Genomic DNA, 121,397 nt, shown 5'->3' on the forward strand with positions numbered 1-121,397 from the left:
AATCTTTTGTTGCTGTTGATGGACATATGCAAATGACAAGGGATAGAATGTGTGTCACTCTGTGTGTGCATTGCAGAAGGCCTTGTCTTACCACACAGTAAACCCCACTGAAGCTGGCTTCTTGTTCCATTCAAGAATAACCCGTAAGAGAACAAGATCTTGGTTTTAAGAGCTAAAATAGAGCACTCCTGTGTGCCCAGAAAGTAAAACCAAAGGAGAATGCTTTTTATCTTCCCTGGAGCTCAGAAAGCTGACAAGGGGCCATGCTGATCATGCAGAATGTCCTTGACTTGACGCCACTAAACAATCTCCTTGCTAAGAAGGAACACAGCGATGACAACCTGTGGGACCCTGCCGCATCATTTTCATGTATACGCTGTAGGTATACAAACTCCTCCTGAGAATTCACATACCTGAAATAAAGCACTGAAAGCAGGTATTGGTTCAGAATAGGTTTTTATTTTGAAAATGTCATTTGTATCACATACAGTTCTGTCACACCACCAAATAACTATCAAATCCACTAGAAAAGATAAAATTATATTTACCAATCAAATCAGGTGAGTTACTTAGAAAACGTAACACTAAAAATACATAGCAGGCATACTATAAATCACAGAGTATAATACTGCATTTGGATCATCCAAGCCCAGTTTAGAAGTTATTTAGTATCGATGCATCCCACAAAGCACAAATAGGCAGAAATTTGGCAGAAAGAGCTGGTTACGAGTATGTTAAGAATCAAAGCTTATTAGCAGATAAAAGCTAATACTGATTATAGTCTATTATTAAAAACATCAGTAAATACATAATTTAAACTTAGCTATGGAAAGGAACCCTGATTCTCTGGCAATTCCTGAGGAAGCCAAAGGAGTAAGCAGCACCCCATCAGAACGGACAATCCAGTTCCTGAAGATTTTAGTACAGGGAAATAGATTGGGATTAAACATATATAACACAGCCTTTATTCTTGGAAGAAGAAAGAGAACCAAAACAAATGCAAGCTTTATAACATGTTTTATCTGTAGCAGTCCGTGAATGCTCCTTGGTGAGTTTTGACCATGAAGTCGCCCAAGGGACTGCTAGGATTTTGGTCTTTCCCATCAGTGTAGCTTAGTTTTCTGTACACCCTATGGAAAAGATTCATTTAGATAATATAAATAACACAAAAACACTATGCCTTCTGAAACTCCACTGAGCAGAATGAAACTGAAACAAGTCACTGCAGCAAGAGGTCAGAAAATCTTGTCTGCATTCCTATGTGCTTTCAGGTGGACAGGAAAAATGTCATCCTATGTCATTTTAATGTCTTTGTAATGCTACTACATTAACCTAAGTGAAACAAATAGCTACTGAACTTTGAGATCTAATCTTTGAATGTAATCACAAATAGCCAAAAGTGAAAGACGAGTCAGAATAATATTGTTTTCTTGCATAGAATTTAATAAATATAAATTAACATCTATTTTAAACTATTTCGGTTTACATCTGGCAATTAAGTATAGCAGCATGGCTGCAGGACAGCATTCACACAGAGCTGAAGGAAACTTCATTACTTATTTCCTTTTCTGAAATCTCTTTCATAATCATCATAAAGGCAATCAAGTTCCAGACAGGAAGATGATACTCCATTTCTTTCCACAGCCACTCATTACAACATAGAGCATTTTGCCACATGGCTTAGGCATAGAACTTCCGAGGGCTCTGAAGCCGCTAAAGAAAAGCTTCACTCCTGGGAATCATTGAAGGCTAAGAATATCACACTATAGATCTAAGGAAGCTTGCCAGCTGAAGTCCATTTTGGCTACAAATCAGCGAACATGCATTTATGTAAGCAAGGAACAAAGAAATAGATTTTATTCCAGATGGCTTGACGAGAAAGCATTCTGAAATCCTGATTTTCTACTCTTTCTTAAACTTCTCTACTTATGTGCATTAAGGAAAGGAAAATCTTTTCCTTCAGAGCAATTACTAATCTCGTGGAGATTGCTATTTTCTATGGAGTCAGGAAAAAGAAGAAGAAAAAAAAGTAGTAATCCAAGAACTAAGCAGAAATTTACTCATCTAAGTGGGCATACTCAACATCACAGAAACAGCCATGTATCATCAACAGCTTGACTTCAACCTTGTGATATCACAAATAACTGAATACAATATTTATCAATACTGTTATGTATTTATATAGAAGATTAAGTTTGAATTCCAGCTCTGCTTAAATTGAAACTTTTCTTTAAATCATGCAGCTTCTTTTCCAGTTCGCTTCTCCACAGAAGGAGTTTAAAAATGCATTCAGGCTGCATTTGAAGTTTTAATTCCAGCATCTCAAGCATAACATAGAATCATAGAACAGTTAGGGCTGGAAAGGACCTTAAGGTCATCCATTTCCATCCCCCCTGCCATAGGCAGGGACACCTCACACTAAACCATGGCACCCAAGGCTCTTTCCAACCTGGCCTTGAACACTGCCAGGGATGGAGCATTCACAACCTCCCTGGGCAACCCATTCCAGTGCCTCACCACCCTCACAGGAAAGAACTTCTTTCTTGCATCCAATCTACATTTCCCCTGTTTAAGTTTTAACCCATTACCCCTTGTCCTGTCACTACAGTCCCTAATGAAGAGTCCCTCCTCAGCGTCTTTATAGGCCCCCTTCAGATACTGGAAGGCCGCTATGAGGTCTCCACGCAGCCTTCTCTTCTCCAGGCTGAACAGCCCCAACTTCCTCAGCCTGTCTCCATACAGGAGGTGCTCCAGTGCCCTGATCATCCTCGTGGCCCTTCTCTGGATGTGCTCCAACAGTTCCATGTCCTTTTCATGTTGAGGACACCAGAACTGCACACAATGCTCCAGGTGAGGTCTCACCAGAGCAGAGCAGAGCGGCAGGATCACCTCCTTCAACCTGCTGGTCACGCTCCTTTGGATGCAGCCCGGGATACGGTTGCTTTCTGGGCTGCAAGCGCACACTGAAGCTGCCTCATGTTCAGTTTCTCATTGACCAACACCCCCAAGTCCTTCTCCGCAGGGCTGCTCTGAATCTCTTCTCTGCCCAACCCGTAGCTGTGCCTGGGATTGCTCCCACCCAGGTGTAGGACCTTGCACTTGGCATGGTTAAACTTCATGAGGTTGGCATCAGCCCACCTCACAAGCGTGTCGAGGTCCCTCTGGATGGCATTCCTTCCCTCCAGCTATCAACCGAACCACACAGCTCGGTGTCATCGGCAAACTTGCTGAGGGCACACTCAATCCCACTGTCCATGTCACTGACAAAGATGTTGAACAAGACCGGTCCCAGCACTGACCCCTGAGGGACCCCACTCGTTACTGGTCTCCAGCCGGACATTGAGCCATTGACCACAACTCTTTGTGTGCAGCCATCCAGCCAGTTCTTTATCCACCGAGTGGTCCATCTGTCAAAGTGATGTCTCTCCGATTTAGAGACAAGGATCTCATGTGGGAAACATGACTGAGTTTGGGAAGGCAGCATATCTTGTGGTGCCAGATTAGACATTTTGGCAGAGAGCATGCAAAGTGTTTTGGAAAATAAAATGAGAACATGTTTAGAGAGCTTTCACTGTTTTTTTTTAATCCTGGTGTGTATTAAATTGGCTTGTAATTAAAAATAAAAGAGATCTGGAACTTGAGAATGCTTTAAAAGTCACTTATTTTCTAAGAAAAAGCAGATGTAGTAGGCCAGTGTCCAGGAAGCTGGAAGGAGTGTTATCCTTGCAGGAATCTAAATACACTGCCAGAAATGGTAACAGCAGGAGGAGAGGATCTTGATTATCTTCCAAACAGAGCCACTGTTTGTCTACACAGAACCATAATGCAGGTAAACTATGCTCAATGCACAGAAGCTAACTTTTGAAAGCTGGGTGCTTTTTTTTGCTATATACTGTACTTCCCACATCCCAAGCATCTGAGAAGACTTGTTAGCTCAAACACAGAGCTACAATCAAAACAATTCTATAGTTATAGCTAAAATGATAAATACCTTTCTAGTGAACACAAAATAAGGACTAGAGTAGGCATTCAGTTAGGCCATCTTACTACATGTGTTCGCTGGCCATCCATGCTGAAGGCTGGCTAGGTTTTTCCCACGGACCATTACCTTTCAGGGTTCAAATTCAATCCAGGTTTGATTAGCTTGGGCTCTCCCAAGCATCCAGGCTGATTTTCATTCTAGAAGTATGCGTGTAAGCTACAACCTCCATACCTTTAGCACAGACACAGAGCAGCAAGAATAGCTTCTGAATTCCACCCCCCCCCCCCAAAAGGGGCTTACCTTTCATGATGCTTTGATGCATTTCTGGGAGAGCTGCAATTCTTCATTGCTCCAGGCCAGCCAGAGCAGACATCTGCAATCCCAGATTCTGGTGATGGAAAAGCAGTAGCATGAAGAGGGCAAGAACAACACTGACTAACACAGGCACTACACTATGTTGTTAAAAGATTAGCCTCCTAAGGCATGGTAATACTTCACTAGCATACTTCAATGATCAACTTTTCTCATGAAAATATTCTAATGTAAAAATTAATTTCAAATACATTTTATACATTGACTACATTGAAGTGTAAACTAGGTTTCTAAATACTTATAATTTATCACCATTAGAAAAAGGTAGAAAGAGAAGAAACAATGCTGAGTCCAGAAAAAGATGTAATACATAAAGTACGAGTTCAAAGTTGAGGAAGGCAAATTAAGACAGTCCACCTCAATCAAATTCTTTACAGTTAATCAGTAATGAAAATGTACAATGCAAGAACCATGCAAAACAGTGCATTCCTTCTGCCATTTTCTTCTTGTATACCAGCTGACAATATTTCAAGTCACCTTCCTCAGTATTTTCAATTCCATATTAGTTGTTTTCTTGATGATAAGGTTCATAAAATACGGAAACATTAGTGATTTTACTTAGAAGAAAAAAAAAAGTTCAGGTTGTGTTATAGACATGCTTTAACCAAAATCAGATTTTTCAAAGGAAATTAAAAGAGTGAGATCTAAAATTTCAAATTAATGTAGGATGGGTTTTTTTAAATTTCTTTTAATAATACAATGCTACTATCCTGAATTGGCAAAGGTCTATTTATCCAGATTAATTCACCTAAGCAAGTGACAGACATCATGCAACAACACAACAGCAAGCTGCTGTAAAGCTGAAGAACCCAAACAAAAGCCTTTGGTTATTAAAGTGTAGGACTAGCAAGCTATGCATTTTGTGCCAACCATTTACATGCAGAAAGTAAAAGCAATAGCAAACTTGAATTTAAAAAAGGAAGAGAAAACCAGCTGATAATAGCAACACCTATTTCTTTAGTAGAAAAAGTCCTGGCTAACCCAGAGAAAAGCTTTTTAAACAGCTGTTACCATGCTATGCAGGAAACCCTTTTTGGTATAGATTCTATACTTTTTGCAACACTTAAACATACTCAACTATTACTAAGGAAAAAAAGCTGTCTCTTAAACAGTGGTCTATCCAGATCTGTAGATTTAGCCTTTGAAGAAGTGCTCATGATTGCTAAAGTAGCAATTCATAAAGTTTCTGAAACGAACCTTGCAGGGAAGTTCCAGGAACGCTGAGAGAGATTTTATCTGAAGAGTCATGAAAGCCAGAGTCCTGAAAATAAAGCATCAACAGATTACATTGATGGAAAAACTCATGTGTTATTTCACAGCTTGCCCCCAAGAAAATAACTGGGAACCTGGTAAGAAGGGCCTGAGTTAACATTTAAATCAACAAGTCTCACGATCCCAACGGAACCCAGTAAAGCTTTGTTTGCCTCATCTTGTCCATCTATAAAATGAACAAAACATCACCATTTCAGAAGGACACCACCTGAATTATAAAGGTCACTGATTGAGATGATTTTAACCAGTGACACAGTCTATTAAAATGCAACAAAATCTCTTAGCCAGCATTTTATGACCATTTTTAAGGTTATTAAATATAGTGAGCTTCCTTACATGATTCAGAACTGATAAGTTGCCTCCCCCAAACACTAAACCTGCAAAAGAACTCTACTGACCGAACAGCACCAGACACGTAGTCACTAAGTTTAAACAGATTCCAGACCTAATCTGTTTTTTTAATAGCTTCTCCAAATATCAGCCAAGAGCGCACAATCATTTATTTATTCAAGTTTTAAAAGGTCCTGAAGTACCTGACTCTGATAGCTGTGACTGTCAAAAAAGCTGGGGCTACCACCATTGTACGTGCTCAAAAAATCCATGCCAACCGTGGGAAGACCGACGTTTTTTCTGTGAGAAACTTGATCTTTTGGGGAAGGAGAATAACGTTCTGGTATATTTTTCAGTCGCTTTCCTGGTGAACAAATAAGATCATTTTGAAAGCTTCCTAGCCTTTTAACTCTGGGAATTGCAAGTAAAGTTCGGACGGGGGAGTTCACAAGAGCGTTTACAGTTTCAGACATCTGTATTCCTTCGTATTTCCTTAAATTTGAAGCTCTCTGAAACCCAGGGAGTTTTGGAACAGCCTCCTTACACGACTGCTCATAGATCTCGTCGAATTCTCTGTCGTAGCGCGTATCAAAGCTCACAGAATTCCTTAAATGACTCTTCACTAATCTGCCTTTCTCTTCAAGGTTTTGTGAATTTGAGCGAAGTCTTGTCGACGTCAAAGGCTTTTGGATTGCTGGGGAACACAGTTTGCAGTACAGTTTCTCAAACGCATCTTCGTATTTCTGAGGCATGTTTGAAGTGCTCTGCACCGCAGAGAGGGGGGAAAACGAGTGCTTGCGTTGGAAAGAAGTTAGTCTGTCAGAAGTTAGGTTTTCAGGATTTATTAGCAAAGTATTTGATGCTCTTGCGAGGGAACAGTTTGTGACTGGTGTTAAAGTGTTACTGTTGCTATAGGAACTGCAAGTAGACCAACGCAGCCCTAAGGTATTACCATCAGGGAAGTCGGGTTTTTGAGTTTTACTTGCTTTTACCAGCTGAAGTGCCGTTGACCCTGAACTGGCTGTAGATGTTATAAAATGATGTTCCAAGGAACATTTGCATGCTGATTTTTCACCTTCTTTGCATTTTGAATTCTTCACTATGACAGTAGTCTCTTCAACTAGAAAGGTCTCTCCCATTCTAGCCATAACATTAGGCAAATGGGCCTGTTCAGAAACTGTCTGCCCTTTTACAGGCACCAAATGGTGTTCTAAACATGTTTCAGAGTTGCCTGCTTTGACTGCATTTGTATCAATGTGAGAATAAGGTACCAGACCTGAGAAATTCTTATTGGAACACTCGTCATCAGGGAGTTCTCCATTCTCATTTTCGTAAGTTTGATTCTGGATGTCTTCAATGCTATCGCTGCATATGTTGGATTGTGCTTGCTTCAGATTAAGAGGCTTGAACCCTCTTATTTTGCCTACAGTGGCAGTGAGCTTTGGTCTTCTAGAATGCCATCTTTTGCGCCTGAAGCATCTAAACACATATTTTAACTCTTTTCTCCGAGACTCCTTTGTCATAAGCCTTGTAAGTATCTTTACCATTGCTGGATACAAGTCAGCGAGAGTTACATTGCTCCAGGAGCATGTCTCATCTGCAGACTGATACTCCTCTAAGGCACTATCCCAGCAACTTCTATTCAGCTCTGGAGAAGGTGGATCCCTGGGTATGGTTACTGTATTTGTTGAAATGGGAACACTAGAAAAGTGTAACCGTAGAGATCTGGAAGGACATTCATTCCAAAACTCTCCTTTATTTCTGTGAACAGCAGCTTGGTTGCCTACTCAAAAAACAAAACAAAAACACAAATGAATCACAAAAGAAAGCAGAAGAAGGAAAAAACCCACAAACCCATTAGGGCACTTCCAGTAACGCATTACATGATTTAGGAATGACTGCATACGGTATGGGTAGTCTTATTGTAATAGCATATTTCACTGAGCATTTTTGCCAGGCTAAGTGAATGATTAACATACAGTCTATTCTCAAAAAATTAAAAGGTTTTCTCTAGCTATATTGAATTAACAGATTACACAAGGCAGAAGTGAAATGTGTTGGAAAACACTATTAAATAAATTAGCCTAATATATAGATATAAAACATTTTCATTATAGAGGCAGACTGCTTTGCTCTTTGTGGATCTCTGAGCAGGAGGAATGGCCTTATCCTGCAGGTTTTGTTGCTCTATTTCCATATTACTTCAAATCTATGTACTTGGCTAGTACCAGTGCAGCTTTACATGCCACAAAGCATGATGAAGACAACGCTTTTTGTAGTTGTTGGGCTTAAAAACATCTACACCAAAATTCTATCATAGGATTGCATCATGTCTGGAGAACCTCTGACGAAAGTTTACTAGCAAAGTCCCACTTTGAGGACCAGTTACCAGCAGACCCAAAGCCATTAAATTTATGTTCCTTGCATTTAAAATGAGCAGGAGCAAAAAGTTAATTTTATCTCATTGAGCTTAATGCTGCTGAATTTTGTAGCTATGCATTTTTTTCCTAAGTTCTTTTTATGTATAAAAGCTATTTAGTTGCTAATTTTCAAATAGATTTTGCATAAACAAAATCATGTCTAACTTCTCTTCAAGAATTCAGCCTGTTGAACTTTTCTGTTGGCTAAGCAGTGCCTCTGGGTTTCCATATTTCTTTCTAATAAATTTTAAGGAAAACACATTTCATAACTAACATATTTGACTAACATCCAAAAGATTTGGTTGTACCGATCAGTTTTCGCACTGGTGAAGCTGAAGGAAGCCCTTTCAATGAGCCTTCAGGTGCTACCTGAAAACCAAAGAAACAAGAGACACATAATCTAATATCCTGATTTTTTGCATATTAAAAGTAACATCAAAGTCTTATTTTTGACTCCTCCTACTCTCTCCTTACTATATTAGATCCTGTACAGAGTTATGGTTCTAAGGGATTTTGTTAATTTTAGACAAGGGGGAAAAAGTCTAGTCTAAGATTTCAGTAAGAATTGTTGTCACTTGTTTAATCTTAGAAAGCTAGTTATCACCTTGATAACTTCCATGTTATGTATTATACTTTAATCATAGAACAGTTAGGGCTGGAAAGGACCTTAAGATCATCCAGTTCCAACACCCCTGCCATGAGCAGGGGCACCTCCCACTAGACCATATCACTCAAGGCCCTGTCCAACCTGGCCTTGAACACTACCAATCCCTTTCCCAAATAACATAATTTACACATGGATATATACACCTGGATAATCTATACATCTCTGGCAACTCCAGTAGGAAACAAAAGCCATTCCATGTAACACAACCCTTTGCCTCCAATTCCCTTGACCCCTCAAAACCAAAATAAAGCTAAACCACCAATTTTCTCTTCAAACCTCAAATTTAGACTTCAGAAAACTTACTGAAGGTCAACTCAAACATCAGGGTTCAAAGAACAAAGCATAAATTAAAGAAAAAAACCTTGGTATAATCTGTTTCTTACAAACCATTGCAGTCAGAGACCTGAGATACTGCGATATTTATGTAGACAGCAAGCAGGAGAGGAACAATGAAACACCAGCGAGGTTGTATTAGAATTCATTATGCTGCAGTTAGAGTTCTTATTTTATTCTAGTTAGCTAATAACAGGAGAAATATGTTACCGCAATCCATCTGGGAATATTTCTAGCATTATCTTGTACTATCACATCCACTTGAACTTTTACTTTCTCTTGCTTTTTCCCATCATCTACATGTGAATTCTGAAAGGGAAAGAAAAAAAAAGAAAAAGGGAATTAATTAAAACACATAAAAGTTACTAACACTGACAAAAATATTACTTAGGTCTGTTTCAAGCCAGTGTTATTCAGATGAGGATATCCAACCAGCATAAACTTGTTTTCAATGTACACATTTTATGCGTACATTAGGTGGGGAAAAATGTGTACATTATATGTACATTTTATGTGGGGGAAAAATCCTCCAAACAACTGTGAAGGAACTGTATGTGAAGACATATAAAAGAGATAACTGACTAGTTTACTGGTGCAGGCAAAAGCGCACAGTGCCTCAGAAGACGTGATAAAAGCAAAACCAAGAAAAGGAAAAGAACTCTAGTGTTAGGTTACAAAGCACTGGTGATAAGGGCTGAAAATCTTTACACGTATTATTGACACCCATGACTTCATGTACAAATCAAAAGCTACTCTGTGACGCACCTTTATGTAAAATCTAAAAGCATTGGGTGATAAACGGCAAACGTTTCTCATTAGCAAAACTCCCACTCTCTGAAGAGGTCTGTATTAGCTGTTGTCAAAGATAGCACAATACCTAGTACTATGCTAAGCAAATAAGGAAAGTAAATTACCTTTTTGGTGGTCTGTATTTGAGAAAGAACAACACAGTTTTGGAATGGCCATGCACACAAAGCATGCGTTGGATTTTTCTTCATCAATGCAACTATTTCAGGTAGCCCTGCTACCCACTGACTAGTAAGGGAAACTGCAGCAGAAGATGCCAGTCTGCTTTTGTTATGGTAGCCATTATTTCAGATTTACAGGTTTTTTAAACCATGTTACCTCTTTAAACTGGACTCTCAGGTGAATGATCATATTTTCTGTAAGTGTTTTCACTTGGTGGTTCATCTGATTATTCCTTTTCTATACCTGCAATAGCCTTCCTCAGGATTACCTGTTCTATGCAATATGTTGCACTGCTTTCTCCGATATACTGATAATACCAAGACATAATATTACTTCATATTGGTCTTCATGATGTTATTTATTGACTCTCTCATTTGCTATACTTACTAAAAACATGCATTGAGATGCAGACTACACAGAGCATTCTGCTGACTGGCACATGTAAGGTACTCAAATAGCTCAATCATTTCTATTGAACATAAAATTACTGTGTCCCATTACACACCAGATATTTTTACCTGGAAGTGAATGTCTTCAAATTTTCTTCTTACTGAAACTATCTCAGCATCACTTTCTTCACCTATAATTTGAAGATAAATAATAAATCCAGTTGAACTCAAAATCAAAACAGAAACGTTTTTAAACACACCCTGTATAACTTACTGACTAAATTGGTTTAATGTTAGAAAACTTTTATCTGGACTACATTTCAAGTCCAATTGAAAACCACGGTTAATTAAGGGTTCAAGAAGAGGGAAGATAACTTGTTTGTAACCAGCTCTTCAAGATTCATGCTAACCATTTTGGAGAGTAAAATATTTACAAAGCATTGCTCTGCAGGATTCATTAATGCATGCATTTCCTCTCATTTCCCACTACTGCTTTAGAACTGCCAAGGTGAGAAATAAGACAGGGTTGAAAAAGGTTAGAAAGCAAATTCAAATCTTCCAACTCAATTTTTAGGTGTTCTATGGGTATTTTCATGAATGAAATGCAGCAAACCATCCAACGCATCACTAGCTAAAGCCTTAGCCTTTCAGGATCATAAAACACATGACTGCATTGTAAGACTGCAATTCTGAATTTTCCTGGCTGTTTTATCTTTATTCCACAACTGTGTTCACTGCAGGGAAGGAAAGAGCAACGCTGAAAAGGAAACACTGAGTAAAAATAATCTTGGTTATGATATCTACCACATCATTGCCTCTTCAACACTATCCTTAAATTACTAAAATCAGAATAAAAATTTTTCCAGCTAATCCCATCTTCCTTTTTCTTTTCCTATCAGTGTGATCATCATCTAGAGCTCTGCAGACAGCTGCTGCCATAGCACTAGGACAAAGATACATACGAAAGCAATGCTATTATCTCTTTGTGGGAGACAAGTTCACATCTTCCAGTGAAAATGTTGAGCAACCAGAGGGTTGCCTCTGACAGTCTACATGACCCCAGTAGAATTATTATAACTGAATCCAACACTTGTCAGATTACCACAGTTTCTTCCCACAAGACTAATGGAAATCATGGTCACTTTACCCACAGGAAATCAGCTACTAAACATCAATAGTTGATGAAGCAGTAAGGTTAATCATAGAATCAGCCATGCCTTTAAGATCATCAGGTCCAACCCTTACCCCAGGACTGCCAAGTCCATCGCTAAACCATGTCATTAACGGCCTCAATTACATGTTTTTTGAACACTTTCAGGGATGTGATTCCACCACATCCATGGGCAGCCTGTTCCAATGTCTGAGCATCCTTTCAGAGAAGAAATTTTTCCTAATATACAGTCTAAACCTCCCCTGACACAGCTTGAGGTTGTTACCTTTTGTCCTATCGCTTGTTACTTGGTAAAAGAGAGCAGCCACCTCCTCTCTCCCTCCTCCTTTCAGGTAGTTGTAGAGTGATATGGCTCCCCTGAGTCTTCTCTTCTTCAGAACCCCATTTACCTCAGCCATTCCTCATCGGACTCATTGCCCTTCTCTGAACCTGCTCCAGCAACTCAATCTCTCTCTTACAGCGAAGGGCCCAGAACTGAACACAGCATTTGAGGTGTGGCCTCACTAGTGCCAAGTACAGGGGGATGATCACTGTCCTAGCCCTGCTAGCCACGCTATTTCTGATACAGGCCAGGATGTCACTGGCCTTCTCGGCTGCCTGGGCACAAGCTGGCTCATGTTCAGTGGCTGCCAGTCAGCACCCCCAGGGCAGACCAATACTTTATTTGTACCTGCTGTTAACAGGCTTTGCATACTTTTGGAACAAAAACAATGTATAATAGCTGGAAGAAACACTGCCTTCACCAAGACGTGCAAAGCACTCTACATGAATACTAAAGATGGAAAATCTGCCAGAGCTAAAGTTTCAGCACTCACTGAGGCTGCTATAAATCCTCTCCAGTCTCTTCCTAGAACATTCAGAAGAGAAGGAGGAATGGATAATCATATTCTTGTATTCTGCTATGCAGCCACCACAGCCTGAACTGCATCACTCATTTATCCCATGAGTGCAGAAGACACAAAGGGCACTTTGAGAAGCCGAGCTACAGATGCCACTGAAATTTGTTTCCCATCCTCTCAAAGGAAAGGAGGATAAGTTTCAGATTGCTGTTTTCCCCTCAACAGAGGGGAAATCATCTGCCTTAGAGACAGCTATGCAAACGAAGCACCTGACATATACCAAAGTATTTAAACACCAGTTAACCATATTTTGCTGTAACTGCCCTTTAAATCATTAAATGCTGGTTACCACCTAGCCATAGTTCAATTGATGCAAAACAGTAAGTTTTTATATGCACAAGAATAAAAAGGTTTTGAGTAATACAGGTTTTAAATATTTAAACAACAGTCCTTCAAAGATTGTTACTACTGATTAACACAATAAAATAATTATTTTGGAGTACAAGAACAAAACCACCCAAAACTTTGCAGACAGGGCACAAAACTGAGGTTGAAACTGTTACAAACACTACTGAAGACTTACTGTTACAGGACAAGATGAATGCAATGTTTGTGTCTAACAAACCACTAGAAATTATCGTATATATGTAATTGTAAATCACATTGTAACATTACAACATTGTATTGTAATTGCATATATTGTAATCATTAATAAAATTTCTATGGCAACTTACACCAAAGTTTTACTGTTCCTTTCTTTATTAAGAAAATGCAATTGAACATATTCCATGCTGACTTCCCAACATAACAGGGATTCAGGACTGAGGTTTTGAAGAGTAACAGGGATATTGATTTCATACTACAGTATTACCAGTAACTGAGTCTCTGGCTGTTCCTATTCTCTACTTTCTGAAAGGGTACAGATCACTTAAAATTATTTTTACTATATTAGAGAATTATGGAAAAGTTATCAAAAGGAACATGACCAGCAGGTCGAAGGAGGTGATCCTGCCCCTCTGCTCTTGTGAGACCTCACATGGAGCATTGTGAGCCGCTCTGGTGTCCTCAACATAAAGAGGACATGGAGCTGTTGGAACAAGTCCAGAGAAGGGCCACGAGGATGATCAGGGGACTGGAGCACCTCCCGTATGAAGACAGGCTGAGGAAGTTGGGGCTGTTCAGCCTGGAGAAGAGAAGGCTGCATGGAGACCTCATAGCAGCTTCCAGTATCTGAAGGGGGCCTATAGGGATGCTGGGGAGGGACTCTTCATTAGGGACTGTAGTGACAGGACAAGGGGTAACGGGTTCAAACTTAAACAGGGGAAGTTTAGATTGGATATAAGGAAGAAGTTCTTTCCTGTGAGGGTGGTGAGGCACTGGAATGGGTTGCCCAGGGAGGTTGTGAATGCTCCATCCCTGGTGGTGTTCAAGGCCAGGTTCGAAAGAGCCTTGGGTGACATGATTGAGTGGGAGGTGTCGCTGCCTATGGCACGGGGTTGGAACTGGATGATCTTAAGGTCCTTTCCAACCCTAACTATTCTGTGATTCTATGATTTGCAATCTTTTTCAAAAACTTAAAAAAAAAAGGTAGACAGAAAGTAAATTAAAAACCCACCTATGTCAGATGCATCCACATGGGAGTTCTCAGGAAATTCCTTAAAAGCACATGAAAGTAATTTTAAGACCTGGTAGCATGAACTGTTTCAACTAGTCCGTCTAATTTTCTGCTCTCACTACTTGTTCAACTTTTTGGGGATGGAGGTGGTAACGAAACAAACCAAGCCATATTCCACAAATTATGTACAAATGACACCATCTTTATTAAGAAATCTGTACACAAATCTGTCTTGATTCATATCTCATTATTCAGTGGGGAAAACTGTTTTCTTCCCAGTCCTTCTATATTCATACAATGCAAGGAGAAGTTACACAAGAGCAAAACTCAGTTGACAGATGAATTCTAACCACCAAACCCTGTACCTACAGATTTTCTCTTATTCATGTTTCCTGAACTGCCCACTTTAACCAATTCTTAATTGCTTACTTCAAACAATCTTAATATAGTATTTCAAATAGGGGTTTTTTGCTCTATTTTGCAGAAGTTGCATAAAGAAGCTCATTTATGTGGATAAGGACATATCTAAATGTTTTCATTCTTTTCTAAATGTTTACAATCTACATCTGACACCATATTCTTCAGAATTCCTTTAAAAGTCTAAATCCCTTCTGGCCCTCACCAACATAAAATTAGTATATTGTGGGTTAAGATGTCATCAATGAAATGAGACAATCCTAACTACCATCTACGTAGAACAAAAAATTAGGAGGGGCCAATGAGAAGGCCTGTATCACTCCTCAAAAGTGATTATTTTCTCCTTGAAAAGATAGGGAGTCAAAACAAACTTGCTCTAGATGATGACAGATTTTTAAAATGAGTAATTTAACAAGTTAGACACACATGCTGCCGGAGGGAAAGGACACTGGACCGTTTAAAGCCTATGCCCAACTCCTTTTGGATAGCTCTCCCTTTATACAGACTTAAAAGATGCCAAAATCCATGGCTGATATGGCTGCTATTCATAATCTAAATAGTACAATGGGGGGGGAGGATATGTAACGATATGAAACATATGCAAACACTAACACATAAACAACATAAATAGAGACATCGTAAAAAAAAGGAAATAAAAATAATTAAAAAATCCATTAATTCACTGTCACAAAATGTATGAGACCACCACATATACAAGGCAAAACTTGAGTTTATCACCATCCCAAAGCACAGAACGTATCAGGGGAGGAAACAATCGGGGGAAGTATAGCAGATGATCAACATTAACCAGAACCTGAAGGTTTTAATTTTAAATGGACACACACTGGGTAAGTAAAGACACATCTTTCCTAAAAGAACGCAACTAGCCTTGGGGAACTACATGAGGGGAAACATAAAGCAGTTGTGAGATATCTAATGTTTGAAGAACTACAGTGAAAGAACTGCATTAAAATACCTTAAGCCCTCTTTTCCCCGAGAAGTACTTACTTAAGGAGAATAAACTGATTCAATTTAGCAATTAGTAGGTCTTTAAAATCTAATTTTATAGCTGTGGTACAGGAACACCTGCTCATGCTCTCTTTTTCTTAGCTTTTGACTACAGAAACACATTTTCCCAAAGAGGCTTTATAAAAGTGGATGCAATGTGGTGCCCATACCTGACGTACTGTTGGATGCTCATCTTCAAAATCACCGGTCTGTTGCTTTGGCATTTCTTAGCACACATGGGAGGAAAAAGATAAGTCTATTTCAATCTGATAGGTCACAGATCAATGCTGTACCTGAACTCATTACTTCATCATTTGTATATACCCTTACCTTGAAAAATATTTAACAAGCATTTAACAAATGTAGTACATAGGACTGAAACAAAGAACAGACAAGCAACAGAACAACATACTAGTCAAATACATCATACTAATTCTGACCAGAGGTGTACATCTACCGTATTACATGTTTGCTTCTTAACCCAGAAAGCACCCCAGAAAATAAAATTTGTCCCTTTATCAAGTGGTATCAATTATAGAAAAAGACTACTGCAAACATTTGGTGTATTTTTCTTGGCATAGGTTGAAACGGACAAGAAAAAGACCAACTACTCCTGAAACCTGAGGGTAGAGCCTAATACCTCTTTTGCATCTTCCTAATGAACTTTGGCATTTGAGGCCTTTTCCAAAAGCGCTATGCCTGTCTTCCAGCACAGCTAGACCCACCTACAATCTTTGTGGGCTGTTTCCCCATTCCCCACCCCTCCTTTATTTCATAAGAAGCAATATAAAGAGAATAAGAGCTGTTAATTTAGCAGACATCTCCCATTTTTACATTGCAATCTATATTTTGTTCATCAGCTGTCACAACTCAAATGGATTTAAATAAAACTCAAAAGCTATTAGACTCACAAAGTAGCTATCTTCAAATAAATGAGACTTCCACAAAGGCTTATTTCACAGTTAGCCTCTAAGCCAGGTATTTTTGCTATTAAATTTACTCAGACCGAAAACTGCTTCCATACTGCTGAAAAAAGTTAACTTTGACAAGGCAACAGTTAGAAATGTATCTGTAACAAGCTACAACCTTTCAAGTTTGGATGAAACCTTGGTTGGATGAAGCCTTGGGTGAGATGGTTTAGTGTGAGGTGTCCCTGCCCATGGCAGGCGGGTTGGAACTGGATGATCTTAAGGTCCTTTCCAACCCTAACTGTTCTATGATTCTAAGTTGGTATACAGTGCATACGATTATGATGTGCACATACAAATTATTTCATAAACCTACTGTTAATACTGCCTAAATTGCAAATATTCAATCTTTCCCAGAAGATCTTTATTTCAAAACACATGACTCTGCTGGTACTAAAGCCGTAGTGGGACTTCTCAAGATCAAATGCACATGATAAACTTCAACTTCAAAAATAAATGTAATACATGTGCTTTAGCAGATATGTTTACCCTAAATTAAGCGAGTTTGTTTAATGACAAATTTGTTGTCCTTGGTTTCTTTCCTGTCTTTCTGTTTCCAGATAAGCTGATGCCAAATGTCACAAATTATTTTGCCTTTTTTTTTGTTGTTAAATTGTGAGAAAACTTCTCTCTTACCTAACTCTATCACATAGGCACTATTTACCTCTATAAACACTTCATATTACTTAATAGCGCCAATCACACATCTAAACATCTCCATTTTTCTAAAGGCTTAAAGTATAAAGAAATCTAAATATCTCATCTACTGCTTCTTCCATTTTAAAGCCGCACCTAACTTACTTCTAGACATCTAACCTATTCTTCAGGGCAACTCCATATTCTCCAAGAAACATATTTCAGGGCTTCCTTACTGTTTGCATTTGGAAGGCTTTTCCAATACTTAACTTAGAAGCTTACTTTTGTTTTTCTCTCCCTCCCCCCTTAAATCCTCTCTCCAGTGGCTCTAGCAATTTTTAATCCACCCTTCTGTGACTCACTCCAGCCAGTGAAGCTGCTATCAAATACAAACCAAAGTACTTCACTTAATTTAACAGTTTTATCACTGTTAAACCTTTTTGGTGCTATGCATACTAAGCACCTGTGCATGTCTTTTAGGGCAGTGAGCACTATTCTTGGTTGGCTCAACCAACCTTCTAAATTGCCTTTTCCTGCATTTAATTATTCCTACTTGTCTATTACATTGAACTTCTCTGCATGGAATTACACAAAGTTTACTTTAAGTTTTAGACCCAATTTAGAAAGATAACCAGATTATCTTTCACAGTGGTCATCCCTACTTGGTATCATCTGCAAGTTAATTAAGAGCATTCCTTACTCTATTTACTTAAGTGAAGTATAAGCTAGTGATTTGCTTGGGAGAAGTCCTGGAAAAACGTCTGTCATGTTTTCCCCTCAACTTGGACACAGACCATTGATAACTATACTGAGCACAGACTTCCAACCAGTAGGAAATTGGGCTATAAAACCACTCTCTCATACAAAGTTAATGAAGGGTATTATACCACTGCAAAGCTCTGGCTTCAGGTTGTAACCTCAGGAAATTTATGTCCAGTGTTTTGCAGAAAACTACAGTAATGCTTCCTTTAGAATATATTAGACCCATCAGCATATATTTTCTAGAAATTAGAGGCAAAGGTATAGATCATATGAATCTTCTTGTATCAGACCCTTATTTCTTGTCTTAACATTTTAATCTAATAGGCTGATACAAAACATATACTTGAACCCTGTATGGAGAAGTTTTTTGGTACTACTCTAAAGGGAGAGAGACAGCATAGGTTGTATTTTGTCCTCAGATGTTCGGCATGAAAGTTTCTCAGACCAATGTCATATGTTAAAACCTTAAGAGAAGAGGGCCCAAAACTTCTTTGCTGTGCTACAAATCATAATTTCCCCCCGTTATTTATCTCAATAAAAACACGTTTTCTATTGAAATATACAGCTTCTTTCCAAAAACAAGGAGAAAAGATTTAGATGTCACATCCTCTAAGTAGGATCAGAATTTCATTTTGTTGTGCAGTCTTGGTTTGACTTCCATCACGATACTTGGTCTTTAATGAAATAACCATACACAACTTCTTCCTCCAGGCAGCCCGATTTATTCAGGATACAGAATAATCTACTAAATTTCTGATAGCTCATCATGTGACTTCATGAGATTCCTTTAACACTTATCTTTTAATATGCCTCCTTAGCTAGTTATTATCAAAAAGATAGCAACTTCCACTATCTCCACTAGTACACCCATGTAAGTCAGGGTTGGAATTCTTAGATTTGACAAACATGGGACAGAACTGACAAATACAACAAAAGCTGTCTAACTGATATAAGGAGATTATTTTAACCATTTTGTGATGATAGCAATATCAATTATAATGTATTTATCTTAAATATTTGAAACTGTTTTTCAAAATCCTTACAAATGTAAGAACTGCTGGGGTTTTGTTGGTTCCCCCACAAAAAAAACACAACAAAACAGCAAGTACCCTAAAGTTTGGCATAAAATCAGGACTGCTTTTATTAAGTGAAGACTCTGGATATGGTAATTTACAACACTTATTCATTAAAAACACTTTACCTGCATTCCTTTGACTTCTTCTACTCCACTGCAATTAGAATTAAGGAGAAAAAAAAGTAAAAAGAATCTTAGACTAGTAAAGTTATTTTAACTGATACCTTTATTTAGTTTAGTACATCTTACAACTAAGCACTTCAAAAATAACCATTCAATTTACTTCAGGTTTCACAACGCCTGGCCAGAAAAGCCACAAATACATGGTAAAACTTACCCTGTCATTCACTTCTTCTCATACCATTGCTGTTAAAATCACTTCAAGAACATAAGCTATAGCTACCTTATCCCACATAAGAGGCTAAGACAGAGAACTCCTCTTACAGTCCTTAAAGATGTAAAGTTATGCAGCAGTGCCTGGTAGATGACACACAAAGTATGAACAGAAGTGGAAAGGGAAACAGACTCCTTTCCGACTCCATTAAATCCACTCTTGCTCCCAAAGACTGACTTTCACTCCTCATCTCCTCACTCTGTGGGGTTCAGAACAGCTTCTGTGTTAAGTGCCAAGACACACTACATGACTTGGCTTTTTAGACAGATACTAGGAATGTAGCAGCAAGGAGAATTTTGATAGTTACATGAGAAACACAGAGATTTTGACACAGTTCACTGCCGAGTGTTTATGGTGAAATTTAGGAAATAGAAAAAGAAAATACTGCTTGTTTAATATAAATACTCAGAAGAAAAAAATACAGCTAATATGCCCACAGCAGCAATGGCTTTAGACTGGCACAAACAGCGAGTACTTTGGCTGCAAAGATACTTTAATTACTCTAGCATTATTTTATGGAAAAGAAGTCTAAAGATTAAACTAGTAAGCCTTCAGAATTGAAAAGCTGATTACCTGAACCTACATAAATGGATTCAGTGCATGTTAACTTCAATGCCAATACTGTGAGGAAATCCAGAACCATGTGCCCCCAACAGAGATCACTTTAAAGTATTTTTCCAGGTTTACCAGTGGTGCTAACTGCTAGTAAAATAGTCATCTGTTTAAGTCTACCTCATCTGACAGACTTAACCAGTCCATCCTGAAACCTTATTTTAAAGCAGATGTTCACTTCATTAATACCTCTTGCAAATATTATATGGCAGAGCAAGATTTAAACGTGTTCCTATATATATTATATATATACAAAAGAACACAATTGCTACATTTTGACTGCATAGGAGGACTAAATTATTAGATACCTTAAATAATTCCTGCTTCCAGGTTTTTATCTTCTTGGTTGATACTTGCTCCCAGTGTTTTTGTCCTAGAAATAACAAGCAATATCAATATAAATATAGCTTTTCACAACACTGCCAATACTGAGTATCATTCTAACAAACAAAACACTTAAGAAGAACACATTACATAGTAACAAAATATTATCAAATCTTGAATTCCCTCTAGTACAATTGCTGAAATAAAAACTTAGAGATAATTCTCTTACAAATAAGAGACTATCGTAATTTCAAGTTTATTGAGAAGTCAGACCAAAAAAAAAAAAAAAAGAAAATTACATGTTGAGTCTAACACCATTGAACTAAAAAACCCAATGAGCATTACAGATCCAGATGCTACAGAGGTAAAAAAAAAGTAGAGATTATTTTATTTCTTTGATTTTATTTAATCTATGTACACTACATGGTAACTGGGGTTATTTAAAGCCATAATTTACGCTCTACAGGACTGAGATCCATATTCATCCCAAACCAAACAGAGGTTACTAAACACAACCCTTCACAAATCCAAGACTGTGTATTACAGTGCTGCCTGATTGTTTCTTCCCTCTCCAGATGAACAATGTATATAAAATGCGATAAAATGCAAGCTTCCCAGTCTGCAAAATCCTTGTGAAAGTAAATCGTCTTCCGTACAACAATTATATTGGGCTTGACACTGTGGTAGCACTTCAAGTGTATGTTCAGTAAGTTCTACTTCACAAGAATTGATATGGCAATCTGAGTATCATAATCCTTACTTCATTCGCAATAATAAATGGCAGAACATTTCATTTCCCATTAAAGCCAGCAAGACACTAAGTCACAAGTCCCACAAAACCCCTGAGAATGTAGTTTAGAACAGCAGGGCTTTGGTTGGGATTGCTGGTTTTTTTTTACAGTAAACTTTCCATGAGCATTATCACCTCCATAACAGATTGACAGTTATAATGAAACACTGGAAAAATATGCTATGGCACAATTTGGTATAGATTTACACTAACCACATAGGAACATTCAATGGAAAGTTAAAGAGACCACCTGCCCAGTCCACCCTGACATTTAACAGAACTGAAGCTTATCAGAGCAACCTTCAGAATTCTGAGCAGAAACTACACAATCCATTCATGCCTACCAACTTCCTTTGATTCTTCCCCTTACTTATCATCCAAATACTAACCACTGTTATCCTGATCTCTGCTAATAACTCTTTTCTGTTGTCTAAAACAGCATGCAGGAGTAACGTGAGGCATATAAACAAATTCCCCAGGTATTACATGCACTTGTAAAAGTTCACATATGATATGCCACACCTAAGTAGACAAAAAACACTATCTGTTGTAATTATATATTATATGACTGCCAACAGTTGCATGCTTTAGTAAATCTAAATACACAAGCATGTAAATATCAGAGCTTTGAGAAGTTCTTACCATCAGGCGTATCGTAAGTGAGAGTTTCCATGGAAATAAGTAAATCATCTTCAAAAGGATGATTATACTAAATAAAAAAGGACCATTAAAGATTACAATAAACGATAAAAATAATGCTTTAAACATGCATGTTAAGTATCATTTTTAGACAGTGTTGTTTTGACCAAACTGTTTCATTATAAGCGTGCTGTTTTATTGGCTGAAATAGAAGTCAGCAATCTGGAAATATTAATTCTTGAGGAAACACACGTATTTTAAGCATAGATGTAAATCATTCAATCTCAATAAATCAGCCACAGACAAAAGCTTTCAGAGAGTTTTCTAAACCGGTTAAGTTACTCTATTGCAGTTTCTTCTAAACTTCCTCTGTCGGGGCCGGTAGTAGTCACTTAGCCTAGCCCTACAGCTCATGATGCGCAAAAACTCCAGACCCGGCCTTACGCCAGCACCAAGACATTAACACAAAACATTTCCCTTCAATGGTAATGTTGACAACCCTGAACGAACACATGCGTCTCTGGACAGAGATTTATGGTTCCCACATCTTTTAACACAAACCGGCTCTAAAGTAAGGATTCCTGGAGGGAGCCACCCACTTGTTTCTGTAGTTTCATTGCACGTACTGGCTCATTTGGGTTAAGGGCACCATAAAGACAACTTGGACTTAAAACTAAGTCACTAAATCAATATTGGCAGTCCCAGATCTAGGTCTTACGGACGTATGTGAGGAGCTAGCTCTTTTCTAGCCGAGTCACAGGGGTGCACGGCTCAGCACAAACCGCAAAGCTGCAAAACCCCGGGTGACGGCTGCTTTTGGCAGCCAGGAGAAAGAGGCTGTGACACCACAAGCAGTTAACTGTCAAGAGAATTCAGTTCCTGCACCTTAGCACACAGGCAGAGAACTGAACTTAATCACTCATGACACCCGGGGACTTGGAGGGGGGCAGGCAGAAGGGGAGCGGAGAGCGCTGCCCCTGCCCGATGCGAGCCGCTCAGAGCGCCTTCCAGAGGGACGCAGACAGGCAGCCAGGCCCGGCCGCACCACAAGCCGTTCGCGACAAGGAGGCCGTAAGCACAACTCGCCCCCGAGAAAGGCGATCGAGGCAGGGCAGCGGCCGCGCAGCTGACAGGGCTTCCCCGCAGCCATCGCCTCAGGACGGCCACCACAGCCCAACGGGCGGGCCGGTGCGTGAGAGCGGCTCTCACCCGTTCCAAGATGTGCTTGAAGGAGGCCACGAAGCGGGCGTTGCTCAGCCGCAGCCGCTCGTCCAGGTCCAAGGCCATGGCGAGAGCCGGCCCTCCGCCGCGGCACCGGGGGACGGCGGGGCCGCCGCCACACGCTTCCGCTCCGCCCCACGCCAATTCAAATTGCCCCCCGGCCCGCGCCAGGGCTTTCCGACCCATTTCCCGCCTCTGATTGGGCTTGGCTCACGTCAGTTTAGACTCCGCAGCCTATCCTAGTGTGGCTGGGCGGCCTTCTCATTCTGATTGGATGCTCCGGCGTCCGAGAGCACACCTCCTGCTTACGTCACCCGCTTCGACGCCCTCCCATTGGGTGCAGGGCTCGCAGAGGGTTGGAAGCGGCGCAAAGTCACTATTCTACCTAGCAACAGCGGTCGCCGGGAGCTCCCATTGGAGCACCGGAGAGCGGTGCAGGCCGGGAAGCTCTAGGGAGTGTAACGGTTGCGTTGGCTCCAGTGTGAGCGGCCGAAGGAAGGAGAAGGGACGCTGGGGCTTGATGCTAAATGGCTGCCATGAGGGAGCCTCTCTCCCTCCCGTCGTTCTCCCCTGCTTGATGGGGTTGCAGGCTGAGGCTGCTGAGGAGGTTTGGAACTGGCGCTGCTAAGTTGCCTGCCCACCAGCGCAGAGGTTTTGGGTGTCGGCCCGTTCCTCTCTGATACTCTTCAAGCAACTGTTCCTTATTAATAAAAACAGATTAAAAAATCACTGAAAAAATTAAAATCAATGAACGTTTTCAGCACATCACGTTCCCTGGAAGCTCCCATTGCGGGAGCATTTGCGGATTTGCCAACATAAAGACATAGGTGCAGTTTCCATAACGGCCTCTTGTCTGAAGCTGATTTGTGTTTATCTGCTTACAGTTTATTGCTTCCGTTGAAATGGCAGAGGAAAATACAGTTTCATCCATGTTTTAAGCACTCTCTAAGAAGTTGCCACAGCTGACAAGTTCTGTGTTAAGGCTTTGTCCTGTTTCTGGCAGGTTTCACCCTTTTTATGGCTCTGCATTAAGGCCTTAACATTTTTCAAGGTACAGTTTTTCTTCCACCGTTACACGAACCCCTGAGCAAGCCTTTCACAAGAGTAGTGAAGTGTCGATTGCTACCAGGAAGAGACGAGTGTGGCACTGATAACGCAGATTGACTCCACAAGTCGTTGAAGTTGTAAAGTAGGTATGCTTTATTCAGCGCTGAGGCGCATGGGGGTTTCTCCCCCAAAAACATGCGTGCCACTCAGTTCATTTAGATTACATATAATGATTACCTAAACATGGGATTGCTCCACGCCTCATGCATATGCAAAAGCTATTCCCGTCTAGTATTAGAATTGGTTTCTGGCATTCGTCCCATTGGTGTGCCTGTGCAGTGCCTCCTGGTGATGGTCGTTAGGGGGTCATGAGGATGAAGGCCTGTAGTTCCTCTTCATCACCGCGAGTAACCTCTTGCTTTCATGCAGACTCAGTGGGGTTTCAGCTCCTATCCAGACCTCAGGTTCAGTACAAGCTGGTTTTATGTATCTTAAAGCAGAAAATTGTCAAGTTTGTAAATTTTGTTACTCTGGCTATCTTTTGTTCCTTTTCTTTCTAAAGATACTATTTGAACAAGAATGTCTTAAATATTAAGCTATGAATCTTATCTATTACAATTCTGCCTAGCAGCTGTAACTCCTACAGTTCTGCTTCACCCAGCACAGTGACTGCTTAAGCAAGCAGGCACAATGTTAACCCTTTATTTCCCGGTATCAGCACTTCAAAGGTGATGCACTTGATCTCGCTCCTGCAGTTGTTGCTCTCCTCCCACTGGGATGAATGCAGGGCAGATCAAGAACCAGAATGAGCACCTAACTGCGTATCCTTTATTTTCTTGATAGCTTTGCAGAAGCTCTCAGCACTTTCTGTTGCTATTCATTTTGATGGAAGATATGCTTTGAATATATAAAAGCTTATATAAACTTCCCAAGATGAAAACAGAATCCTAAATACCCTGAATGATTTAGATTCCATCTCACATTGAGCTGACAAAATTGGTGGGCTTTTGGTGGTTTGAACCAAGTCCCTATGATCTTTCTTTTCCCATGGGTAAAGAGAAATAATACTACTACTTTACTACTACTTTACTACTACTTACTTCTCTGAAACTGGAAAAAGAAATCGTGTGATACTTTCAACATGGTCAAATATTGGGATAAGTCAGTAGTGTAAAGTTTATTAGTAGGCAAGTCCATATAGGTTCAGACCAAGCTTTACATAATGTGTAGTAAGGCATGAAGCCCCACACATAAAGAAGGGTAAAAGGAGGTATTGGATAACTAACTGTTCAGTTCTTCCAATAAAGTACTATTCCCATAGTAAAAGATATAAGAGAAGCATCATAAAGTCACTTGTGGGGAAAAAAAGCATCCTAAAGTCTCGTTTTTCACTCTGCGATTTAGGGTCATCATGGCCTTCATTGTGGGGTTTTGTGATCTCTTTGCTTTCATAATTAAAGAGTGAAATACGGTGCACGAATAAGATGAGGTTAGTTACTCTCACATTTCCTAGCTTAGGAGTCACTCACTTTACAACTGTAATGTCTTCTAATTTCTTAAAATGCAATTTTATACCAGAAATAATAGAGGCAGCCCAGACTTGTCTTACATTGGAGGTAATCACTAACATAGGAAAACAAGGGTATATTCCTGTTATTTGAGTTTTATTGTTGCAAGGTCAGTCGTTCAGACAATCTATCCATTAGTTACCTGTGGCTGTTTTGAATTCATGCTTCACTTCGCTGGAGCGACAGGAGGGCTCAATTGAAAAGAATTTCTTCTACCACCTGTGTGAGAAAATGAGAGTGGCATTCAGCAGTTGTGCATGACAACTATCCTATACCTGTGGGAACTGGTGTATTTGATAAGGCGTAACCAAACCTCCGTGACCTTAGGAATCACAGTCCACAAAGATTAGCTAACGCTTTCACTCAGAGCGTGCATTTAGTCAGAGTGCACAGCAAGGTAGTGCATCAAACTGTAGACAAGCAAAAGAAAGGAAACGAGGAAGAGCTATAGTGTTAAAACCTTGATGTTAAGGTCCCTATGGGAAACAGCAGCCATTATTTTTATTATGTGACCAGAATGGCCTATCTTTTCTTAGCGCTCCTCTGTCCTTCTTTTTTGTGTCTGCTGTTTGCTTAGCTATTGAGGTTGTAAATTAACAGGGACTACTCATTTGTCTTGTGTTTATGCAGCACCTAGCGTAACAAAGGCCTTGCCTCAGGTTCTACTCTAGCAGAGGTACTTAATAAATCATTAAAACTATTTCTGAAGTAATGAATAAGCTGAGTGCTGGAAGAAGTGGTTTGCACTCCTCGTTTTGAGTGGGGGTGAATGGGTTTAAAGGTGTAATTGTCCTATGTGCCATGAGGAGGCATGGGTCTTGAACACTACCAGTGGAGAGATGAAAATGGCCTGGGCCTGCAGTCAGTACAAAGCTAGGCTTCTGAGACTTCACTCTTGGATAGGTTCTCACTCTTGCTCTGTCACTAGGAAAGGGCAGACTAATGTCAGCAGGAAATTCCCTATGGTGTGAAGACAGCCAGCATCTTTTTGATCTTACGATTAAGTAACCAGTGAACACTGTGCCGTTTCGTACTATAAAAGAGAGTATTGTTGATTGAGACTGCCCAGGGGGGTTGTGGAGTCTCCCTCTCTGGAGACATTCAAAACCGATCTGGATGTGTTCCTGTGTAGCCCTGCCTTGGTAGGGGCATTGTACTAGGTGATCTCCAGATGTCCCTTCCAACCCTAACAATTCTGTGATTCTGTGATTCTGTGATATGATGCAGAAACACAGACTTTCAAGAAGAAAACTTCTTTGGTGCCTGTGTAGTGCTAGAAGCTTGCCCTCTGTTTTGCCAAGCACCACATCTTCTGCAATTCTTTGAGTAGGTCTGTGCAGAAATGTTTGACAGAAGATTTAGCCTCAACTTCTCTTTGATTCATTTGGCTCATGGAAGAGTAATCTGTGGGACTGAGATGTGTGTGCATTGCTTACCCTGTGGTATACTGCCATGTGTAATTGTTTTATTCATGGTGTTTATTCGTATTTGGAAAGGGCTGTGTCCTCTCTAGCTCAACACTTAGCCCAGCCTAAAGCTGTATTTTATCCCTTTAATCTTTTTATCACTTTTTTATAAATCAAAACATCTGCACTAAGTGATCATTTTTACTGTTCTGCTCTGAAGTGTCTCCAGTCAGTCAGTCTTCGAGTATGCAGGCATCTGGAATAGTAAATGGTTCTCTGAAAACAACCTCTGAAGAACCATATAAAAAGTGATTTACACATCTATTCTCTGTAAATGTTGATCTTCAGATATAGCCAAAACATCACATTGACTATTGAAATGACAAACTCATCCCTCTTCAGTGTATGTCTTCCGGATTGCATGCTGCTCTCACTCTTTGTATAGGGGAGTATGAAAGCATGGGATAACTGCTCTTTTCCAGAAATCCTTGCACAGCTCAGCTTGTGTCAAGTCAGTGAATATAATTAGAGATTCAGAGGCTGTAAAAAAAAACACTGAGAAGTGGAGAGGGGGGAGTAGCTGTAGGCATGCAGAAGAGCTGGCTGCCTGTGGAAAAGGGAGCTTGAGCAGCCCAGGATAAATGCATCAGCATAGACAAGGTGCTGCAGCAGGCGCTGTGTACCACTGCCTCTGCGAGGAGCCCTTCATTTCCTGCTCTCCTAGAGGCAGGACAGAAAGCAGTATTTTACTACATACAACTCTATCCAAAGTCATAGTTTCTTCACATAAGGCAGTCCCTGTATTCTGTTAAACAGGCAACTGTTTCCAAACCTTATAATTAAACACACCCAGCCACTCCTTAGCTCTGCTTGTATAAAACATAAAAGAAAACAACGCAAAAAAACCCCAACCACAGCTGGCCATCAGGAAGCCATCAAAAGTCTTGCTCATAAAGCCAAACACTTTGGTGAGCTCCCAAACACAGTTATCAGGCTGACTAGCATTATGTAGCTCCCTAATTCTGAACATCATGTGCAGGCCTGATGGAAGGGAACTGGAGAGGGCTCTAAGAATGCTCTTGCTGGGTCACTCGTTCTTTGAAGGCTGTTAAAGCCCGCAGTCATTCAAGAGTATATCTGATTTTTGTAGGGGAGTAATTTAATCAGTTACAGTCTAATCAGTCCTCTGCCAGAATGATCTTTGCTATTTTCATGTATTTCCTGGTCTGCTGGGTCTGGCTGGGACAAGAACTAACTTTCTTCATAGCAGCCCTGTGGTGTTGTGGTTTGGGTTTGTGGCTAAAGCAGGGTTGGTGAGACATTAATTATGTGGCTAATGCTGAACACTGCTTGCAAGCACAAGGCTTTCTGTTTTTTTCCCCGCTCTGCTGCTACTGTCCCCTGTCTCTCCATCCCCCCCACCCCCCCCCCCCCCACCCCGGTGAGTGTGAGTATGCTGGAGCTGTGCAAGAGATTGGGAGGAGACAGAGCAGGACAGCTGACCCAAACTGACCAAAGGGATATTTCATGCCATATAATGTCATTCGTAGCAATAAAAACTGGGGCTGAGCAAGAATCATAGAATGGTTTGGGTTGGAAGGCACCTTAAAGCTCATCCAGTTCCAACCCCTACCATGGGCAAGGACACCTTCCACTAGACCAGGTTGCTCAAAGCCTCATCCAACCTTGACTTGAACACTTCCAGGGAGGAAGCAGACACAACGTCCCTGGGCAACCTGTTCCAGTGCCTCACAACACTTACAGTGAAGATATGTTTTCCTTATATCTAATCTAAATCTACCCTTGTTGTTTAAAGCCATTGCCCCTTGTTCTAGCCCTACATGCCCTTGTAAAAAGTCCCTCTCCGTGTCTCTTGTAGGCCCCCCTTTAGGTATTGGAAGACTGTTTTAAGGTCTACCCAGACATGTCTCCATGCTGAAGAAGCCCAACTCTCTCAGTCCACCCTCATAGGAGGGATGTTCCACATTTGCTCTTCCTGTTCTCTTTCTTGTCCCACTGGAGTGCATGTGGTTGCTTGGCTGCTGGTGGGGCTCAATCCACAGCACCAGGTTATTTCTGAAGCCTTCTGATCACTGAAATATGTCAGGCTGTAAGCTCATTTATAAAGGCAGGTCCCAAGTTCAACCGCCATGTCTGTGAATAAAGGAACAATCAATTACTAGGACAGCCATTATTTTGAAATGATCAATCCTCTTTTCTGTCACATGTGAAAATGGAGAAGTGAGAACAAATGTCACTTTTTATCATTGAAGACATAGGGTACAAAGCTCAGGAATTAGACCTAGCAGGATTGTATAAAATGGAAGCAAAGATGAGAATTTCCTTGAATAAGCGATTTTTGCACCTTTCACTACTTGCCACTTTCCCTAGTTCTCAGCATCAGCTGAAACTGTCTGGATTGAATTTGCTCCAAACTCCTCACTCTTTACGGCATTTTGTAGAAGCAGTTCCTTCCTGGATTGGCAAAGAACTGAGTGTCACCGATGTGCTGAACGAATGACACGACTCAACATCATGCCTCTCTTGCACAGGTGTCAAAACTGTTTCACAAAGCAAAGTAAGAATTAGGAGCATTGCTTGATAGATAGAAAACCCAAGGCACAGAGATAAGTGATTTGTCCCAGATTACACCCATGTCACTAGCAGAGCAGTAATAGGCTCTAGGCACAGCCTAAATTCTACTCTACCATCCCTCTGCTTGACAGTATTAACATCTAAATAACCATAGCCAATTCCCCTTGGTGCTCTCATATGTGTCAGTATGGAAGGGTCGGGGTCTGTCCCCAGTATGCTAGTCCTCCTGAAGGGCACAGGTCTGCCTGTCGTGTCCCTTTCGGTCTTCCTTCGAAGGAAAGGAAGCAACCATTCCGCGTGAGCCCAATCCGTTCCTGCCAGCTCGCACAAATAAACGATGGCAGTCAGATACATTGGAGGTGATACTAAAGAAATATTTGCCTGTAACAGAGGCCACTAAAAGATGTGCTGTAATCAGCACCTCTACCTAACCTATGTCCTGCATGAGCAGATTAAATTGGTTTAAAATGTTGGAACACAGCGCTCATTATGATCAATATCATTCTGTTGATCAGATCAGCAGGAGTGAAAAATAAAACCACATTTAGTCAACAACAAACATTGGCAGCACTTCTGAAACAGGCCAGGGGCTTATTGAAAAGGATATTGATTGAGCCAAGAAAACATCAAGCAGTTTTAAAAGTTTAATCATATTCTCATTCAAGCCTGCCTTCAGTGCCAGGAATTAAAATTCTCCCATCTCCCGAGGACGGAAGATGCATTTCCATAATGTTCTGTAACTTCCAACGCTTTGCATCTGTACCGAATGGCGGAATTATTCATTGCAAATGATTTAGCTGAGATACATAGTTCTTTCTGCTGTGAGCGTACAAATTATGCGGGAACAAGCTGTGATTTTTTTGCATGTTTCTCATTTGCAATTACTTAACAAAGAGCTGGGCAAACCAGAGTTAGCCCACAAGGTATCCTTGAAGTGGTCGCCCTAAATATTGAGGCTGCGTGATTCAACAACATATGCCTGGTCACTCAAACCTGATGAAATGATCACGATTCCTGGGCTAGAAAAGGTTAGTTTCATTAAAAAGATGTGCCCATGTCCTCGTTAGAGAACTGCTCATGAACATTCGCAGTTACCCAAGGGAGCTACTGTACGCAGAGAGTGAAGTGGCATTTTGACACAAGCGCTGTGGCAGCGTCTAGTTATCGGAGCTGTATGTGGTTAAAGAGCACAGACAGAAGTTCGTGCTTGCCAAGAGAAAACAGGAAATGTTTTCTTCTGCGCTGCAGTTCTGAAGATGCACGCTTTTCTAAGCAAAACTCACTCTGTGGAGACCAAAAAGAAAATAGTTATGCCTGAGCTACTGTTCCCCAACCCTCCTGCCCTCCCTTCAACCCTCTGCTTCTCTGTGGCAAGCTTTATGGAAGTCAGGTGTTTCTGAGTCTGTCCAGCGCAGGGAGATGTGAACATAGCAGCGGCAGCAGTATCTCTGTTGGCTTCCAAAAAGCTGGGACTGCAGCATTAACAAGGGCAGTAGGGTTTCATAGGATGTGGACACCCACTGTACACACCTGGGAGCCCTCAAACACACTGCTGTATTCTCAAGGAGTTTTGTATAGTAGGTACCTGGCTAAATCAGATTTATGTGGCATGTACTCTGACATGTCTTATATCCTAGCTAAGCTAAGGTGTGCTGGGGATCGTTCTCCCACTGCAAAGCTCGTCAGAATGCATGGCTACAAACAGGATCAGTGGGTGGCATGGATTTACAGGCATGTCTAGCTTGTCTGAGACCTCTGCCTTCTGACCACTGTGATCTGCAAAGCGAGGAATTAAACGCATCTGGACTCAGGCTTCAGTTTCTTTTGGCTGGCTTATCCCTTCTGAGGTACAAAGGCCAGTTGCATTGGTGCATGCAGTTCTGAATTTCTGACCCTCTTCCTCTTTCTTGCCTCCCACCCTTTCATGGCCACGTCCTGTGTGATCTCTTCAAGGAAGTGGGAAGAAATTTCATACACGAAGAAGGCTTTAAAATTCAGATGGGGTTTGTGTGAAGTTATCTGGAGGACTGGGTTGCAGGAGAAAAGGTGAAAATCAAAGTGGATGAATAAAGACCTGGTTGCAAGTGCTATGGTAGAAAATAAAATGCTGTGATGCACTGGTGGGGGTAACTTGAGTGGAGGTGGATACAAGTAGGACCAGGGCCAAAAGGAACAGGGAAAAGCCTTGAAGACTTGCTTGAAGCATCGACAGATGCACGCAGTGTGCGTGCTTGGAGTCCCTTTTCTCAAAGCAATAAGAAAGAACTACATCCAAAACAAAAACTACAGCAACAAGAAGATTAAGACCAATTCCTCTCCCAATCTATCTGTGAGGAAAACAGTCAGACAAGTCCAGAGCACAGGGCTCTGCAGAGTGGTTGTGTCCTGAAGCACCTTGCCTGCATCCACTTGTCCAATCTGGCATCTAACGCTTAACAGATTCAGAGTAGAGCACCCCTAGCTCCATCTGCTCCACAAGCCAGGACAGTGCTTCCTAGTGGCACCTATGCTTAAAAATACCCCATTTGAGGACACATTCCCAGTGTCTGCTGTTTTACTGTGGTTCTTCACACACTGTCCAGCACCCCTAGCTGCGTATGCTTATTGTGTGACTTCGAGCTGTATGTGTGTTCACCATGCTGCTCTGACAAGCTGAATGCTGTGCTCCCCATCCCTTAACCCAGTATGTGGAGCATCGCACATCAGCATGCTCAGTCAAACTGAAAGATTCGGTTTGCTTTTTGGTACAATACCCCCGTATAATTTAGAAAGGAAAATGAAGTATTGCTTTGCACTTCTTTCTGCCTTACTTTTATGCTGCATGAGGTTAACATGTATTTATTTAGACATTTGTCTGTGTTTAGAGAAGCTCTGGTAAGACAGACCCAGACCTATACTGTGAGATCATGTCAACAAGGAGAAGGGTGCTGGGAGAGAGCAAAGGAGCTGCTAATCGAATGTTTGTACCTCTTGCTTATGTATTTTAAAGGCCATACCATACATACATGAGCAGCATGTACGGAAACAAGCGCTGATCAGGAGTCACTTATAGGTTGAGATTTGGATTACTTTTAGAGTGGAAATTAGAGCTGGATTTATATAGCTCATTGTCTCTGGTCACCATCTTCCCACGGAGGTTATAGTGAAATTGATTCTCAACAAAACCTCCTTTAAGGAAATCTTGTGTTTGTTCGGGCTTCTCTATCTCTGCACTCTTTTTAGTATCACAGAAACATGTTGAGATGGATCTGTAGCCAAATACTAATCTCATAAACTCCACAAACACTAACTAACACCATCTGTGGGAATTTTTACTGCAAATTACCACAACATGTAAAATGCTTCTTTCGGTCTGATGAGCCTCGCCTCGCCATGGGAATAGTGTCATAAGGCCTCCTTGCACAATGGCTCTTATTTCCAGATGTCACTTTTTTAGACGTATAAGAAAAGATGCTTTATTATATATCTCCAGCAAACAGGAAAGTTCATCTTCTCAGTGCACCTTCAACGTCAATGAAAAGCAGAAGTGAAAGAAATCAAACTAAGCAGCAGGAGTAGCACATCTGTGAGTAAACAGTTTCCTCCAGCACAAAGCTACTCCCCAGATGCCAGAAAGCCATTTTTATCTGTCCCCTCCTGCTTGTTCTCAGGGTCTGACTCCATCTCCCTAGAGCTTGCAGTAATACTTTGGACAAGTAAAAGAAAGAAGAAAGGATTTGGAGGGGGAAAAAAAAATCCACCTCAGCCACAAGCAGTCCAGAACAGTGTGAATAAGACAGACATGGACAAACAACCCATCATACTCCATTCATATCTGATTCGGTTGCTCATCACATAAAATATTCCCTCCTGCCAGGAACAGACTGGCTTGCCACAAATATACTTTGCCATCACCACTTTCAGGAGAAACTGGGGGGTTATAGAAGGGTTTTGTTTTGAGGATTTCTCTTCCATCTGAAACAACAATGTAGTTTATTTGTTGAACCATTTCCCCCTACCTTTGGTACCTGCAGGACAGTAATTTCTTACATGTCCTCTCTCACTTTCATCTGTCTTAAGATCATTGATCAGCATTTCTCTTTAGTCCAGGGAACAGCTTCTTGCCTATGGTGGACATCTGGCTTCTTCTTGGAGACCTGGAAGTATTTGTCCCTTTTCCTGGACAGGAGGCAGAGGAGGTGACAGCAGAACACATCCTGTATCAGGATGGGCACAAATGTGCTTTCTGCAACACTCAAAACCACAAGGGACTACCAAGTTAAGATTTATAACTGTTCTCCAGAGGCATTTACTAACCCTAGCAAGCAGAACACATACTTTTGGGAGCTTTGATTTTTAGGGAGTAGCACTATGCCTTTATTTTGCCTGATTATTTGTACCTGCTTTAGATGGTAGATACGATCTGATGTGCTCATCTTCCATTACGAGAGCCTCCACTTTTCACCACTGACTGTCTAAGGAAAGTCTGCTCCTACCTTAGGTGCTTGGAAATCTCACCATCTTAGATATTAATTAAAAAAAAGACTGACAATTAAAAAGCTTGGATTTTTCTTTTTGGGGTATTTTTTTGCCCTGTGCACTTTGAAGTTGTAGGGAAGAGCCCAAACTCCCTTGGAAAACTGGAAAGAAGTATTCTGCTTGGAGGTAGTTCTGGTCATAAGTTATAGTTTGTGTTTTGTGAACTCTTTGATGCTCACTATTTATGGGATGTTACTGGAAATCACTGCAGTACTTGGAAGATGACTACATTAGTATGATCTTCACCAGAAGCTGATTACTAGCTGACACTGCCGTTAGAAGCTAAGCTGGTGAACACGATATCAAAGGGAAGACTGAACTAATTGGAAAATAAATAAGGGCAAGGGAATAAAGATCCTCTTTTGATATGAGAACCTTTGGTATAACAAAAGAACAATGAAAGAACAATAAAAGCCCATTAAATTGCAAATGTTCAACTCTTTCCTCTAAGTGTTAGCAGCCCTTTAAAAGTGAGCAGTGTTTTAAATCTAGGGGGATTTGAAATCCTCCAGGACAGAAGCAGTTTGTGAAATATTTGTAACTTAAATAAAAAGAGGAGGAAAAGTGCAAACTCTTCCCATATTGTCCAGAACCATCAAAGCTACGTGCCAGAGGTATGCCGCCAGTGTAATAAAACCCATCATTTTTATTGCTTTGGGAATGGGGATGGAAGGAACCTGCCAAGAGATGCTAAGAATGAAAAGCTGTGCCTGAAGCCTGGTGGGAGTTTAGTTTATTTTGGTACGCTCAAAACTGTGTCAACCTTTTCCATGAATATTTCATTGGTTCTTAAAAGGAAAATTATCATGGCTCTAATACATTACTACTTATATTTTAAAGTGTTTTCAAAATACTTATTTTATTCCTTCTCTACACCCTTCTGCAGCAGGCCACAGAAATGCTGTGCTGCATAGTTATAATAAGGCTCTGAATTATATGATATATTTGATATAGGAATGATTTTGATATGTTTTTCAGATGTTAGCCTGAAGAAATTCTGTTCCGGGTTGCAGTCACTGGGATCCTTGATTCATATGGGACTGCAGGCAGTCTGTAAGTCCACATTCATTTATCATTCTGAGTGTACTTTGAGTTTTCCAGGAAAGGTGGAGTATGAAAGACCTGGAATTGCTATGTATTTTCAAAAAGCCAGAAGACTGGATGGAGCATGGGATAGGAGAGTGGAGTGCAAACTATATTCTCTTCATATCAGTTGCTCAGACTCAGTTGTGAAAACCAGTTTTGAGTATCATTGTCGTTCAGAGGGTATTTAGTGACCTGCGAGGAGGAAATCACTGTGATCCTAAAGAAACAGTTTTCCACAGCATGCAGAATGCTGCATGCCAACACACCTGTTGGTACCTTGGTATCTTGGATACCTAATGAAAATAGCCTAGAGGGGAGCAAGGAAAAGTACATTTGTTTATCTGGGCTGTTGAACATCCTCTGTGAAGACACAGAACACACTTTGAAGGGTTAGTTCTGTTGGTATTGAGAAATCAGGTTCTATAGCAGTAGTTCACCAGGAGTTTCCTCAGGAAGAAAAAGCTGCTTATCACTGTTACTATCACTGTTTCAGATTTCTTCTTTGTAACATTGCTAATCTGATTCTTTCTGAAGGCTAGACAATTTCAGAAGGTAAGTTTCCTTTGTAACTTTGTTGCTGAGATAGGGAAACCATAATGTCCCTTTCATGGAGCCTGATCTCCTCTCCCTCTTCAGGTTACTTTCCATGGTTCTTTTACCCTATGTTTTTCTTGGGTGTTCTGTGACTCCATCCCATCTGCTCTCCCAGTCTCCCCAGTATTCTGCATGGGACATGGGTTAAGCTATGGGTTTTGTAAGCGGTGTGGCTTTTTACCAGGAAACAAAAGGAGATAATTTCAGGACAATTAAGAATTGTTTGAAGAAAGGGACTGTCACACTAATTAACCTGTAGCTGCTTGGATGCGATGAAAGGAACATAAAGTCATAAGGATTTCTTAACAGTAAAAGAGCTAATATGAGAAGAGATTCTACCAGTTACCTTGTTGACTGGCAAAGCTCACAATCAAAGCTGCACAGAGTGAATTTGAAACCTGTGATTCTTTCCAAGGTGAATATGGTGACAAAATGATTAGCCACTCTCAGTGCACGTCGATCTTAATTAAAGCCTATCCCCCCGTGGTGATGCTATAGGCAGCCCAGCTTCCCCAGACACAGCATCAATCTTGTAGACAAAGACACTTCTTGAGGACATGTGCTATAATATTTTTTCTCTCCCATGTGGGGCTTTAAAGCAGAAGCATTCCTGTGGGCTCTAGCAGCCCCCAGGATCAGCGGCTCAGCACTGCCCCTTAACCACTAAAGCATTTCCTAGGGTGTATGCATTCCAAGAGCTGACACCAGGGTTTTCTTTTTCCTTTTGTGCTGTTAAACTAGCAATAAACATTCCAATAGGATCAACTTACAATATACCTTCATGAGTAGAAAGCATCTCCAGCAGAAGGAATGGCAGCTTCAAGTTGTTCCAGAACAAAACTCTGGGAGAATCACACTTGACCGGTTTTCCATGTGCCACCTGATTTCACTGATACACTTAACAGGCAGCTGGCAAGTTTGGAAGAATGAGACCAATAGAAAATTGTGGCCATAATGTATTTACCTCAAGCAGCTGTGTATTCAAATTGTGCTTAAGAACTTAAAAGGAAATTCATAGTACTCAACTTGTTGAATTGGTATTGAACTCCTGAATTGGTATTTCACTTCATATAATTACAACTTACTAGGCAAATTTAAGTGGAAATAGTCTCTTTAAAATCCCTTTATAAAATACAAGGGGTGGTGTACACAGATAGTAGTCATTTTTCAAAGTCCATAACTTCATTAGGTTAAGAGCAAAAATCCAAAACACAGCTCTTTCCGTTCACTCAAGTTGCTTAGATTGGACCATTCTGTTTTAAGTATTGTAAAGCCAATTCTGAAGGACACCACCCTCATGGGATCTAAATACAAAAGCATTAGATGAAGAAAAGTGACTTTTTGAAGTCTGGGTGTGAGAAAACTGGTAGTGGCAATGATATATTAATGTGTCAATGATGAATAAATACAAAACCTTAAAACTTGAACCAGCAGCAGTCTCATACATCATTCTCTCTCTTTTTTTAAAGGATATAAAAGATTTAAATGTCAGAACTATAATTTCAGAACTGTGTATAATGTCAAGTGATGCATGTTGCATACTCTTAGTATATTCCATTGATCAAACCAGATTCTGCGATAATAATTGCAGATGATGAAGCACGTTTCATGTGCAAATGGACATGGATTTTGAAGTGAATTTGGAAGAAAAATGTTTGCGTACTGAAGTCTTAATAATTGTTTTGTTCAAGCTGCACTGATCCATGCACAAATTATTTTGCAGGTCGCTGATGCTCCTGACAATAATTAATATTAGTGTGATGCCTGCAGGCCACTGTCAGCCAAGGAGAATTTATGATAGAATGTAGTAATCGGATAAAACTTGTTGCAGACTTGAGAGAGAATCAATCCCAACAGAACCTGAGAGAATTACAATTTTCCTTTTGCAGAGAGTTCATGCACCTCTGTTTCAGCTCACAGAATTAATCTCGTTATTTATGAAGTAAGGTTGAGTTGGGTTTAGCCTGGGTTCAGCAGTAGCAGTCATTTTCCTCCTTCTTAGTAGCTGGTGCAGTGCTGTGGTTTTGACTTTTGGCCTGGGAACAGCACCGATAACACCGATGGTTTTAGTTGCTGCTCAGTAATGTTTACTCTGACCATGGACTTTGTGAACCTCATGCTCTGCCAGGGAGGAGGGGAAGCCAGAAGGAAGCAGAGACAGGACACCTGACCCAAACTGACCAAAGAGGTATTCCATACCACAGCACGTCATGCCCAGGATGTAGAACTGGGGGCAGTTACCGGGAAGGGTTAGATCACTGCTCAGGTCGGGCTGCGTATCGGTTGGTGGGTGGTGAGGGGTTGTATTCTCTTCCCTTGTTATTTCCCTTATCATTATTATTATTGGTGGCAGCAGCAGTGATTTGTGTTATACCTTAGTTACTGGACTGCTCTTATCTCAACCCATGGGAGTTACATTCTTTCCATTCTCCTCCCCATCCCTCCGGGAGCAGGGGGGAGGAAGAGGAGGGGAGGGAGTGAATGAGCGACTACATGGTTCTGAATTACTGACTGGACTTAAACCACGACACTTCCTAAGAAAATTAGGCATATATGATCACACCATCTTTAAATGCCTTCTCTGTACTCCTAACAGCTACCACCTTCAGAGACAATTGCAAACCAGTTTGAAAGAAAGCAGAAATCTCAAAGAGATTAAATTGCTAAAAGCTTTTGCCCAGGTATCTGGACAGGACAAAGATACCTGAAGTAGTACTGTCTGTCGGGGAGGGCAAGAATAATTCAGCTGTTAGACAGCCTTTTTGGCAGAAGCCTGCAGTCCCATCAGTAGGACAAGTCTTGATACCTCTTACTTTTCGTCTGATGCAGCTGTGGCAGAAAGCCCAGTGGAAACTAATTGTTTCGAAAAGGAGAGCATACAAATCAAAGGACACACATCTCTAGGAAACCAGAGTGCTTACAAAATGGTTTTAGCAATTCCTTGAACTTCTAATTTTACTCTACAAAAACAACAGAATTTCATTTCAGCACTTTCATAAAAGGTTAATTTGAAAGAACAGTGGCTGAACCCTGCCAAAACCATCAAAACATCATGTTAGTTTAATTTAAAGATGTAATAAAATCAAAAGTGGTAGACAGCTTGATAAGGAGGATGCACATCTTGAGAACATTAAGCTGACTGAGGTGTTACCCAGCGAATTTACTCCAATTCTGAGTACTGATTAGAGCAATTTTTAGGTTAATGCAAATCAGGCTCCATTCTTAATTGATTTGAATACAACACAGTCCTACCTAGAAGATTATGTCCACACTTTAGACGGCAGGCTTAAAAGCCTGTCCCGATAAGGAGAAATTCATTAACTCCATGTCTTCTAGAAAGATTGCATTTTGTGATATTTTCATGATTTTATTGATTAGACTGAACAGCGTTCATGGAGAGCAAATAAGTTATTTGTACTGCGTCAAATAGCTTTTCTATCATAAGTGTGGCTGTCACAGTCATTAGTGAGGGAAAGAATAAAGAAGATAAAAGGAGAGATACGAAGTCAAGAGTGAAAGTTATTACTCCTGGAGCAGGCTGCTCAGTTTTGCCTGGGCAGGCTTCGATGACATCAAGCTCTTGAAGGTACCACGTATTATCTTCCTTGGAATGACGACAGAGATGCTGCTTCTGTCACTGGGTCCTTCAGATGCTGTGTCTCCTGCCGTTCTGTATGACTTTGAGTACGTTGGAAAGGTCAAAATTTTTTGTAATCAACTCCATGAGGTCCTCGTCGCTTTCAACACCAGTGATAAACTCTTCTAAAGTCAGTTCCCCTAAAAGGAATTCACATACTCCTTAGGAACCAAGAAACCCAGCAATCCCTCTCCATTCAACACAAGGCTGTTCGTGCCAGATCGAATCCCTCGGGAAGGTTCCCCATTCTCTGCTGATAGGCAAATGCAGGAAGAGTATTTGCTAATGTTTTCCCACTTTGCATCAGATCCCAGAACTCAGACTCACTTTTTTTCTGTTAAAACAGTTCGAACACAGCTTTCACTGAAGTCTAAGACAACTGTGAGTACTCCTAAATGTGAAAAAAGGCGCTAACAAAACCTTGTATCAAGGGTGAATTTAGGTGTATGGACCAGTTCTCACTGAGCTAACTGGAGTTTATCTTCTAGCTAGTTTTAACAAAAATTAAGGGCTTATTTTGCTGGGGATTACCAGGATTATTTATAACCAAGATAAAATATAGGCAAAAAAGAATTTAAGTGTTTTGATTACATAAATTCATGCAAGCAACTGAAATGGTCATTTAAAGTGTGATTTTTGAGGACCATGGCAAAATCAGGCAATACTTTGAAAGTTACAAGACAGCTAAAAGATTTCTTCTATTGAGGAGCAGGAATATTCTTCCTCTTTTCCCACTCTCTTCCCTGTCAGCAAAGGCAAAGGCCCCTCCTAGGAATATGTGTGCTTGTATAGTACACAGGAATGTACGTAATTATCTGGTTAGAAGTTACGATAACTGTGATTATTCCAGTGATAACTGCTTATGAGGGAAAAGCTTTATTTTTACTCAGAGAATGGTATAAAGTTTCTTGTTAAAATCACAAAAGTGAATGATTTGTCACTGAAATAAGAAATGGCAAGAGGCCAGGCAAAGAGGAAAATAGTTGGATGAATTAGGGCCCCAGGGTGCAGGGGAGCAGCAATTCAAGTTGCATGCACTTCTAGTGTATGCTTAGTTAAATGACTTTTGTCTATTTTTGGATTTAAGTACTCCCCAGAGTACTTTTGTGTTTTGGTTTTTGCCCATTGCAACCTTGGAAACCTCATCTGAGATGAAAAAGGAAAATGATCAGCATTTGAAAAATGTGACAACCACTTTCTACATGGGCAGTAAAGGTTGCTTCCTTTTCAGTCATATGAGTCATCACTGCACTGGTGAACAGGCTTCTATACACACTACTAAAGTGGAAATACATCATTTGACAGAAATCCTGGCTGTTAGGCTTCAGTGAGAGGAGTAAGACCCTCGCCAGGGGCTGGCATGTAGTGTCCTGAGGATGTTTTTGCTTCCTCTTTCAGCACCAGTTCCCCTATAACATCATCCCAGGAGCAGAAATGGAAGAAGCCATCTCTGTATGCTTGTCTGAGTCCTCCTGCTTTTGCCTCTCATTCCTCTGATCTCTTCTATCCCGGGCACTCCTCTTATTTCCCATCTCCTTCCCTCTGTGTTGCTTTTGACTGAGGTCTTTGGCTGGCTGGGGTTCCTGGACTCATCAGATGCACAGGCTGCATCATTTTCATGCTTATGCAGGTCAACTGGTCTTGAATTCCCTCCTCTTGATCCCAGACTATATATTTCAAAGTACCAATACCAGCGTGCAAGCATACCAAATCCACTGCAGTTACCAGGGAGATGTGGTTACACTGGCATACCAAACTCACTGCAACCATGACAGGTCTCAGATTTCCTGGAGCTAATGAAAATAAATCACAAAGCCATTGGGAGTTTTGTTTTAACAATTGCTCCTGACAAGTGTGGGATTATTTCTTGTATTTTAATGTGCGGGAGGACATGGCAATTTATTTGTCTATTTGCCCTTTTCTTTACTGAGAAGCTACAAGGAGCTTAAACTACAAGAAAGTAGCATAGTTTAAGCTAAAATTGGTGAAATTTGTCCCATTCCCCAGGTGACGCTGGTCCTGCTGCTTTGCAGCTATTTAAAAAATGGAAAGCAGTTTGAAATGGGAGTATTATGAAGATAAATTGAATAATTCATGTTCTGGCACTTCATTGCTAAAACGTAAGGCGCATGAGTTGTTTTTTCAGCTGATGGTCTAGCTCAGATACGGTTATTGGCAGTAAGCATATGGTCAAAGCAGGAGTCAAAATATGAATAATCACACAATTTGGGTTAGACACTAGATTATGATTATATGTTATTTGGAGTCCTTTGGTTATTTGCCTTCCCCAAAAGCTGGGCCAAGCAGGTGGGGAAAAAAATCCTCCATGAGTTATTCACATGCACCACAACATCACTGTTTGTACTCTGACTGTATATAGCAAACAGCTATTTTAAAAAGTAACCTTAATGTAGCAAGTAAGACCAGAAAAATGAACAAAAACCAAAAAAAGCACCCCAGATTCCTCACTAGGTGACTTTGCTCTGCAATGTTTTCCTAATATTCCTAATTTTCAATGATTGCAGTAACTGACGTAAAACACAATTGCTGGTGGAAGGAGGATTTTCATGGCTAGAAGTATGAGGGAAGACATTCCCATGTGCAAGTGTGCTACTAGAAACAACTCCAACTTAAAGGTTTGGTTTCCAAATGCAAGTCCAACTGACTCAATGCAGTTACCTTGAATAAAACCAGTGGCATGTGTTAGCAGTCAGCCTTCAAGGGACATTAGTTGGTTCTCTCATCCACTTTAGAGATTAAGAACAGAAATACACTAAAATAACCTCCTTGATCACACCTTTGTTCTTCTGTGCAGTCAGAGTACTGGCACTTTGGATGCACAGTGCAAGACCTCCACGTTTTAGCCCCTACTGCATTGTAACTCCTCTGTCAGATTAATAGAGACAGTTGATTTATTTACTTCACTGTAAAGCTGAAGCAATATGGGTAAAGAACACATTCAGGCTTTCTGTTAATCTGATCCAGTCAAGCCTTCAGTAGCATGTTCAGCTCCCCTCTTGATCCCACACTTCCTTATGGGGGAAAATCCCTGCCAGTGCCAACAAAACCTATATTCTTACCGTCATTGTTCACGTCTATCTTCTGAAATACAATGTTTGTGAACTCTTCAGCAGACATGTCACTGTGGCCGTTAATAGCTTGAATAGCCTGAAGGCAGAAAGGGAGAAAGTTCTTTCAGGCTCTTTTCCCCATCAGGTTGTGAAAACAATACACTGGCAGCTGCAGGATTTGAGATGCGGCTCTTTAGCTCACCAACCCTCTCAAAAATTACTAAATAAATAGCTGTTTCCAGTAATGAGGATTGGAAATTTAATTTACATAACACAGCCTGAAGATCACAGCCTAATTTCCATATCTCTGAAGGTCTTCTGAACCCATGTGGCACCTCTGCTCTGCAGTACACTTTAGATTCCACACCAGCGTTTTTATCTGGCCCTGGGGAGTTCTGTGTCTTTGGCGAGGGCCCTGTGGCCTGTGTGATTTGAGTATTGTTTTTCACAGCTGAAAGCACATACATAGAAAACTTAAGTCATTTTTCTATTAAGACGTGTTTAACTTAGTAATCACAAATAAAGACAGGTCAGCAGACCTGGAAGCTGAGAGGATTCACTTGTCCTTCAAATAACTTAAGAAAAGATATAGGTAGAAATACACATGCATATATGCTCTGTAATGGGCATACTACAGAATTTCATTATCTACAGCCGAATTATTCCCCCCATGTGCCAGTTGTTTCTTTCAGTATTCCTGATATTAAATTAGAACTCATTATATTTAAATAGTTAAATCTATTCAGTGCCAGTGTGGAGTTCTTGACCATCACTGTCTTTATCTTACTTTGTACAAATGAGTTCCAGAAGGCAGCAAGAATTTTACAAAGATAGCTACATAAACTCGTTTGTATTAGCAATTCATACTGTAGATACTTTGGTGTTTTCTGTGTCTGACCATGATGCAGTCTGCAGAAGAAACTTACAGCTCTGCCACAGTTAAATTTGTTGTAGTGTTAAGAGTAAGGCAGGTTCCTGAAGTAGAATCATAGAATAGTTAGGGTTGGAAAGGACTTTAAGATTACCTAGTTCCAACCCCCCTGCCATGGGCAGGGACACCTCACACTAAACCATGGCACCCAAAGTATTGTGTAAGTACCTAAAGTACTTGAATCACTGACTACCACAGAATCACCTTAAAATAATAAACTACAATAACCGGGCTGTTAAAATGCGTATTTGTCTGGAAGGAATTTTGATGGTTGATAATGCTGGTCCAAAGTTTGCATAGCTGTGTGGAGAGATGAAGATTTAATAGGACTTGTGTGATTTAAATTAATGTCTGAGGTATCATATATCTTACTGGACAAGCCTAGGTCAAATGACTTGGGCAGGTTTAAGCTAAGGTTCTTGTACCCCAAAAGAGAGGAAAACACAGAGATGTGTAAACTGGTTTTAAAAACAGGCAAGTTGAAAACCAAAACTTTACATTAAAAGTAAAGACCAAGACAAAACAGTCACCTCATTGCCTCTGGGTGAAAAATATGGAGAATAACTTCAAAAGAAAGATGTCATTAGTCTTAAACGAGGAGAAATCTGGGAGGTGCAGCCTCTCCTACCTTTAGAAAGCTGCCCTTTAGAAGGTGATGCATCCACTTTGTTTTTTACCCCTGTGGCTTCATGTGGCTCTGGTTCCTTTCAAACTGGGCAGCAGCTCTTGAATGTCTTTAACAGTGACTAGCCAGGCACCCCCACAGAATCCAGGGGTTTGTTCCTTGTTATATATGTATGTTCCTTGTTTATTATGACATTAAATCCCTGTTTAGATTTTATCCTCCCTGCAGCAAAACCTTGGTCTGTAATGAATCCTGAACATTCAGGGAGCAGGATTAAGTCATTCGTATTTGCAAGGAACCCTATAATACCTTTTGGATGAAAGCAGCTACCAAAGTGCACAATAGTTATTTCACGAAAGCAAGTTGAAAACTACAGAAGTAATTTTAAAGAAAGAAATGCACTGCTTTGGTTTTATGGGTTTGAAATGGACCCATTTTCTGCAAAATTTTCTCCAGTATTTGTATCCAAATGTCACGGCATGATTTCATGGGAAAATTAAATTTCCCCAACTGGATTTTAAAATAGGGGATTATGGCATTTGCAGTAAGCAAATCTAAAAGGCTTTCAAACAATTAAAAGTATTAGGATGAAATCTCTATTGCTTCTTGCAGCAAGTTCTGTTTGAGAAGCTGGTCTTCCACACCGGACTGGCACAAACACTTTTAACCAGCTGGCTTATTCATTGTGCTGTTGTTCTACCCTGCGTTATAACACCGTTTATCACAATAATGTCTCTCCTCTTTCTAGTTTTTCACTTTTCAGTAAAGAATTATATCTGTAGAACTATGGTACTGCGTAGAGATGTTTACTTCGATAAGCAAGAAACTAATGGCAGGAGCACCGCTAGTCAGAACAATTCTGGTTTTACAACTGTAAAACATTAGATAAAGTACAGACAATCCATTTACAACACATGATGAACCGCTGTTTCAGAGGCTATACACTATGTCAAATGCTCTTGCTATTGGTCATAACTCGCTTACCGTGAATATGCTTACTAGTTCTTTTTTGTCAATACATCCGTTTCCATCAGCATCATATAGCTTAAAATACCATTTCAATTTTTGGTCAATTTTCCCTCGTATAACCAAATTTATGGCGGCTATGAACTCCAGGAAGTCTATAAATCCATCCTAAGAGAGAAAGAGAGAAAAACCTATTTAACAACTTTTGTTTTCTGTTCATTCTGGCAAGTTCACAGAAACAGGTCATCAAATTCACTATAACACACATTGAATTATAAAGCACCTTAACATAAAGTCTCTTCTGTAGTGTTTAAAAAGGATATGCTCAACTGGAAGCACTGTAGGGAGGGGTATCGGCACAGGTTTGTTCTCTGAAAGCTGGGGCAGTGGGGGTGAGGGGCAAATATGTTCTGAACAATCGTAATTGATGTTTTTTTGAGGAGAAGAGCAAGACTTCCACATGTGAAAAAGGGGAGGCTGGGATCTGTGGTTTGGGGCTAATGAGATGTCTGCAGCAGAGTTGCTTATATTCATATGGGTACTGCAGAACTATGGATGACTTCCAGTGCAACAAAGCTGTTCCAGGTGTCATCCATCTGAGAGATCATGTAGCAAGTGTTGTACATGATAACTGATAACCTGGCATGAACCCCAGGTACTGTGGTTTATCCATATAGACATCAGGTCTCTCTGACTAATGCATTTTGCATGGGATATAAAGCCTGCAAGTCGTAAACTAGTTTCTAAACAGTGAGGCTAGGGGTATATTCGCAGGGAAAGAGTATTTCAGATCAATTTAATTCCATATTTTCTGCTTCCTTCTCTGAAGCTACTGATGGAAGCCTGTCAAGGACAGGCCTCCATGGTCAGCTTCCTCTGTTTCTGTTCACAACGTGGTGAGGATGGAAGAAACAGTTGCTGAAGTTGGAGAGTATTTGCTCCAGCTGTTTCTCATGTGCATATAAAAAGAATTAACAGCTGGTAAATTTAATCTTGTGATCTTTACGTTGGTCAGAATCCAGTTGCTTGGAAAGACTGTCATCAGTTTCAGATGGTCTCTGGGTGAGAAGAGAAGGTTGGATGAGTATCTAGTGGGTTTAGCATGTTGCTTATTTTTATTGTCATATATCAGCAAGTGTCCTGCCAGTTGAGGTTTTGCAGTCAGCAGGCATTAATCTGTCCTCTAGGCTGTACTACGCTAAAGGGAAAGAAGTTCTGTAGAGGTGCAGTGCAACTCATTGCCACACTTCTACTGCTTGTTTTGGTTTCTAAGGCTGTTTGGCAGAGTGGCACCCAAGAGATAATCCCAATGTTTCAAACACACTGGATTCAAGGTACATGCAGAAATGGTGTGTGTGTAACTGTTGGGGACAGATTCCTTGTGCGGGTTCTGCTGTAGCTGCTGGATTTACTCTGATTGCAATAACAGCAAGCACAGCAAAGGCTAAGACACCATTGAACCACTGTTTGGGATGAAATGAAATTTAGCAGTAACTACATGCAGTTTTCAAACAAGGTTAGGTGCAGTATTAAAAGCAGATGCTTTACCAAAAAAAAAAGACAGATCATGTACCACAAACTTAATGCTTTTTTTTTTTTGGCACACCAGCTGGAATTTCAATTTTACGAGTATTATTTCAAGAAGCATCTCATCAAGTATTTCACTGAGGGCAAGGTTCATTTTGCTGATTACATTTCCATCATCTGATTTGATAGATCTATTAAAAATGTGGTTAGATGTGTTTCACATTGCTGCTTTTTTATTGCATTTCATGCTACTTACTGAATCTACAGATTAATTTTAGGCTTGCTGGATGCCCATGACCAGATTAATTTTCTTCTTTCTCCCTTACATTTCACTTTGGATCTTGGAAAATGGCATTTTGTTTGCTTTCGTTTTGCATCTCGGTTTCACTGTTGTTGCTGTGACAAAACATCAGAAGTTTGGACAAGGTAATAATCAGCTTAAAGTATTTGGGTACATAATTCTGATCTGGTGAAAGGGACTGAAAGCTAAGGTCAAAAAGCTTCCACCCCTGAAAAACACCTGAAGGAAATTGTAGTTGCTAGGAAAGCCCCAGCCACATTCCATAGACATGCAAGGACCAGCAGCAACATGTTAACTTCAGCAGCACCAGGAATAGGAACACTGAGAAGGAAGACAGGTTCATCTACCTGATGTGGAACCAGAAGCATTGTACAGAAGCACTGATGAGAAATGTTCTGGTTTTCTACAGCAAAAAACATACACTGTAGGAAGCAAAAATTACATGATGTAGAAGGCTATGGCGATCTTTCTACATGTACACAGCTTTCTCAGATAAATACTGTGCTTTTCGCAGTAGCATCCAACAGCCTCAGAATAGTACATTAAATAATGAAAAATATCATAGCCGTAACATATGAAGATCATCCTGTGGTTCTGGGAGTACAGCAAATAATAGAATAAATGTGTGATTTTATTAAAGGAACACTGCCGTTCTGATTTACCCATCTGCTGCTCTATAACCATTCACAATACAAGTATGTAGGTAGGTCCTTATGTATCTCCAGCATGCACATTAAAGTAACCATTGAGCATTAGGAAGTCAGTAATTCACAAGCAAAAGGCTACCATAAAAATAATAAATTATATCATAATAAAATAAAATTAAAAAAAAACAAACCAAAACCACAGCAACATAATAAGCTGAGCATAATTATCAGTGGTGGGAGATAAAAGTAATTTACTTCTGGAGCTTTACTGTGTCATTCCAAAGGGCAAATTTCAAGTACTTTTATTAAATGGAGTTAAAGCAGGTGAAGCTTATTTGCCAGTTTAGGACTGGACAGATTTGGGTGATGAATGTATTTCTTGTCTATGAAGGTTGATATTCCATGTCTGTATGCTGTTGGCCCTGCCTTCCTTGGCTGCAGCACATCTGGAGGGATGGTGAAGCCCTGCTCCCTTCCCTGCCTGAATAGGGAGAACCTGCTGGAGTAAGCTCACAAAGTATGTCCTCTGGGTATAGTGTAAAACAAGGGGACAGAAATGTCCTGGTGTGCTTCTGAGGAGTGGGTAGGAGATACACCAAAACCAAAATGGGTTAAAACTTCTTTTACAGGCCCCAAAGTCTTCTGGACTTTCTGCTTAACATAGCAGACTTCATAAAAGTATGCACTTTTCCTTTTAGGCTCTTCATGGACTGACCAGATGAACTTGAACCTTAAGGACGCATTATGGTTGTGCATGTGTTTATGCCCTTCGATGCTGTAACTTGTTCTGCTTTCACTGATGAGTGACTATTTTAAAGCTGCTTGGAACAGTCTTATTCACAAAACAAAGACAAAAGAGGGCCCCAAAACTGGAAGGAGAATTTGCTGATGGCATAAAATTTGTCCTCAGTAGCTGTCGCTGAGGACACCACCAGTCCTGACTATCCCTGCCCAGGGCTCAGGCCCCATTTCAGTTGTTCATTAGTTACTGGATCACCTGAGGAGAAAGCAATTGAATTTTCTCTTTTTGCTTCAGAATGTCAGCCTGTGTGCAGCTGCTGGAGGCTGCTCGCCTTTGTTTGCTGAAGATGGAGATGTGTGTCCTGCGAGGGCAAAGGCGGGCAGTGAAGGATCGTAGCGTTACACAACAGCAGTTAATACTTCAGCCCCAGAGCTGTAGGAGGGGGCATTATCCTTTCAGTTCCCAGAATAGCGTTGCTAATCTTCACAGGTCCTTAAAAACTCTCACAGCTTCAAACTATTTGAAGACAGATTAAAACTAATTGACTTCTCGGCTACGAATACACCGCTGATGTGAACAGGCACGGCAGTTCAGAATGAGCTGAACTTGGTGTTTTGGCTGCCTAGCTCTTACTTGAGAGTGGTTGTCTAGCAGAGTTGATGCAGTGCTGATGGGACAGCCAGCCATTTCCCACGACACAGCACAGCCATGCCTTTGGAAAGGGACAATTTCCCTGCGAAACCTTAGGATAAATGAATTCATCGTCTCTCTTGGAGCACTGAGGACATTACCAAGGATCTATACGCAATAAGCAGTGCCTTCCTTCCAAAATTTGCACCTGAAAAAAAGCCCTATACTCAGCCTGATATCAGGAGAATAGCTCAACAGGTTTTATAAGGATTAACAAGTGTGCAAATGTAGACGGTCTAGGTATTTCAAACCTAGGGGTTAGGACATTAAGCCACTTTCCCACCCCCTGTCTTTCAGAATACTGCTTAAATCTCGTAAGGCAGAGAGAGGACACACAGGTCAAACAGCAGATTACAACAGCTCAGAGTAACAGTGAAATTTATAGCTAATCCTGTGTGCTTCTCTCTTTCTTTCTAGATTCCATTTCAAATATAGCTCTGCTTTCTCTACCCTCAGAAGCCTGAAGGAGAATTCATTTCGCTCCATTTCATCTCCCCCCCCCCCCCCCCCCCCCATTTCCTTGCATTCTTTTTGCTTCTGAAGACTTTCAACTGTTCCTCAAAGGCTGTATAAGCATTATTGAAGAAATACAGAACTATTTGTGACTCTCTTACTTTGACACATCCCTAAGATCTGATACTGGAATTTGGGGCTTGCAGAGCTTCAGATCCTGTACAGGCTGTGGCTGGAATCACCAGTTTCCTAGCTAAACAAAGTTGGCATATATCATGGAGTGGGGGGAGACTCTTGGCAAGCAAAGTCTGTTAGGTAAGGATGAAGAATGAAGCAGGGAATTAGGAGTGGCAGATTGTTAAGTGGTTTTGTGGTAGTTGCATACCCACTGTTACATAAAGAGATGAGGCTGTACCGACCAGATTGTTACACAAGGTTCTACTTTGCCCAGGTGAAGAAGACCTGTGAGATATGGAACCCTTGTGTTAGAGGAGTTGGAAATGCAGAGTCAACTGTGTCCTCGCTCTCAGGTTTGTAGGCTACCCTGGTAAAACCTGGTGAAATCCAAAATGTTAAGGGGAGAAACAATTCTGTTTCTTTAGTATTAACAACTACTCCCCAACTCCTTGCCATCACTCATGATTTTGTTTCAAGATTACTGGAAAAGGAGGGAGATAAGAAAATCATCAAGGTATCGGGCTGGGTCCTGTGTTCAGCCTGCGGCATGGCACAGCAGTGCCCAGGAGGGCTCTATTGAAGGAGAGCATGTACTTAAGGACCTAGCCCTCTGTTGTCATTCCTGGGTGATGGAGGTCAGCTTTCTGCACCATAATTTGGAGCCTCTACTTGTGCTTTTAGGAGCATCTTTCCCAAACAAAGCAAGAGAGAGAAGGCTGAAAAATGCAGCCATGACCACATAACACATTTTTCAGCAAATTTCTTGCTGACATATCCAGGATATTTTTCTTTGACAAACCGAAGAATGTATCAGGACAAGCCTCCAGGGATATCACTTGGAAGACATACATGTCTTCTAGTGGCAAAATGCTCTATTTGGCAGATTATCTTGGATGCCCCTAGATAATGGTTTTAGGAATTAATGTCTGATGGAGTGTTGCAAGAAGGCTTCTAAAAGTTAAACACATACACCATCATTCCCCAGAGTACTTGGTATTATCAGATAAAGGGCCTCGGGGAAGGAAAAAGTTAATAGTCTCTACCGTCTTTCAGTAGGCATTTTACGTCTGTAGAAACCAGGAGATTATAGATGATGTTTTGTCACAGGAAAGCAAGTACCAATTTCTTGGCATTACAGGAGTTTGCAGCTAAGTTGGTTAAAACCGATTTTGTCCAATTTCTGCTGCATCTTTTCTGCAGTTGTTATTTCCAAAATGTGGGTCACCAGCATCATTGTCATTAACAAACACGTGGATCACGATTGCGTGTCTCCAGGTGTTTCAAAGCAACACGTAAAAGATAAAGGTGAAAAAGAAGAAAATGTAAACCTGGAGTAGCCTCTGACTGCTCTATTTGTAATTATCAAGGAAATAAATAGAAAAAGAAGGCAGTTGCACTTGTAGAAAAATACTTAAAATTGCTTTAAATAAAAGCAGCACATTCTTGAACTGCTTTTCATTAAAATTACTTTCCCCTTTATCTACATCATTATTTAACAAGTAGAATGTAAAAGTAATTATGATTAATTACACAACGCTAATCTTCACTGCCTAATCACGCAATGTGACAGAAGTACAGCGTTGGCTGGTAATGGTAGTAATATGCTCCAAGCGCTTTGTAAGCTTAGCGAAAGCTGTGGAGTGCGTGCTCATTTGCTTACATGTAAGATGAAATTGTCAAAGAAACCCTACACATGTTGTTAGAAAAGTGTAATTGCTTCAGTTTAATGTGTAACTGTGGGCACTGAGTAACTGCAGAGTAAATAACTCTAAACCTGTTTGTTTTAAAAACGGAGCGTAGGGACAGCACAATTCAGTGGGAGATTCTGCTGCTGATTGCTTTTAGATAAAATTGAACTTCATTCTTTCATATTCCTCCCTTTCTATTCCTCACATTGAGTTTTGCTGCCCTTTTTTTCTGTGGGACATTCAGTGAAAATGTATACAAATTTAATTCATGTTAAAGAAAAAAACCCAAGGAAAAACATTAAGCCAAAGAATCACTTGACCAAACCTTTAGGTTTTTATTGTAGTAGTTTTTATTAGTTACTAATTTTTATTGTCAGTAGATTTTGCAACATAATTCTCCGTACTCAGTGTAGTGATTCATTTTCCCTAGGTCTCTTGGCAGTGTGGTTGGCATTAGAGCTTCATACAGGACCTATGGGCTGGGCTGTCTTAACCTGTGGATCTTAGTTGCTGGGTCCAGGTGTGAAAAAGGGGACTCCTGATAGCCAGCTACCACACTGTTGGTGGATGGAGTACATCTGCCCTTGCACCACACACAAACTGTGTCTTGGTGTGCTCTACAGTGTGGTAGACCTGCTGCCCAAGTGCGGCAGATCTCTATTGCAAACACAGTGAGCCTGGACGCACTGCACACAGATGGCAAGGAAAGAGCTGCTCAACAAGGTGGGAACACTCCATGGTGTGCACTGTGAGTACCGCCGCCCCCTCATATAGCTTAATCCAATCCAGCTAAACACCAAAACTGTGATGCAAGGAAAATTCATCTGGATTATTACTTTATAGAACTTCTACGTGAATATTTCAAACTTTTGTTTTTAAAGGCAAAATTCCTTGGACATTCAGATTACCCTGTTTGAAACAAAAAAAAACAAAACCCAAAGTGGGCCATTGAATTCTGCAACGCTGTAAGAGAAGTCTGCGACAGACCTCACTTTAATATCCCATGTAAAGAAGCAGCCTTCCACACTTGGTGGTGCTGTGCCACTTCTGGGGAATCTGGTCTGAAACTTTTAGATACGTGTACCGTCAAATCCTGGAGTCAAGAATTCAACTGTACTGACATTAGGCAAGTGATGATTTTAATGATAATGTTAACATAGGCTTTTAGCTGGCAATGACACATTATTACAGCCTAAGTTAGTACTATCGCAGAAGTAAGTCCTGTGCCAAAGCAGTAGAAAACAAGATTAAGATTGTGAAATTGCACCAATAATTGTGGGAGGCCCTTACTAAGTAATAGATTTTTACTTTTTCTTAAATTGCTATGTAAAATTGGATGTAAAAAAATTCTAGAGGTAGTTAAGGAGTAGAACAAAGACATTCTTGAAGACACTCTGTAAATAAATAGTGTTTCATGGAACAAGGTGAAATAGTCGTGAATGATAGCTTCTATTCTATGGCATTTTTTATAAGGCTACAGTACCTTTCAAAGGCAATTAAGCATTCTTAAAAATAACTATAACTACACTGCCTTGAACACAACAAAGTATAATTTAACCTCCTCCTTATTTACAGCAATCAGGCTAGTTACTATGTATTTGAGTAATTTTATGCAACATTGCTGTAGACTAAGGAGAAGCAAATGGGTTGGCTGTGGGGTTTTTTTGTTGCTTTTGTTGGATTTTGTCTGAAACAAACAGGGAAAGGATTTGTACATGTATATGTCCGATCCAAACTGCCCAAATATTTCAGGAAGTAAGAGGTGTAGATTTTTGTTTCTTCTGACAGAAGGATTCTTTCTGGCTAAGAGATGCTTTGATTCTTTATTTTCTTCTAGCCCTTCATTTAGAATCAGATTATATCATTATGGACACGCAGGCTTTTTTTGCTGAGGGTACAATGTGATAGGTATGACTGTCATGAAAAGAAACCAAGTTTTCTAAGTAGTTGTTGTGAAGTCTAATTAGAAGCAATTGTGAGACTGAAAAAGGATTCAAAACCAGAAAAAGCAAGAGTTCAACTTCTCTGGGCAAAGTGGTAGAGCTATCCACATGTGCTGGGACAACTCAAGAACCATGGAAAAGGAATAGTGTGAAATATAGCATGTCTTGTCAACCACAATAGTAGCCCCATAGTGTAGTGTGCAATACAGATGTTGCAGCTGCAACCTTGGTTAAGGTGGCTGGTTAGAGTAAGCTAAGAAAAGTATATTTATCCAGAGAGTTATTTGAGCCTGAAGACATACCTAAAACGATGCGTACAGCTGAACTTATGTTTGCACAACTATTTAAAGACTTAGGATACAAAAGGGAAAAGTTCAGGAAAATTTGGGAAAATATTTCTGTAATTATCATTCTCTCTCACTTTGCTTTGAATAGCTATTAACTGTTGCACCCAAGTCTATTGTGTCAACTTCAGTAATGCCTACAAACACATAAGGATGCTGCAAACAGTCTAGGCAGTTCCTTAGCAGCCTGTCAGTTCATATGACAGCAGCTGTTCCTGGTCTTGAGGACACATCACAGCAAGACAATCTGAGAAAGGAAACCCAACTGAAACCAAATTTTGCAACAAAGGAGAGTTAGCAGGGGTGCCTTGAACCATTATAATTAATCCCACAAGAGGTGGAAACACTTAACACTTAGGTTCCATGTAGTGTTTGAAGTGTGGCTTCAATGGCAGTCATTTTATTTCATCTTTTAAAAGCTCTTCATGCCCTCAATAAGAGCGTGGAAGGCAACTGCCACCTAGTGCTAGGTATCCATTGCATAGTTTGGCCGTGTCAGTCTTTAACAAAGTACTGTCTTCAGTAGAATCTCTTGCAAGTAATTGCCTCGTGTCGATGAATAATACTCCTCTGTCTCTCACAATTCTTAAGAAGGGGAAAAAAGTGGAGGGAGAAAACAACTGAAAGTCAAATAAAGAGTGAATTACATTAATCACCAAAACATCTCTGAAAATATTACAACTTCCTATGAACATTTACACTTGGAATATGAGGTGCAACCACTTTCATAGAGGATTTCATGGCTAAATAATTCACATTTCCTTCTGCTACAGTACCTGAGAAGCTATACTTGGCTAATCCCATTCATGCCCCTGTAACAGGAGAGGATAACATCTATTTGTAGCTGGGATGCAGAATCAGATGATGAAAAGTCTGCCTGAAAATCTGAACTACACAGACACAGCAGGACAGTGGGGAAGGAACTAGGATGAGTTAAAAAGGATTGGTGGTCTGCCTCCCAACGTTTGTCAGCATTGTGCAAAGTACAAGGAGTGTACTTCAGGGAAAGAAAAAGGAAAGAAAGATTATTATTACCTGATCTACATTAAGCAGCCTGGTGTAACTGTGTTCTTTAGGTTTTAAAATGGATTCCTTTTAAAATCTTTCTTATAGCTCTATTCTGCATAACGATGTCAGATGAACTCTGGTTTATCCCAGAACTACTTTACATTTTAAATGAAAAAGCACAAACTAGAAAGAGGATTGCAGATGGACATCATCTGGTGGCCCCTCATCAAAAGATCTCTTAAGCTTTTTGCTGTGGAGTGTCCGTTTTTCTGTGTCTATCACCTTTATCTGTGCATAAGAAATGTAGCAGAAAATGCTGTTCTCTGTTGAGGACTGTCCGATGCTTTATAAAGTCTTAACAGAAAATCCTTTAACTTGCATAATTTTCCTGTGGTGCCACATACCTATTCATCTTCTTTATTCTTCACAGTATATCCTACCTGTTAAAATCCATTTTGCTCACAAAGCAACAGACGCTTAATTCCTGTAGTCGGTTTCAGTTATTGCCAAAATAAGCAATAAGAGAACTACAGCAGCAGCATCCCATTTCCAGCGCATCGCTTCACACATTGAATGGCTATGCAAACGCTTTCCTTCACAGGTAGTAAGAACACAATCAGTCAATCAGTTCTTAAAGTGTTCAATTTTGATTTCCTATGATGGCAAAGCCAGTAGAAGCGGCTGACAATGATTTTTTAGGGTGTGTGTTGAATAGTAGCAGTGCTGACTATAGGATGCTTCATTTGTTCTGTTCAAAGAGCAGCAGACACTTCCTATATATTATGGATACACCAGACATTATTTTTCTCCTTTAACATTGGAGTAACCTCATTTTGAAGGACGTAATCTCTCTGAAATATGAGGCATATTCTCACACAAAACCTAATATACATCAGTATACTTGGCAACCACTGAAGTATTTTAGATAAACATAACAGTTTCCTCTCTAAAATTCATTGTTAGCCTGCATGAACTAGGACTGCACGACAGTTATGCATGGACCGAGATGCAGAGGGAACAAAGAAAGAAGACATTCAGCTTACTTGTATGTGGTTGCAGCTTTTTCAGTTTTGTATTACAAATAGCTTGAGTCAAGGAGACAGAGAATTTGTCCATAAAATTACCTAATAAAGGGAATCTTTAAAAAAATGAACCCTGTTGCACTTGTATTTTACTAAAAATGCTATTTCAAAGGCTTTTATAGGAAGCTGTGGCAAAAGATAAACCTGCCATTTATTATACCGCCGATGCAACTGCATGCATAATACTTAGAAGTGTTACTGTATCTGTCATGAATAAAACACTTGCTTAACTGCTGGTTCCTGTACTCCTTGTGGTAATCTCAGGTAAAGTTAACTTAACCATTACAGTTCTGAATGTTCAGCATCTTTATTTTTCACTGGAGCTAAGAATGATGAACAACAACTTCCAAACTTCAGTAGCATGTTCCTTTATTTGTTTAATTATTAGCAAAGCATCCCACAGAGGTCAAGGAAGTGATGTAAAGTCTTGATGTAGAACCCTTGCTTTTAAGAAATGTGGAAGAATTAGACATCTGCATGCTTGGTGTACAAAGTCATTTAATTATGAAACAGCTAGTGGTCTGAACAAGAGACATGCCAGAAATGGTTAGCAGTTATTTAGTGTGTTCCTGAGAAGAAAGCTTTTAGGATATAGCCTGCATCACTGGTCTCCAATAGACACAGGCACTGCTTGGAAGCAGCTTTGATACATTAGGCAGGCTCACTCATAGGGCCAGAGTCACGAATACCTGTACAGTACTATGTCACAAATAAACATTCAAAATCACTGGGTTCAAGAAGCCATACAGCAACAGTAGCATTGCCTCTTTGGCACGATGAGTTAGTGCAATGCTCTGAGCTTACATGGTCTGCCTGCTGCCAAGACCAGTGGTAACCTCAATTTCTACCTGTGAATAGTGCAGTGAAGATGTAACCTCCCTGTTATACCTCTGCTGAGGTCTGACACATAATCGTGTCCAGAAGTGGGGAGCTGAACTACTCCATTATCTCCAACCTAAAGAAATCAAGGGAATGATAAGGTTTGGCTTGTAACTGAATACCTGCTGATAATTCCTTTTTAACTGTTTCCAATTGTCAAGTTGTTATTTGGTTTTGGTTTTGTGTATGGAAATCCTAAGTAGGAGGAGGATGTCAATAACAAACTTCATCTGGAAGCAGCAAGTCTAACAAGGAGGTGAAATGCAATTCAGAGCTGTAATTACCACCTTAAGTCCCACTGCTACCCTAAGAAGTTAATATTCCTGACCTGACCTGCTAGAGTTTTTAAACTGGGCATACATGAAACACAGAGGAGGAATTCTATGCACCTTTTAAGAGTGTTTTATCATGTTATTGTATAAGAGAATACCTCCAAGCAAGGATGACCACAACACAAGGAGCATTAGGCTGCTATAGTTGGATTTACAGATTAATCTGAGGCCTAACACTTTAGCACAACTTTATGAGCATTTGTGAGAAAACAGAAGCCTACATAAGAAAAGTGTATTTTATGCTGAAAGTAGAAAAACTTACTAAATCATTCAACTTTTCCAGAATGAATTTCTTTAGATTTAGATCAACTCTAAACTAGCTCCCAAACTATATGCCTTCTAGCTCCAGCAACAGAAGTCATAACAATTTTAATCTGTAAAAGCCCCACTGTTAAGCCTGGTATGTTCTGGCCACAAGAAGTTAGATATGCAAAAGATCAGGTCAAATATATATCTATATATATATATATGTAAAAGTCAGCTGGGGGAAGCAGGGAAGAAGGATCAAGTTTGCTAGCTGTCTAGCTCAACAGCACTTCTATATAAAGTGTACTAATAAGAGAAAAGATATGATTTCTATCAAGAAGTTTTATATACTTCACCACCCATTGGGATAACAGCCCCTTTATTAGAAAGCAACAAGCAGACAAGAATGCAACAGCAAAGGAAATAAAACCTTGACCTACAAACCTGAGATGCTGCCATACGAACCTGAATGCAAGCAAAAACTCAGGTGACCAAATTATGTCTGCATTTGTGCATTATGCATGCAACCATTTGCATCTCTTTTGTGGTTTGGAGATGAAAGATTATCATCTGTTTAATATTGCATTGTGCCCAAATGTTCTACGTAATGCCATGGAAGGATAATAACCCCTTATTTGTACAATCCTAGCTGATATTTCAGAGCTTCCACTCAGCCATCCATTGACAACTCCTCACACATCTGTACTTAACTAAAAACATTTTTCTGGATCAAAGCCTACAATTCTGCCAAAAACCCTGGGGAGGAAAAAAAGCAGTAGGAAATGGTATAGGACAAACAGTGAGTGTACAGAATAAGGAGATCCTTTTATTTTGCCTCATTAGTAACATACAATGTTCCTTTCTCCTGCCCTGAGAGGCTGGTCTGGTGCCACTTTAGTCTTAGTTTAACCACATAAAAAGTGTCATATCCATGTACTTGAAAAGTGTTGATGCTTGTTATTTCTAGAGGTATATTTTAAAAGACAGTGGACAAGGGGTAATGATTTGAAACTGAAAGAGAGTAGATTTACACTAGATATTAGAAAGAAGTTCTTCACTATGAGGTTGGTGAGACACTGGCACAGGGTGCCCAGAGAAGCTGTGGCTGCCCCATCCCTGGCAGTGTTCAAGGCCAGGTTGGACACAGGGGCTTGGAGCAACCTGCTCTAGTGGAAGGTGTCCCTGCCCATGGCAGAGGGGCTGGAACTGGAGGAGCTTTAAGGTCCCTTCCAACCCAAACCAGTTTACGATCAGTTTTGGTAATAAAGGAAAAAAATGTATAATTAAACTTATGAAAACAGAGTGCTGTCAGCAGTGTTAGAATAGAAATAAAGGCTGTACGGTAACAGAAATGCAATCATTATACTGAATAGAGATTAAAATACAACCATTCTGTAAAGCTCTGTGAAAAGTTGTCACATAAATCCTATAACTTAAATTGTTCCTTTCCATTTTTTGTTCTAAATAGAAATCTCCGCTGGTCTCAAGTATTCCAGATTTAGTTCTGTTTGGCTGACATCCATCCCTAGCACGTTTGATCCTCACAATACCTGACAAACCTCTACAAGCATCCATAGGCTAGTGGCAACATAGATTTCTGAGCTTTCTTGCACTCTGGCTCGATTCCCAGATTCCCAATTGCTCTATTGTTTAATACTCATTTCTCTGCATAATTTTTCTTTGGCCTTTTTTTAAACAAAGTTTTTGTTTTGCTTTGTTTTGCCTCATTTTTCTTTTAGCTTGGGAGCTGATCTGCAGGTTGGGATGCCCTTGCTGTAACCGCAGATCAACTCTGCATTACACAGAGAATGGAAATCTTCAGTAAAGCTAGGTATGAAGCACCTGGGAAAAAAAGAGGATATCCATAGGGACCAGGAGAGGTGCTATGCTAAGACCCTCCAAGAGATGTTCAATCACTATATATGTGCTAGTTTTGAAAAGTCCTTAACTGCGAAGGCTGGCAAATGCATAGACTTGCTCTACCTGAGTGGCCCAGTCCCTTTTTGGTAGATGGTGGTGAGGTGCTGGTGCTGGACAGACACGACCCTCTTTGGCAGAGACTGCTGTTCCAACCCACCCAGTTTGCTGTAATCAAGCAGGCCACCCCACGTTGCTCTAATATCTGTGTCCCCGAGCATTACAAAACAGAGACATGGGAGAAGACAGCAGGAGGAAATGCTTTCTCTTGTATTGACTATACAGCCATACCTTGCTGTCCCCCAAGGACAGCTCAATGGTGTGATGGTTAGGAATGTGACGGGTGACTGATCAATTTTCATGCAAGACTGAATTTCTGGTCATTTCCCCATTTTCCAATTGTTTAACCTTGACTGCTCTTGGTTTATCTGAGGAAAATGAGGATGGAGACAATGACAAGGTAAAGTGCAGAAAGAGCAAGAAAGTTCCCGGTGAAAAACGTTGTTCAGTCACACATCTTTCAGGATGGTGATCCCAACAGCCACGCTGAAAACACAGCGTGTTCTGCAGCTGCACAGTCCTGATGCAGCTCCTCCTGCTCCTCTGTTCTTCACACTGATGCCAACTGTCCCTCTATGCTTAAAACAGAAGCCTTAAGCACCTCCCCCTGGCCCAAGCGTCTGCTTTCAACTTCTTACAAGAAAAGTTGCTTTGCTATCTGGTAACTTGATCACTTCATAGAATCATAGAATAGTTAGTTCACATAGGAGAGTGATAGCCTGCATAGCAGGGGGACACAACTCTGAAACACCAGATAGAGAAGTAACAATTAGCCTAATTCTGTAGCAGGAATCAACTGATAAGTGCATTAAATACAAGTTTCCTTACTGTTGGTCAGTCCTGTAGCCCTGCTTTTTATTTTTCAGCTTGCAGGAGCTGAATTCCTTCTTCCTCTGTAAGGTCAGGGATGGAGTTATTCAGCAATAATACTTCCGTACTGTTTAGCATCTATACAAGGAGGCTTGGTGCTGAGTACCTCATGAAAAATGGCAACTTCCCTCCAGCCTGACTTAAGCCAGAAAGCAATCAATATCCTATAGGATCAAGTCATTTTTGAGAAGGACTCACATTCTCTTAACACACTATGCTACAGCTCTCCCCACAAGGACATCATTAAATTTAACATCCTATACCTCAAAATGTGGCACAGGAGTAAGAAAGCTTGAACGCTCCTCAAGTGCCCATGAACTTCTGAAGACTAAACAGGAAGACATTGCCATTGTTTAACTTGAACCGGTCCAGCAGGCAAAGAGCATACAACAAACTGGGTGTGTTGCCTTTCCACCAGAGGACAACTCTGAGCCCTGGTCCTGATGTCTAAGGAGACTGGGGACACATCTCATGCGGGCGTCTTGTTTACAGGCAAGTGCTGACTGGAGCAGTGAGAGTGAGTGAAAAGGAAGTGAGGGGAAGGGAGGTGAAAGGAAAGACATAGACAAGCCTCTTGGGTATGTACAGTGTGACAAAACCCCCTGAGTTTTCTCCTTCAGCCATTGTGCTCTGCTCTTAAATGAGCAGTCATTGTGTCAAACACCAGAGAAAGACAGAGCACCAGGGATGCAAACTTTACATGATATGACTTAGGTTAAGAACTGTCCATCCGTAACATACCCAGTGCTCGTCATCCTTCGTCTTTGATCTTTTCCACCTGGATAATGACAGCTTTCTTGCATCTTTTCACATGATATGCAATCCTTGCTCTCAGGATCCCAATTGGGCATAGGGAACCTGGGAGTTGCTCACATCTACCGATCCCTCTGCCCTCTCTCCTACTTTTGCCCCCTGAAAAAGCACGCATTTCCTCTGCTACTTGCTTCCAAGTAGCAATTCTTGGGGAACTGTACTCATGGTGACTGAGAGACATGAGAAAGAGACCACTTCACTGACTTAAAGAAGGGGCTGTAAGAGACAGACCTTTTGGTCAGATTTTGTACTTTCTGGTAAAAGAATTTAGAGAGCAATGTTAAATTACAGTTGAAATAAAAATGATTATAAAGTAATACCTGTTTGCAGGATCCCTTTAGTTTAATAACAATAACCAAAATACCTGCAAAAGACAGCAAAAATACCTGGGGAAAAAGTGATCTGATTTACAGTTCAGTCTCACAGCATCCCTCGCCTCTAGTAGGGGACTGAAGCAGTATAGAATAGCTGGTATTACACCTGACAAAAAAAGGAAGGTGGGTTTTATGAGGCACAAAAAGGCTAAAATTTATAATCCACAGCATAGTTTGACAGCACTTAATAAACTCACAGACAAAGCGTGTGCTGGGATAATAAAGACGCTACAGAAATTGCCTGGTTTAGAAGCCAATGGCAATGGAGAATTTCTGCTTTTACAAATAAAACCAGAAAAATTCATAACAACGTGAAGCCGAACTGAAGAAATTAATAAAGCAAAGCCATTTCATAGAACACCGAAACAATGGGTACAGAGACCAGCTTGTGTAGAGGAAGCCCAGTGAAGCAATTCCAAATGAGTTCCCTGTAGCAAACTGAATGATGATGAAAGATGATAAATTACAGTATCTATTGAGATCTACATTAGAGATGCCAAGAAGCTTTCTGGAGTCTGCACAATATTCTGGGAATTAAGAGGATACAAACAGGCAACAGCAGGACTATTTACTTGCACTGAAAATGACAGTCCTGTAATAAAGAAGATTGCTGGTTTAAGGACAGACTGGTGCTAAACTGCGCAGGCACACAGAAAACACACACTGCAGGTAAAGCAAAACTGACTCTGTAGGGAAACAAGGGAAAAAACCCATCAGATTCATTAGTCCTGCTCTGAAAATGGTATAACATCTGTTTGGTTTTGAAGGGGATGATGTAATTTAGGTTTCTTTACAAGTGAAGAAGGTAATCTTTGGACAGAGTTTGACAATAGAAGTTGCTCTTTTGTTTTTCAGTGGACAAACCCCAAACTAAAACCCTACCAAACGTCACGGGAGAATGATCAGGAGCTACCTTGATATGAAAAATGGCACTAAAGATGACATTCTCTTTCTCTCTTGTGTGCTGAGAAAACAGCAGTAACTCAGCCGTAGGCAGCAGATACTAAATCCCTGTGTTGTGAAACAAGGAGGTCACACATCTTTCCACTCCCATAGATTCAGCTGATTGCTACCCGTTTGAAGTGCAAGATGAGAAAAGGCAACTGCTAGGGCTTGAAGTGGCAAATGCCAAGATTAAAATGCACTTGAATAGAAATCTTATCTGCAGATTTTTATCTAAATTCCTGTCATCTTTGCCTATTAACCTTCTGTCATTTCCTCTTGATTTTTGAATCCACTCTGGCTCACTCCAGCTCACTCCCTTTGTCTTTCCTTAGCAATTTCTACTGGCTGTTTGCTCTGAAAAAATGCCCTTTCTCACCCTTCTATGACTGAGCTCGTGCTTCTGGACTTTGTCCTGTTTCTCTCTTCTTCCATCCCCTTTCACTGTATGGCTCTGCTATCAGATGCTGGATCTGACCGGTGCCAAGCACGTACAGACATCTGCTACTGCTCATTTCAGTTGCAGAGGGGAGATGCAACCAGAGAAAGATCATTGCAGGCATTACCATGTCCCTGCCTAGCCAGCTGACTTCAGAGCGTAGTTTTCTCGCCCCTATCCTGCCGTCTCCCTCTATTAATTCCGTTGCCAGTTGCTCACAGGCACATGGCTACTCCTCTGCCCTAGCCAGCTTCAGAGTCCATTTATGTCTATTAAAGTTGATGCAGTCTTCCCCCAGCTCAAGCAGACAGGGTGGGATGTTTCTGGGGGGACTACCTAGGTGGCCCAAATGAAAGAGGGCCATCTGGACAAGATACAAAGCTGTATAAAGAGGAGGTTAACCTACGTAATTCTGCTTTCCTCTTTCTCTGCATGTTACAAGGAGGACCAAGCCAGCCTTTCCTTCTCCTGTATTTTCATCAGGATGTAATTTGCCTTTAAGGACTGTTTTCCTCTCCTTCATAAACCAGAAAGATTTTGCGCTGATGAGACAAGTCTCTAGTAGGACTCAACCTCTCATTTCTCCACCTTAGAGGAAAGAACTCACCAAATTCTTGCTAACTCAAGTATAGGACTAAGGAAAACAGAAGTCATTGCTACCCTCTATGGCATTTTAACCACGGCATACACAGTAAAGCATGTGGGAATATACACACAATTCCTTAATTATTCTCTCATTGGAAACACCGATGAAGCCCTGGCGCAGGTTCCTTAGGTCACGGTCACATTCCGTGTGTGCCTGCTACTATATTCCCACAAACAATGGATGGCTTGGGTTTGCCTACGGGCTTAAAACTGAACAGAAGGCAGCGACCATTTAATAACACCTCTATAGAAGCCTATTATGTCCGCTTTATTTCTGTACTACTGCTTCACTATTCCTGACGTGGAGATTATGAGCATAGCACAAAGATACATGTCCTGGTGATGAGATAAGCAATTGTGCTTATCTTAGTTGTGCACAGTCTAGCCTAGGCTTTTATTTTTGTCATTAAACTAAGCCTTTACAGATGTGCTTTTGTGGGTATCGTTAGCTACACATGCTACGGTGCACTGGTATCTATAAATAACCAGCAGACCGTGCATAATGAAATAACAAGTCTTATGCTTCCCACAGAACCATCGGTAGCGCGTTTGTTTTCATTTTCATGATTATGGGAAGTGCTCTGAGATAACGGCTTTACATTTGCTATTTGGAGTTCAAAGACTTAACACAATAAGGGCCCACTCCTGAAGCCGTTATTCTTATCCAGGTTTCTAGTTGCAGAAGGAATGCACCCTCCTTTGCCAGGAGGATCATAGAATAGTTAGGGTTGGAAAAGACCTTAAGATCATTTAGTTCCAAACCTCCTGCCATGGGCCTTGCACTAGACCATGTCACCCAAGGCTCTGTCCAACCTGGCCTTGAACGCTGCCAGGGATGGAGCATTCACAGCTTCCCTGGGCAACCCATTCCAGTGCTTCACCACCCTCACAGTAAAGAACTTCTTCCTTATATCCAATCTAAACTTCCCCTGTTTCACTTTGAACCCATCACCCCTTGTCCTGTCACTACAGTCCCTAATGCAGAGTCCCTCTCTGGCATCCTTGTAGGTCCTCTTCAGATACTGGAAGGAAAAGTCTGGAATACTCTACTTTTGTAGCTATTGCAGATTCACTGATACTCCTGAACTCGGGGCTGTCAAGAGCTTGGGCTGTGCCTTGCCTTGTGGGCATCAGGGAACTGCAAGCAGGAGTAACAACCTCTGACTGAGGACAGAGAGGCAGTGCAATGACTATTAACTATTAGTTTCGAGTGGTCTTATTAGAAATGAAAGAGTCCTCTCATCCAAGCAAAATCTGAGAGGCCAATGAAACGCTCTGGCTCCAACTGGTGACAAATAAAGAGATTAAAAATAAAGAAAATAAAAGAAAATAAATAAAATAATAATAAATAATAATATATATAATAAAATAAAAATAATAAAAGAAATAATAAAAGAAAATAAAAATAAAGAGAAAAAAATAAATCCCTGACCTTTTGTGTGCTGATAATCTGGGGGGGGGAAGAGTGTGTGTGTGGGGACCCTGGTAGTTTAATTGTAGAAAAAGTAATTTAAGTTATAATTCTTGGTTTAGAACTTAGGATTCTAATTATTTAGAATTAGTTTAGAACTTAGATTTCTATAATTCTTGCTTTAGAAGTCCTCAAAATATTTACATTAAGGGCAGTATCTCTGATTTAGCCCCCACCCCAGTGACATTTTGATGCCACAGGCTGTTTTCATGAAGGATTGCAGCTTAGGCAAATTGGATTTGGCAGTTAATAGTATTACATAGAGATCCTTAAACAACTCTAAGTCTCAGCTTCCTATTTTCATCTACCTGCACAACCCAGCTATCTGGAAGATCTTTGGATATTAAAGCAATTTTTTTTTCCTTCCCTCCCCCCCCCCATCTCACCCAAGAATAAAATCCACTGAGTTAAGCATTCTGGAAAAGGGAAAAGCGAGCCAATAGAGGGACACATCCGTAAACATTTAACGTAAAGGAGAGGCGGTCTTCCCTTATTAAATACCACGGGTTTGATTGGAGATGTCCTTCTTGGTGCCTGAAGTCTTCCCCAAACCAAGCAGACACTGAGCAACGTGCATCTCCTAGTGGCTCCAGTTAGGAAGGCAGGGGTCTGTTGCAATTACTAAAGAGCGCAGCAGTATTTGTCTTGTGATCCCTGTCCAAGTGCTTTTCTGGGCCAGTGGAGAGGCGGAGAAACACCCCAGGGGGCCAGAAGCCATTGCCAGACTCTCCTCCCTCTTCCTGCATCTGAGCAAATGACCACGTTCATTCCCGCATGTTGTTTCTGTCCAAGTATCAGCTCCGTTTCCGATGGACAATGAAACTTGCTAAGATTTTAACTAGGTTTTCAACAGTTTCGCTCCACAGCTTGCATTTCAGTTCCGTGAGGGCTTCAATTAGCTCACAAAGAAAGGATGAGACACTATTTCTTCCTTCTACTCTTTGAATATTTATTTCCATCTTGTCATCCTTGTGCTTTAGTTTTGTTATTTTTATGTTTTCTTTGCTTGCTTTACATTTCACTTATTTCAAGCCTCTCCTGGAAAGCTGGTATCTACTTATTTTATTCCTACCTCTTCCTGTTTTTTGACTTCACTTTTTCTACTGAGTTTCTTGCTTCTTTCTATTTATTTTTTAGAAGAAGGAACATGGTCTGATTTCTGATCTATGCACTAATTCAAATCTACCTTCCTTCCACTGCTCCGCTTTAAAAGTTGGGGGATATTCCAAGGGGTGAGGAGGGAAGTAAACCAGCTGTATCACTCTTTCACAAACTTTCCAAATAAGAATAAAAATGGTGACAATAAAACAAATATTAAACCAAAAGATTCATTCTAACTGTCCAAACCAGCAGAAATAAGAAAGGGGGGGGGGGAAGTATTCCCACTTATCTACTGCTTCCTATTTAGTATCATTATGCCAAAGTCCTCTACTGTTCATGCTAATGCATACATTTCACGATGACAAACAGTCCAAGAAAATGCCTTACCTGATTCATATCAAAGACGTGAAACACCCGCTCAATATACATGTTTGCTTGGGGGTTCATATTGTGTAAACCCAGTATTTTCTTGAACTCATGGAGAGTAATTTGCCCAGAGGGGCATTGCTTCATAAACCTCTGGTACCACTGACTGTTCTCTATTGCAGCAAAATCATCAGCTGATTCCCCAGCACCCATAGCACCGTCTGCCCTTCGTCTCTGTCCACACTGCACTGTTTGCTGTTGAGTAGAGCTCTAGTGTTCCCTGGCTCACCTCCAACTACAAATCAACCACAAACCAGGAGCTGGAAAACTACCACAAACCCCATAAAGATCCCTGCAGATCTGGATTAGGTAAAAATAGAAGCTGCATGGGATCATCCTTCATGATCTGTTTGAACATCAGCAGGCTTGTCAATACCGGGGTCCTTCTCTCTGGCTGGGGTTACCTGGACATGTGCTCAACCTGCAGAATTCTGCTGGGGCTCTCCTGAAGACAAAACATGATATTTGTGCTCATGTTGCGTAAGATCACGTGTCAGGTTTGCAGCTTTGGTACTTTTGCTAGCTTACAATGCTTTGCACCTAAAACTGCAGTGGCTGAGATGACTTTGAATGCTTGCTATGCTGTAAAATGGTTTTGCTGTGCTTTATTTGGAGACCTTTGCACTCAGCCTTTTGGAAACAGGGAGGATCATAAATCCTGCAAGATACTGATGATGTGCATGGTGAATCTGGTGTGTGCCAGTAAGCGTTCACCCAGCTCAAGGAAGATTATAAACGGACCATAACATTAGCATTGAAAAAGAGATGTTCTGGTAATCTCACAGGAAACATCAGGATATATAAATACAAAACCTGGTGAAATTCACCCACCAGAAACTGAAGAAAGAATATAAATCGGGGCTACTGAGATTTCAGAAGTGAAGGCAGACTCTTCATGACTCTCAATTCAAAGTACATGCCTTGAATTTGACTTAACATCCCATCTAAATCCAGCACGTGCTAAAAACTTTTCAAATCATCTTAAGGTAAAAAGAACTAGGAACATGTCCTTATGTATATGATGCTGAAACAGTAAGAGCATGGGGAGCCACTAAAAGTAATCATGTTGCGTCATTTGCATAATCTACTTAACACTTTCTGTTCACACAGTCTCAGTGATGGGTTTTCAGCTAATAAAGTGATAGGAAATTGAGCACTTTAAAGCGCGGCACATTCAATGCCATAGAAACTGGAGACTGATAGAGGCACCTTCAGCAGTTTCAGGTGCAGGGAGAAGCTTGCATCACACCAAAGTCTGGTGTTTGCTTGGAATCTCACTTCCTAAAAGCCAAATACATGCAGCAAGAGATTAGATCCCAAATTCTTTTCTAGTAATGTGAAAGATCTGGCAGTGATTTTACCATCATGGCAGCAGGCGAAGTTTGATCCTCTTAACAGAAGAAAAATAACATATAAATGTCAGAAAAAAAAACCATAATCCCAACCTGAGATTTTCAACTTTGAAATACAATTATATATTGCAATGGGCAAGACTGAACCATAAAGACTGGATGCATCTCTGAATGTTATGCCCCTTCAGAACTTCGTGTAGTTTCTTTCACAAACCCATAAAACCCCTGCTTATTCTATTAAGAAAGAGTTAAGTAGTTTCTGCCAACCAAATTAGGTAGGTTGTTACTCCACTGAAGTGTAAGGGAGGGAAGAAAGACTTGATTCATCTAACTTGCAGAGAGCTGAGTCATCTTGAAAAAGATCCTCTAGGTCTGCTAGGCATGGAAAGGAGTCAGAGCTGGATTTCCGTGTTAAGACCAGGATCCAGAAGACAAATGCTTTTTTGATTGTGCTACACATAAGTCATGCTCCTGTTAGAGGTGTCGAGGTAGTCAGTGATCAAGAACATTATGAAGATACTGGTACCAAGAAAGCCAGGGCTAAGACATAAAAGTCCCAAATGTGTTACTCTTGACAAGCTGGTATGCCAACTGCTCATTCTTCTTCTTATATAGATCTGTTTCCTAATCCAGCCTGAAGCCCTATAGACTGACTTCACAGGAAACATACATTACAGCACATAACCATACACATCATCTCAACCTAAACAGACGTGCTGTGATTTCTCACTGGGGAAGCTTATGAGATCCTGACATGTGGCTTGAGAGGTCAAGGGCCTTGGTTGCCACAGGCTTTTCAGTGAGGCTCTCAAGACTTTCAACAAGGTAAGAGGACAATAAAACTGAGCTCAAGCCTTTCTAGAAGCTATATGTTGCATCATCTTAATCTTGTAGTTATCATGTTGTCATTCCATTAAAAATTATACTGTTGCTAGTTCATCAAAACTAGACTGGGGGGGAGGGATATTATTAAGAAGGAAAAGGTAAAATAGTCAGGTAAAACATTCTGGTTCACTTGATTTATTTCTCTTAAGTGTTTAAGCATTTCTAGCCACTAAATGATACAGATAGACTGGACAAGGACAAAAACTTGCCAGGCTTTTATCTGGGAGTAGATGCCACATTCTTCATATTATTTCCAGCTGCAAAAGGACGCAGACTATACAGTCTCATGTATATAACTGTTCTAAATGTGCCATTCCAGTTCTGCCTTCTAAATATCTTTTCCTGTGCTATTGCTGCAAGAGCTCAATTGAGAAAGTACGCAATAAAATCCATGCCTCAGATTGCAGTAGCTAACGAAGGGCTGTTGCAACATCTTGCAGAATTGGAAATTAATACCAAATCTTTAGTGGGAGCTCATTATTAAATAAGGAGGTTATAAGCCTAGCCTAAGCAGTTTGATAGTGGATTTTATGAAGCCCAGAAGGCCAAATTGTCGTTTAATGTCATTAAAATGGGGGTGTGGGGAGGTGTGTTGGGGGTAGAGTTCCAAACAGATAAAACATCTATTTCTGTCTAACATGGAACATTAATTAAACGAGCTCTTCAGGGAATAGCAAAATAAAAGCCTACATTTATATAGACTCTGTCTTTCGTTCTCTAAATCACCGCAGCCTGGCAGCCCAGCTCCACCCTGTATCCTCACCAGGAGGAAAGGAAACAAGTGCCTGATTCTTTTGCCAGCTAGCTGTTGCCTTAATGGATGAAAGCTGAATTCTGTATGAGTAGGTCATTCATTCTGGGTGCGTCCCTGCTACCCAGCTGCCAATTTTGTATGAAAACTGTAGGCTGGAGTAGGCTGGAACGCCTACTCTTTCCAATTTCATTCACATATGCCAACTGATTAAAAAGTTATGGGGAAACAGGAGAAAGGGGTCAGAGATGGGTGCACAGGACTATGTAACAGTCAAACTCTGATGCATGTATAACCTGGCAAGCTTTAGGCATACGTCTTAATATTCATCAGGTAATTGAGCAAGCTACTCCCTGGGTGCTAAGCTATTTGCAGTGGGAGGGAGGCCCTGCAATTGGTAACCTGTAAAAAAACCAACCGACAAAAACTCATCCTGCTCCCCCTGCTCTTCCTCTGCCACCCAAAAAAAGAAACCCAAAGCTAACCCCCAAAACCCCTAAACAACACTCAAACCCCCTCAAAAGCTCCCCACCTTTTTGGCTTGGAGTTCTTTCCCTGCTTAGACAGGTTCCAGGTTTACCTAAAGCTTGTCTTCATACAGAATGACTAGCTACATTTACTACCTCTTTCTTTTTCCTTACAGAAAGGTACTCTTAAATAACTTAGACATAGCAAAGCTCTTCTCACAACTGTAACAGGTTGGATTGTAATGCTTGAATTGTATAAAAAGCAAATGTCAGCATCTATATGCACATTCTCAGTGCTCCAAGTAATTTAAACAAGTGAAGTAAACTGTTAAGAGTTTTGATTTCATGTAGTATTACAAAGACTGCAAATAGTAGAGAAAGCTGAATGGGGTAAGATGGTAAAGAGCAGCTGTGCCCTGTTTGTGCCCAAGTTATTCTGCACTCTTTGCTTGTACTGGATGAACCATTTACTGCATACAATAGATATTTTCAAATACACAGACCAATAGCAGCAGTAGTGGCAAGTTCTCCTAGGCATTTCTGTTGTCATAAAGCTATCTGAAGGATACTTTTATCTCCTCTTTCCACACCCTCATGTGTCTCATGGCAAACACTCAGTTTCCTTATGCCTGTGGTTACTGGTGTGCTGTCATCTTGACAGAAGCCTGATTTTCCAAAAGCAATTCTTTCACATTCCAGTTTTCTGGAAAATAACTGAAATCAGCTGCAGGTTCAATACTTGACAGTATTTGTCTAAAATAAATTTTGGATCTATTTCCAAATGTTTTCCAAGAGCACATTAAAGCTACCCTGAAAAAGCTCTTAGATAGGCTCAGACCCTGTCCATGTGCGTCACGCAAGCAAGTTGGCATTGATAAAGCTTTATTGGGGAACACAATACATCAATTTATTAATTGAAAAGGACACGTTAAGTTAACCATTCCTGTTGGTCCATTTCCATGTTTATGGACTAGAAATTTGCTCATCATCTGTAATTAGCACATTTACTGAGTTAGGTGATACTACTTAATTGAATTCCAGTATATTTAACCGCCTGGTAATTGGCAGGGGGTGGAAAAGAGCATGCAAAGAGCCTGGTTTTAGAAGAACAGGACTTGAAGTTCATGTAAAAAAAGAATTATGTAATATAAAAGATATAAAGATATATATAAGTATATAAAGAATTAAATAATACCAAAAAGCCAAGATGAACTGGGGGTGGGAGCGTGCGTGTGGAAGTAGGCATAACAAGAGAACTGTGTAACAAAGGTACTGACTCCGGGAATTCTTAGTCTTTTGGGCACCATACAATTTCTGGAACGTATATAATTCCTTTCATAACAAAGAACAGAAAGGCCATTTCTGGAAATTGAAACTGCCTGGAGTAGTCCTGGCTACAATTACGACCAGTTTTAACCTGCCACTAAAGTCGTTCATGTAATGTAATAACACCTTTTCCATTTCAGCTCTGAATTTACTGAGATCAGGGTTGTAGGTAGAGAACACTAATGCTGCTTTCTTTTTTTGTCTTTTTCTTAGTAAGTTTTTATACCATGAGGAGACCACCTACTCTATTATCTAGAAGCAGACTTTGATTTTGTAGTATTGAAATATCAGTCAAGGACAAACACTTCCATAGGAATTACAGATGACTCTCAGAAAGTCCCATTTTAGCTTAAGGGAAAAATAACAAGGCACAGTCTTCTGGATAAGTCTCATGGCTAGAGGAGACCTCTATGAACACTGAGGTTGAAGAACATAAGACAGCAATGCCACTGACAACTGCTTTTGGGATGGCCTAGCATGTTAAGCAGTACAATCAGGATGATGGATCAAAACCAGACAGATAAGTCTTTGGAAAAGGGGGATTGAGTGATACCAAACTAAGCCACAGAAGGTGCTCAGAATGAATTGAGAGACAAAAGGCAACAGAAGGAATCATAGTGTGTCTGTGTTGCATTTTGTTAAAGCATTAATACCTATGGATACAGCCAAATGCTGCTTTAAAGCAAAGTTAAAACTTGCAATTATTAACACACACTGAAAACAATAACAAAAATCCAGGCTTGAAAGATGAGGAACCAATCAAAATGTCCTGGAATGACTGCATGCAAGTTTCAAAATGGCAAAGTGTACTGGGAGCAAAGCATTCAAAAGTGTTTGTCTGCCACTTGCGCTTATTTGCCTCCAGTTTTCTGTTGAATCACCTCTGAATCACTTCTCTTACCTCAAAACAGTCAGCATTGCCAGCCCTCTGAGTCATGCCGCTGAATGCATCAGATAGAAAGCCAGGAAGTTAAGAATGAATTCTTACCTTATTCATGTCAAATGTGTGAAATACTTGTTCGACATAGCTGTTAGCTTCTGGAGTAAGTCCATGTAGATCCAGGACATGTTTAAATTCATGCAGACACAGCTGTCCGGATGGGCATTCCCTCATAAATTTAGTGTACCAGTGGTGAATTTCCATAGCATTAATGTCATCCGCTGATCCAGCAGCACCCATAGCATCGAACATACCAGGTAACCTTTTTCAGTATTTATTCATCCAAATGTTGATTCTTGCTTCTCAACAGCAATCATTTAAACACCAACTCTGCTTTTGAGAGCTACTTTAAACCTCTTACAGATCACTACTAATAGAGACTAAGTAAATATAGCACCCTAGAGAGATTACTGGTGCCCAGTTTTAGTGCACCATGGTTTTATCAGCTGATTACAGTCTTTGTGCACAGTCAGTTTGCAAAGCCTCAGCAGGGCGTGAGGACCGATTAATGCTGATTCTCATCTCGCACTGGCATCTGTGGTGCTAAAGCTGTGTAAACTGGATGAATATTGAATAAGCAACATGCAGGGACTCTGAGAGTAGTTTCCAAACCTTTGCTTTAATAATTCACAAGGTTTCAACTAAACCTTCAGCCCCATTTAAATATTTGGATACCTTTTGTGCAGCTGCCTTCTAGCAGCTGAATTCCCACTTTTATTACTTCTGTATGTACCATATATGTATAGTCCAAATCTTACCTTATAGGCCAAAACTGCAACATGATTTGACTTGGATAACCTGGGAAAACCTGAAAGCAGCTATACACTGGGCACAAAACTGTTGCCATTGACCTTAGGCAGCAGTTCTTCATCTGAGCATCTGAGTCTTGTGTAACCCAACGTTGTCCTAAGACCTGTCTTCCCATTGCCACTGCTCATTCAGTCCCATGCTGTCCCTTCCCTTAGGCCAGCATGAGCGTTTGTGGTTGCACTTGGGAACAACTGTAAGAACAGATCCAAGGCAGAAGCTTGCAATCAAACTGAATGCTAATGAATACAATGAGCTTCAGTGATGATTTAAATTTTGCATCGCCTGGTCTCACAGAACATTGCGTTGTACAAGAGCACAGATTGAGTGGGTATGGGAGAAGATGGCCAGCAGTAGAGGGGGTGCAGGACTGCTTTTTCCACTGATTCAAATTGTCTCTTATTTATCCACAAGGAAACTTGCAGAGCAATGTCATAACGTCTGGGCTGTGTAGTGGTACAGAGCAGATTATAGTTGTACAGTATTTAAGCCTTACAGCCTATGCTATGGAGTGGGGTTGAAGACTGAACTGGTAGAATGCGAAAATATGGTTGTTATACTTAAGCCTACAATAAACGTGTTGTCTCCCCACTCTGGTGGCGTCTCACAAAAGGAAAGGTGAGCACTACCCGAGCAGCATTTCTATTTCAGCTGGCAGAGAAGAGCACAGCCGGGCTGCTCCTGGAGTTCTGGACAGCTGCATCAGTTGAATTTCCCTCTGGGCCAAGACTCAGGCTGGCTCAGTATGAAGAGCAGCATCAACAGCCGCAGGAGACAAGTTTAATCTGAATACTGCAAAGAAACTGAACGTTATGGTTGGCCGTGCCATGAAACCTGGGTTTTCAGGTGGCACGAGGGATGAGTGGAGGTGCACCCATTGGGTGCACCCAATAACTGAACCTTGGGCGAGCTGCCCCTGCAGCAGAAGGTTTAAGACAGGCTTTGTGTAACAGCATACAGGTTCACATGGTCATCCAGTATTTTGGACTCTGTTTAATTCTATAGGCAGATAAAGCCCTGGGACACACTAATCCTGTAAGATCAGAAGTGCAATATATTTCTCAGAAATAGATAAAAGCCTTCACTGCAAAAGGTGAGTGGACTGGAACAAGTTGGGCTCTGAGTGGAACAGGCTTTCAGCACATATATTTATAACTATACGGCATAAATCAGTGTCTGCAGCCAGTCAGAGCAATGCTGCTGAAGAGGGAGAGAAGAGGGGAAAAAAAGCACACCTGAATGCCTAGAGGAATTCAATAGCGATATATACGTAGCTATCACTTAAAGGTGATTTTTATAATCTCTAGGCTTCCCTTGCCTCTCTTACAACAGTCTCCCCAGAGCAACAATAGCGGTCTGCTAGCGCGTTGTCAGTTATAGGATCAAGGCCTTCAGAAGCAGCAGGGATTACCTGTGTGAAGTACTGAATAAACCCAGGCTAAATCTGAAACATGCGAAATGGTATTTTAAATACTGTAAAATATCACTTGCAGGCAAAGAATGCTGTATTTGTAGTAACCAAGAGCAGCAAGCAAAAGACACATAGCTTAAAAGAAGCAGTCCTCCGTCTCTTACATTTGTTCATCAAATCTAAGTTTTCAGTAGCTACTAACTGGAAATGCAGACCCAGAATTTTCCCAGTGTACATCTCCCACATTTCTTGTTCCACAAAAAAAAGGGGCAATGTTTTCAAACTCAATGTTACTCAGACTCCCACTGTTTCCAGAAATAAAGGCAGCATTCAAAGGTTAAAGCCCAACCCCAAACCCACAGGTTTCAACCCTAGGTTTCAGAAATCACAGACAATTGTTTTTTTTTGTAAATATAGGGGCCTATATTTGGTTTTTTTGGTACATTTTCATTTTCAGATGTGCGTCTGAAGAAAACAACGGCACAAATGTGAGCCATCTCAGCCCTTGAAAGCATATGTATGTCTCTCATATGGCATGGAAGAATCTCCTAACTCTCTTGTGTTTGTCCTTATGGAAGACAAGGTTAAAATGCCAGGGAAATGCACATTTTAAGTCACTCTTCAAGATAACCATCAAGCTGTTGTAAAGTTTCTATGTGAGGAATCTGAAAAGCCTTAAGTTTTATAGCATTTGAAAAACAAGCACATGAACAGGCACAACTGCTTACCAGCAAAGGTCCTGATTAAAGATATAAGATATATAAAGATAGAAGAGAATACCCAGGAGACTTGAAGGGGCAGTGCAATAGTATAGAATAAAATGGAAACATGGAAGCTAGCATTATGTGCCAGTAGGAGAAGAAGATGCTTTTAAAGGAGTTCTTGTAGGCTATGTTCCTGTTAGGATAGCTTTACTGGGGGATTATAGTGAGGAAGTACACCCAGATCAGAAAGGCTATGCTGGCAACGCTGTTCTTTTTAGCAGTTTAATATCCTCCCTTTCACTCTGAGGAAAAAATGCTTCTCAGGTTAAAGTACAATTTTCTTAGACTTATTGTAGCCGCACATCCAGGTTAGTTAGGGATTATATTCCTTCATGTGTATAGTCTGCACTCAAAGTCCAGCAATTAGAATGAGGGAGAATGCAGAAGTAGTGAAGAACTTGCATTGTAGGTCTGGAAGCAATGCGATATAATGGGGAGGGAAAGCAGCTATGAGGAACACACATCAGAGAGACTGAGGGGACTTTGAGAATGTGAGGCACTTCAAGAAAGGATGGAAAAAAGACAAAATTCTGCCATAAAACAAGTAGGAGGCCTGGAAAGAAGCAGATAATTTATGCATCGGAGTGGAACCCACAGTTTAATTCCAAAGACGTAAATCCAGCGTCCACAATGGTACACAGAAACCCATTGCCTGTATCAAATACATACTATGTGCTTAGTTTCCTCTGAACTTAATGGGGATAAAAAACCCCAACTCACAGGTCACCTGGAGCCTCTCAGCACTGTACCAGATGGCACCTGCATTTAGACCTTCATATGTAATCGAAGTGACTTGAGGCCAGGTTATGAAGTAACACAGGTTATGAAATAAAGGCTATTAAGGTTTTATGCACGACGGCATAAAATATAGGGAATCATTTAATTAAGCCTTTGAAACATAAAAACCACACACAAAAGAGGACAATACCAAGGCAGAGGAATCAACAGCTCTTTTATGGAGAAGCTTGAAGGGGCTATGCTCTGACACCCACTTTGTCCCCACAGCAAAGTTCTCTCTAAGTCCCTCTCAATATTATGTATTAGCACCATCAGTCTCTGCAATCCACAGGAATAAGATGCCTGGACTTTAAGGATGTAGGAAGACAGGACCATTTAGAATTTTTATCTGCTCCCTTTGCTATAGTGACAGGCAACAATCTTACCTGTGGCCATAGAAATCGCAGGTCACCAAACTGAAACATCTTATTTTCCTTTAACCTCAAAGCAGGCTTTCTGGAATTCTTTGAAATGTTCCTGCAATGGAATTTGAGATTTTCAGTTTTTTTTGGTAAAGGATTTTGTGTAATTATACTGTGGAACTGTGGAGGCTAAGTAAGTATGAGTTCAAAAAGCAATTAGACGCTTTCATGGAGGAAAAGCCCATTAAACACATTTAATGAACTTGTTAACTGATTGAATGGCCACAGGCTGCTTGGAGCAGAGAGGGTGACTGAGGAGTACCTGTTCCACAGGCACGTGGTCCTGGCTATTGCCAGAAACAGGAGAATGGCCCAGAAATACTTCTAACCTGACCAGTGAAATCTGGCTATTTTTATATACTAGACATGATCCAAACAGTGTTTAATTGGCTTATCTTTATCCAGCTGGTGGTCAGAGTGACTGACTGAAGAGCAATCATTATGGACAAAAAGGATGCTATTTTGAAGGTCCTATCTAACATAGATGTCTGAGTCAATGCAGGCAAGCCCACTCTATTTGCAGTTTGCACATTTATTATAAAAGCACTGATGTAAATTATTTTTTCCTGTGCAGTTTCTATTTGCATCTTCCTGTCATTTTTTCCACACAGGCTTAGTGCTTTCTTACTAGCATGCTTTCTGTTTCAATTGCCTGTAAGCTTCTCAGTGTGCTTGCATGAAAATATACAACACTGAATGCACAGCAATGAACCTGTAAATTGCATTATGCTGTATATCTGTTTTCTTAAGTGATAATACATATAGAGAAATCTGCTTGCTGCCAAAGTCATGATGCCTATAGGGACAAAACAGTGTTCTACTGATGTTAGATAACCAATGGAAGAAAAAACCCAGAAAGAGTTAAGACAGCAAACAACGAGGAGATGACTAGATGGCAACTGACTTGTAACTCTTCCTCTTCTATGGTTTGGTTCCATTTTTTTCTTTTAAATTATTATTAGTAATTAATTTGCTGTGGTTCACAAGCTTTATTAAATACCTCTTACAATTAATTTTTGAAGTTGTTTCTAAATTGTTGGTAAGGTTACCTATGTAATATTCTAATGCTTCTAAAGCACTTTATAAAGTATTAAGGTCTTTCTGGGACTCTTCTACAACACGGATACTATTTCATCTTTAAAAAAACCCCCAGTAAACCAAAACCAAACGAAAGGCAATAATCCTCTTACCCCCACCCTAAGTGGAAAAAAGAGACAGGATAAATCAAAGCTATTCCTCCTTCAGAAAGATACTAAATATCATCAAATTCACCAAAAGCAATCACTGAAACAGTTTAACACTTGATATTTGTAAGGTGATTATATAAACTGAAGTTGAAGGACATACATAACATGCTTAGCACCGCGCACCACTAGCCTTGAACAAAAATCTTACATTTCATATGTCATAGGTTGGTTTGATAGTAGTAATTCCATCTATGCCGTCAGTCCTTGCTGGGGTGGGGTCTGGGATTATCTCAGGTACCGGAATTCACAGCACACAAAGCATCACCTTCCCTCTGAGCACCTGGGTGCAGAGGGACTCGGTGGGAAATGGAAGCAGGTTTAGCTCCAGCGCATCAGGGCTTGGCTCCCAGGGTACAAATACTCCATAGATGGGCATCTGTGTTATCTCTATGCATCTAAGCTTATAGATAGACAAGCAACGGAAGTCCAGGACAGACAACATTATTTTTTGTTTAGAAATACTTGAAATTAAATGTAATGTCCCCTGTGAAGGTACTGCAGTAATTCTGCCATCTTTCCCCTCAGGCAACTCCTTTCCTTGAATAGCTGCATTAGCAACTCACAGCTTTGCTGTTGTGCTCTGCTTTGTAGATGCAGTGAGAGAGGGACAGGCTTTTCCTCTGTGGTTTTTATTCGGGGTTGTTTGGGTTTTTTTATTATTCTTATTCTTAAATGAAATGGACTTTCAAATCTAAAGAGACTGTTTTGTACCCTGGATAAAGGCAAATCTGCACTCCCTTTACAATACATTTTTACCACTGACTTCTATACGTATTCGTCTGCATGTAGAGAATTAATAGCTAATAGCCCATCAACTTAGTATCAGCATTTAGTCTTACATTCTGAGAGGCAATACACAAACCCAAAACCAGCATGGACTTTAATTAGATGGGGGAAAAATCTTTTGACCTTTGGTAGTTTACATTCCTCAAGAGGAATTTCATCACCACTGTGATACGCAGCACTGACTGCGCTTGTCTCACACCGCCCCAACAGTCTCAAAGCTAGTTCCTGACTGCTGTAATTCTTGACAAATTTTAATATATGAAAAAGTACCATAGGCACAACATTTATTTGAGTGGAATTTTTTCCCATGGAGTGTTGACAAAGACTATTACTCTCTATTTCAGTCTGAAAAATTGACTAAAATGCATGTTAGAGAATTTACTCTTCACTAAGAAGTTGCACTCCGCGAGTAGGAAGGCAAAGCTTTGGTGCTTTCACAAGAGGAATGTACATGCTTAATCAGCACATGCAATTAAAATAAAGGCACGGGAAATCTGGTAGAGCTTAGACAATAAAGATTATTGTTTCCAGACGATTCTGATGTGTTACAGATTTCTTTCTTGCATATTTAATGTATTTTCAGCATCGTGTAATAGGCCAGCATATCGGGATTCACTGCTGAGAGCAAACCACTTGAAGTCTAAGCTCTGAAGAATTGGGTTCAGACTTGCAATCAACATTTGAAAAGAAACAAAGAAGAAGAGAAATTACTGGCCTTCCAAAGCTGTTTGAAGGTTTCATTTCATGACAAGAAATGTGCTCTCTAGCTTAAGAAGGAGGTTACATATTCTGTTTGCGAAAGCAAGCAGGTTCCCTTCAGCTACTATACTGGAGATAGAGGTCTCAATTGATCTTGCAGTTTCATGAGGTGCCATTTTAAGGAAGTCTCTAATCTGTTCCAAACTTCAATTTTCTCAGAGAATAAAATATCCACTGAAGCGGCAGAAAGTTCTAGGGAAATATGGGAGAAAGTTCTCATCACTTAAATATGACATGTTCAGCATGGAACAGAGAGCATGAAGATGTTACCAACTCCTTTTCCTGTGCAGATACAAAAGGGAAACAAAAAATCTAAGCATTCCAAGTTAATTTACTTACTAAACCAGGCCTCATATTTGAAAAGCACATCACAGCAAACTATCCTTGGAAGCAAGTGCTGTTTGCATGAGCCTGGAAAACTGCCCTTTAACAGACTAATATTGCTCCTTTCACAGTTCTTAAAACCCATCACGTTGATGGATTTGTCTCAAACAGAAGATACACCTCCTGGAGCAACTTCTCTAGATCTGAAGAGTCAAAGATAACCACCCTGGTTTTGGAGTAGTAAGTTTGAGACCAAATTTTCCAACCTGTTATCAAAGAAATTAATGTATTCCACAAAACACATTCCACACACACAGACACAAAAGTGAACTATATTCATTCTGCTTTACCTTTTGATACTCTCAACTGAACGATGTTTTGCAACGATAACTGAAATCTAAAGCTGTGCGCAGGCTTTATGAATTAGTCTTAACCTCTTGGTCTACTTCACATAATTGAAAAAGTGTCTCTTGAGTATTAAACATACTTCTGTTAATGCATCCAAGAATACAAATAAACTCTTTTCCTTGGAAAGGAGCATCCAAAAAGAGAAACTGCAGTTATCTAACAGCACATCACCTTGGAATAGGAATTTCAAAGACTATCTTTTACCTGGATGTAGGATGACTTGAACGCCTCCAGTTGTCCAGGAGGAATCTCTAGGTGTTCTGGTTTAGAAGGAAGATTGTTAACATTTACATTCAGGAGGTACTGTGGGTGTTTGAAAGGAATCAAGAGAAGTTTGTAAATTAAAACAACTGAACAAAAGGAAATAGAGAAAGGAAGGACCACCAATTACACTCAAGAGGGTATAAAAGCCCTACAGGAGCAAACTAACACTTCATTGTCAGATGGTGAATAACGAGATCTTCACAGCTGAGTTATCCTCCTGTGCCTTAAAGGTGCCATTGGAGTATTTAAAAACAATATGTCTGCAGTACTGGGGAAAAAGACCAGGACACCAGATAACCCTGTCCTCTGATATTGACATAAGTTTCAAATCCTTTGATGGAAAATGAAGCTCACCAGAAAAGCCATAATGGGCTGTGGAATTCTGCAGATCAATTCCTGGGAAAGTTTGAACCTCTGAAGTCTGTTGCTGTGACAAACCTGTGAATGTGCACTTTGGCCAACCAGCCACTGATGTCTTCCAGTAACATAAGCCCCCAGTGAACAGGCATAAGTTGTAAGCTTCCCCGATGCTACAGGACAGCATAGGAAAAGGTACAAAAGAATCCTGAAAACAAATCTCTGTGTTTCTTGGGTCCTTGGTGGGCAAGCATTTCAAACTTTGCATGGAAATACCTGATGTCTGCTTTTCACCTTAAAGGCATCTGGAAGCTGTTGCCTTCCGAAACTGTATTAGAAATATGCAGAAGCTGACACAAAGCAGCTTATTAACAGGGGCAGAGTGAGCTGCAGCATCTCTGCATGGTGCTGTAGTCCTGCCTCCTGAGTTCATCAAACATCTGCAAGGCTTGAAAAACAAGAGGGTAACTGATTGGTCCACAGAGGCAAAACATAGCAACTGAGCAGCTTCGACTCCTTGTAGCTCGGTCAGAGCTTTTATGGAGAAAGGTTAAAATCATACGCACAAAGTGTGCTTACAAGACTTCAGTGCATGCTATTCCATTGGGAGAACCAGCAGAAAATTTACTTAGCGGCCAGTTCCCAATTTTGGTCATTTTTAAGTAGCAGAAAACTACATTTTGTTGAAATTAATTCTGTTTTTTTGACCAGCTACATAAGATAATACTGGACCACCTGGCAGCCATAGTGTGTAATTTGTTGTGTTTAATATTAAAGAACCGGACTGCAGGCCAACTCTTCATACTACCCAACGTGTCTTCAGTATGCATGTGCTAGCTGATGCTGTAATGTGTCTTCCACACAGTGCCATCAGAAGAACAGGAAGCTTTTCTTAGTTTAACTTTACATCAATGGTGGAAGCAACCCGTGTTTTTCTATGACACTTCCCTGTGTTTCAGATGAGAAGCTGCATCATGGACAGAGGTTTGTCTCAGAGCTGCAGTGAAACCGCGCTGGGGTCAGAAATAGCGTGTGCAGATCTCACACCTAACTTAGTCACTTGGCATCCGAGGATAAGGTTCTCTCCCACTCCACTCGCACCAGCCTTGGAAAGGGTGCCGAAGAGCTGCCTTCTGCTGCGGAGATGTGACAGCTTCCACTCAACAGTGTACAGTGTCTTTACTCATGCCACGGCATGCACGGTGGTTGTGAGTTTTGTAAGTAGCATCAGAGAAAGGGGGTGAAGGAGGATCTTCTTTCAGAAGGAATATGCATGCATTCAGTCTGCATTGCATAATAACCCTGCTTGAATCACTGAATGCCTTAAGATGGATGAAAATCAATAGTGGATGCCATTTCAATAAATTAACTGCAACCCAAATCACAGAGGCTTAAACACATCCAGAAAGTATACTGCAGGCTTGTGTGAGCAGTACACTACCTTACACATTCAATTACTGTGCTGCTGCACTTACATGTAAGGGAAGCCAGCTTCTTAGAAGCTTAATTTTACCTGCAAAAAGTCTGTCTGTAAAGGCTGACAGTGGTGGCATTTCAGATGCCTGTACTTCTTGCCTTAAGGAAGTTGTGCTTCCCCACGTAACAGCGCTCAAAGGCTGGGTTTAATGCATTTCTCCCTGCTGGCAGAAAAGTCACCTTAGGGAACCACTGGTACTTCTGGCAATTTTATTGGCCATCTCCTCAGTTTCAGGCCCACAATAATGATAAGGCTGCTATATCACACTTAAATCACAGGCTGTTTAGTGCATGTACTAAAATCTGACAGTTCAGCTGCAGGACGCTCAAGCTCTGTTACAAACGGCCTCTACTGCATCAGAGAACAGCAAAACACAGCATTCTTTCTGCTTTCAAAGGCTTTCGAGTATTTCAACATTTCTTCTAATTTAGGAACAACTTTTTCCCCTCTCAGAAATGACTAAGGGCAATGATACTAACAATCTTAATGAAGTAGTGGGCCACAGCTTCTATATTCACTGAAGCAGAAATGCCATCGTTTTGCTAACAAAGAATCAGAAAATAAATAAGCCTGGTTAAGTTTTGTCTATTTAATATTGGTTCCTGACTATATTTTTTTGTTTGTTTAGTTTAAGAAGAATTTACTATGCTTTATCCAGTGGTTGTTCAATGTAAAACACTCCTGGACAGCAGAAGGACCAAATGCTCTTTATACCTGACCTAGAGCTTCTTAGTTGTGATAATGAATGTACAGGAGTATGGAATATGTCCCCAGTTCTGTTATTCGCTTGGTATTTCACTCTTTTTGATTCAGGAAATAAATGGTCTGAAAAGATCTAAATCTCTTTTTGCTTCTGTCTTCAGAACTGACTGCTCTACAGAGCAGACAGTCTCGGAAGCCAAATTTGCAGGTGAATAGGTTTGGTAATCTACTCCCTGTGTGAAACACATAGTGCATGATGAGCCAAATTAAAACTGCAGTAGAAAGTGCAAGGGTTGCAAGGAGAGTTTGGTATCACTGCTGTCACAATGATTCCAGTTTAAATTCTAAGTGCAATGTTTCAAAGCTGTGCTCTCAGCTCTCCGTTCCTCCTCCAAATCTGGTAGAAGCATAGCATCTGCCAAACCCTACGTATTCAATTTATGCAATTTCCTGACCACTGAGTTCAGCACTAAATCAAAGGTTTCCTCCCTCATCTGAAGGCAAACTACTTGCAGCTTCACTTCTAATTCAATTCTCTGTCCAGAAGAAGGAAGTCTTTCACTCTCTGAAAAACAGTCCAGAACACCCGCAGGGAGCATGGCTATTACTGGCTTCAGAGAGAGACATAAGAGGTAGTAAGAGATGAAAATCCTCATTTCACCCTGCTAAATCCACCATTGCACTATGGTGATGTGACAGGAAAAGAGCCAAATACCTGCCACCTCCATCCTGCGGATGTGCTGAGAGCAGGATTACAGTTATATAATGTTGTAAAATGGGAATACAGTTTGCAAAGGGAGGAACCTCTTCGGTCCCTTCTTTATTAAAACTGCTGCTCATGCATCTGAATAGCACTGACCCATCATGAACAAATGACATGAAGAATCCACGTTCTCATAGATGTAACTCTCACCGAAGCGTAGTCTTACAAGAGCACACTCCAGGTGATTTACGTGCTCCTAAAACTCTCTGCTTACAGTAAAGCTGTAGGGCACACATCCAAGCCTGGTGAAAACCTGATCAGATGTTTATTGTGCCCTGGGTATCTTGTACAGTGCTCCAACTTTGTTTGTATTTCTGCATCAGGCTCTGAAGCACGGACTGAACCTGGATTCAAACCTGCCTGTGTGCAAGATGAGCACAGTGGGCTTGCTCGAGTATACACCACAGAGGAGCTTACCTTAAATGAGAGGCTGGTATTTCCAGTGTCCTCCATGCACACTGGGAAGATCCCACAAACGCTGTCTCTACATCTGGAACTAACATTGCAGATGCCTTCAATGCACTAAATAAGCAGGGAACAGAATCAACTCAAAGGAAGTCAGAGGTACCCCCCCTACACTCTCCTGAGTTTTGAGCCAAGGTCTTGGAAGCAGATGAATCCTCCCCAGGGCTCTGGACTGAGGAGCTCTGGTTTTCCCCAACCCTGCAGCACAAATTCACTTGAAAGTTCCTGAAAGCAGGAAGGAAAAGGGTGGCTGCTCCAGCCTGTTCAGCCAGGGAGCAGAAAAAGTGCGTTCAGAGTTGTAGGAGCAAAATGAAAGCTGACAGAAAGGCTTCCAAACAGGATCAAGTAGGTCTGAGGCCCTTCCAAACTATGGCAGTATTGATGCCTCTCAGGAAGTGAAAGGGATGAAAGAGTTTGGAAGAAATGGTATGGAAGCAGCTCTGGTACTAAAAATCTGCCTTTGCTTTGGGAATAAGAGTATATGTTTCTTATAAAAGCTTAAACAGGGGAAATTTAGACTGGATATAAGAAGTTCTTTCCTGTTAGGGTGTTGAGGCACTGAATGGGTTGCCCAGGGAGGTTGTGAATGCTCCATCCCTGGTGGTGTTCAAGGCCAGGTTGGACAGAGCCTTGGGTGCCATGGTTTAGTGTGAGGTGTCCCTGCCCATGGCAGGGGGGTTGGAAGTGGATGATCTTATGGTCCTTTCCAACCCTAACTGTTCTGTGGTTCTGTGATCTCCCTGACACAGCCTGGCTGTGTAGGGTAGAGTGCAATATGCACAGTGTAAGCCAGGAAAACATTGATTAAACCAACTGTTTTGCCAGCTGGAGTTGAAGAATACCAGACAGGGACGAACAGAAGGGATCCTTCAACCTATTCTTTCATCCAACAGGACACAGGTACTTTTGTACTGGAAAGAGAAGTGAATCAGAGTTTTAAATTTTACTGAAGAGCAAGTAAGAAATGATTGGTTGAGTGAAACCTTAGAACTTAATTAGCTTAAATGTGGAACATCAAACAAGGAACAGGTGAATAGGTACTTCTGCAAAGAAATGAAGATAGGAAACAGACTGAATATGTTCTGAAACTGGTTTGTATCGTTTTAAATGTTGGCTAAAATTATCTAGTATTTTAGTACTGACAAGCCAATATTTTGAGTATTGCCCTCTCTATAAAAAATGAATTACTTTGAGAAATCTGCTAAGAATAAGGATGCATTCATTGGGCTTCCTTTCACTGAGTTTTAGGAGAAACACACAAGAAAATTCAAGCTAAGAACTGCCACTTTTGATACACACAGTAAAGTGCAGAAATTGATACTACACACAACAGCAGTCCAAGGTACCACATAAAGATAAATGATGGAGGTAATGCATAAAAAAATGTTGTCCAGATACTACCTTATTCTGATATACCATTATTTCAATGCCTGCAGTAGTGTTCCTGAAGTGCCTTTTCCATTTATTTTACCTCTGATTGGCAACACTCTACATGTTTTTAAACTCATTCATCCAACAAAGCCTAGACAGTCGGCTGAATGCTGCACTGAATTTAGCCATCCTGACAAGAGTAGGGTCAGGCATTCAACAACCCCAGCCCAGGGAGGCTTATTATAGCAAATTGATGAGAGCAGATGTTGCTCCAAGCCTTGCAAGACGACGTGTTGCGTTTGGCACAGTGGAGTTAAGCAGCTACAGCGGTACTTAAATTTTCTCACAGCTGCATAAAGTAGTAATTATATTGGTCTGACTACATGCTAAAAATGTACAAGTGAAGCTAAGCTAGCGTGATTAAAGGATCTGAAACCTTGGACAAGTCCTTGACCTTAATGTACTGGGTAAACAGCAGGATCTTAGAACACCCCTTTGTTTTTAGCGGCTTGGGGAATAGGTGCCTAAGCACTGCTTTTAAAGTCTTCTTTCTGAAAATAATTAGGGGGTGCTTTTATCAAGAATGTCAGATTTCATGTATTAACCCTATATTTATCAAATAAAGTACCAGGAAACGAAGAAGAGTACACAAGAATTCTATAGATATAATTTACATCAAAGGCATTTAATTATGGAAAAATATTACGTGTAAAATTATTGTTATTTGCCCAAACTGACTGGAATTATGATTTAAATCATAATTCATCATCTCAGCGGGTATGGAAAGCAAAATTTCACGTGTAACAATTAAGGTTGCACTCAAATCTAGGAAAAGGTTGCTAGCAAAGACAACCTGCTGTTACTTTGGCTAAAAGGAGAGGCTTCTGGTCATCTGCTGCACTAAAAGATGGATCTTTATCGGTTTATGAACAGCTACATGACATGGTTGACTCTGGGATGAGGAGGTGGGAAACGGCCTCAGGAGGATGCTCCTGGTCATGTAATCCTCAGATAATACTAACACTCTAATAATTATATTTAGTCAATCAAATATCACACTGAAGATGTCCCTGTTGAATGAAAATAACCTCCAGTCTGACACGTTTTTGGGAGTCAGGACGTTTTTAACAGCCAGTTTGTTGTTTAAGATCAATGAAATATATTTAATGGTTGTGCAGTCACCAGAATTAAAGCGTAAATACAAGACATCAGACATAATTCTCTATGGAAGATCTCATCACTGAAACCCGAGGGAATCATTAGCCTCAGTTTTTAACTTTTTGGTGCAGAATGGTCCATGTTATCAGTCGCATTATGTTTTAGATCAGTAGTTGCAGCTATTCCTAATAGTGTGGTTGCACTTCTTGCCTGTCTGGTTTAGAAGCAGCAAGCTACTTCCCCTATTATGATGTTTGTGCATCATAATAGTTTTGCTGCTCTCAAATAAGTAGAGACTTGGCCAGGAACATCAGCTAAATTGCTTGAAAATGGTATCTTTAAAGAATTTTAAACATATCTACCTTTAGTAAGGATGCACATGCATATTACTTGAAAAAACATTAGCACTCATTGTTTGAAAAGATCCTACACAGAAGAATTATACTGCTCTGCCCTGAGTGCAAGCAGAACAAAAGGGTCTTCAGGATGCCTTTTTTTTCAGGTAAATAAGCTGCAACAGGCAGATGGCATTTAGAATCATAGAACAGTAAGGGTTGGAAAGGACCTTAAGATCCTCCAGTTCCAACTGGTTAGTTTCAGTTCCACATGCCATAAGAGCAAAATAAGATTTTAGCTCTGTTACATAAGTGGTTTTGTTAAAAAATAATCCAATCTCACAAATGCAAATTAAAGCTTAGAAGAGCAGGGTTTTTTTCCCTGTCAGTTAAGCCTATTCTTAAACTTTCCTCATGCCAAAGTAACTCTTCACTCTCATCTTGAAGCAAAGTTTGTAAAATGTCACTTACAATAAAGTCAAGTTTTCTATGTGTTAATCTACCTAACTTCTACTAAAAATATGGATATAGCTAGTAAGAGTCGGATGCTATTGGTTCATTGGGTGGAACGGCATCCTACTTTGGCTTTGCTTATATTTTAATCAGAAATGAGTCTACTAATGGCAATGGGTACAACATGACAGAGCTGAACTATAAATATTTCATTGCTAGTTGCTTCCCATTTCGATCCAATGCATTTTCAGACGCCAGCTCATCGTTATTATGAAACAGATTATGAAACTGCCTGTATCTTGAACCACCATTGTTTTTCACACTTTTGCTTCTCCCATTCTCTCCCCCATCTCCTGGGGGTTGGAGGTGGGTGGGGTGTGAGCGAGTGGCTGGTGGGTACTCAGTTGCTGGCCACAATATAGAACAAATAAATATGTGCGCACACGCATTTTACTAGAGCTGGTGAAAAAGATTAAGCTTTTTGGAAGCTCTGATTGACTTATCTTAAATAATTCTACAGTTACTAAGTAACATCATAAGCAGATATGCAGACCTTTAACAGAAGTGTTTGTGTTGATTTTAGTGGAAGAACTCCATCAAAGCTGCTGTGAAAGGGTGAGTGAAAAAGCTTAAACCTCCCACCAAGGCATTGGCAGGTCAGGCTCTTTGTTCATTCTGCCCTTCTCCATGCAAAGTCCAAACGGAAGAAGCAGAAGCAGGACTGCTTTTGCAGGGAAAGCACTCAGCTGGGTGCAGGCTGCCTATCAGGGATGGAAACTGAATCGCCTGTTTGACCAGAGTTACAGACTTTTACTAGCCTACAATTTCACATCATTTATATATAGCTTGTAACTGCTTCAACTACCCTCTTTTATTGCGCAGTGAAAAGTGAGTGGGTAATTTCACACTTGCTCCTGGATATTAGGTTTATTACACCAAGCTCTGTCTTAGAGTATACTTTGAGAGCAATCATATATTTTGGAAGAACAGGGTTTTGTAACAGAGCTAGTAGCAGGCCTTTATTATAGATATGAGTTACCATCTCAGAATAGTAGAGGCTTTTTCACCGTAATTGGTATTGATTATCTTCCATCCACGTGTACTGTCACTTATCAGTACAGATGCCCTGGAAAGCTGCTTTTATGATGTGCCTGTGTATAGTACTGTAACTTCCTTTGTGGTAAAAGCAAGGTGATTATCACCTACGGTCACATCAGACCAGTCACAGAAGCTAATCACAGGTCTAGACATCCAGTGTGGAAGTCAGGGGAGGCAGGGATTATTAGCTCACAAATGGAGACAGGTAAGATTCTGCCTTAAAGGAAAACCAAATCAAAATGTAAAAACCCACCCCAAACCCACCCCACCTTCCCCCAAACAATAACAACAAAAAAACACACCCCAAAACAATGAACCAACCAACCAAAACAACAAAAAACCCACCCCAAGAGGAAAACAAAGAGCTCCTTCAGCAGCTCCAACAAGGGCTCTACCAGGAACACCAACAGGGGCTGTTGGTGGATCAGGAGGGGATAGCAGGAGGAACAGCTTTAAGTGCTCTTACTCATCTTTTGTGGCCACAGGAAGTTCTCAAGTCGGTTCAGGTGAGCCTTAGCTATGCCACTGCACTGAAGTGTGTTGATAAGGCCAAACAGTTGATTGAAGAGGGGAGGAAAGGAAGCGATGTCATGCTTTCCAAGGAAAGAAAGGACCAAGACGGATGCAACTTACTCTGGTCCACAGCATCACATTCCTACAAATAGAAAGCAATACTGAAGCTATTATTGTCCGCATTCAGGCAAGATGAAAGAGTTGAAAATAATGAGCTACCTATCTGAACATGTAAAAAAGGAAGTAAAGCATAGTGTAATGTATGATTGTCAGACATTTCAGCTAGGCCTGAAACAGGGATAACGTGTTCTGCAAACTACCCATCAAACCTATCGTACTTAATTCCATCTGACAGATCAAATGGCTGATCTTCAGTGCATGTAAAATATCCAGATACCCAGCATCTCAAGACAACCCAGGCCAGTTTTTAGGAATAAAGAGCCTGAGCCTAGCACTGATGTAAATCACTGCCTTCTTTTATTCTGCCAAAATGACACGTTTGCATGGCTTGAAACATGAAAACGAGAGCAAGACTGTGTGCAGATAGCTAGGCAAAGAAAGTGGGGTTAAGATGAACAGAAGAAGGTTGCAAACAGCCAGCTTTAGGATAACAGAAGCTGCTGAGGGAACACAAGGCAGTCAAAATTTACGTTACTTTTCTAACACAGAACAACATAGTCAAAAAGCAATTAAAGGTACATGAGGCAGTGATCAACTGACTTAATTGTTCACCAACAGCCTGAGCCTGGATTGTCAGCTGTGATCATGTAGCTGTGGCTTAGGCAAGACATAGTGCAAGACATATGTATATATGCTTTAAAACTGAGACGGTGACATAAGGGCTAAAAGAAGCTCACAAAGAGTCAGAAAAGAGAAGCATCATAGTGGGTGCCATACCTGGAGAGAATGATGCATTCATTTTGAAAAGCTAATGTTACAAACAAAAAAACATTTAGAAAAAGATTTGTGGGGAGTTTATAGTTATTAATCATTTATAGGACAACCAGTATCTAGAGCAGTAAAGACAGATCAGAATCAAATGATGCAGAGCGGGTAGAACTTGTATCATGGTGAATTCTTTTTCAGGAAAGCAAAAATTTCAGTGCAACAGAAAAAAGGGAGATGTAACTGGCTTAGCAGCATTAAATCCTGTGTATGGACTCAGCTTTGTTTGCATGTCAACAGCCACATAACCTCTATTATTGCAAAGAGAAAGCAGCTAGCAGGCAATCTCATTTGTAACATCAATTAGTAATGTTACTATCAGGCCAGGTAACACTAATACTCCAGTTCTATCTACCTCTTAAAATGACTATTTGCATATAGACAGGCATTTATTTGCAGGAAAAACATAGAATATAATTTCAGTGAAAGCAACACAACTGTGGTTCATCTGGACTAAAAGGATTGCAATATAAATAGCTTCCTATGATAACACCTCAAAGTGAATGAGTTCCAAGGTCTGACAATAAATGATGTACACCTTTAGTGCCTTGCTCAGTGCCAGACTTCGTATCCCTTATGAGAAACAGTTGTGAGCTATAAGCACTCAAAACTTTACTGACATTTAGTTTAATGGAAGGAAATTACATTGCTTTCAATCAGCTCAGGAATATTCTGCTCTTAAATTGACTGTTAATTCCTAATGCAAGCCTGCTATCAGCCCATGCTGCTGTGATAGAAACCGCCTCTTCATTTGAAAGTCCCTCTGTTTTTCCACCAGAGGTGCCATAAACTGGTGCAGATTTCTTTTGTTCAATCACAAATGACAATAGGATTCTTTTCTAATACTCTTTGTACTCTAAAAGGCCCCTTCTGTGCTGCAGTGAAGTGCTACAACAAAACCATGAAAATAACCTACTAATACCTCCGAAGCTTTGCCAGATTTATCTTCTTATGCTTGGTTGTGGGATGCTTAATTCATGCTATTTTGAGGAAATTACTTTTCCTGTATTTCTTTATAATTTTCAAGTTAGCTGCTGGCTATCAAATTTCCCTTTCTAACAGAAATTAATACGTAATAGATGTCTTCACCTCCCATTATACTGTATCAGGGTGCTTTCTTTTCTCTCTAGAGAGGGGGAAAGATGAACCTACAATTTAGAGGGTTTGACATTTTAGGTTGATTATAATTGTGTAACCAGTTTTAAGGAGGTATTCCTTGAACTTACCTATCAGGTTTGTAGGTTGACTTTCACTGCATCACCAACAGGATGCTTTCAAGAACAAATCAGACAGCTGATCCACAAGTAATTAAGGCAAGTGATATCCCAAGCCAGAGATTGAGAGTGCTCAGTCACAGTGTTAAGAGTATTACTGGCTTTAAGACGTTGAAAGCCCATCTGTGCCAGACTTCATCCATGCTACTTTTCATGCCACACACAGCACAGTCTTTTATAATGGGTTTCAAGAAACTTGGTGATTTCCTGTTTATATGCAACTGCTTTTAATCCTCAATAATACAATATCGTAAGATACCAGTTTTTGTGTTTTTTTTTGTTGTTGTTGTTTTGTTCTTTTTTGTTTTTTTTTTTTTTTTTATTTGGTTTTGGGGTATTTTACTTATTTATTTATTTAAGCAGCAGGAGGTTTAGGATCACCCTTTGTTCAGTTTTGATATGATCTGTTCTCATCCAACAGCTTCGATGCCTTAGAGAATTCCTCACACAGATAATTTCTGGATCGCTGCCTTTCACCTCAATTGTGACAACATCCCTGGTTCACAGAACAGCTGTTTTTCTTTAGCATGGAAAGGGGTGCCTGCAAAATTATACAGGAAACAGCTAGGCTGGAGGGTTGGTTTTATTTAGCTTAACACCATATATGTTGAATGCCTTCATGTCTGATCATTCGCTGGGATGTTTCCTTTGAAGAGGTCTTGATTTTGTTATGGGGTGTTCCAGATGTGAATTACACCTCTATGGGGTGATTGGAAGAGATGTTGCCTGGACCTTCCTAGGCTGTGTTCTGCACCCCTGCCTGTACCTGAGTAGGACCAGTGAGACGTGGAGCTACCTTATGCCTGTTTAACAGCACAAAGATTCGTTTGTCTAGAAAGATATTAAATTGCCCTATAAACCATTGCTATCATAAAGTGAGTTACAAGAACCTAAGATACACTGTTAAAATCACATTTCTGGGGGACATAAATGTTAAAACATCCTGGTTCACAGTTTGGATTTTAGGGCCAAATTTTCAAGAGTGTGATCTATCTTTAAAGCATCATTTCCTTGTGCAACATCCTGCTTACAGGATGCAAGTAGAAAAGGTGGAACTGGATTCTTTTACCTTTCTCTGATTTCCTGTCATAAAAAAAAAACAGGTTTTCAATCAACAGCTTAATGTCTGACAACCCTTTATCTTGCTGCTAGCACTTAGCTTAATGACAGGTTCATCTTCCGAAAGCTGAGATCTGACACAGCCCTATTGCAGGAAATCAGAAAACAAATAGCATGCTAATCAGTTCACACGTGGCCTCATCATTCCTCACCACTGCTTGCTGAAAGTAGGACCAGGAATTTTTCCATCAGGTCCAACCAACATTCCATGTACTCTTCAGCAGGAGTCAACAACGGGGGAAAAGCAAATAAACCAGGATGCAAGCAGCCAACACACGCTCAGCAAACTTGCAGTGAAAGGAGGAAGAATGGGCTGCAAGGGGATAACTTTTCCCCCCCAATTTTTTGAGGCATCAGTGTGCATCCTGAAGCACGAAGTCTGACAGCACCAAGAAGTTGTTAGCTCTCCAGTTTAACTACAAGCATTACTCATGCTGTGCCTTATCATTTAGACTTGTATTAACATATAGCTTTATTTACTGCTCTCTGACATCCTATTTCTCCTAGCACAACACAGAAACGTTGGGCAAGTTGAATTATAGGAACTATAACACCACAATGCTATTTTTCCAATTGTATATACATTAACATTCTGATGCCTTTCTTTTGGGAATGAAATCTGTAACGCTAGAGGCCTGGTCTTTATCCACAGCAAAGCCATCTATTTAGATCACTTCTCCCCCTTTAATCTTTGAGGATGTACGTAGGGGTGGAATTTTGAGACATCTGCACTAAAAGTGGTTCTGTCTCCTTGATGCTCGAGGGAATGTGAGAACAATCCAATTCAAGAAAAGTTGCTTGTTTTTTGCTCTGAATAAGAAGCTGCTGCAATGAACAGTGAGCTGCTTGAAAAATAGCTTGGGAGCTATTCTAATGAAAAGGCATAAATACAAACACACCTTCACGGGAGCAATGTAATTAGTCTTCTTGTCAAAGGCATGACTTGCAATATCACAGTGCAAACGGCTAGTGCCAAATCCAAGAAGCATTAATCCCAAGTTGATCTGATCACTGGAATAATACCATCAACACGTAAGATGAGCTTCATCATCATTCACGAGCTAAAAGATAGGTGGAAGTATTTGTGGTTCCGCATACAAATATCCTTTCCAAAACACTTGGTGACTGGGTTGTGTACACAAAACACATGCTCCTGAAGCTGGTGTCTCACACAGCCAGTGTCAAAGGCAGCCCAGATGTAATTGTCTTGCTCTGAACTGCTGCACTGGTTTCAAAATGAAGACGTTAAAACCTGTAGTCAATCTCTATAACTGCAAGGAAACTTTCCACTGAGATATGAGGTATGGTACATTTTAACCAGCATATTAGCCTGGAGAAGAGAAGGCTGCATGGAGACCTCAGAGCAGCCTTCCAGTATCTGAAGGGGGGCTATAGGGATGCTGGGGAGGAACTATTCATTAGGGACTGTAGTGACAGGACAAGGGGTAACGGGTTAAAACTTAAACAGGGGAAGGTTAGATTGGATACAAGAAAGAAGTTTGTTACTATAAGGGTGCTGAGGCACTGAAATGGGTTGCCCAGGGAAGCTGTGAATGCTCCATCCCTGGCAGTGTTCAAGGCCAGGTTGGACAGAGCCTTGGGTGAGATGGTTTAGTGTGAGGTGTCCCTGCCCATGGCAGGGGGGCTGGAAGTGGATGATCTTAAGGTCCTTTCCAACCCTGACTATTCTATGATTCTATGATATTTACAATTCTAAAGGGTAAGAGTCTTAGGAGAGTAGCTTTTTAATAGACACACCAACATCTGTGTGCTTGAGGGAAAAGTGTTAAAGGTTCCCTGAATCACCGCCATGATGAGAATCCCCAGTAAGAGCTAACCACACGTTTCTGTTTTGGTGTGCAGTGAATGTGAGTCAAACGAACAGAGGGTTATGTGAAAACAAGTGTGCGATAACAGCAGGAGTACATACTTATTGCTGGCAGATTTAGAGATGGTTCCAGGGAAGCTACTACCTGTTGTAATGCTCAGTGCTATTTATGCATTAAAACCTAAGCACACCAGTTTAACGTTAAATGGGTTAATTCTCCCTGTGCAACCAAATGTCACTTAGGGTGTACGTGAGTTCCCGTAACTGCCTTGCACCTTAGGCTGCTCTTTGCTTGATCTTGTTATTTTGAGTCTTCCCTGTGTGGCATTTATCAGAACAGCTTTCTTTTACTGTATCCCCTCTTCCGTGTGCCTCTGGCTGTCAAATGACAAAGCGAAAACTTGTGGTTTAGTGACACTGTTGCTTGGGCACACAAATGCAGATACCCCAGGGAAAATCTTTGATTCCTTACTCATTTAAAAGCTGCCTCAGAACCTGAAATAAGGCTTTGCACGCTGTCAGAAAGGAAAACACAAAATCATTTACTATACCCACTCCAACAGCATTTTAAGGCCATCTGGGGGGGTGTGAGGGGCAAGGAACCTTTTGACAATAGCAAGATCAATCCATCCCCCAAGAAACTGACCCTGTAATGTGTCTAAAGCAAGCAAGATACAGTGCTTGGTGTCTGCTCACATCAACCTCTTTTTTTTTGAGGTTTGTTTTGCCTTAATCTCTTGGTAGTCAGCCCGCAGAGCTCTAGCGAAGAAACTGCTTGCTACCATGGTGGCACAGCAGCGAGTCACTAGGGAGCCCACAGGCAGCTGTGTAAAACCATAACTCAAGAGAGCAGCACAGGACGCTGCCATGGCTGCTGCATAGGTACTTGTGTGGTTCTCACTACCTGTGTTAGCCATCATGAAGAGGTAACAGGGCTTGGAAAGGAAGGATAAATATTTTACTTAAAATTAGGTAGGTTGAATCACTTTTGATGGCATTTGCACAATCTTTCGTGTTTCTGAAAGCACACTGCTTGGTTACAAGATAAACACTGCAAACACAGAGCGAATGTCAGGAGGGAAATAAGGGATTGCAATACTGTACCTCGGGAGCATGGGGATACTCTCCATCTTCAAAAAGGAAAAGGACTGCGTTTGTCATCTAGGTCATCTGGTTTGCACTGGGGATGGAAGTCTCTGTTCTGAAGTACAGTACCTTGCAGAGCCTGCTTTTTTGCATGTAGCCTTTTTTTCCCTATGCTTATCTAGGCACAGAAAGAACAGAAACTGATCCCTCAAGGAAGACCAGTTTTGGTGTGCTTTTGTGACCATTCACTTGCTCCTTAGAGAAGGGAAAATGCCAGCTACCCTGAAACCTGCCCTTCTGGTTTGGTTAGTCTAGTTAAGCATTGCTGTGTTCCTGCTTACAGTGTAAATCATGAGTAAGTGTAAAGCCTGACCTTTCCCCAGTAACATGAAATGGGTTTCCAATCAGGTGCACTGTGTCCATAAGACAAAATGTGACTTTGTCTGGGGGCAGGCATCTATTTTGCATTTATATAAAGCCAAAAGCTGGCTGTGTGCATGGAGTATTTTCACTTTTATTCTAGCACCGTTTCGCAGGTGTTTATCAGAAAGTATGAAACCAAACAATGAAACACATTTGTTCCTGGGGCTCTGTGCCTCCAGAACGAAGAGCTGCTTGTGGTCCTAATGAAAAAGCCCTCAAGGAAAAAAGCGCATGAAATTTAGGCACTTAATTATATCTGCCTGTCATTAAATGGTAAAGGCTCTCTGAATGACTGCTCAAAAGGTTAGCAACTGACATTTGAAGTTAATGCTTAGCTTCAGTATGCCCCCTGATGTCATGGCACAAAGAAAAAACTACAGAAACCAGCTGCAAACACCCCTTTCAAAAGGAATTCTAGCTACTTTTACAAACCTATGGAGAGAAAAGGTCACTTCAGCTGTGGAGCCCTGCACTTTCTGAGGTGATGCATCCTGGGCATGTCATAGAATCATAGAATAGTTAGGGTTGGAAAGGACCTTAAGATCATCCAGTTCCAACCCCCCTGCAGGGACACCTCACACTAAACCACTGCACCCAAGGCTCTGTCCAACCTGGCCTTGAGCACCGCCAGGGATGGGGCATTCACAGCCTCCCTGGGCAACCCATTCCAGTGCCTCACCACCCTCACAGGAAAGAACTTCTTCCTTATATCCAATCTAAACTTCCCCTGTTTAAGTTTGAACCCGTTACCCCTTGTCCTGTCACTACAGTCCCTAATGAAGAGTCCCTCCCCAGCATCCCTATAGCCCCCCTTCAGATACTGGAAGGCTGCTATGAGGTCTCCACGCAGCCTTCTCTTCTCCAGGCTGAACAGCCCCAACTTCCTCAGCCTGTCTTCATACGGGAGGTGCTCCAGTCCCCTGAGCATCCTCGTGGCCCTTCTCTGGACTTGTTCCAACAGTTCCATGTCCTTTTTATGTTGAGGACACCAGAACTGCACACAATGCTCCAGGTGAGGTCTCACAAGAGCAGAATAGAGGGGCAGGATCACCTCCTTCGACCTGCTGGTCACGTTCCTTTTGATGCAGCCCAGGATACGGTTGCTTTCTGGGCTGCAAAAGTGTGCTCACAGTGACATCGTATCAGCTTCCTTACCCCCATGCAGGGCAATGTTACAGACCATTTCTGCCATGTGTTGACATTAATAGGCACCATCAAACACTTGAACTCTGTTTTGTGGTTTTGGGAAACTCAAGAAACAAGAACATGAAATTACCCTTCATTTTCTGCTTCTCAAAAGTCTTGAGGCTGGGTGTTAACTGGACCCTCCAGAAGACTGCGAGATGAACAGAATATGAATTTATTAAAAAAAATTATAAAAAAATAGGAATAGTTTTAATGTTTTTTTATGAAAAACTTTAGGAACTTTATGAAAGTTTACATAATAATTTCTCATAGACAACGCTAGTTCAACATCCAAATTACAGCTCACCTTGTCATTCTTCAAGAGCTATCATGCATAGGTTTTCAACACAAATAAAACATGTTGTGTCTTTCCTTTCCTCTCTTCTTCTTTAAAAACTAAAGGTTTGTACTGCGTTTTGGAAGGTATACATGATACATCCTTTTCCTGCATTGCACTACATTGTAGAATTCATTTATTAAGCTTCTATAGGTAGCTTTAGCTCAGGAAGTGACCAAAAGGAGTTTAAGCGCTCTTCACCTGAAAATCCTCAGGAGAGTGTGCAGTTTTGAGTGAAAAACTTGGAAAAATGGACGCTAGTGATAGCAGTGATGCTCTACTTGAAAAGACTGCAGTATAAAGAGGTAGTGTAAAGCTGCCACAGCAAAATGCATCCATTTTTCAAACTTCAATAGGCTCCATGCACAACTGAAGTGTTATTCTGTCTTAATTCAGACAGCGGAAAGAATATTTGTCTTACCTGCAAGAGTCCTTTGAAGGTATTACCACCAAGATAAAGGCAAATTCAGGGGATGTAGTCATATTTACATTTTCTAAAAGGCATTTGGCGAGGTATTTCAATCAAAGAACAGAAGATACAATAAAATATGGGATAGAAAAGCTGTCTGAAGTACAAAAGGAAAAGCTGCACAACCACAAGCTCTTCCGTTTGGCAGAGGATGCCAATAACTCTTTCTACCCTCTGGAGGGGCAGTTCTAGGAGCTACTTAGAGATTGCCCACAGAAGAATAAACTGCAGTTTAGGTGAATGAGAGATGTTATGAGAAACAAATAACCAGCAAGAGAGTCACGCAAATCAGATGACTTTTCAAAGTAAAACTTTAGCACTTCTAGCCGGTGGATGGTGACTCAGGAAACCTTTATTTGCCCCATTTATGAACCATAAGTGAATTCGTATATTCTGTATGTTCTAAACTCTTAATGTTACTGCATCCTTATCTCATCTTCCTTTGGGGAGAACTAACAGCTTGTCATAAATAAAGCAGGATTAAGTAAGGACTGCAAGCACTGGGCTAAAGAAAATGCAAAGCTTATACTTTCAGGCAATTAAATACCAAGGTAAAGAAGCTATGCAAAAGACTAACAAGCTTAACCAATGCTTGGAAAAGCAGAGAACTACATGAAGACAAGAGCAATCCAACTGGTTAAGTTGCTGAGAAGCAACATTCCCAGAAGAAATGCTTAAGCAAATACTACAATGAACAGAAAAGGTGGGCATTTGCCAAACTGAAAGACAGATGCTGAATCACAAAGAACTTAACTTGTAACTTAATTCAGTTGTAATTGCTGATCAATTTATTAACTATGTAGGGAGAAAGAATCTGCTCTAGAGAAGAAAGAAATATGAAAAGAGAAGTTCATGTTTAATATTAAGGAACTTGTTTGTAAATCTCTAAAGAAAGGAAAAAAGTATCAAAAATACTAGGTGAGCTGAAAGGGAAAAAAGAGAAGAGCATTACTCACCTTGCAAAGACCATCACAGGAGGTGGGGGTGATGTGCTTTCCTGGTTGAATTGATTTCAGTTTTGCTATTGAAAACAGATTTCAGAACATCCACACAACGACATCCCTGTGTGATCATACTTCTGGCTGCCAGCTTTTGCAAGGCTTGAGATGCGTCCAAGCATCTGATACTTACATAAACTGTGGTCAGAGATCCTTAATAAGCCAAACAGATATTGCCCAGAGCACTGTGGTAAAACCCCAAACAAAACTAACTTCCCCAAAATGGAGGGACTTGAATGGGAAATCAAACGAAGCAACAGATAAACGGGTGTCACCACAGAGATGCAGAGGACGTCGCTGTGAAACTGAGGACAGGCAAAAAGGGAGAATTGGAAGAAACAGGATCTGCCAAAGATGCAGTTAACAGTGAGACAGAGAGGAGACTCCATGGTGTAGGAGAAAAGCCTGACCTTCTGGAGTAATATATAAGGGAGAGGATAGAGGGGGGAATGAAGATGAGTGTGAGAAGACATCAAAGCGTACCCTGCAGCACACTTGGAAGTGGTGAGGGAGCCATGGCAGGACGGTGCACTCTTTAATTCCCACCATCAAAGAGCTGGAAAGAAAACAAACATTTTGGAAATCCCGTGGAAAAATCCCTCTTCTTCAGCTATCACATGTGTCCAAAGACATAAAGCACAAAGGAGCCACAGGTTTCCTTGAAAAGACAGTGCTTGCCACTCTGGAAACTCCAGCGTGGAATAGGTCCCACTTTCAGAAGGAAACGCCAATAGATGACCACGTGTCCCAGAGCACACCAGGATGCCAAAGACTCGTACTCATGGAGGCGTAGCTCTGCATAGCTCCACAGTGGTAACACAGCACAAATCCAAACACTGCAGCACGCTCCAGCTGCTGGGGATGAGGCAGAAGGGGATAGGGGGTGCAATGCTGCACAGCCTGTGAGCGAACAGCACAATGAATTGTGATACGAGAACTGATCTGATGAGAATTACAGACTTCAGCTTAATATAAACTTGTGATGCTAGAAAACAAATAAAACATGAAACAGTTTCCTGTCCTTTTATCACTACACAGTAAAGGGTAGGAATTACAACACGCAAGGCACTATGTCTTCATTTCTGATTATTCATAATAACTCTATCAAGCCCCTTCTTGGAAAATAGTAGAATGATTTGGTAAAGAGCATGATGTGACCGACAGGCGGAATGAGGTAGCCAAAAAATGAATATGCTAAGCAAGTTTTAAACTAGTTGATAAGGAAAATTCAATTGTTAAGATGGCAATTAGACATTTAATAAGGAAAAGTCTTATGACTTCTTTTTCCCTCGAGACAAGACAGAATTGGAAATCAGGATGGAAAGAATGATGCTATGTATCACAAAGGGATAACTTGACCAAGCAGCAATTTTCTGTTCCTTAAATATGGCAGAAACAAGCAGATGTCCTTTTTCACACTATTACAAATCTGTTTCTGAGAACAAGCACTTTGCCATCTGAAGGAGCACTGTACCATACAGTTTTGTGATGCAAATTCCTGCAAACAGCAGATGTTTATTTAACCCTTGCCCCTTGGTCTAATGCTGCAAATTCTTGATGCAGGAGTTCTCCTTGGAAACCAAACGCTGGGCTCAGGCTTAGGCTCAGGATCTTAAAAAGGCTTGCATTTGTTCTCCTTCTGACCACTGTTTCTATGAACTAAGGAAGGTGATTTTCCTAAGAGCATTTAACAAATAACTTGCCTTTAAACTCCTAGTGTCTCCTATTCCTAGCAACCTACAATTCCTAACATTATTACTACTTCAAAGCAAACACTGGTTTCTGTATTCCAGGTATAGGAGAAGGAAGGTCTACAGCTTTAGAACTGGTCACTGTCTGTTTCATTCCAAGCAAACTTGAGGTTTAGCAAAAAATGTATAATTCTTTCAGGTGTTATTAACTTGTATAGTGCATTTGGATAAGAGGTTACTGCAGCTGATTCCAGAATCCTAAAACTTATCTAAAACACCCTGAATTGAGATAAAACAGAAAAAACACCTGAAATGTAGCATGATTGTTTCAGTCAGGACAGTTTATTTCAAAATAGACCGATTTTGAGATTTTTCTGTTTTTTTAATAAAGTGGGTTCAAATAAAGAATCTTTAACTGGCAGTTGGTAACCCCATAGGTGCCACAGGCTAGTACCATGTATCCCACGATCCATCCAACCACCTTGCGTTTTATCCACTTTTCCAGGAGACAGGGATGGAATGCAGCCCAGAAAACAAACAAAGAACTCCATCCAGTGTTCAGTTGTCAAATCCAGATTGAGTTCAGCAGAACTTTCCAAAGACAAACCACAGATGACCTGAAAACTGGATAATCTTCACCTAACAGCTCACCAGGGACTGCAGATTTGCCAGTTCCTTTTGATGTCTCTCAATTGACTCTCTTAAGGTGATGCTTTCTGTCATTTGAGCAGGTTGGACAGAGCTTTGGGTGCCATGGTTTAGTGTGAGGTGCCCCTGCCCATGGCAGAGGGGTTGGAACTGGATGATCTTAAGGTCCTTTCCAATCCTAACTGTTCTATGATTCTATGTTTTAAAGCACAGCACTGTTCTCATATCGAGTTGTTCTCCAGAGTGACTATAAGAAGGGCTTTGTTTTATACAATAGATCCTTCTCTGAATGCGCTCTGTGTAATTCCTGTTAACATCAAATAACAAAAGAGGCATTTTTCAATTGTAGCTGGTAGCTCTAGGAAGCATACACTGCTCAGAGAGAGGCACACTAACATTGCTTACTAAAGCTACAAAAAATCTGAGCTGTTAATTGCACTGAAGGAAGGTAAAAGCCACATGTAAAGACTATGCTAAAATCATACCACCAGAGCAGAGCACTAAGGCAAAGGGTCTGGCTGAGCATCACAGGGACAACAGCTTTTCCTTGCCGCTGCATTTCCTTCAGTACAGCAACCAGAAGTAACTTTTGATGTGAAATTTCTTTTACAAAGTTAATTTTCAGAGGGGAACTGCCCCAGGGTGCAGGTCCCCAACACGGTTTTGTATCTTATGCCTAAGGAAAAGGGACCCCAGCTCTCTCCATGGGCGTGCAATTAGGATGAATGCCTTCACTGCTCCAGTACAGAACAGTTGTCAGTTAAGATATCATTGCCTCTCAGTCACATATCTGTTTGCTGTCACCAGGATGAGGCCCTGGGAACTGAAACCATGACCATGATAGAAAGAGTGGGGTGATTCAAAAGCTAAGGTCAGTATTAGGCTAGGTCCAATAGGAGCATATCATAAAACGGTCAGTGTGCCTGCAGAGATGGAGCAAAACCATTCACTATCATTAGATTGTAAGAGTAAACTTATCCTAGGGAACTAGCTGCCAGCTGTGGCTTGAAAAGAATTGCTAGATGCTTTACTATCTATAGCTACGTATGTACCTATACAACAATACATCTACTCAACAAGAGAGTAAATCACAAACACAAAAAGTCATTCAACATTTGCTTTCTAGATGTACTTTTACTGGCTGTGATTTATTACTGTGGCAACACTGAAGGTAGCTAATGGAGGAACAACTACATTAAAAAGACTGAGCTGATGAACTGAAAGGTTACTTTCCTCCCAGGCCCTAGGGATTTTTGTGCAAGCCCTTAGACCCTCTACTTTCCATGCTAGGGGAATGTATTTGAACTCTCCATGTAAGGTGTGTATCTGGGGGCAACCCAGAGAGAGCAAATCACAGCAATTACCAAATCGTGGTAAATATGGGACCTGATGCCTAACCCTGTGCCACGTTTTCCATTTCTCCTGGATACTGTGTTTAACTGCATTCTTCATGCCTGATCATTTCTTGGAGCTTGTATTAATTTAACATCTTAAGAGAAATTTAAGCAAATAGTTGTCACTAAAACCAAAAGTAAATCCTGAAAGTAGCCCATCACAGATCAGCCCGCTTTTCATATTACCTGAACTACCTCCAGATCCCAGAATGAGTAATATTCAGAGTAGATGAAGTGCCATGACTTGAAGTGTGAGAGATGATAGCCTGGCCATAGCAGGAATGACTGAAACCTGCTGTCAGCCTTCTCATTAAAAAGTCAGGAACTGGGACCATAAATCCTACAAGGAGAGAAAATATGGTACTGTAGAAATGACATGACATTAAAAAACTAGCTGAAGTAGTTCCAAAATGTTTCCAAGAGTGATGTCCCTAACTGGAATCAGATTACTAAGGAAGACAGCATACATCATTTCATAGCTGGTGTACTATAGTCCTGTAGCCCAATAAATGCTGTACTGCCAGTGCTAGCAGCAGTACCAAGTCAGCAGCTTGTCAAATAAGCTTACTTTGTCTCAGCTTCTCTTGAATGCCTGCAACGTCCCAATTTAGCTAGAATAGAATGTTCCTAATGACCAAGTGGTTATATCCGATTTGCATTATTTTTCTTACATTTGAATGGGATAACCACAGCGTTATATAGATATTCTCTGTAGAAGATGTGGTGTGATAGGAGAGGCCTTGAAAAGTGAGGACACAGGACATGGTCTAGAGAAGTGCAGTCATGGGGTGGTTGGTAGATTGCAGGGCATAGGTTGACGTTGCAGGCCATCCCCCAATAAACAACTCATCAATCAGCTCAAGAAATGACTCAGAGCCAAGCAAAACCGCATTTTTTTGGTGCAAAGAGAACAAAACCAATCATCTAACTTGCATGAGATCCACCATATACGGGAAACTTGGCAGTACCATGAACTCATCAGTAAAGAGCAAGCAAGGTGCGTGTTAGAAAACACATAAATATTACTTCAAGAAGTTCCTAAGACGAGGGGAAGAAACCAACAGTACTGTTTTCTTCATGGGTAAAAGATTTGAGCTGCACAAAACCCTCTTCTTTCTGGTACCTTTGATGCTAGAACCCCAAGGGGCATTGGAAGGCTGAGCATGATAACAAGAAAAGTCTCAAGAGACTGGGAAGTATGCGTATGACAACCCTATGTTATTATACTTTTTCTGTAAGCACTTTTTTGTCCTGTAATGACTTAATCTGGGGTAATAAATAATATTTGATTAGAATATAAAGATTTCAAGTGGGCTTAAATTCTTGGCTTTACAGATGACATGTTCCTTTATTTGCCTTTAATAAAAATTGGAAGGTAATGATACAAAGATACAATTCTGCTTACAGAGGCCATTTCATGCCAGGATTTTACATAATTAACATGTGTTATTCACAACAATGATCATTCCCTTCCTTCACCCTTCCAAATGTAAAAGCAGAACAAACCCCACTGTCCTGGTTTAAGCTGAGTCGGTAACTCAGAACCACGCAGCCACTCACTCCCTCCTTTCTTGCCTCCCACTCCCAGTGGGGTGGGGAGGAGAACTGAAGGAATGTAATCACCCGTGTGAGTTTTCTTTCCTAGTACAGTTTCTGTAAGTTCACTGGTCATCGAGCAGTAGTTTCCACGTTTACATTCCTTTGGTTCCCACTTGGTCAAAACTGAGTTTATTTGTTCTTGTTTAGAGCCTTCTGTATGACTTAAGCAACAATAAAGTAAGCAGACTGTATTCTAAATGTTCCTTCTGATGTGACAGAAGTCCATATTTTTCTAATTATCAGTGCAGCATCTTCAAGTAGTTTCCTAAAGATACTCAAGAAACTACTAACCAGTAAAACTGCTGTCAAAATGTCATGTTGTGGACAAGGCAAATAACTGAATACTATATATGAAATTCACATTGCTTCCTTTTGTTTCTAGCCCACTGAATTCCAACCCTTTCAGTAAGCAGTTGCAGAAATACACAAAGAATTGTGTTGTTTTTGTGGAAGAAGCAGCTTTAGACAGTTTCAGACCTGGCTGCCGTTCTGCCTGTCTGGTTTTGCTCCAGAAGGTGATCTATTACATTGGAATTGAAGTGCCCTGGGGAAGTCGGGCAGATACTAAATTTTAGGACTTTTTACGTATTTTTTCAAGGCATCATGCCTTCCCAAAGCTGAAAATGAGCACCTTGGATGCTGCTTTGAAGCTGAGCAGTGTGAGGCACTGATGATCTAAGGCAAATTTTGGTGAGCCCTCTTCATTCAAAGTTTATCGATAGTTTCTCTGTGTCATGGGGAGACCTGTTTGGCTGTAACCCAAGCTGAGCATTACGTGCTGTTGCTCATGCAAGTGAAATACTCAGTTCTGTTGTAACGATTTTGCAGTCTTCACTGTATGAAGATATATATCTAATGGCTAAAGAAAATTATTTGTGACTCTACACTGAAGCAGAGGAACAGATATGAGAGAGAGAAATTTAGAATTTCATACACCATCTGTGTCTTTTCCTTTTTAATTCTAAAGGCAATTTAAATGTCACCTTCTTCACTCTGCTATTAACAGTAGTCTCCTTCATGGAAACAGACAACTTAATCAAGAAAATACTGTATTTCAGAGAAACTGAGGGGGGAAAAAAGCCCCAAACCTATTACAGGAGCTTTTCCATCAAGACACCTCTTATTAAACTCTTGACTTGGAACATCTGTCTCCTCAGTTCTTCAGAATGCCTTGTACTGTACTTGTTGAACTGTGTTATGGTAAGCTGAGACATGGGATTAGTTTCCTATTAGAAAGTCAGAAGATCAAGCTGACCATCTGTAAGATAAACATTAGCATGGGATGGCTGGAAGCAGTGAGAAAAAATACTGAAAATGAAACCTGAATTAAACTGGCAAGACCTCTCTTCACATTGCACTGCTGATATGAAGAGTACAACAAAGCTAAAACCGACCACATGAGCCTACCAACTTCAGACGTGGTCTTTCCTAGCTGTAAAGCATAAAGCGTCCAACCTTGCATGTCTCTGTTAAGTGAATAAGGAAGAATGAGCCAGATTTAATGGAAGCACGGTTCTGCATAACAATACTTGTTAAAAGAGTGTAGAGAGTTAATTAAAAATGATGGTTATCCTACAGACCTAGATTCAGGGTTTTGCCTCTCTTCTCTTTGAAGGAATGAGGGCCGCTACACTACAATGCTTCAAGCCACTGCAGTCTTGTGCGCCTTTGGAAGGGACCAAACAAAAAATGACAAAAATGGAATTAGCAAATGGGGTCTTACAAAACGTTGGCACATTCTTGAGGCAAAGATGAAAAACGAAGCAAGAGAGCAAAGAAGTAAATCAGCAGACGTCGAAAGAAGCAAGTGAGAATGCGGTAGTATATTCTTTAAGGTGAAGGAAGGTGTTTGATTTTTATGACTTTTTTTGGGTATTACCTTGTTAAATCCTGCTTCACTTTCTATAGTTCCAATTATATTGGCTCACCACACTGAGCAACAACAGGGACTTCTGCTGCCTGGCCTCATTTATAATGAGCTGTCTCTGAGGGTTTCACAGACCATTTGTCACCTACAAAGGAAACATGTTTCAGAATGAAGCTCCCCGCATTGGGCTTAATAAAAAATACAAATACAGGCATTTATCTGTGCCAGAGCAACACGTTTGATTCGTTTGCAGAGTTTAGGGTCGAAGAATGCACGTCAGAGAAGCAAAATCTGCTGTATCAAGAAGCACACGTAACTGGAGAAGGCAGCTGCCAGGACACAGCCCTGAGTGATGTTAGGCTGCCTTGAGAAGGGCTTTCTTCCAGTGACCACAAAAGCATCAGGGCTGTCTCTTTTCAAGTAACTACCCATGTGATGCAGTGAGATTGATTACCTCATTTCTAAATCCTCTGAGAAGTCTTAAATGCACGGGAAACACCCCTTCCTCCTTAAACTCCTCTAAGTAAGTTGTGAACTCCTGCATACCTATAATTTGGAGACATGCTTTAAGTGCCTGGTGTGGAAATGGAGATGCATGATTAGGAGAGCACTGCAGAAATGCATTGTTATTTACCTATCAACAGCTTTTTGACATCTCATCTGTTCAACAGAAGCAGCTGATCTCAAATACTTTTCAAAATGAAAGCCATTCCGACCTGCCAAAACCCCCCAAAACACAGCTGTAACAAAATAAGAGCCTTGAACAGCTATTTGTAAAATATGCTCCTTAAAAAGACTCCAATGTCATGGGAGCTTTCAAACTGCACTTTAACTAAATCATTTCTCCTGAAGCTGAATATATTTCAGTCTCCTACTATGAAAAACAGTGACAGACCAGGCGAGGTTTCTGAATGCAGATGCATTTAAGCTCCAAAACCCTTTACTGAACCACTCAAAAAAACAATTTTAAGCAGTGCTCATCAACTTAGTAGGCACGCCTATATCAAAGCAAATAATAATGGAGTCCATAAATTACGTAGATGCTTTGTATGTTCAATTTTAGGGCTTCAATTCTACAGATTCTACCTCCAAAGATTTATAACGCTACAACTGGCATTTAGGGTTGAAAACTAAATTGTTGAGAATCTCAAGACCACAGGAAACCGGGAAAGATGACATAATTCCTTTGTCCAAGCTCTGAGCAGCGCTCCCACGGAAGTAGAAGTATATGGATATATATAAAATCAGAACAGAAGAAACCAGAACCCCCCAAAAAATCCACACAGAGTAACCACAAATAAGAAGCACATTTTGAACAAGCAAGGCAAAGACCTCTTATCCCTGATATCAGCACTTGTGCCCAGCTGAGGCATCTGCCCTATCAGTCACAGTTCAGAGCTGTGGAGGAGTCACCAGAGGATGGCTCTCGCACAATGCAGGTGAACATGAGCTTCACAGTGGTCCCACCTGTGAGACTGGGCTCTCCAGCTGGGAACAAGTGGTTCATTTTTGTCTAACCACTGGTAAATTAAATGCCACAGCAAGAAGAAAGGCCAATGGAATGGGAAAGAGAAGGAAAAGTGCATAAAATACTACCAGAAATAGACCTCATAGCAGCCCTCCAGTATCTGAAGGGGGCCTATAGAGATGCTGGGGAGGGACTCTTCATTAGGGACTGTAGTGACAGGACAAGGGGTAACGGGTTAAAACTCAAACAGGGGAAGTTTAGATTGGATATAAGGAGGAAATTCTTTCCTGTGAGGGTGGTGAGGCACTGGAATGGGTTGCCCAGGGAGGTTGTGAATGCTCCATCCCTGGTGGTGTTCAAGGCCAGGTTGACCGAAGCCTTGGGTGAGATGGTTTAGTGTGAGGTGTCCCTGCCCATGGCAGGGGGTTGAATCTTAAGGTCCTTTCCAACCCTAACTATTCTATGATTCTATAAATCAGACCTACAGCTCCCTTTATACAGGAGATTAACTGCCTGCTTCAGTTCATGCTAGGATGACTTTCCGTTCTCAAAAATGAATAACAAAGTAAACAGGGGCCCTGCTTTAGCTCTTATGATTCATACCCGGGAGCACTGCAAGGATTTTCTTCCTCCCATCCTTTCTCCCCAGACAGCGTTGAGGCCGAGGCAAGAACAATTGTCTTTTTCTTTCCGAAAAGTCAAACTAACAGATGGATCTGGCCAAGAGGAGAAGGTAGTTATCCAGACATATAGACCGGAGCTGCATGTAGCGGGTAGAACCAGAAATACGGAGACTTAAACTTATCAATGTATTCCCAGAGACCTGTGTAATAATAGCAGTCGAGAGCTTTTATAGCTACACAAATCTGTCAAACAATCCTTAAGTGATATTTCAGGAGGGAATTGGGCAAAAAGCTTTTTAGAGACAGTCGGGAGAATTCTGTCATGCCGGCTCTATTTGATACTGCTTTTAAATACTGCAACAGCACCTCTGCGCCCAAGGTAGAAGAGGGAGCATCAGGCAAACCTAAGCTGACGTACAAAAGACAGCAACCCTTCTGAGGCAGCCAAAAGCCCCTCCCTAAAAGCACACTTCTGACGGTCGTGCAGGATGAGGAGACTTGCATCACCCAGCTCTGCTTCTTGCCAAGAGACTCGAACTGGGAGAAAACCCCTCTGAAACAGAAGTTCATTTTTCAAAGTGACAAATTCATGTTCATTTTGAGAAAAATCACTGCCTCAAAACAGAGCCTAATTACTTGCAGCCCCCAGCACAGAACCGGGGCTTAACGACCCTAACCAAAGCAGAGTAGCGTGTTTTATTTATAAGAATGCCGTACTAAGGTTGTTTATTACTCTTGAATTGTTATGAGAAGGCTCAGGTCTTATTCACACCGTGCATATTTATAATACACACTGGAATCAAGGAATTTTACAAAAAAGCAGATTACAGTTTTTAACACATTGCTTTAACTTGGACACTCCAAGGGTCCCACCGAATTTGCATGCATATATAGGCACATTTTACTTGTAATTTACAACATTTGTGTTTGTCTTTCCTTTTTCCTTTCCTTGATACTGCAACAGAAATGGCTTGAATTCACACTGCAAAAGCGTTGTGGGAAAAGGGGGGTCCTTTCTTTCTGGTCTTCACCTTTCTCTTCTCTTGGCTTGGGGTACAAACTGGCTGCCCTTTAGGATGAATTGGCTTCAACATCACTCAGCAGCCAACTGCCCATTCAGGCTTTTACTTGCTTATCCCAGCCCTTCTGCTTAAATTTAACACTGCTCAGGTCAAAAATAAACTGCCTGACCTTGCTTAGATCCCAGTTTAGCTTTTGAATTGCTAATATCCATCTACACAAAATACGGCTCTTCAGAGGTGTCATGGCATTTACTGATCTTTGTTCACACATGTATTCCTAGACAAAGTGACAGCTGCACAGCAAGTACATCAGTTATTCGGTTACCATTTATGCTCAGCATGCAAAAAATCTCCAGAAATTGCCACTGGTACTGGTTTTGACCAGTGTCCTCTCCCTGTGCTCCACTTCTACTTTACCAAACAGATTTAATGGATTAGCAGTGACATTCAGTAAGAAAAAAAGGCCATGTAAAACAAGAACCAATGAAACCATGCTTGTCTGGCCCATGGGGTTAAGACATATTGCTGTCTCCTTCCAACATTCAAATAGACTATACTGCATGGATGTCACCAAGGAGTTTAATTCCCAGTAAAACACTGCTTATCATGAGTTGCCCTTGTTACTTCTAAAGGCACACCTACCATACCTACTGCACCAGCTTCAAACCCAAGGAAAACCAGCTGGAACCCAAAGCATTTTGAGCAGTGAATAAAGCAAGAACCTAAAAATGTATTGCAGATGAGAGGAAGGGAAAGCCTTTGGAGTCTGGAAGAGTAACAGAGACGATACCTCTGCTTTTAGCTTGCCCAGGCAAAAAATCCAACTTGAAAAGGCAAATTTAACTAAAAGTAGCAATTTTTTAGGAGGATGACTTAGGGAAAAAGAAGAACAAATTGGTTCTTTTTTAGGTCTCCCACAATAGAGAGTACCCTGGAATGAAATTTTAGGTATCCCAAATGCTGGTGAATGTCTTTTTACCAACCAACAATCGTTGTTTCCTTTAAAGCACATATAAACCAGATTTTATTGTGGCTCCTTTTTGGGTTGTAATTTTTCATGCATTCTGCTCACACAGCTGTTGTTATAAATGAAATATCCACCCTATCTTCTGTTCTCTGCATCTATTCCAAATATTTGATAGTTCTTTGACTTTCTTAATTTTCTACATAGTGAAAAATGGACAGGCTCTTAGTTTTATATTTTTTAAATACTTGACATGTTTCCAGTTTAATGGCCATTGCCAAGCTGTGTTTGGAAAGAATTTGATCACTGACAATGAAGGGCTGTAAATATGAAAGAGAAAATAAAAGCAAACACAAGAAAACAATTATAAACCTATCCTCTCTGGTAACAAAGAAAGTCAGGGACTTCTGGGTACTGGCAAGTGACTATGAGCCACAAAAGAACTTCCAGCTGCAATCGTGAAGATGAAAAGTCCAAGCACTTTGTTTAGAAAGAAGATAAGTAGAGTTTAAAAGATAACTGAGGTAGCTTTAGATTTCAGGTGTTCTGCCAGAGAACACAAAGCCACAGGTGTGCTGAGGAGGAGACAAAAGGGTTTAGCATGCCTACAGAATACTTCAGGATACTAGTACCCACAGGAGGCATTCACAGGTTTATCCTAGATCTACTCTGAAGGGGATCTGGACATGGAATAAAATCATAGAATCATAGAACAGTTAGGGTTGGAAAGGACCTTAAGATCATCCAGTTCCACCCCCCCTGCCATGGGCAGGGACACCTCACACTAAACCATGGCATCCAAGGCTCTGTCCAACCTGGCCTTGAACACCGCCAGGGATGGAGCATTCACAACCTCCCTGGGCAACCCATTCCAGTGCCTCACCACCCTAACAGGAAAGAATTTCCTCCTTATATCCAATCTAAACTTTCCCTGTTTAAGTTTGAACCCGTTACCCCTTGTCCTATCACTACAGTCCCTAACGAAGAGTCCCTCCCCAGCATCATTACAGGCCCCCTTCAGATACTGGAAGGCTGCTATGAGGTCTCCACGCAGCCTTCTCTTCTGCAATCCAGGTTCTCTATATTCTTTTCACTTTCCATCAGAGTACACCAAGTGATAAAACTGTTCCCAAGAGCAGGGATTATGAGCCAAACTGTTGTAATAGAAAACAGTGAAGAAGCAAGTAGAGGCTGAACTCAGAAACCAGTGCAGGCAAATACTATCTGAAATTGAACAGAAAATAGTCCTCTTGGAAAGAAACAGTTTTATAGTCTATCAGCATCCCTTTGTGCTGCACAATTGCTCTCCTGAGTGGCTCAGCTACACTCAGGGGCTCCAGAAAACCTCCTTTGACATAGATTTGCTTTAATATGCCAGGAACAAAGGAATTTTTTTCTCCAATGTTTTTAAGAAAAGGAACCAGCATTTTAGGCGTTGATTTCATTTATGCACTGCAACCATCCCATGGTGTTTTTTTTCCCTGTTTCTTAAATGGATGAACCATTCTTTCCATAGTTTGCATCTTGCCTTTCTTTCTCTTCAAGCTCCTGACAAGTTCTTTCTGCAGTTTCCTGGTTCTATAGTCATACAGCTTGAGCAGGTGATTTGGTCAGGCGAAGGGATAAGAAAATCAACTTGATTTTGCATCGGGTAAAACAGAGTGAGTTACATCCTCCTGTAAAACAGAAAATTGTCTGGATCTCATGCTGCTTGCAAAGCTGGCCCTTATTCTGAAAGCTGACTTGGTGCTTCTGCTTAATGTTTGCACACTGGAAGCTGAATCTGAGTAAATTTAAAAGGCTGGTAAGCCTTTGCTCCCACTGTTTGGTAGAGGAGATGGAGCTGAAAGCAACAGCAGGATGCCCTGAGGCTGGCCTCTTGAAGGAGCTTACTTTCCACAAAGGCAAAATAAAAGGCAAAAACAGTTCTGTGAGATAAGAAAAATGAAGAAAAAAAATACCCTTGGCTTTGACAAGTAGAAGTAAAATAAAGAGTAGAACATAGTCAGAAATGGCAAACTCCTTCCAAATACAACAGTGTGAACGCTGTCAAAATGAGGGTTTAGAAAGTAATTTAGGTTCAGTGGTTAGCAATGATTTTCCTACCTGCATCTGCTGCTGCTTCTCCTCTTCAATGCTTTTATTAATTTGGCAAAATTGTATGTTTCCAGAGGGAAGAAGCCTTGCTGTTATCACCCCCTGGAGAAACTACAGAGAGAGTTCCAGTCTGTGTGCATGCAAAGAGATAAAAGACTGTGGAAAGAAGTAAATGGGAAAAAACATTGATTTGTTGTTTCCCACAGCACAACTAAGTTAAAACATAAGAAAATATAAAGAATGTGGCACATGTAAATGTAGGGAAGTATAATCAGCCCAATTGCTTAAAACCCTGTCTTGGAGGAGTGATAGAATAGCTACTAAACGCTTCCTCCTTGGTAACAATAAATATGTAATTAACAGCAAACTGTTCTGTTGATCTTTTATATTGTTTAATGCTGCCAGTGGGATACATTTCAAAAACCTTTCATTCAGCTTCTTCTTAACAGGGTTTGGAACAATTTACATGAAAAATAAACTGGGTACTTTTCCAAAAGCATGCCATTGTTGGTTTTCTGCAGGAATACCCTGGGTCCTATAAAGCAGGTGTTGCTGTAGCATGTTGGAAATGAAAGGCAACATTTCAGAGTCTGTTTAAGAGATATGTATGCTACAGTGCCTCGCTGAGTTCATGCAAGAGAGCTTCTTTCTGATGCTTTAATTGGCACTTAGCTTCTTTTACAGCTTGTTCGCCTAGACAGCCTCCACGAAGCAGTCACTTAAAGCGTAGCTTGGAGTATTATAAAACACATCTTTACAGGAAATAAGAACATCTATTTGATAATTGCCATGACAACTCGGCCATGTTAGATTTAAAACCCATTAGTTTTGTATCTGTGAGATGCCGAGTGCTTTTCCACTTCTGGGCATTCACAGCAACGAGGAGTGTTTGCTAAACCACTGGAGAGACCTTTGTCAATGTGAGCTGCTTGAGGCTGAACTTGGCTGCAGCCGCTGTGGATAGCACAGAAGCTGTGGGAAGCAGGGGCATCATCACCTGGGAAAGCTCACCCTCAGACTACACACAACTAGAACAGAAATTAGTCAGAGGTTTATTGGACTGAGAGATATATTCCACACACTCACATTACGAGACAGGTCACAATAACCCCATTTGGAATGAGAAAATGCTCTTCAGTTGCAGACCTACAGGTGCAGGAAGAGCAGTGAATAATGCAGCCTCCAACAATCAGAAAATACTTGGTAACAAACCCAAAACATGGCTTAGGAGCATGCTGACTGCTGAATCTTCTTGAGAAAAGCAAGGATGAGAGGATGGCAGGCTTGAAGGTGTACAGATGAAAAGACGTCTGCCTCCTACAGAAAGGATTTCATAGCTTTCCAGATGGCCAGGGAATAATTAAAATGTAATCTCATTCACTTCAGAGCAAGTGCTTTGCAATTCTCTCTTCTAGGAAGATTGCAATTCGATTCTTTGGTACAATTTTCCAGTGACAACGTGTTTGCAATTAGGACGCTTGCATTTGGAGGAGACGTGGGGTTCTTTTGGTTGGTTGCTTGGTTGGTCTGGTTTCTTTAAAGGGAAGAGAAAAGTGATGGGGAAAGAAAGAAGGAAATAAACATTCTTTCACAGAAAGGCGAATTTCCTTCTTTCAAAGCAGTTTTTCACTGCTGCCTTTAAAATTCAGGTCCATCGCCATGGAGAAATCAGTTGATCAAATTGGAAAATTTACATATTCTAAAACTGAAGATATTCAGAAGAACTGCATGCATTACAAACCTAACATATTTAGTAAATTTGCATTCTGGTGTTTATACTTTCCCCTGAACCACTCTCTCTCTACTCCTCTCACACTTACCAGTCCCAAAAGCAATCACTGCGGTCTCCCTTGCTAAGCAAGTCTTTGCTTTAAAATAAGGTATCTCTAAATAGGGATCACTCATCACTGCTGATGCTGGTTTTAAACAGTCTTAAGAGTCTGCAAGTATAGAGAATGTTTATGAAGAAAGTTTGAAGTTACACAATAAAATACTACTGATTTTCATTGGCAAATAAGCTTAGCCTTAGCTAGCCTTTGTAAACCACAAACACATACTGAACAGCAATACTGCCATGCACACAGTACAGAAAATTAGTGCCAACAGATTGATACAGCATACCAATCTTCAGCTGGTTTTTTGCTGTTTAACTTCACTCACTGGAGCTCTTTATAATGATGATTGGGATGGATATAGGCTGTGAAAGAGAACACAGCAAATCATTATAACCTTCTCTTTGAAGGGTGCATTTTACACACCTCTTTAGACATTTACAAGCACATATAATGTTTCTTCATACATTAAGGGCTGTGCAATGGATTACTGCAGTTTTGATTCATTTACCTTCTAACAAAGCACTAACACATTGCTCTACAATGCGCAGCACCATCTATAACATTAAACAAGTTTCTCAAGAAATGATCTGCTATTCAAAACCAATGTAAAATGTAAAGTTTCTTCTCATCTTTGCAGTACTGTTTTCAAATGGAGGACTTACTTGGCTTGGAATGACACGGGACTATAGCAAAAGAATTGTAATGTCTGTATTCAAACTATCCAGCATGCATACCTAGCAGATATCATAAAGAAATACACCACAGCCACAGGCTGTGATTCAAAGACCCTGATCTGATTCATACAAATGAATTTGCTAACTGAACCTAACAACTCAACTGATTAGACAAACAAAGTGGCTTGGATAACACCAGTGTTGATAATAACATTCTACAAATGGGACAGCTGTATTCCATGCTGCAAGTGGATGTACAATTGCAGATCGTTAGAGATCATGGAAAAGCTTGTACAGCAGCCAATGAGAAAAAGCAGGTATTTAATGAAATGGTCTCTCTTTTCTTGTTCTTTTTTATACCCGTGATTTCTAGCTGATACACACCTTAGCTAAGAGACAATTCAATGTATAAGGTAAACTGCTGAGCAGGACAGAAGCTGCTGGACATCTGAACTGTGAAGGTGGCAGCACAGGCTAACCAAAAGAGGCACTAATGCTGAAAGTGAAGCCTCCTTCCCCTATCCCTCTGACCTGCCCCCTTAAATCCCTCCTGCCCCTGGGAAGTGCATTGTGCCCAAGGGACCGGGCAAAGATGAAGGACCAAGGCTGGAAACACTGCAGCAGCCTTGCTCTGCACCTAGGGATGAGACAGTGCACAGGCAGTGGTATCGAAGTGGCAGAAAAGGAGACTACGATGGTCATTAGAAACTCCAACAAAAAGTGAAATGTAAAGAGAAAGGTTGGGAACTGCTAGTTTCTATCATGCATTGCGAAAGGATATCAGCAGCCCCCATCAAAGAAGCTCTTGGAACTAAGAGGAGACAAGCCAAAATCTGCAATGTTTCCAATTCCTGCTTGAAATATTTAGCTGCAACCAAAGAGAACCAGAAAGCACTCAAGCTGCTCAAGGGAGAACACTAAGATGAAAGAAGATATCATTAATATAATTTTGCATACGGGAGATAAGTACAAGACAGCTCTTGTTCTAAAAAGAAACAGTAATTTTGTGATCTTTAAAATTAATTTTGAAACTCTCCTTCCTTTTACAGAAAGCTTTCCTGGGAAAACTGGAATGGGAAAGGGGTTTGGAATTAAAAATGATTTGAGATGATGAGACAATGCTCAAATGGTGCTGTAACATTTGAAGAGTGAATTAGCCTCATTACCAGGCTCTTTATTTTATTTTTGCCTTCACTGGCACTGAATTTTAAGAGCGGTTTTGCAAAAAATCATCAGAAATAGTGTTCTGTTCTTTAAAAAGCTGTCATTGACACTATAAAGCCCAAACTACTCACGAACGTGAAAACTAACAGTTGCCGGTGGCTTTGATATGATTCTAAATTTGGAAAGATTGATGAGATGATTTAATGAATTCTTGATTGCTCCAACGAGTCCGTTTCAAACCAGAAACTAGCAAAATAAGCAAAATGTGCTAAGCTCAAGATTACTCTTTCCCAAAGCCCAATATTTTAAAGTTGAGCCTGAACGCATTTTGCGTTCTTTTGAGCAGTAGAAAACAACCATCCTAGAGCTGACGCCTGCACGTTAGAAACAGAGACTGCTTACTTTTCCCACCTAGCAGGCTGAGCACAGAACTTGAGGTTCCTTTTTATGCGCAATTTCAAAATGATGCAAAATGCCAACTCGCATAAGATGATAAATATGTGCCGCGGTGGGAACCCAAAGTTACACTCGTCAGTGCACCCGCAACGGTGCATCATGGTCAAGGCAGAATTGAAACAGATGTTACAGCTCCACCTACTGAACCAAGAAGAAAGGATTGGAAAGGGTATAATTAGTTGTTATAATGAACTGGAGCAACTTAGGATCTATGCGCACCCCAAAACGTAGTTCTTTGGGTTTGTTTTTTGACACAGCCATCTGATCAGCACTTGCACTCCTACTCAAGATCAGGTAGTGTCAGATAGAGTAAGCCATATGAAAGACGTGGGAGGCAATCAGCTTGCCCTGTTCAAAGCAGCAACCTGTTTTTGAAACTTGCCTGAATTGTATTGGGCTCATTTCTGCATTTACTTACAGTCATTGACTAGCATGAAAATCAAATTCTGTCTCCACAGCTTTCACTTCAGAAGGATGCTGCCACACAGGGGGTTTTGATGAAGCAACAGATGCCCTGTCTATTCAAAGACCATGAAATGAATAAGTATTTTGCAGCCCTTTAGTTCCATTTGTTGGTGTATGACAAAAAATAAAGAAAAGGTTGGTCAATGTGAAAGTCACGTTAGGCTGGAGGAATATTTGGGAGGTTAAAAAGAAAAAATCAATCTTGTAAAGGAAGATAATCATACAGCTACAGTTTTACCAAACAAACTCTACTCTTTGACCTAATGACTGTAAGTGTGAGTCAAGTATGCTATTTCAATGAATGGGGGTCTCATATATATGCCTTGTTGGTTCAAAGAGTGGCTCAGAGCTAGAAATTCTGGTTATTGCAGAAGCCCTTAAGACTTGGCAGATCAGCCAAGTATTTCCTACACACTGGGACCAAGGTGACAAGGGAGAAATAGCTGAAAGATGCTGAAGTGAAACCTCTTAATCAAAAACTAGTGTTTAACACTTACTGAGAAAAGCACAAAGGAATATGGCAATAGAGAATAATAGAGAGAATATGGATAACATAAACCTGTAATGCCACCTGAAAGAGTCTTAAAATGAGCTGAAACAGTGCTCTCTGAGTCTGAAAGCCAGCACATCTAAATACTGCATCTGAAGCAACGGAGCGTTCAACAACATGACAGATATAATAAGCAAATGATGAGGCATTTAGTCTAGAGGATTAACAGAGTCCAAACACCCGCAGAGCACTGACAACAGCATAACATGAAACATGTGGAACCCAGAATGTCAAACAAATGTATAATTAGCAAAAAAAGAACCTGTATGGAGCATAAACCAAACAAGAAATGATACTGATAATAATTGGAACGTGAATGTATTTCTGATGTTTGCATGCTGTAATTAAAACAACCTAAGTGCTGGAGAGATGATAGCTAAAAGGGAACCATTTAAGTTAGTGGGTAGGGAATATGAATCTTCTTGAAAGGCAGACTCAACCGTGTATATCTTGGTCCTGCATATAGGGTGTTTCGCTTGCCACTTGCTTGTGTAAAGGATTTTTCTTGACAAACACAGTCTTAAGTGCAGACTTGGATCCCAAGCCGGCAAGGAAAGGCAGGTGTGGGAAGAAGGTAGCTAAGGAGCCAATCCTGAAATAGCCAAGAGTGGATAAAGAAGGCATTTTCCACCAACACAGAGTAACCAGACATAAACTGGAGATTTATAGCATAAACAACCCCTTTTTATCTTTGATTCTTATGGACTCAGTGAATGAAGAAAGAGAGATATAAAGGCAAGTATTACTGTGTTTAACAGTCATAACAACTGCATGTGTCATGAACTCCTCTGAACTGACACGCTTCATGGCGGAGCTAGCTGAAGGACATGGACAGCAGGCAGGCTTCAGTTGACATGAACAACAAACGTGACCCTCTGTGACATTTCCAATGTTACAAGAACAATGCACGAATTAAAAGCAAGAGGAACAAGAATCAATCTAATCGATGTTCCTTTGCCGTACAGCTGCCTCCCTCAACATTTAGTTGTTGAGGTGGAGGGAACAAAAGGGAGCAGGTAAACAGCAGCTGAACCAAGCTCTGATCTCTCGGGTGAGAGAGGTAATATGTGAAGTTGAATAGACTTCATTTCATTGTAATATTGCTTTCTCAATTTCTAACAAAGGTAAGAATGTGGCAGCACGTTATAAGATCTGAAGAGATTCTTATTTCATAGGAAAAATGAGGAAGAGCAAACACAATACATTAACAAAGAGAATTGGCAACCAGCACCGAAAATAGAACAAATCACATAAAAGTCCTTTAAATATGACTGAGAACCAAGATAATGGGCTTAATATTTAAAAGTGATTGAACAAAGAGGGACATGCAAATGAAATTAATATAACACTAGAAAAGGATGAGACTCCAAAAATGATGGAACAAGCGAATATTGTTACTAAATCACATGCTTAGCATGTGACAAGAATAGTCAGTTTGTTTTCTGAAGGAATGATATTTTTTGGTCCTTCAAGCATGATTTTAGTATTTACTTAACATCTGCAGTGAGGGTGGCACTGGGTGATTATTGTTCAAGGAGACTAGGCACAAAGGGGGGCATGCTGCCGTGGCATTGCAGCAGCACTGTGGCCCACAGCCCCTCCAGCCTGGGCACTGAAAAATTACATGTGACTTTCAGAGGTCATTTAAAAGATACCAGTTAACTTGATTTTGGCTGGAGAAACCGAACGGCTCAGGTTCCCCCAATCCTTCCTGAGTGCTTTCCAGTTCAAAACAGGCAACCTGCAGTGGCTCCTTTCTTGACACTACTTAACAGGCAGCCACCCTGAGACGTCAAGCAAAGAAAAGGAACTCCATGGGCAGGAGCTAAAGATCTCACTGTGTGACTACCCCAAGTTTCAGCATTCCATTTCTTCAACCCAGCATTCTTTAGTGTACCTCTTTATTCCTCTTCACTTCGTGCTCAGCATTTTACAAGGTGTCACCCACTCTGATGTCTTTCCCCCTACCATGTGTACCTGTCAAGTTTCGTGCATGCTGCTTGCTACTGGGCTCAGCAGTTGACTTTGCGTATCTATCTCAGCTTAACTCTTTATAAAATTCACACAAACAGTTGGATCAGTAACGAATTAGCACAAAAAAACTGTTGCAACTGAATAGACTTTTTTCTAGCTCAGGCTGGAAAACATTGCCTATATAGCAGCAGTTGCTATATTATTGTTGAGCAGTTGTCACACATGAGCAGTTATCACAATTAGAAAAAGAAGTAGGGGGAATGCTAAAGGTCCTCCAAAGAAAATTGTTATCACCAGCCCAAACATTTTAATATTGGCAATTAAAGCAGGAAAATTCCTTAAAAGGGCTCTCAGGCTGGGCAGAGTATAAAAATAAAGGCACAGAGCAGGAATTACTCGTGACAGGCAGGATATAAAAATACAGTGACAGGCAGAGACAGCCACTAGGCAAGCCTGAGACAAAAAAGATGAAAGCCACAAGTTTGTGAACCACTTTCAGAAGTTCGAGCTGAAGCAGCTGATTCTGTGATGAAAATCTGGTTTTAAGGGTAGGCAAGGTTATAATCCAAACTGTACAGCAGACGCCTGGTCCTTTCCTATTTACATTGTTGGGCTCGTTGACTTGCTAAGTTTATAAAACACCAAGTACAAGGACTTTCAGTTTGAAAAGAGGTGTGAATCATTTATGACATCCAGCTGTGTGTGTGACAGGTACAATCTGCACCTCGCCCTGCAGCAAACAAGCAGATTACAAGCAATGGGCAGGGAAAGAGCACTCCACTCACCAAACACTATTAGCTTGGTAAGACAGAAACAAGGTCAAGGTTAAGCACTTGTGAAACATCTCCTTTTGGACTCCTCAGCTACAAAGCATACAATAAAACATACTGCACCTAAACAGCAGTAAGCTTAATCCTGATAAGAATGACAGACCAGTGCAAAACACAAATCTTCTCATACAAGAAGTGTCAACCAGCGAGCAGCATTCCAGAACTTGTAATTCATCAGTGCCAGCAGCTTAAGAAGACTGCAAGGAAGTCTTCCTAAGGACTTGCTTAAAGCTTTTACAGAAGCTGTGGCACCAGCATCTTGCTGATACAGCCACAGGCTCTAAAGCAACGTGAACCCAGTTAACTTGTGTGTGCCAGACCTGAATCCATTGGTCATATGCTGAGCATCCCAGAAAACCCAGGACCACTCTCTGCCAGTCATCTCGGTTTTGGAATTCCAGTGTCTCTATTCAGATGAGCTACATTTCACACACTGGAGGTACGCTTTAACAGAGCCCCTGCACTCAGCAGCATCTCATGTATTATCCATCACCTGTAATACAGACTGATAGGGCCAATGATCACTCTTTCCATAAAGAGCCTGTGTTAACAACTTGGCCACTAAATAATGGATTGCTTCAACTTGTACACTTAGTAAGAGTCTCTGATACCTGAGAAAGCTGGATCAGGTCCCAACAGGAGTGGCAGTCTGTCCACTCATTAAGCATGGAAAGACTTCCTTCAGGAGCAGTTCTATGTAAATGACTTGTTAAAAGATTAAGGGTCCCCTTATAAAAGAGCTGCATAAATGACTTATAATCCAATATTGCAACTTCTATACACTTTGGAGACACTCAAGAGAAAAAAAAGCGCCTCTAAAGGTGATTATATTTTGTGCCATGCTTGCTGCCTTAGGTTGCAGTGCCTGCCAAGTATTTTTCTCACAGATGGTTACACTTAAGCATACTTAAATTATAAGTCAGCCCACCATCTAAGGCAATTTCCCACCGTGGCAAAAAGGTTATTTAGGCTTTCAAGTGCATTGGCTTGAAAATTAAAACATCTAAGAGTGTAACAACAATGCAAATCTGCTCACTCCAATCTGAGTCTAGGAAAGAAATAAAAGCACGTGGTTTGCCTCTGCCTTCTCGGCTTGGAGAAACAGTCTCATCTATGGGGCAAAACACAACAATAGCCATATAGTGTTGCAGTGACTGCCATCCTGGATGGCTGAAGTATTTGACACGTAAATAAGTTTGTTTGCAGATCACAAAGTGAAAACTCCATTATATACAGACTATTAGGTACCTAATAAGCAAAGAACACACAGCCATCCCAGAGTTACCAAAGTGTCCTGGATGCCCTCTGTATGTTTTATGGAAAATGAGAGGATTTTGTGAGTTATCCTTGTAGTTCGTTTGTCAGATGCTTTTGAAGAACCATCAATTTGAGCATTTTCACTAGGCTTGAATCTAAAAGAACAAAGCACTCACTGTATTGGCTAGAAACAAGATTTATAATGGAAATCTAAGGCCATGCAGGATGAACATTTACCAGTCAGTGGAATTTAATGACACACAAGGGTGGGCTCAAGGCATGGCTGTCCTGCAGTTACTAAATCACGGCCCAGGAACCACTGTGCTGCGTGAAAAGAACAAGGTAGAATCAACCTGAGCTGCCGAGTGAGACAAAGATAATCTTCCTCCCTGCCTTGCTTGTGTTGC

The 121,397-nt window shown here is 40.7% G+C and overlaps 2 protein-coding genes and 1 long non-coding RNA gene across 5 annotated transcripts; all 3 read right to left on the reverse strand.

Annotated features, from left to right (window-relative positions):
- Window positions 1-439: 439 nt before the first annotated feature.
- On the reverse strand, window positions 440-23,307 carry HJURP (Holliday junction recognition protein). 2 transcript variants are annotated; one of them, XM_062623940.1, is made up of 13 exons: window positions 23,194-23,307; window positions 21,988-22,054; window positions 20,540-20,604; window positions 19,352-19,379; window positions 15,955-16,010; window positions 14,360-14,399; window positions 10,864-10,925; window positions 9,587-9,685; window positions 8,685-8,745; window positions 6,160-7,739; window positions 5,552-5,615; window positions 4,283-4,370; window positions 440-1,130 (listed from the first exon to the last, which is right to left on the reverse strand). In XM_062623940.1, the coding sequence occupies exons 1-13, from the start codon at window positions 23,269-23,271 to the stop codon at window positions 1,019-1,021; spliced, it is 2,400 nt and encodes a 799-aa protein (XP_062479924.1). In that variant the 5' UTR covers window positions 23,272-23,307; the 3' UTR covers window positions 440-1,018. The 2 variants fall into 2 exon arrangements, with proteins under 2 accessions (XP_062479924.1, XP_062479922.1); XM_062623938.1 differs by having other exon boundaries at window positions 8,664-8,745.
- A 15,649-nt stretch (window positions 23,308-38,956) lies between these two features.
- On the reverse strand, window positions 38,957-72,482 carry GUCA1C (guanylate cyclase activator 1C). 2 transcript variants are annotated; one of them, XM_062623936.1, is made up of 4 exons: window positions 72,136-72,482; window positions 45,268-45,417; window positions 42,737-42,824; window positions 38,957-39,796 (listed from the first exon to the last, which is right to left on the reverse strand). In XM_062623936.1, the coding sequence occupies exons 1-4, from the start codon at window positions 72,337-72,339 to the stop codon at window positions 39,666-39,668; spliced, it is 573 nt and encodes a 190-aa protein (XP_062479920.1). In that variant the 5' UTR covers window positions 72,340-72,482; the 3' UTR covers window positions 38,957-39,665. The 2 variants fall into 2 exon arrangements, with proteins under 2 accessions (XP_062479920.1, XP_062479921.1); XM_062623937.1 differs by lacking the exon at window positions 72,136-72,482 and adding an exon at window positions 66,328-66,549.
- A 16,168-nt stretch (window positions 72,483-88,650) lies between these two features.
- On the reverse strand, window positions 88,651-111,918 carry LOC134166416 (uncharacterized). The gene is made up of 4 exons (XR_009965869.1): window positions 111,795-111,918; window positions 102,332-102,485; window positions 96,700-96,759; window positions 88,651-88,890 (listed from the first exon to the last, which is right to left on the reverse strand). It is a non-coding gene; the product is annotated as an uncharacterized LOC134166416 (long non-coding RNA).
- Between the last annotated feature and the right edge of the window lie 9,479 nt (window positions 111,919-121,397).

Source organism: Pezoporus occidentalis, unplaced genomic scaffold, assembly GCF_034315485.1.
Source record: "Pezoporus occidentalis ecotype Australia unplaced genomic scaffold, CSIRO_AGI_Poc_V1 ctg26, whole genome shotgun sequence".
In the NCBI taxonomy this organism is placed as follows: Eukaryota; Metazoa; Chordata; class Aves; order Psittaciformes; family Psittacidae; genus Pezoporus; species Pezoporus occidentalis.

Coding starts and splice junctions, on each gene's coding strand:
- GUCA1C (XM_062623936.1), bottom strand. CDS start 72,339: ATGTTCGATGCTATGGGTGCTGCTGGATCAGCGGATGACATTAATGCT. Junction 45,418..72,135: donor ACACATTTGACATGAATAAG/GTAAGAATTCAT, acceptor TTTCTCTCTTAG/GATGGATTTATAGACTTCCT. Junction 42,825..45,267: donor AACTAGTAAGCATATTCACG/GTAAGCGAGTTA, acceptor TTCTGCCTTCAG/GCTATTCAAGCTATTAACGG.
- HJURP (XM_062623938.1), bottom strand. CDS start 23,271: ATGGCCTTGGACCTGGACGAGCGGCTGCGGCTGAGCAACGCCCGCTTC. Junction 16,011..19,351: donor AAGAAGTCAAAGGAATGCAG/GTAAAGTGTTTT, acceptor ATGTGTGCTAAG/AAATGCCAAAGCAACAGACC. Junction 8,746..9,586: donor ATATTCCCAGATGGATTGCG/GTAACATATTTC, acceptor TTTGGTTTTCAG/GTAGCACCTGAAGGCTCATT.